Consider the following 144,179-nt stretch of genomic DNA (forward strand, 5'->3'; position numbering starts at 1 on the left):
GGCCCATGGGGGAATGCCCGGCCACCAGGCGCTCGCATACGAGCCCCAACCCCGGGCCTGGCTCCAGGGTGGGGCCCCGGCTGCGCCATACCGGGCGACATCACGGTACTCATAATTTTATTCATCATTAAGGGGGGTTTGAACCGCTCTTAGTCTGACCCGTCGCCTAAGACCTGTGTGCCTTGGGAGACCCTACCAGGGGCATATAGCCCCAGACAACATAGCTCCTAGGGTCACTCGGGTACTCAAACCCCTCCACCACGTTAAGGTGGCAGTTCTTGGAGGGGATTTTGATGATTATAACTGACAATTAATGAAAACCCCAAATTCAGTATCTCAGAAAATTTGAATATTGTGAAAAGGTTCAATATTGAAGACACCTGGTGCCACACTCTAATCAGCTAATTAACTCAAAACACCTGCAAAGGCCTTTAAATGGTCTCTCAGTCTAGTTCTGTAGGCAACACAATCATGGGGAAGACTGCTGACTTGACAGCTGTCCAAAAGACGACCATTGACACCTTACACAAGGAGGCCAAGACACAAAAGGTCATTGCTAAAGAGGCTGGCTGTTCACAGAGTTTTGCTGTCTAAGCCACATTTAAAGAAGCGAAGGGAAGGAATATATGTGGTAGAAAAAAGTGTACAAGCAATAGGGATAACCGCACCCTGGAGAGGATGTGAAACAAACCCATTCAAAAATGTGGGGAGATTCACAAAGAGTGGACTGCAGCTGGAGTCAGTGCTTCAAGAACCACCACGCACAGACGTATGCAAGACATAGGTTTCAGCTGTCGCATTCCTTGTGTTCAAGCCACTCTGAACAAGACACAGTGTCAGAAGCGTCTCGCCTGGGCTGAAAGACAAAAAGGAATGAACTGCTGCTGAGTGGTCCAAAGTTATGTTCTCTGATGAAAGTAAATTTTGCAATTCCTTTGGAAATCAAGGTTCCAGAGTCTGGAGGAAGAGAGGAGAGGCACAGAATCCACGTTGCTTGAAGTCCAGTGTAAAGTTTCCACAGTCAGTGACGGTTTGGGGTGCCATGTCATCTGCTGGTGTTGGTCCACTGTGTTTTCTGAGGTACAAGGTCAACGCAGCCATCTACCAGGAAGTTTTAGAGCACTTCATGCTTCCTGCTGCTCGACAACTTTATGGAGATGAAGATTTCATTGTTCCAACAGGACTTGGCACCTGCTACACAGTGCCAAAGCTACCAGTGCCTGGTTTAAGGACCATGGATCCCTGTTCTTAATTGGCCAGCAACTCGCCTGACCTTAACCCTACAGAAAATCTATGGGGTATTGTGAAGAGGAAGATGTGATACGCCAGACCCAACAATGCAGAAGAGCTGAAGGCCACTCTCAGGGCAGCCTGTGCTCTCATAACACCTGAGCAGTGCCACAGACTGATCGACTCGCCGCATTGCTGCAGTAATTCAAGCAAAAGGAGCCCCAACTAAGTAGAGTGCTGTACATGCTCATACTTTTCATTTTCATTTGGCCAACATTTCTAAAAATCATTTTTTTGTATTGGTCTTAAGTAATATTCTGAGATACTAAATTGCATTAGTTGTCATCAAAATTAAAAGAAATAAACATTTGAAATATACCAGTCTGTGTGGAATGAATGTATACATTATAAAAGTTTCACTTTTTGAATGGAATTATTGAAATAAATCAACTTTTTGATGATATTCTAATTATATGACCAGCACCTGTACATTTGAGAGATCTGAAGTAAACAGCGTCATCCGCATGTATAGCATTTTTCCATAGGGAAACACAGGCAGGTTCAGTGATCAGAAAGTAATTTGTATTTCTGAAATGGTGAAGGCAAATGTTAGATGTTATAGGACAATTCTGATAAGCAGTTTAGTACGGATGTCTGTAAACTTAGTGACATTGTAGAAACGTTTTCCAAATGAAGGTACTATATACTTACAACAGATGGCAGCATAAGTTTTTGGCAGCACCTACATCTGTGGGCAAACCTTTTCCCGCATGGAGCAAACCAAGATTCCAACAAGGAACAGATAAACACTTGCATCAGACCTTGAGACTGGCTACCACTAGACTGCAACCAGACTTTGAACTTCGCACCAGCCAGAAGCAAGCACACAGTTCACACTGAAACAGTAAGCACACTGATTTTAACAATTACTTTAATTATAAATAAGAAATATGCAATAAGGTTCATTTATTAAACATTAGTTAATGTATTAACTAACATGAACTAACAATGAGCAATACATTTGTTACAGTATTTTTTAATCTTTGTTAATGTTAGTTAATAGAAATAAAGCTGTTCATTGTTTGTTCATGTTAGTTCACAGTGCATTAACTCATGTTAACAAGATTTTAGTATAAGTAAATGTTGATATTAACATTAACACATTCTGTATAAGTGAGGTTCATTATTAGTTAATGTTAACTAATGTTAACTAATTTTAACTAATGAACCATATTGTAAAGTGTTTTTGCTACATATTTTGTAAAATTATGTCACAGAGAAAAGCAGACAGCAGCACGTCTTGCCATTTACTGAATATGGTGCTTATTGTGTTCAATCTGTCATCCCTCCATCGTGGCAGGGCTCCAGAAGGCACCCTGAAGTGAGGAGATTGCTGTTGCTGACCCCATCCCAAAGACAGCACAATTCATCAACAAGTACAAATCCAGCTCACCTACATATACTACTGATTTTGATTCCCATTATTCTGTATTATTGTTGTGCTTTAGTTTTGAGCCTACTGCTCATTTCATTTTCACCTTGACCTAAAAATGTTTTACTGAACATGCTCATCTGGATAGGCATAAGAGCTGGCTAGTTGTTCTATTACTCATGTTAAATGTTGTATTACTCATGTATAATTTCAATGTTTATTTATTTTATTTATGTATCTATTTATTTGACCTTTATTAAGTGCTGCACACAATTATTATTAATATTATTATTAATATCAACAGGCCTACCTATAATTTATAATTTTTCACTCACCTTTGCCAGTGTCAATCACCTCAACTAGGCAGATGTTTCTTAAGCTTTGATGTTATTTTTATTAGAAAATAAATAAATGGAATATCTGTGGTATTTCAAATTTAGTGTGAAGACTCGAAGACTACTTTTGCAAACCACTAGTAAAGATAAACAAATATGTGCCAGGAATCAAGTGTTAATATAGTAGTGTGGATATAGTAGTTGAAAAACCTGCCTTCTCCTAGTAGTGCTGCCAAGACATTCACTCCTCCTGCCTATCATGACCCGCCACTCCCTTTGTACAGCCTCTTCTCTCACTCCACCAATCTCCTCTCTGTCCATCTCCATCTCAGACCCCTCTTCATCCTCCATCTCCAACCCCTCCTAATCATCTTCATTAAAGCCATTAAATTCCTCCTCACTGTCACTGTCCCAGTTAAAAACAAAATCTCCACTATTTGCCATTTTTCTCTTCAGGATACTTTAGAGTAAATTTAACTGCTAGCTAGTAAACATCTTTTAAAATTCACACCTAATGTAATATAGCCAAAAACTTGAATGAATTACCCACCCAGCAACATCACTTTGATTAGACAGAAAACTTGATCTTGCATATTTCGCATTTTGGGCAACTGTGCGCCCTTGGTATTCTAGAATGTTCATAGTTTGGACGCGTATATGCACCTGTGGCACAGAGTGAGTTAAACATCAAAGGACAATAACTTGACAAGCTTAGGTGTGATTCACTGGAGTAAATGCCCACACACCCAGCAGCTGACCAGATAATAGGGGCTGATATGTGTTATATACAGTTGACTATCGTAGCAGTAATTGTCATTGGGTTAGATTGTGACTGCGACTGCGGACTGTTCGACTGACATAAGACCCTGAAGCCCCGCCTCAAGCTAACACCGTCCTCAACACAGCATAAAAACAGACAGACCGCCTGTGACTATCAAGCAGTCGGAAGAATTTACGAAACATTACAACCGAGCGGTGATTGAAGAACCCAAGGCTGAGAACTGGCTGTGTGATGCCTGGGATGACAATGCTGAAGCCTTCTATGGAACCCCAGACCCCGACAGCTCGATTCCACCGGCATACCCAACAAGAACTACCATTGGATTGACCGGATTGGTGATCAGCTAGGTCCTCTTAATCTGTCATACCTTTCAAATGCTAACAAGAGTTCACAAAATGGACAAACACCTTGCACCAAAAGTTTTAAAGATCATCAAAGCAACATTGGGTATGATTCTAGAAAACGTTGTTGGGACTTTTCGGGTAAATTCAGTTCTCTTGCTAACATGTATATAAACAAACCCTATGAGAAATCTAAATGTTTGTGTAACTTTTCTGAATATCTTGGGTGTGTAATTTCAAAAACTCAAATAAAACGATGTTAAGCATGTATTACTTCTCATTATTGCTCGAATGCTATATAATGTCTGAACAGGTTATGAAAGGTATTTACTAAGACCTGGCAAACCCTGGTGCTTATGTGGGTCGAGAGGGTTTGAAAAGAGCGTACTTGGAGAAAACCCGGGGAGATCCTCAAAATGGCGAGGCCGATGAATGGCTGCTCACCCAGGATACATACACGCTACACCGGCCTGTAGCTATACATTTTCAAAGAAATAGAGTTATTGTTCATGATATAAATTCTAAATTTCAGCTGGATTTGGTTGAAATGCTTACAGTGTGGAAAACGATAACATTAAATGTATGTTAACATGCATGGATGTATTAAACAAATATGCATGGATTTGTGTGAAATAAAAGCGCTATCGAGGTAAAGCGAGAATTTGAAGACATTAAAAGAAGGAAGAACACCACAAAAAGTCCAAACGTACAAGGGGAAGGAGTTTTTCAATTCACATTTGAAATGTTAATGAATGATGTGGAAATGATGTGAAAGCGAGTATTGTTGAGAGATTTAATAAAACAAATCACAAATGTGGAGGTATCTCACAGCTGCCAACACTCATCGCTATGTTGACGTTATTCAAGATTTATGAAAAAATGTTAGATTAGTGTATGGTCAAGAATATGTATGGTACAAAGATAAGGAGAAATGGTAATCAAAGCCACAAGTTCCAGGTTAGGGATCCTGTGAGACTCTCAAAGTTGAGAGGTGTTTACAAAAGGCTATGAAAAAGGGTACAGAGATTAATATTTTACAATAACAGAATGCATCCCGTGGGTACCTCCTGTATACAGAATAAAAGATTACGATGGTGATTTGATAGTTGGGACCTTTTATGAACAAGAATTACTGAAAATAAATAAAGGATAAAACGTTTAAAGAGGAAGCAGTTCTAGATGAGAAAGTACAGAAATGGAAGAAAAAGAGTCTTGTGAAATGGCTTGGTTGGCCTTGAGAAATTTAACAGCTGGACTACCATCGGAACAAGTGTTTGACCTAGAAACTGGATAAAACTCCAGGATTTTCAGGATCACGTGTGATGGTTAATTTTTTATCGATCAGAACAAACATAAATCGTCCCGAGGAGTCTCTAACTCAATACATGCACAATCCGTATATATTACATAGAAAAGGGGTGTGATAAGTTGTTGCCCATCTGTCCTATGTCAATAAAACACATGCCCTTGTTCTATCACATGTCTTGGGCTTGACACAAGGACATGTTGTCTTCCCCCATACTGGTTAACTTCTCAACCCTTGAGGGGAACTTAAAGACAACCTACAGATGATAGATGGGTAGATGATTAACCCTATACTCTTACTGTGGACCAATCAAGAATGCCCCCTAAGACATATACCAGATCCCCTCTCCCACACTCATCTATTTATCTAAACAAGGGGACTCAGTCCTTTAATCATTAAGAATGCATCAGATTTCAGAATTTCCACAACACAAGTCATTTACATTGACTGCGATCAGCATGGTTGGACGGGTGGCTTCAACATAACGCTGCCCCAGTAACTCATCGAGACATGTCTATACAAACAATACGAGTTCGAGCAATACCACAAAATTTGCCAAAGGTACAGTGGGGAGAACAAGTATTTGATACACTGCAGATTTTTCAGGTTTTCCTACTTAAAAAGCACATAGAGGTCTGTAATTTTTATCATAGGCGCCACAGGCCAGGGCCAAATATAAAATCCACCACAACCCATAAAATCCACCATCTTGGATTTTTCTGTATGGAGAAAATATAGCTGCAAGCAGCAATTAAGGGGACCAAGTAATGACAAAAGGAAACTTTGAAGCCCCTTGGAATGTATATGTTACTGTGACTAAGCAATTGTCTTTAAATTTCCAACGTAATTTAAAACTGCAAGCAGCATTAAGTGGGTTCTTCAGCATTTAGTTAGCATATAAATTATTGCAATATGATATGTAGTCTAAAAGACAAACTATGTACAAACATTAACCCAATGTTAGAAGGATGTTTTTTCCTGACCAATGGTGACCCCATGTAGTTTTTTACATACTGGTCTGGTTCATACAACACTTGAAGATCTTCACACATAGATGCCAAATGTCAAACTACATCAGGATTGGCCATTTGCTGCCATATGAGTAGTTTTAATTCTTTTTCAAAATAACTAAGATGGCTGAAAATCCATGATGGCGATATTTTGGGTCTCAGTGGCACAAATGTTCAAAGTGAGGAGATATACCTATGGACTGATTTCCAAGACTAGGTCAAAAGGGATGGGTGTGGTGACCTTTCAAAAAGTCCAACTTCACAGGCTTGTGCCACCATGAGGCTGATTTGCATGTCCACTGCACCAGAAGTTGTGTTTCTTGATGCTTTACTATATTAATTTGGGTACCTTTACACCAGAAGAATATTATTAGTCAACTGGAACAAACATAATAGGATTTTGGCATACTGTTGAAACCCTAATAACACACATTGTCAATTGTCAACTTTGATTGCGGAATAGCTTAGATTATTACAACAAAACATTCTCAGCATCAGTGTAATAAAACATAGTAGATGAATGTCACACTCACAGACATCTTATATAGTGAAAAGCTTAATTTTTCAAAGCTACACATTGAAAATGGAAATTATTATTTGAAAGGTTAAGTTAAAAATAATATTAAAACTAGCTGAACTAGATAATGTAGGTAATAAATTAGAGAAGTTACTTCTGTACATTAATAACAATCACACCATTACTGGAATTGAGTAGTTATGTTAAATCATTTTTATTGCTAATTTAGCAAGTTTCTAATAAAGGAATCAATTTCCATTTTTGTTTTACCCCACTTTGAAGATTGTAAATAAAAATAACAAAATGAAATGCATTAATATAGAAAATATGTACAGTATACATTTTAGTCATTTAGCAGATGCTCTTATCCAGAGTGACTTACAATAAGTACAGGTAATTTTCCTGGAGTAAATTAAAGTGGAGTGCCTTGCCCAAGGACACAACAACATTTGGCTGAATTGGGAATCAAACAGGACTTAATTACAAATTTCACTAACTATAAAGCCACTTGAACACACACACACGCTCCACACCCAAAGACACGCAGCATAACACTCACAATTGATCTAACAGGACAATAAAAGTTATACACTGGGGGCCGAAAGTTTGAAATAATTTACAAATGTTGCTGTTGTGAAAGGACATTTTTACTTTTGTTCACCAACGTGGTATTCAACTGATCAAAGTATAGTATAGTAAAACATTACTATTTAAGTTCTAAATAGGCCTAATTTCCAACAACCATTACTCCAACACCTTATCCTTGAGTGATCATGCCAAATTGCTAATGCAGTACTAGAACACCACTTAATTATATCAAAAGCAGCTAAAAGTTATTTGCTTTGGTAAATTAAGCTTTATATGGTCTTTGTGTTTTTGAGTTGCCACATTATGCAGTAGACTGGCATGTGTTGAGGTCAATATTAGGTCAAAAAGTGCAAAAAAGAAACAGCCCACTGTAGAAACCAGTCAGTCAATCAATGTTTTGAGGAATGAAAGATGTGGAAGGAGCAAATGTACAACTAAATAAAAGAATAAGTACATCAGAATGTCTAATTTCAGAAATAGATGCCTCACGTCACCATCTTCATTTAATTCCTTTCTGCTATTTGTAACCTAATACCTACCTTAACACATGCCAGTGCATTACATACTGTGACAAGTCAATAACACAGACAACGTTAAGTTTAATTTAAATAAACCAAATAGGTTTCAGCAGGGTTTAATATAATGGAAAATGTATTTCTAGTACCAAACAAGCATGTTAGAATTATTTAAGGATGAGGCCATCATATGGCCAAGTTATGGGCCTCTGAAAATGGGCCCGGAGAAAAGTAATAATAATTAAAGCTGCAAGCAGCATTTGGCGGGTTTCAGCATTGAAGCTACTACTAGCCCAATTCAACTTATATCATAGTTGCAAGCAATAAGACATCTATGTTCTTACTTTCCTATAGTGCCCCCATGTGGCCAACTTGAAACATCATTCACACAAAGTAAAGACACAACCCTGATCATGTGCACCAAATGTAATCTCACTGAGTACCAAAGAATCACAGATATTGTGTTATTATGCTGCCACTTTTTGGCGAAACTGAATTTACTTGCATTTTACAATGCAATAGTTTTTAGGACATTTACCTCATATGCTGCAACAGATAAATATGGATACTTCAAATGTCTGACACTATGAGAGCAGTATAACACCTTTAGCAACAAACAATGTAACTAAGTAGTTGCTTGAAATTTTGAAAATGTAATAAATGTAGCCTAATTGTATGTTAATATAACTATGGATATTGATCAGTCGTCCCCTGCGCAGAGCATATTAATGAATTCACCTTTTGGTTGTTCTACGATAATGATGTGGTCAGAAGAGATAATCATTTTAATTTTCAAAGTTATGTTTACCTAAGTATGTATATTAACATCAATGATTGCGCAAACTATTTCTTTTAGAACTGTTTAATTTCATTGATCAAAACACTATTACAATTGTTGCAACAATAAAACCAACACCTTTCCAGATTTCCATTTATTTGGAAAATGCCCTCCCTATTCTTACTGTAAAGATATGTTGACTTTGGTAGGACATGGGTATATAGCCTATGTACCCATTTGTTATTGTTAAATTACAAGTCAGATTTCATTTTAATTGAACTGCCATGTCTACAATTTAAAGGTACAATTGATAAGTTTAGCCCTCAGTTAGAAGTGAAGCAGTAGAAACCAATGAAAACAGAGAAATTACTAAACTACTGTGAATGGATTATCTACTGAGGCTTAAACACAACAGACTCTCTACCAAAGGCAACTTTTTAATAGCTGAATCATTGGTTATAATGTTCATGTCACCATAATGATTTAAAGTGAACTAATGCTAGTTTAGACTGTGACTTCTAGCATTTATTTTTGATGAAACAATCATGGCGATGTTGCATTCCACTAAACATTTGCTTTTATTAGCAAGTCATTGTACAAATGAAAACATAATTAGCTTAGCTACATGAGCATAGATTAGCTACTAAGGCTTGACAGCATGACACCATCTCTAAATGGTCAGATTATTATTAGCTAAACCATATGTTATAATGTTCATGTCACCAAAATGATTGTAGATGGACTAAGGTTATATTAAACTGAGGTTAGTTAAATATATTTCAATTAGCTAACGTTACTAGCTACTACCTAGCTAAACTAGCATTAGTTCACCTAACGTTGCTCGCTAGCTAACATTGATAGCATTTATTGCTAACATTAGCAATTTTTCTCTGCTAGGTAGTTTTTATTATGACATAATCATAGCAACATGGCATTCCACTAAATGTTTGACTATAGTAGCAAGTCATTCTACAATTGAAAACAGTGGACAAATTTGCTAGTGAGGCTGGAATTCATAACACTATATCTAAAAGGCAAATTATTAATACCTAAACTCTGTTATAATGTTCATGTCAACAGATTCAACGATTCACTTCTGTTCCTAAGCCTTAGGCTACCGACAAATTACGACAATACCATTTTACATTCTATGATAAGCTGCAAATGTTAGTTCTCTCTGGCATGCGAATAATGTTACTGTAACCTACATCACTGACACATGATCAATGTTACCCTACCACGATTCAATTAACGACTGATCAAGATGCCCAAAAAACATTGACTGATCAAGATGCCCACCCTATCTGCATTTGCTTGAAAAACTACACAAAGTGTAAATGTTAGTCAACTTTCATTCTTTCGATGTATTTGCTGGATTTACATCCAAAGCAAGCTGCAATAACTACATCACTAAGATTTAGCAGGCATAATGAAATGGGCTATTGGCCTATTGTCATACGTAACATCCAGATTGATGTGATAGGCGGGCAGGACATCCGGTTTGTAGGGTGGGACTTCCGTTGTGACGTATGGACTTCCTGTATGACGTGTGTTAGGGTGGGACTTCTGGAGTAACGTATGCATGTCCGGTGACTTTATGATTAAATTGATGTGTCCGTGTTTGATGTTTTACGACTGATGAGAAAACCAGACTAGTGTTATAACAGGCGGGTTATGTTTGATGTTTAACAAATGGGTCTTAGGGTTCCGGAATGTTAAATTCCCAAACAATGAACAAGTGCTGTGTCAGCAGCTAGATGATTGGTGTTTAACAAATGGTGTTCAGCAAATCTATAACCCCCAGGATTTTAACTTCTGACAAGTGCTACAACAGATGGCATAGAATTGGTGGGTTTTACAAAGTGCTTGTAGCATGGGGTTTTTCCACAAGCACAGAGTTACATGCGTGAAGCAACTCATAAGATGTAAAGAAGGGGTTGGGACGATTTGGAGATTTTCAGCCCATTTTTCATTTTAACAAGAGATGGGCCTTAAGATCAGATCTGCCCTGCAGTAATGATCCCCTAATAACCACTATTACAAATTGTAGTATATGCAGGTGGAAAATCATCCCGTGTTTCACCGTTTGTAGTCCAACACACACAACAGCAAACAAACATTGCATGAGCAATGCAATTATTTTGAAGGAACGGTCATGGCCTGGGCCGACCAGACAATATGTATACAGTAGAGAGAACAAGTATTTGATACACTGCAGATTTATGCTGATGTGATAGTACATTCACTGTATAGTACTTAATTGCACATATTCATAGCATTTTTCTTTAACCCTCTGTGTTTCGCTCAAATGGCACCCTGTAGACCTGTTTCATTTGGATTCGGCTGCGCCATAATACACGGTCCAATGTCGACAAGGCCACCTGCTGAAAGTTATTGAGTTTTTGTTTTCTGCAGTTACAGTGGGGAGAACACCTGCCTATTTTGTAGGTTTTCCTACTTACAAAGCATGTAGAGGTCTGTAATTTCTATCATAGGTACACTTCAACTGTGAGAGACGGAATCTAAAACAGAAATCCAGAAAATCACATCACAATCACATGAAGAACTGGTTGCTCTCATTGGTCGAGGCATCCAGGTGCGATGGTCCACCATCTGTAGGGCCAGGGTGGTCCATAGGAGAAAAGGGAGGACCAACTCTTGTCCCGCCCTTGCCCCAATTCATGACCCAATTTAGACCAGAGGTAAGAAGCAGACAAACTCTCTCTCCTCCATTAGTGAACCATACTGTTTGCAGGGGAGACAGAATAGCCCATATAAAATGTTTGTTTACCCCAGGGTCTCCTGTGACATGTCTCTGTTTCCAACTTATGAGACCAGTGCCTTTTCTTCAGGGGCAGTGATGAATGGAATGTCGGCTGAGCAGGGCCTTGGCTCCGTTTAGCAGTAAGAGAAACAGGCCTGTGCCATAAAACCGCCATAAGAAATTGTTCTCTAGGAGAAAGCTCTTGACCAGCAGGGGGTTATTATTACATGCTACAGGTGAACGCTATATTCCTTATTGGGAATAGCATAGTTACCTTGAGTCCCCACATAGTAACTGTCCAGATTGATATATCTCTGCCTTTGACCGAGTTGTCTGGGCATTCGACATTCTATTATTTTCTATGCCTCCTGGAGCTATTTGTTTAATCTTGCATTTTTAGACTACCTTATAGTGGCTACTATTCCTTGTACATCAATGTACATTCAGCAAATGCTAATTCCGTCATCTGTAATGTTGGAAGAGAATATAAGCTTGAAACTTGAAATGCATCATCAGAACAATCTGTCATGACTTACTCTGTGTTGGTCTCTGTACCTGTACTCTTTGTCATGATGGTTGTTCCCTTGGATCCACGTAATTAAACTTGGAAATAATCAACTGTTATACGAACGACTGAAAAGTCTTTATTTTAATAAAGTGCCTCCATAAAGCAGGTGTCGATAACACAAGCATTTTCAAATGCTACACATTATGAAAAGGATCCAAGACACCACTTGTTACCTCATCGCGAAGGATATGGCTCCCATAACCACAGTGGAGCGCAGTGTGTGTAAAAACCTTGTTAAAACTCAACAGAAGACACACTGTGCCATCACAACCATATTTTTACTAAACTGCACTGCCCAACATGTACAAAACATGCCATAAAAAAATTGCTGCAGAACTGAAGTCTGTTCAGCGCTTGCAGCCACATTTGATCTCTGGCGAAGTAGGTCAATAGACCCATACTTCGATCTAAGTAGTTGTACATAGACAATGAATGGAAGCTGCCCAACAGATGCCTCAAGACGGCGTATTTTCCAGTCGATCACACATCAGAGATGATTACACAGGGCCTGAGCGATATGCTTTCTCCTCGTGGCCATAATGACAGACAACAGCGCTAATGTTTTCAAAGCTGCACAGCTCTACGGATTGGACACGGCAGCAGTGTTTTGGACACAGGCTGCACCTTGCAATCGGTTAGTGCACATCAGCTTAACAGACACAATGCTATAATATTCAATAATCTAATTGGGGATATCTGGGTGGTGACTGGCTGATATAGTCAGTTGTGTTTGTTTATTTGTATGTGTCATAAATTATTATGTCCAATGTTTTTGTGACCTTTTTATTTTCCTTTTCTTTTCTGTGCTGATGTTCTTGTCATGCATTTTGTTACATGTGTTTAAAAAAGTGCTATATAAATAATATTTTACTTCAGCATAGTAAATAAATACAACTATAAAAAAAACTGTTCATATAGCACCTTTCTTAATGTTACAATGTGCTTCATATTACAATGTTACAATGTGAACTTCACATTATAAAACAAAGCAAATAAACAAAATGAAAATAATCATTCATTAATTCTAATCGAGGTAAAATGTTCAATTAATTGTGATTTTAGGTCATATCGTCCAGCCCTATAGACTACCATGGCCTTGTCAGATCCTTTTATTTTGTTAGTAAAAAGCGGGTGGAATGCTCTGAAGCAGGACGTGACCTCTGCAACTGACTGCCTCTCCCAACCCCACACCCCTCTCCCTCAAACTCACCCCCCCTTCAAATGTTGTAATACAATTTTTTAACCAGTTTTGTTATGGGGTTTCATTTATTTAAGCATGATAGACATTTTTGTTTATCAAATGGTCAGAAATAACAAGAAAATGCATTGATTTCTGTCATAAGGTAATTTTTGCCTTAACTGAACGCTGACCGATCATGCTTACTGTCGTGCATAGCCATCCCCCAAATGCCCATTCTGATCCAGGAAAAACCCTGGTACAGTCTGTTGAGACTTTTGAAGCTGGGCTCAATACACCTATCTTTATCAGCTGGTGTGACGACTACGACCTCTGCTGGTTCACCTCCCCCTGCAGCGGGCGGGCCCCGGCGGTCGACGTCACCGGCTTTCTAACACCACCGTCTCATCATGCATTTCACCTGTGTCTCGTTTCGTGCACCTGTTCATCATCATCCTGTTTCCCCCGGTATATATGTTCCCTCTGCTCCCCCTGTCTTTGTGTGTGATTGTTCTCTGCCACAGTCAGAGCTGTATGCGCTTGTTAAGACGCTCGTTCTGTTTATTTTGTTCTATTCATATATATAAAAACCTTCATCCGCCACGCCTTCTCCGGTTCCTCCTTTGCTTCCTCAACCTAAGCCGTGACAGCTGGCCTATCCTTGTTCTTAGACATGAATAACAATGTGGTTAATATTTGGTTTGCTTTTTCAAATATTATTTGTACGCACTTTGAGACTATTCTTGCATGATTTAAAAAAGTGCTTTACAAATGTAATATGTTTTCAGGATGATGATTATTGTTAATTGTTAAGACATTTCACTCTGAGCGAAACAGCAATTGAAACAGCGTCATCATAGTTAAAAGTCCTCCTTTGGCAAACCAATGGTTGGTTAAAAGACAAAATATTAGATACAACTGATTATAGCCTACAATACTTATTTACATTGGATAATTGTTACATCTGCAAAGCATAGAAAGCCAGCCTTGTCAAAATCTGTAGTTATTTCCCAAACTATGCTATGGTGCTATGTACATACAGTTGTGCTCAAAAACATGCATTCCCTGGCAGAAATTGTGAAAGTTTGGCTTTGATTTTGAAAATATAACTGATCACGCAAAAAAACCTTTATTGAAAGTTTTATTTGAGGATAGTGATCAAATGAAGCCATTCATTATCACAGTTATTTGGCTACTTTTTAAATCATAATGATAACAAAAATCACCCAAATGGCCCTGATAAAAAGTTTACATACCCTTGAAGGTTTGGCCTTGTTAAAGACACACAAGCTGACACACACAGGTGAAAATATCAATTAAGGTTTAATTTCCCACACCTGTGGTTTTATAAATTGCAATCAGTGTCTGTGTATAAATAGTCAATGAGTTTGTTAGCTCTCACATGGATGCTCTGAGCAGGCTAGATAATGAGAAATGAGGAACAGAAAAGAACTGTCAAAAAACCTGTGTAACAAGGTAATAGAACTTTATAAAGATGGAAAGGGATAAAAAAAGAAATCAATCAAATTTATTTATAAAGCCCTTTTTACAACAGCAGTTGTCACAAAGTGCTTTACAGAGACACCCGGCTTTAAACCCCAAGGAGCAAACCACAGTAGTGTTGGATTTCAGTGGCTAGGAAAAACTCCCTAAGAAGGCCGAATTTTAGGTAGAAACCTAGCGAGGACCCAGGCTCAGAGGGGTAACCAGTCCTCTTCTGGCTGTGCCGGGTGAGATATTAAGAGTCCAATTGGAATAATTAATACATTTCTCTGGGCTAAATCAAGAGTCTACTTGATTTTAGACTAGGTCAAAAGTATGACCAGGTGGACAAGGACAGCAACAGGCCCCCCAAACCAGGTACTCCGCAGGTGTGGACCAGGACCTCATCTCCTCCTAAAATGTAAAACTGGAGGAGACTGAGAAAAGTTAGAAAGTGCATTCCTCATATCCCCCAGCACAATAATATAGCAGGGTAACAATTTGGAACTGAGACGGGGGGGGGTCTGGCGACACTGTGTCCCTACCCGGGGGAGGCCCCGGACAGGGCCCAACAGGCAGGAAATCAATCCACCCACATTGCCAGGCATCAAACAAAGGGACACCCACCAACCGCAACCCCCCTGAATGAGGGCCGAGTATTGCCAGCAGCGTACAGCCCAATTGCACAAGTGCGCAACAGAGAGTCAACAACAAGCCGGTGAAAGGCATTGGAGGGAGGGCATCCCAGTGGCGACGAGAGCCCACCTGGCAAGACAGCAAGGGTGGACAGTATCAAGCCTACTGGTCTTTTCAGTAGACACTTGAAAGTTTGCACTTCTAACCTTAATTGGCAGATCATTCCACAGTAGTGGAGCTCTATGAGAAAAGGCCTCTGCCGCCAGTTGGTTTGTTTAGAAATTCCTAGGTAGAATTAAAAGGCCTGCATCTTGCGATCGTAGGTTACGTAGGTATGTGTGGCTGGATCATTTCAGCAAGGTAAGTAGGAGCAAGTCCATGTATTGATTTATAGGTTAAGAGGAAAATCTCAAAATCAGCCCTAACCCTAACAGGCAGCCAGTGTAAGGACGCTAGGACAGGGAGTAATGAGTTTCAAATTTTTTTGTTCTAGTTAGGATTCTAGCAGCCGTGTGGAGCACTAATTGAAGTTTATTTATTAATTTGTCTGAATAACCAGAGAGGATACATTTTCTGCATCAGTTTTTGATAGAAAGTTTCACATTTTCGCAATGTTTCGAAGATGAAAATAAGCAACTCTTGAGATATATTTTATATGTTCTTCAAAGGAGAGGTCAGGGTCAAGGGTAACGCCAATCAGTGTCTGTGTATAAATAGATTTTTACAGTTTTTTGGGATACGACCATGCAGCCATCGAGGTTCACAGTGAGATCTGCTAACAACGCTCTTTGTTTCTTGGGTCCTAAAACGAGCATTTCTGTTTTCCTTGAGTATAAGAGCAAGACATTCTCTGTCATCCACTTCCTAATATCTGAAATGCATGCTTCCAAAGTAGCTAATTTAGGGGCTTCTCCATGCTTCATTGAAATATATAACTGTGTGTCATCAGCGTAACAGTGAAAGTTTACATTGTGATTTTGGATTACATCGCCCAGAGGGAGCATATATAGTGAGAACAATAATGGGAACAATAAACACCAAAGCATACCTTTGACTTGTCAGAGGATATGCCATCCACACTAACAAACTGATATCTTTAAGATAAATAAGATTTAAACCAGGCTAGAACATGTCCACGTAGCCCAATATGTGTTTTCCAGTCTCTCTAAGAGAAGGGGAAGTGATCAATAGTGTCAAAAGTAGCACTAAGATCAAGAAGCAACAGGACGGATGCGGAACCTTTGTCTGAGGCCATTAGAAGGTCATTTGTTTACCTTCACGAGTGCAGTCTCAGTACTATGATGGGATCTGAAACCGGACTGGAGTATTTCATAAATGTTATTTTGTCTTTAGGAAGGCATTCAGTTGTTGGGAAAACACAGTTAAGAAACTAACGGTGGATGTCCACTGTTCCATCTGCTGCCTCGGACGGATACCATTCATCTTCTATGAATAGCGTCAAGGTATTGTTGACGGTTGCGCAAAGCATCCTGGGAAGGCAGTGTGGCCGTTGGAGCTGTTCCAGCGCATCAAGAAGTAGGGCCACAATATTATGCAAATTAATCCGGCTAACGCCAGGCATTTATCCAATGAAAGTAGTCTTTCATAAAAAAAGAGACGTCTTCGTTGTAGGTCCATCATTGTACTGCAACAGCAGATGTGAAATATTTTCGCTTCATGCGCAACATTCTGCTACCAACTGGAGGAAAAGCTAATTATAGCGGGGACAAGCACAGTAAGGATTGGAGGACGGTGGAAATTGTTAGTGACTCATGTCAGTTTTATAACTTAGCTCTGTGTTGTACATGTGCTGTGTTTATCTAGCATTGAGTTGTTTGTTTTATATGGCAGCACCACAGAAATTCATTGCCTGCTAGCATAGTGTTCATTATAACATGTTTTTAATTTTGCCCATGAGTGACAAAAAAAATATTTTGGTCGTTTTTTTGTTAAATAAAAAAAAAAAATTAATGAAGGGATGTCAACACAACCCTCCCCGACCGACAAACTAACACCCATAGCGGATACGCCCATAAACGGCCATCTAGGGCAAGGCAGCGCGTTTTCAGGTGATTTCGCACAGGAACAGGGGACATCCACCGTAAGGGGTATGCAGACTTGAACAGGGGTCAGTTTCATTTTTTTCTTTGTTGCCATGTTTTGTCTTATGATTGTGCCATTCTGTTATGACCTACAGTTTAATGTGAATCCCATAAGAAATAAAATATGTTTTGCCTGTTCACTCATGATTTCTTTACAAATGGTACATCTATTATCAATTCTCCATGGGTATGGAAACTTTTGAGCACAACTGTACAATTGAGCAATAATTTTTGTGACGGATTTAAGACACTTCAGGCCCAAGATTCAGAGGCAAGAAAGAATTGCTTTACAGATTTATCATTTTCAAAAAATGTACTTTACAACACTTCATGTAGAATTAATCTTTTCTGGTTTCAGTGCATTATGACAAATGTGTGACATGAAGCTTAAAATCTAAAATGTAACATAATGGCAATTTGATTTCATAATACTGCAACCAAATTAGGAGTTGTGCATAAAGGGTGGCATATTGCTAATTATGTTTTCCTTTTATGTGTAATTTAGCAATGCTGGTACTTCTACCGTACGAAATACAGTGGGGCAAAAAAGTATTTAGTCAGCCACCAATTGTGCAAGTTCTCCCACTTAAAAAGATGAGAGAGGCCTGTAATTTTCATCATAGGTACACTTCAACTATAAAAATCACATTGTAGGATTTTTATTATTTACTGGTAAATTCCTCAGTAAAATAAGTATTTGGTCACCTACAAACAAGCAAGATTTCTGGCTCTCACAGACCTGTAAGAGGCTCCTCTGTCCTCCACTCGTTACCTGTATTAATGGCACCTATTTGAACTTGTTATCAGTATAAAAGACACCTGTCCACAACCTCAAACAGTCACACACCAAACTCCACTATGGCCAAGACCAAAGAGCTGTCAAAGGACACCAGAAACAAAATTGTAGACCTGCACCAGGCTGGGAAGACTGCATCTGCAATAGGTAAGCAGCTTGGTGTGAATAAATCAACTGTGGGAGCAATTCTAAGAAAATGGAAGACATACAAGACCACTGATAATCTCCCTCGATCCGGGGCTCCACGCAAGATCTCACCCTGTGGGGTCAAAATTATCACAAGAATGGTGAGCAAAAATCCCAGAACCACACGGGGGGACCTAGTGAATGACCTGCAGAGAGCTGGGACCAAAGTAACAAAGGCTACCATCAGTAACACTACGCCGCCAGGGACTCAAATCCTGCAGTGCCAGGCGTTTCCCCCTGCTTAAGCCAGTACATGTCCAGGCCCGTCTGAGGTTTGCTAGAGAGCATTTGGATGGTCCAGAAGAGGATTGGGAGAATATCATATGGTCCGATGAAACCAAAATAGAACTTTTTGGTAAAAACTCAACTCATTGTGTTTGGAGGAGAAAGAATGCTGAGTTGCATCCAAAGAACACCATACCTACTGTGAAGCATGGGGGTGGAAACATCATGCTTTGGGGCTGTATTTCTGCAAAGGGACCAGGACGACTGATCCGTGTAAAGAATGAATGGGGCCATGTATCGTGAGATTTTGAGTGAAAACCTCCATCCATCAGCAAGGGCATTGAAGATGAAACGTGGCTGGGTCTTTCAGCATGACAATGATCCCAAACACACCGCCCGGGCAACGAAGGAGTGGCTTCGTAAGAAGCATTTCAAGGTCCTGGAGTGGCCTAGCCAGTCACCAGATCTCAACCCCATAGAAAATCTTTGGAGGGTGTTGAAAGTCTGTGCTGCCCAGCGACAGCCCCAAAACATCACTGCTCTAGAGGAGATCTGCATGGAGGAATGGGCCAAAATACCAGCAGTGTGTGAAAACCTTGTGAAGACTTACAGAAAAAGTTTGACCTCTGTCATTGCCAAAAAGGGTATATAACAAAGTACTGAGATTACCTTTTGTTATTGACCAAATACTTATTTTCCACCATAATTTACCAATAAATTCATTAAAAATCCTACAATGTGATTTTCAGGATTTTCTTTTCTCATTTTGTCTCTCATAGTTGAAGTGTACCTATGATGAAAATTACAGGCCTCTCATCTTTTTAAGTGGGAGAACTTCTACAATTGGTGGCTGACTAAATACTTTTTTGTTCCACTGTACATCAAAAGAACATGTGATAACACGGCTCGCCACAATTGTAAAAAAAACTCAAACTAGAAAGAGCACCATATGTCTTTAAACATTCTGTTTCTTGCAGAAAAGCAGACTGGCCAAAAGACCAATTTTTAGTCTAGAAAGTTAATACTTCTGAGAGTTGATCTGTTGCCAATTACTGAATGGTAAAAACAAACCATCTAACTTCCTGAAAGGAGCTTATGTGATCAATTGCCTAGGATTGTCAACTTCCGGCTTTCATGTCCATTTCACCCATTAGGTTTTTAATGGTCATTCGAAAGACTCCCTTAAGTGCCACTTGAATTAAGGGCTAGTATCCATATGCTGACTCTGGTATGGTAGAGATGGTGTTGCAATTCACCCTGAATCTCCTCAATGCTACAGGGATACATGCGGTAAAGAGGTTATTGGAACCCAACCCAAACAATGGAAACATCATGGAAACGTGAGAGGGGATAGATGCTGTGAGGGAAATATCTTTTATCTCCTCATTTCCCCCCAGTCTAGCTTACATTTGGGCTATTGTATGCATGTACATTTCACACCATGTTGAGGTAAAAAATCTTATTATGATGCTTGTATGGATGTCAACCAATTAACTGCATAATAGAAATTTCAATGACTTCCACCACAATTTCTGTATGCTAACTATTCTGCCAGCGTACATGAATGGGAGTTAGCATTTAGTAGTCACAACTAAATCTGAAAAGGATAATTTCTAAATGTAACTAGGTTGTGCACAGTCATGAAGAATTTTACAAATATTCACTTTGTTTAATCAGAGTCATGTGCCAATGACTGTATCTTTCCTTCATCCCCCACGCTCTGTGCTCCACTGACCTATTTGCTGCATCAGTGATACAGGTATTGTAATAAAGAAAGTCACAAAGCGGCTGCTACCAGTTTGGAAAGTTGGACTATGATTTGCTTTTGATAACATTCTCATCTGCTTCTCTTTAAGAAAAGCCTCAATTGTATAGAATAGACCCAACAGAATGAAATCAGTTTTGAAGTGATTACTGAAGGAACCAGAGAAATCTGAACATGGATTCCCGGTCTGTCTCATCTCCTTTGTCTCAAATATCACATTGGTACGTTTCCCGTTCGTGGACGTGGACATTATACATCATACAACCTAAATTGTGTGAACTCTTATGGAAATCGGTCTAAAAACATGATAATACCTAGCTCTCTGGACAAAGGACAGGGTCAGGGAAAGAGAAACCCCATAGCTACAGGAAGTGACATCCCTAGTGACAGAAGCAATAACCCGGCATGGATCATCACGATGAGTGCAGAGCAGATTGGCAGAAGTCCTAAACAGAGACAAGAAGAGCATTAGCTGTATCCAAACACACCAACCAACACAGACGCACAAGATGTACAAGACGATATAGGAATATCACCCCTGTGCATATAGGCCTATGATCTTTGCTTGGTGAAATTCTATTTTAGTTTAATTTATAGAATAGATAAATGTATTCTATCCAACACCATGCTTCATTAACTGATCCTCTGGGGGGTGCACATCATAGGATGACCATGCTGAACAACCCCCTTGATGTACATTCGCATTGGTAAACATAGACTATTGCCTTCCCTCCCGAGTTGTCCCAGCTCTTTCTTCTCTTTTCCCCCTTGATGACTCCACGCTGGTGTACAGCCATGCTGTTTTCCTTCCGGGTTGACCCCTGGTACACTCTGCAGGTGTAGGTGTAGGGCTTGTCATCTGCCATTGGTGCCCAGGTGAGGCGACACAAGGTCGGGTTGACGAGGCTCACGTTGGCCCTCCTTCGGTTGTCTGTGGACACCAGGGTCACAGCGTTGGGGTAGGTGCTGCCCACCTATTTAAGTAGTCATTGTGAATGAAAATACATGCTGGATTCACTTGCTGGTTAGATGGAGGTGAAGGGATACTTCCTGCGTGTTTTTAAATGAGGCAATATTCATTTGGGGAATGTTTTGGTCTTTTTAGGCAGTTTGAAGGAAGTCGCTAAACTAGCTTAGAGTATCCATGACTGTATCGAACTCTGGGCAAGTAGATCAACAGCTGGTCATTTAGAACATCCAGAAATATCCCTTCAATAATTCAAATTGTGAATACATGTATTAATAATGATATAACCAAATAGTGAATGACAGAAAGGCAAAACAAAAATCAATATATGAAACAACACTCACCAGCCGGCTGTCTTGTTTGTATTCGCAGTAGGGGCCTAAGTGTGATGGGTTGTCTTCTAAAGGAAACTCACAGTCTACACGCAGGTTGCGCTCCATATAGGTAAGGCAGGGATACATCTGAGGACCACGGGGAGTCCAAAAGAACCCAGACGTTGTGGAAACCAATGCTAGCGCACACAAGAATAAAATAATATGTTATCAACAATGCTATGGCAAAACAGTTTGCAAAATACCACTTTCAAAGATGAACAGATATTTGAAAGTACAGAACGTTATGCTGCAACTGAATCACACAATTACAGGCTGCGTAATGGTAACACAAACCAAATATTATAAACTGTCCCTTAATAAAGGCACTACAATCAAATACAACTGTAGACCCAATTTAATATAATCAAGGATACTTGTGGTTTCCTCCTAAAAGGTGGGAAATATGCTGATAGTAAAGTCAACATACCAAGCCCCAAGTGAGTAACAACACCCAAGTTTTCAATAGGAAACCCACGTCTTCAACATTTTTACGCAAGCTGTCGATAATTGAGTGAGAAATATCTGTTTATCATAATGCATAGCCCCATGCTTTAGCCCTACCTAGGAGACAAGCTGAAGCATAGATTTGCAACTCCATGGCACCTGCTGGAATCCTTGTATGTGTATACGTGCGCCTACATTAAACAGGAAGACGTTATCTATCAACACTCCATACTCCTAACACAGTAAATATTTCATATTCATATTCACACATTCACTCATTCACTTGCCTCCAAAGTCACATCATCTTCCGCAGTGTGGAATGTTTGACAAGATTCAACATGGGATACTGAGATATCCATCCCAAATTGACATCAGTATATTCTTCATGACATTTTCTAACTGCCTCAACTCTGGGTTTTCATTAAATAACAAGATATTTTGGAATATTTTAAAATATCCGTGAAATAGCTTTTCATTATTTTTAATAATCTTTTGAAATCACATCAGTATATTTATTATGACATTATCGAACTGCTTCAAAGCTTTTTTATACAAAATTACAAGCAGAGACTTTTTTATATTTGAAAGCTTCCATTTGAATAGCTTTACAAATGTTGATAGTAGTGAGAGAGTAGTAGGTACTACAGTGAAAATCAATCTTCAAATTATTTTCCTGCAACAAAAGATAATTACAAAAGGGATTAATTAATCTGAAGGGGTAATCCACCTTCAAACATAAATCATTACATTTGGGGAATACCTACATTATATTAATCCGTAAAATATGTTGTTTTACCATTAATTCATTTCTTAATTATACAGCTTTGAAATCGTGTCATGAGGTGTCTTCAAGTTAGATTCTAGGAATGGGACATGGGAAATATCATACTATTACATTTCATAACACTAAAAATTATTATCTGCAGTCCAGAGGCCGTATTCACAAAACGTCTTAAGGCTAAATGTAGCTCATAACTTGCTGATTTAAGAGTAACTCTTAAAAAAAAACGTTTTTGGTCTATGTGTGTTGAGGATTCCTAAATCACTAAGTCCAAGTCACAAACAATCATAAAATGGCTGTGCCGGCAAATCCGCCTCGTAATCAGGTTTAGAAACATTTATTGATACTGAGCTTTTAACAAGGTATCGCTGAGGGTATTATGATCATAGGTAGAGCTAGTCAGGAGTGTTGTCACGTCACCAAAAAACAGAAACAACTCAATAACATCAGACATCAAGGTTGTGACAACTCCAAGCTACTTGGCCACTGGGAAAATGCATATATGCAGCGCAGACGAACTACGGCAGGCCGTATATCTCAGTCATTGGTCAGTAGAATATTCCATAAAACAATAAATGCCCATCCCAGACCCCATATCATGCCAACAAATTATTTGGTTTCTTCATGATGTTCACCAACTACAAACAAACAAAGCCAACCTTCATGGCCATAGCTCAACCACCTGGTGGAGTTGGTGGTGGGACATAATTGCACAAATTATTGCACCATCAAAGATGAACGCGCATTTCTTTATGAGCTGCCAGACATGTAAGAAATAGGAAAATTAGCTGAACATATCGTGACTAATCAGTATATCATTCTTGGTTTCATGTTTAATCAGTGACACATAACCTACATTTTGATATCTTTATTTCAATATGGCAACATGACATTCTTCTACAGTATTGCTATGATGAATACAATGTCAATCACTGTGGGCATAGTAAGTAAGCTTGTTCGTGGCACACGACATCACCCATAGCAACAGGATCAACACTGCCCTCTCTTAGCTTAAGACCTCTCCCCTTTCCTTAGTAAAAGTTGGTCTTAGCAGCTTTGTGAATAGGTTTTAAAAAGAAACTCTTAGCTAGGAACTTTTAGTGCTGTTCGGGAGTCCTAGAGGTAAGATCAATCAATCAATCAAATCAAATTTATTTATTTTACAACAGCAGTTGTCACAAAGTGCTTTACAGAGACACCCGGCCTTAAACCCCAAGGAGCAAACAACAGTAGTGTTGAATTTCAGTGGCTAGGAAAAACTCAAATTTTAGGAAGAAACCTAGAGAGGACCCAGGCTCAGAGGGGTGACCAGTCCTCTTCTGGCTGTGCCAGGTGAGATATTAAGAGTCCAATTGGAATAATAAATACATTTCTCTGGGCTAAATCCAGAGTCTATTTGATTTTAGACTAGGTCAGAAGTATGACCAGGTGGACAAGGACAGGGACAGCAACGGGCCCCCCCAAACCAGGTAATCCGCAGGTGTGGACCAGGACCTCATCTCCTCCTAAAATGTAAAACTGGAGGAGACTGAGAAAAGTTAGTAGTACATCCCTCATATCCCCCAGCACAATAATATAGCAGCGTAACACCTTGGAACTGAGACGGGGGGGGTCCGGTGACACTGTGGCCCTACCCGGGGGAGGCCCCGGACAGGGCCCAACAGGCAGGAAATCAATCCAACCACATTGCCAGGCATCAACCAAAGGGACACCCACCAACCGCAACCCCCCTGAATGAGGGCCGACAAAACATAAGATAAAATGTTTTGTGAATACAGCCCCAGATGATTTTCACATGTTATGACCAATCTTGTTGCTGTGACCAAAATACAGAGGTCATTTTGTGTGGATTAACCCTTTAATACTTAAAATATGTGTTGATAAATGAAGCAGAATTAATGAGTAAACGGTCTTTCAGCAGGCAGAGGGTAAAGGTCAGTAAGCAGCTGTAGTGACTTTAATCTCTCTGTCTTGTTTATACAGTGAAAGTGCTTAGACCACTGAGCCACTTGAGAGGCCAACGTTGCCCTTTTCCTTGAGAAACAACAGCATACCTCCTCAACACTCCAGAAATCCCAAATCAACAGCTGCACAACAAAGTACATTTTGTGTGAGGATTAAGCATTGGATGTAAACGTGTCATTGATTAAGAGTATCTGGAGTAATTAATGTACATTCCTTCAGTGGAATTGTGACTGAAAAGAAGGTAGTGTTGAAATTCCTGTCTTATAGTCTCTTGAGTGCCTTGCTAGTGAAGAAAAAGAAGGGAGGAACGAGCTGATGAGCAGGCATGTTTGTTTTTGCTCATGTAAAGCACTTGCCCTGTGTGTGAAATGTGCTATACAAATTAAAACAAATGAAAAATGACAGAAGTAGAAGCTCTTTTTGAGATATTATTGTAAAATTTTACAGGTGAAATTGTGCAAGTGATAAATTGGTTGAGGCAGTCAAAAGGTGTCATATAGAGTATGATGATGTGATTTGGGATGAATATTTCCAAATTTGATAAAGCTATTTCAAAGGGAAGATTTTAAATATTTGAAAACAATCTTTGCTTGTTATTTCATGAAAAAACAAAGTTGACGCATTTATATAGAATCATGTGGATTGTATTGATGTGATTTGGGAAGAATATCCCAAAATTTGAAAAAGATATTTCCAGTGGCCTGGGCGTCCCAGATCTCAAATTGACTGAAAATAATTAAAAAAAGAAATAGCCCCTGATCTATTCATCTATAATTCAGATTGCGCATTATGGCAATGTAGATGTGTAGGCCGCTAACGCATACATCGAAATGTTCCCTTATGGACATTCAAAACCCTGTACTTGCAGTCCCAGGCCTGGCGGGGAAGGGGCTAAGCCACGAATGTATTGTGATCCTAGCAACACCTCTGGATATTTCGAAGGGAAAGAAAGATTCAAATATTCTAAAAAAGCTATGCCTGTGAATTTGTGAAAAACCTAAGCTGAGGCAGTTACATAATGTCATGAGTAACATACTAATTCAATTTAGAATGAAATCTCAACATTTGAAAAAGCTATTTAAAAGGGAATGATTCAAATATAAAATAAAAAAATAAAAACATCTATGCTTGTGATTTTGTGGAAACCAAAGTTAAGGCAGTTACATAATGTACAATATACTGAAGTGATTTCAGATGACTATTTACACATTTGAAAAAATCTATTTCAAGTAACATGCTACCAACTGTATGATTAAAAAACAATGCTCTGAGGACTGCACTTTCACCCCGGTCCCTAAGTACTCCGTTCGCCTGCAAACATATAACCTTGCCCCCCCCCCTCCACAGACAGTTACTTACGGACTTGAGAAGCAGGCAAATGTGTCAGTATGAAACTGTTTTAACCCGGTAATAGACCTATAGGCATTTTTACATCCCAACCAAAAACTCTAAAGAAGCCATACACATTACTTCACATTGCATGCATTATGAAGACCAAAACACTTCCATCAATTATCGCCAAAGTAAAATAACTCAAGGATTTAATAAAATACGCATAATTGCCCAAGTATGCAGTGGGTATAATCATACATTTTAGCGTACATAATCTATACAGTCTGCTCAGTCCCAAGAGCAAAAATCTGATATCAAGTTCGGGGGGGACAATTACATAAAATTGTCTCAAGGGCAACTTTTAAGGGGGACACCAAAATCAGTGCTGTAATACTGTTTTAGTTTGCACCATCGGTTTGCTTGCTACTGTAGCTATGCAAAATCTGCTATTGTGTGTAAACCCTACCAACATAAAACACATTTACTGGATTAGCCCACGTTAGCGCCTTTCAGACGGTAGACACGAACACTGTCACCTTGCCAGATAAGGAACATTACATACACATTCACTGCACTGCAAGCTTCTCTTATTGACTCGAATTCAAACAGCTACAAAAGCTGGTTGATGTTACTGTAGCTTGCTAGCAACCATCTGCTAACTAACATAACGAGTGACCTGTAATTCAATGCAGAGAAAATGAAGGCTGGTGACGGTTAGAAATGTGTTTTATTTTATTGAGTGGTAGCAGTAAAGAAATGTCTAACATATCCTTTGTTTGAACTACTTACCGAAAGTCAGCCACCAAGGACAAATTCAGATTGTCAGATTCCCACACATGCACTTTACCAGTACCCGCACGATTTGCCACTACTGAGGGCTGGGTTAGGGGATCAAACCACTGTGAGGCAAAGGGCGGGGGTGTCACAATCAGCACAAGTGAATTCATTGCGTCTTATTACTATTATAGAAATTACATAGTTATGTTTACATTTATATATGGGGGGGGCAAATCATAGGTTTCCCCAGGATGTGGGGGTCATGTCCCCCCCGCCTCCCCCTATGCTTAGTCCACAATCTATTTACAAACAAAACAGAACGCGCAGGCTTAAACACAGGCTGCAGCGAGCCAAGCATACGCCCATGCGGTGTGACCTAAAATTACACTGCACCAAACCATTTCTATGAAAACGCACGTTTACAACATATAGCTGAAATATATGTGATCATGGAAGAGTCTCAAAAGGGGAGATTTGCTAAATCCTGTAATGAGCATGTAACTGAATCAAATACTTATGAATATAGATTTATAGCACTGTCCCACTCAAACTGACAGTGTTAGATAAAGTGGGACAGGGAATTTCAGGTTGAGTGGTACAGTTTTAAGGCTAATGCTAGCAAGCTCAGTGTAGCCATTTCATGAATATAACTTACACATTTTAAGTTATTATTAAGAAATATGTCTGAGGTTGGTAATTTTTTTAATGCATTCCACAACAGATGGCATCCACAAAGAGAGGGGAAGGACAGGGAGAGAGAGGAGAGAGGAGTGGCAGGGCAATTCAGAGAAATAAAGAACCACAATGTAGGAAGGGAAGAAACCCCAATCAGTGGAAGGAAGAGAAATGGCAGGGGCTATTGATGAATATCAGTGGCAGGTGTCTTAAGGACACAAACCTAAGTTAAAGATTTTAGCCAGGGCATGGAACACCCCAAAATCAACCTTACAGAGGCGAGTGAAAGGCATGGAGAGGGGCTACCGTCATGCATCTGGTAAGAGTCCCTTGCTCACAGCTGAGGCTAAGAGTGAGTTAGCTGGCCATGTAAATCTGCTGGCAGAAAAGGGGTTCCCCCTAGAATGAGGGGATATAAGCTGTATTGCGTTCCAATATGCCAAAATACATGGCATTACAGGATTTTGAGATGAAAAGAAAAAGGCCGGCCAACACTGGTTTGAGGGGTTCATGAAAAGAAACCCAAATATGGGCCTTCGTAAGCCTGAAGCCCTCTCAGCTGCAAGGGCCTCCGGTATGAATCCTACAGTGACTGAGAAATGGTTTGAGACCTCCACGTCACTCCTCAACCTCCTTCAGATTCATGACATGCCATTTCATCTGAGGAACTGTCCTTTGAATGACAGAAACATGAGGCCTAATAAAAATTCTATTCATTACATTTTCATTTCAAGTTTACAATCTTAAAATGTCTGCAGTAGTTCCAGAAATGCAATAACTAAAAAGAAAATCCCTTTAATACATAATATTTTTGATTATATGATATCTGTATTGAATTATATTTACAGTACACATTAATTAATTAATGATTGTTCTTATTTATCCTTAATATGTTTTTCTCGTGTGTCAAACAGTTAATTTTAATCATAATCTAGTGTCCCACTTTACCTAACAAAGTGTCCCACTCAACCTGAATGCTTCCATTTGCCGGATCAGGGTGTCAGATGGTGTTTAAAGATATAGAATTTGTTAATGAAGAAATTAATTAGCTTAATTTCACCTCAGATGTGTTCACAAAAAACAATTTAAATAAACATTTGTAATTTAAATACATTCTAACTGATTTAGGTTGGTGAAAAAGCAATTTACCAAAAAGTGTCCCACTTTACCTGACTTTACCCTACCATGGAGACACAGGCTATACATAGACCTACAGTAGGCCTAATTTAAACATGCAGGTCTCGAAGCGTACAGTATTGTTACGCTTACATTCAGTGGCTATTCGGGATAGGCCCTATCTCTTTTTGTTGAACTGATGCACAAGTTTTATAGCATTTTGAAGCTATCTAATTTCCTAAAAATGCATACAGCTCTGTTCGGCAGATGGCCGAATCATGGTCCAAGTCACAAAGTATTTCCTACTATCCCACCAGTGTCTTCATAAACTGTGCAATGTCTTTGATAAACACTGCATCGATCACTCCCTCCCTCCCGGTCTCTCCCTTTTTCTCCACCCCTCTCTCTCTCTATCTGCCACCCCTCCGTGTCTCACTGGGAGCCGACGTTATCCACCAGTAACATCAGACAACCTAGCCGAGCATCAACCCTTCAACTCGAAGGTGAGAAACATTTCTTCTTATACATCAAGGAATAGTAATAACAGATCAACCCACATTTGTCGTGGTTAGACTTGAGCAGATTGTTTCATTGCATTAACTAATGTTCAAATAAACTAATAAAATACGTTTGTTGTTAAGAATAATCTCGATTTTTTTTCAAGTGAATCTATTTGCATGACTTTACACAAGGTTAGGGATATAACCGGAGGCACATGGGACAGGTAGACCTTTCTGTTCTAGGGATATGGAGAAGAGACATCACTGGCAAAAAATGTGAAATTGCTAAATGTTAAGTGCTTTGCGCAGAGAAAACACAATCATTTTAATAGTCTTGAAAATATATATGAAATGACATGTTTGATTATGTTAATTTGTGATTCCTGCACAAACAGGTGTAATAGACATACATAAGAAATGTTTAGGTCCCTGGTGTTTTTGTCATTTGGATCTGACCCCACCCTTTTGAAGCTTGTTTTTACAGAGTTTCCCAACACGCTCGAGCATACAGTAGAATAGCGGAATGTATTCATTTTGCACTCCATCTTGGCTAAACAAAACCTTTTGGATCTTCATTAGTTGTTTTGTTGTTGTTGTTGTTGTTGTTTTACAGTGATTTGGATTCAGAGAACATCATGTATATCCTAGCTTCTGCTATCTGCTTGTTGGGTAAGATGATGATCAACGTTTTTGAGTATAGTAATATGCCAAATTGCATTTAGTCATGAAAATCCGAAACCGAGGGGAACATACTATTACATTGGGTGAAATGTGTTAATCTTGGGCATGATCAGTGCAATGTGTGTAATAACATTTCAGTGTAATTTGAATTTCTATGGAATAATACTGTCAACTTCATGGTCAAATTACTGCTGTTAACGTGTGACAGACCTTTAAATTGAAAAAGTACTGGTTTGCCTTGTCCCAGAAGGATAAAGGAATATATGACTAATTTGAGAACTTAATAAAGTTTAATAATCTGGGCGTACGGCTGTGCATCTGTTTCTCTTTTTGTTTTTAATACATTTCATTGTTTCAGTGGTGAAGCATTTTTTTAACCTCTTTGTGTTTTTTTAGGTTTTGCATCAACCCAGAAAGTGACTGATCTGAATAATTGCCTGAAGGATAACAACTTACGGATGGACTGTTCATATGAGCTTTCCACTGCATCACCAATTCCTACCTGCGTATATACCCAGGATAGCAAGTTGGTGGCCAGTACCAACATCTCTCATGTTCAGGAATCTACATTCAAGGACCGTGCTACTGTCACTATCCTTAATGGGAAGAACATCTGCCGTCTCAACCTCATGGGATTTGCTGACGACAAGCCCAAGAACTTCACCTGCACAATCATGCAGAAAGAGACGGTGTCAGTATCCGCCAGCGTTGAAAGGAGTAGGTATATTTTGAAAACACTATTACAGTAGTTCCATTTTAGTGTTTTTTAATCTAAATTATACTGTTTAGGAGGGATATGCCTACCTTTAAGTTTGCTTTCTCAGTTCCCATGATATGACAATCGAAGTGATTATCTATGATATCAACAGGATTTGCGTTTAAACTTTCTCATTTGGGTTACTGACCTAATTGTTAAATGTTTGCCTTTATCGAGACCCCTATTACTACTTGTGCTGTCTTCTTCCTTTCAGCGGCTCTGGTCACGTGTTCTGCATACAGTCTGCAGAGCAGTGGGCTGTTGTTGACATTGACCTCCCTTTTTTTCCTGCTGGAAGCCAAGTGGCAGTGAAAAAAACGTTGCTGCTGCAGTCCATAACTGTGAAACATAATCACAAAAATCGTGTCATTAGCTCATTAATATACCTTAATTACATCCAAACAGAACTGTGCCTTTTGGAATGAATACTACTTAGAATGTGGTCTTCAATGGTATGCTGGTACGGTCTGCTGATGTAAGCCACTAGTAACCTGCAATAGGATAACTTGCACTGCTGGAGATGAATTAAGTCCCATGTCATAGACTATTTGATTCTGATTAAATATGTGCTGTTTGCCTCTTGCTTGATACACATTAATGTCTAATAAATATGTCCCCCCTCTCCAAATAGAAGTTTTTTTGGAACCAAACATTGAGCTTTTCAAAAAGCAGCAGTACATTTTATTTCACATATTATATGTCTGAAGTGATAGGATCCTTCAAATTATTTTATTTTTTTCACAGGAGTTGGCAACTGTACGCCATCTAGTGGCATTTTGAGACCATGGGACTAGAAGGTTCTACCTGCGGATTATTGAGCATTTCACTAGACCTCTGAACTGTTTTAGTGAATTCTCTCCAAAATAAAGATCTCCAAAATAAAGATACTGCCCTGTGGCCCAGACTCCGAAGAGAGGGGATCATGCTCTGCTTCAGTATGTCACAGTACATGTTGGCATTCATGGTTCCCTCAATGAACTGTAGCTCCCCAGAACCCGCAGCACTCATGCTGCCACAGACCATGACACTCCCACCACCATGCTTGACTGTAGGCAAGACACACTTGTCTTTGTACTCCTCACCTGGTTGCCGCCAATTCACGCTTGACATGATCTGAACCAAATACGTTTATTTTGGTTTCATCAGACCGCAGGACATGGTTCCAGTAATCCATGTCCTTACTCTGCTTGTCTTCAGCAAACTGTCTGTGGGCGTTCTTGTGTATTATCTTTAGAAGAGGCTTCCTTCTTGAATGACAGCCATGCAGACCAATTTGATGCAGTGTGCGGCGTATGGTCTGAGCACTGACAGGCTGACCCCCCACCCCTTCAACCTCTGCAGCAATGCTGGCAGCACTCATACTTCTATCTCCCAAAGACAGCCTCTGTATGGTCTTGGCCACCGTGCTGCAGCTCAGTTTCAGGGTCTTGGCAATCTTCTTATAGCCTAGGCCATCTTTATGTAGAGCAACAAGAATTTTTTTTCAGATCCTCAGAGAGTTATTTGCCATGAGGTGCCATGTTGAACTTCCAGTGACCAGTATGAACGTTAAAACGATAACACCAAAATTAACAAACCTGCTTCTCATTCACACCTGAGACATTATAACGAATCACATGACACCGGGGATGGGAAAATGGCTTATTGGGCCCAAATTGGACATTTTCACTTAGGGGTGTACTCACTTTTGTTGCCAACGGTTTAGACATTAATGGCTGTACGTTGTGCTATTTTGAGGGGACTGCAAATTTACACTGTTATAAAAGCTGTACAATCACTACTTTACATTGTAGCAAAGTATAATTTCATCAGTGTTGTCACATGAAAGGATATAATCAAATATGTGAGGGGTGTACTCACTTTTGTGAGATACTGTATATTAATGTTACTCAGCTTTTAAAGATATATTTAACTCAAATGAAAAATAAGTTAAGATACTGAAATCATGTTAATTATTTTTCATTGTTCTTTTGTTGATTTTTCATTGTCAGGATAGGGCTTGTAAGGTAAAGCATTTTACACCCGAGTAAACTGAATTTAGTGAAACAGTAGAAACAATAAAATATTAGTAAAAAAATTGAAGGAATTTGGAAATAATAAGAGGTAATGGAATGTTAATGGAAGGTAATGGAACAAGCCACAGTTGTTAGTAGATCTCAAGCTCATGTGTATAGTAAGCTATCAAAAATAGTTGTATTAAAGAAGGATACATTCTGGTAAAATCATGGAAATTCAAATGGTCAATCGAATGTGTGTTCTCTGGACAAGGCAGTTCAGTGAACAAAATACAAGTCGTTTTAGCGGTATATTTAATCTGGATAGGAATCTATAAAAATGTCATGTAAATTAAGTGAAAGAGATTGAATACGAAAAATATTTGTAAAATAAGAAGTAATTTGGTTAATAATAAGAGGTGTAGCCTACCCTTAAGAGGACAGGTATAGGAACACGCTAGATTTGTTTGTAGATCTCTAACTCATATGGATGGTGAGCTATAGGCTTTGTGCACAAGCGTATGGACGAACTTCCGCTTTAGCGAGATGTCGGCATATCATTTTCCGGTTTACTTAAGGCGATCACCCGCGTCGCCCAAAATTTCAGTTTTTAGTAGATGTCTCCAAGACCTGCCTGAAATAAGCATTAGTGATGTCCATCGAATTGTTGATGCCTGGTCTCCTGCTCCAACAAGCAAGCGGAACAAGGGATTCAAACTCTATGTATCAAGTTATCTGCACAACAATGAGGGTAAGTAGTTTATTGTGGTGTGCCGGCCGGCTATCGGCTAAGCTAGTTAGCGACGTGTTCCTCTTTAGTGTAGTATTAGACAGGACAATAGAACGCATAAACATTCACCCTAGCCTCAAAAACGGCAAAAGAACGCTGGCTGAGCATAGCAAGTGAATTGAAACGAACCTTTGTTCAGCCTCTTCTAACCTGAATGAAGCTTAAAATTCCATAGCCTCAAAAAGCACCAAAACAGGTCTCCTCTTTTATTTTACTACTGTATCCTCATTTCACAACAAAACTGAAAAATAACAACTGGCATAGGAAGTAAACATCTGGTCCTATATGGTATTAATTGCGCTTAAACCTGCGTTACGTGGAAGTATATTAAAAAATCGCCTTTTCTGATTTCTAGTCTAGCGTTTCAAGTCATTGAATGGCGCAAGCCATATTTTATTAAAAAGAGGACATTCTCCTGATTAAAATGATGCCCCACTTGTACCTTGAAACTTAAATGAGTCACATACATTATATATTTATTTTGTTTTTCGTACAACAGCATCACTCATCTTGTTGTGAGTTTAGGTGTGCGGATGAGTATTAGTATTAGTAAGTAAACCGGAAACTGCAATACCGACTTCTAGACAAAAGCGGAAGTTCGTCACTACGCTGGTGCAGAGTTTAAAAAAATTTTTTTGTAGAGAAGGGTAAATTCTGGTCAAAAAAAGTAATGACTAATCTAAGACTCTAGACAAGGAAGCTCTGTGACCAAAATAAAAGTGCTTTTAGAGGTATATTTAATCTGGATAGGAATCAATTGAAAAAGGAAATCTATTGAGATATATCAGACTATGAAATCCTTAACAGTTTATGAGCAATATATGCAGATTTTGTTTTTTAACAAAAAAGTGTTTTCCTATGGATTTCCTTTGTATTAATAGGTTAACACCTAATTAAATGTAAATGTTTTGATCATATGTAAGTTGCACTTTCATGACAGTCCTTAAACCACTGACGCCCCCAAAAACGCATTATAGTTACCTTTTGGCCTCTGTTAATGGAACTGTTCAATCGTCGATAAAATCAGTGCACCTTGCTCTCTACCTTGAACTGATTTTATTTATATCAATGTCGTCTTCCTATGATTTTATTTTTGCGAGAGCTTTTGACAAGCAAACAACGAATATCAAACGTGAAACTACATATACGCCGGTATTCCACCGCACTAAAGCACAGACTTGGGAACGGTTCTTTCTGCGAAATGTGATATGTCGCTCTTGTTATTGACGACTCTATGCGAATAACATATTATTTGACCCGGTGCCTCTCCACCATAACCCTGCCCCCTTGATTTGACCAACATGGCTGAATTTACTCACATTTCTACGGGTCGCTATAGATTGACGTCAATGTCATTATTGTCTCACACATGCGCATGTTGAGACATATTTTAGATCACTACCCTGGTATATTGACGGGTTAGTTTGGCTTTGATTATTGTCATTAAATACCCACTTGCTAACGGATTTATGTTTGATGAGATTGCGACACCCCCATCGTTTGTAAATAGCGTATATATTGTGTTTTAGTGCCAAAACAATGTTTGTTGTTAGCTAGCTTCTGTTCTGTACGTAATGCCTACCATTAACTAGCTAGCTAACGTAAGTTAGCAAGCATATTCGCGTCGTTTACATAGTTAGCTAATCATTTACAAGTCCTGGCTGCAGTGATTTTTGTTGACTTTCCTTTAGTGTCGTAGCCGGGCTTATTCGTTTTTAATTGATATACAATTATTATTAACATGAAGGTGCCTACTTCACTTGCTAATTGTTGTGCTCTGAGTTTAACGGGTAACATAAGCTAGCAAGCCAGCTAACAGTAAGTATGCTGAGGACTTGTAGGTTGCTTTTCTGTGTACTGTTTTTTTTTTGTGAACAGTATGGTTTTTCAGTTAGAATTAAATAAATACGTAGCAAGGTTATGAAGATGGTTTTCAAAGTATGACCACGGTAGTTAATATAATCACACTTTGTGTTAAATAGCTAGGTTAAACTGTAGCGGACAGAATCGCTTCTGGTGATTTTTAAAGTGATATATTTTGGATAAGCAACCCAAGATGAAGGGGTAAGTTTTGTTGAGAACTCAGTCGTTAATTTCATTAAATTCAAACAACGATTGTATACTGTCTGTGATGACTACTTTCCTATTGCTGCGTTCTCCCCTGGTTTTACCACAGGCAGCAGAAGAGCCCGGATGATGACGATGGTGACGTACCAATAATCGAGGAAGGTGAGCACCATAGAAATTGTTCTATGATTTATAATAATGGTGAGAACTACTTTTCTTGTTAAATCACATTACATTTGTTTCTCTTTGGGTTGTTTCATTGTTGGTTTTCTTACTGATTTAACTAATGCTGTTATCTACTGAAGTACACGTTGTTGTAGATTTATGCCTAGATCCTATTGCAGGGTTCCACAACTTGAAACCCAGCGAATCAAAATGTGCCACTCCCCACTGTGATTATAATGAATAATTTAATGTTTAATTAGTTAGGTTAAATTACCTCATGGCTGAATGTATTTGGGGACCTCTTCACTGTAGTAGGCGGTTTAGTTTTTCTTTATGGCAGTCTGTTGTTTTCTGTAATGTTAATGTTTATTAGGCAGGTGCTTAAACTTTCAGGCAACTGGTCAGTCAAGTTGTCACTTCCTGTTCTTTAAGATCTGGTTTGCTAATTGACTTTCAACCCGCCCTCAGGTACCATTGCCACAGAAGGTGACCCAACCGCAATCGCAACCATCCAGTCTGCGGCCACCTTCTCATCCGATCAGCCAATCAAGTACCTGTTCAAGGCGGAGGGAGGTGGGCTGCCGGTAGGGGAGCTGTACCCTCCCACAGGGCAGGTAGAAGGGACGCTGCGTACAACACACACACAAACAGCCGGTATAAGATTGTCTAGTTTCCAACTTGGCCCTAACCTTTTGACGTTATGCAGCAAGATTGAAGAGATGTTTCCAATGTGCCATTATGTACTGGTGGCTCCTTCGCTGACCTTAACCACCTGATTTCAGGTGACCTACCGGGTGATCCAAGTGTCTGATGGTCAGGTGGACGGGCATGCAGACGGAGCATCTGCTGTCAGCGTGGTGACTGGATTCCCTGCCACGACGCAGTCAGTTACACAGGTACAACATTTGGATGGCACAGAGGCGTGCTTCACATAATCGACTCCGTATCTCACACCTTGCGCTGTTCCGCTGTAGCATGTCTTGATGAGTTTCATCCGCCACTTCAGTTCCCGACGCAATACATTTCCCCACAAGAATCCATTTATGCCTGCTTCAGACTGCCCCATGAGGTTTTCAGCTGAAATATGTTCCTAGCTGAAATGTGTGTCTTTTGTCTGTCCGGCAGGCTGTGTTTTCCCAGTCTGAAGGTTTGGACGGGGAGGCTTCAGAGACCCACTACTACTACCCCGTTTCTGACACCACACAAACCACCATGATGACCAATGTCCAGGCTCCGGAGGCACTGCTCACTCAAAGCACACCTGGCGGTCAGTGGAAACGATAAGATGTTCCGAAAGGTGGAGGGAATGAATTGGGGCTGGGTGAAATAGTAGGTGTTACTGCACCTGCCTCTCCTGGAGATTTTTTGTGCCGGTATTGAAACTCTATTAATATGCCTACCTGTGTGCAGCCTATTATTTTGCCATTGTCCTATAAGCACGCTGAAGAACAGATTGAATCTCAAATGTGTCTGGCAAGATATACATTGATGAGCCAAAACATTCTAACCGCTCAAAGGGCGAAGCAAATAACATTGATCTTCTCCCAACAGGGGCACATGTGAAGTTCTGGGTAGATTAGATGGTAAGCGATCAAACAGTTCTTGTAGTCAACGTGTTGGATGCAGGAAATGGGCAGGAGTAAAGACCTAAGTGAGTTTGACAAGGACCACATTTTTATGGCCAGATGACTGGGTCAGAGCATCTCTGAAACGTCAAGGCTTGTGGGTGTTCCCGGTCAGCAGTGGGTACCTACCAACAATGGACCGAGGAGGGACAAACCGGTGACAGGGTGTTGGGCACTCAAGGCTCATCGATGCACAAGGTCCACAAAGTATATCCCGTCTTGTCTGAACTGACAAAGTCTGCTGTGGCACAAGTCTCAGACAATTTTAATGATGATTACAGGGGAAATGTCTGACAACACACAGTGCATCGCACCCTGCTGCGTATGGGGCTGCGTAGCTGCAGACCGGTCAGAGTCCCCATGATGGCCTATCCACCGCCGAAAGTGTTTACAAATGGGCACGCAAGCATCGGAACTGGACCTTGGGGCAGTGGAAGAAGGTTGCCTGGTCCGATGAGTCCCATTTTCATTTACATCACGTGTACAGCCGAGTATGGGTGCGCTGTTTACCTAGGGAGGTGCTCTTTGTATTATATACAGTGGAGAGAACAAGTATTTGATACACTGCCGATTTTGCAGGTTTTCCCACTTACAAAGCATGTGGAAGTCTGTCATTTTTATCATAGGTAGTCTTCAACAGAATCTAAAACAAAGATCCAGAAAATCACATTGTATGATTTTTAAGTAATTAATTTGCATTTTATTGCATGGCGTAAGTATTTAAAAAAAAAAACAGAACTTAATATTTGGTACGGAAACCTTTGTTTGCAATTACAGAGATCATACGTTTCCTGTAGTTCTTGACCAGGTTTTCACACACTGCAGCAGGGATTTTGGCCCATTCCTCCATATAGACCTTCTCCAGATCCTTCAGTTTTCGGGGCTGCCATCCATCCTCCCCTCAATACGGTGCAGTCGTCCTGTCCCCTTTGCAGAAAAGCATCCCCAAAGAATGATGTTTCCACCTCCATGCTTCACGGTTGGAATGGTGTTCTTGGGGTTGTACTCATCCTACTTCTTCCTCCAAACACGCGACGCAGTTTAGACCAAAAAGCTCTATTTTTGCTCTCATCAGACCACATGACCTTCTCCCATTCCTCCTCTGGATCATCCAGATGGTCATTGGCAAAATTCAGATGGGCCTGGTCATGCGCTGGCTTTAACAGGGGGATCTTGCGTGCGCTGCAGGATTTTAATCCATGACAGCGTAGTGTGTTGCTAATGGTTTTCTTTGAGACTGTGGTCCCAGCTCTCTTCAGGTCATTGACCAGGTCCTGCCATGTAGTTCTGGGCTGATCCCTCACCTTCCTCATGATCATTGATGCCCCATGAGGTGAGATCTTGCATGGAGCCCCAGACCGAGGGAGATTGACCGTCACCTTGAACTTCTTCCATTTTCTAATAATTGCGTCAACAGTTGTTGCCTTCTCACCAAGATGATTGCCTATTGTCCTGTTGCCCATCCCAGCCATGTGCAGGTCTACAATTCTATCCCTGATGACCTTACACAGCTCTCTGGTCTTGGCCATTGTGGAGAGGTTGGAGTCTGTTTGATTGAGTGTGTGGACAGGTGTCTTTTATACAGGTAATGAGTTCAAATGGGCAGTTAATACAGGTAATGAGTGGAGAACAGGAGGGCTTCTTAAAGAAAAACTAACAGGTCTGTGAGAGCCGGAATTCTTATTGGTTGGTAGGTGATCAAATACTTATATCATGCAATAAAATGCAGATTAATTATTTAAAAATCATACAATGTGATTTTCTGGATTTTTGATAAAAAATGACAGACCTGTACATGCTTTGTAAGTGGGAAAACCTGCAAAATCGGCAGGTTATCATATACTTGTTCTCCCCACTGTATTAGAATTCCGACCATGACCGGATCTATTAAGTTCATACAAAAAAAAAGGGGGTGAATCAAGGGTGTTGTCTATTCCTTATCGCAAAGCCCTATCTTCCAGGTCAGCTGTATGTTATGATGTCACCGCAGGAAGTTTTGAGTGGGGCCAACCAAGGGTCCATAGCAGCCTGCACAAAAATATCTAACAGGTAAAATAACTGTAGGTCTAGGTTCAACTATGACATCACCCATCACTAATTAAGGGGCCTGGGTCGCATTTGTTAGAGAACTGCCTGGGCTTGTCCATCAACCACACTCATTCTGTTTTCTCTTGCAAAACATTAAATGTTTCTGTTTGTGCTCTAATGAACCCATGTTACAATAACAGAGGACAGTGCCATCAGTCTTACATATTTGAAAAACATTTAAGGTGATGTTGCATGTTGTTGTAAATTGGACTACTGTGCATATTCTCATTTTTACATTGTACAGCAAGTCAGAACCTCCTCGTGCATCTAGAGACGACAAGAGACGCGCTCAACATAATGAGGGTAAAGCATGCTCAAAGATACAGTTATTTTGGAAGTTGATGCAATCCTATTTTCCTCAACTATTCTACTAAAAGGATGTTTACTTGAGAAGCCTTTTATTACATTTTTGTTGTTTGTTGTGGTTTTCTATGTTCCCAGTTGAGCGTAGACGTAGAGATAAGATAAACAACTGGATCGTCCAGCTGTCCAAAACCATCCCAGACTGTACCTTGGACGCTACGAAGAATGGACAGGTGAGTTCCCAGGTACTCAAGTCAAGTATTTTTTATTCATTATTATTTATCAATAGAAATGTTTCTGGAATTCTCTCCTCGTTCATTCTTGTAAATCCCACAGCACCATCAAAGGTCAACAAGTCACAACCTCATCATCCGTCTGAAATGTCTCACCTTTCAAACAAATGATTGCTTTGGAGGTATAAAAACAAGTGACAACCAATTCTACGCGTTTAAAACTGACAGAGCAATGCATCCCCATCCCCAAACGACCTGTTGTACACCAGAACCTGCTGTATATTTTGAATCTATTTAAGTCTATTTTCAACATGGTGACATCCTCTTTTTGAGAACTGTATTTTTTGGAGGAGCTTGGCCATTTGCATGGGGTGATCATGTTAGATGTTCCCCTTTAAAAAAAAAGTCTGCACTAAAGCCTGGTTCATACTTCTGCAGGTTTGCTTTCTTAATGTCATGTCGGGGGTGTACATCGGCGTGCTCAGCAATTGTCATTGTGCGGCCTTGTTGTGTAGATAAACATTAAATGTTTTTGTGCTAGGTGGCGCTGTTGTGCAAAGTGGTGGCTTGTAGCACCGGAAAACTTCACAGAAGTAACTTTGTTGAAGAAGTTGGTGAACAGTATAATAGCTACCTAGCTAGATTGGGGAAGATGCAAACAACTATCTATTTCTGGAATGGTGAGTTTGGGAGAACTTGTAAAAGGAGAAAGTTGATGAGTTGGATTTACTGATTTGTATACAGTTAATTAGAAGGGGTGAGAGAAGATGCAAAATGTGGTATTTCAATGAAGCTTTTGAATATGTCTCAAGCTGATGAGAATAGTGTGCTTGTGTTGTGGAAATTCTTCCCCTTTTTATAGCCAACAATCTCAAATAACTCAATCTTCAAAAGTAGACTTTATTGATGTCACAAAGCCGTGCTGATTTGCAGAGCAACCAGTCCATGTTGGTCTGCAAAACAACCAACCTCCAAACCTTAGACACACATTTTTATACAGTATGGTTATATAATGATATTAGGTCCACCCATTATGCACATTTTGGACGGATCCTTCTTGAATTTTCCATCAATGTTTCACAACCCTCATGGATTTGCTCCCCAAGCCATTACTCAGCATATTCTCTGAAGTCAAGGATTCTTTAATCTATGAGCCCACTCATCCTCCCAAGGCATTCAAGAACAAGCAACAGGTCATTCTGACATCCACATGAAATCTACTGTTGCTCATTAGTCACATCAGTACAGTAAGGAGTGAAACTGAGCACAGCTGTTGACCTTGACACACATAGAAACTGTGTACCTTATTCTTCATCAGTCTCTCTTAACAGTTAAATGTGGAAAATGAAAAATCAAAGACAATTGGACTGTGTGGGTAAAATGTTTAACACCCAATTGATATGCAGGTGATCACAGGAGACATTCTGTATACTCTTCATCAGGTTAATGTGAAGTAGCAACATTTTATGAAAATATCCCTACACTTGTTTGACAGACGTGTACAAATACTGGTAACGGCGAAATTCTGACAAACGTTCCTGGATTTGAGCCGTGCCTCCAGGCTCCATTGCTGGCTGTGCGGTGTCTGCGGACCCTACACAGACGTGTTTGACATTGAAGTAGAAATCAGGCTTAACTCTAGATGCTCTTCTAAATGCTGATGGCTGATTTATTGAGTAAAATAATGTACTTACTTGTTGCTAAATGAGAGTGAAATGCAGTCTTTACTAGCTTTTGAGGTCTTGTCTAGCTTGGCCATGACATTGTTAATGTGAGAGTCGTTTTTTTCTTTTTGTCCAGGTTACGTTTTTTTAAATGTTTAATTATTAACATTTCTGCCTGGCTCAAAGCACTGGATGGGAGCTTCGGCTAAATGACACATTATATATACAATATATTAAGCCATGATACCAGCGCTGCAACCGGTCTCTTGTACTTTTCCACAGAGTAAAGGAGGGATCCTGTCCAAGGCCTGCGACTACATCCAGGAGCTGCGCCAGAGCAACGCCAGATTGGGGGAGGACCTGGAGACTTTGGAGAGGCTCCGCATGGACAACCAGCTGCTTCGACATGAGGTACAACACATGTTTGAGGTTTGGCCTACCTTGCCCTCACGTTGTGGCTGGGTGTCCAGAAGGCAAGCTGAGACTTCTGATCATTCCGTAGCATGTTGCTCTGGTGGATCTGTACAGCTTAACCTCTAAATTCTCATCACACAACTTGCTGGAGTTGAGTTCCTATAAAATTTGAGTCCACATTTGGTATTTCTCCTGCTTACAGGTCGATGACTGGAAAACCAAGAACCAGATGCTTAGGAGCCAGCTGCGACAGAATGGCATTGTGGGACTGGCTGGAGTGGATCCACAGTGAGCGGGCCCTGTTTGAATGGTCCCAAACGGCAACTGAACTTTCTGCACTTCCTTGAGGTAGTAACTGATCTGTATGTGATTGGAGCAGCAGTAACAAGGGTCCATTAACACGCCTCACACCAACTCCGTCCCCTTAGAGCTGTAAGTTAATCAAGGAAGGCAGGAAGAAAGACTGGAAAACAGGAAGAAATTATGTACTAGGGAGGTATTCGACCGAGGCCTTGGATGCTGTGGACAACTGAACTTTTAAATGACTGCACTGGTCAGTAAATGTGAATGCAGAGCAGCGTTGATTGCAGCATATCGGGACTGCTGTCTTTTTGGAAATGTCTTTCAAAAAAAAAAAATCTACAGACTTTCTGTGATCACTTTATATTTATCCTACCTGGAGTTATACAACATACACTCATCTGTTTTGTTTTATCAACTTTTCATTAAAAATGTATTTTGTATCACTGAAAACTACTTTCCCATTTATGGATATACTGTATATACATTCACTTGCAAACAAATTATTAGGGATTACAAATATAAATGCTTTTAAAATAAAACCTATTATGGAAACTTTTGAAATGCTAGATGGAATCAGTATTTATTGGTTTCGGCACTGCTAACAGCTGGCACTGGTGTTTGCATCATTTCTAATAAAGATCACTGAGCCCAAATGCATTTTGAAGTTCTTTATGAATTTATGTTTTACATTTGATCCAATCCCTTTCCCAAATTTTAACATAAGTTAACAAGTTAATAACCCTCATCCTCTAATGTTTTGTTAAAGGTTTTTTGTTGTAATACTATTAATCTCATGTAAAAATATGTTCTGTGCTTATCTAGAGTGATCTACTCTAAAATTATAGCGGTTCACAATATTTACTCATTATGAATGGCCTTGGAACCTTGTATTCAGTTATAACCAGAGTTGCTTAGATGGAAGATAGACAGTGAAGGTGCATGGATATTTATAATAGGAAATTACAGTTTTTACTTTTTTGTTTTTAAGCAACTCCAGTTAGTCAGTATGTTTGTGGTCATTATCCTCCTAAAAGATTAATCATCTCTGGTCTGTTGCAGACTTGAGCAGTTTTGTTCCAGGATTTCTCTGTACTTCACTGCTTCCATATTACCCCTTCACAAGCGTTCCAGGCACTGATGCAGAGAAGCATTCCCATAGTATGATCCTGCCACTACCATTTTTCACAGTAGGGGGGGGGGGGGGGGGTGCTCAGCACTTGTTGGTTTCTTTTTCTTCATTCTGCAGTCCAACTCATCCCAAACCATCTCAGGCATGTTTTGGGTTATCGTTATGTTGAAAAGCAATTGATGGGTCATTATTCTTTTGAATAGTGCCTGATGGTTTTTGTGACTAGACTTGAAGAAACTTTCCGAGTTCTAGACATTTTCCAGATTGGCTGACCTTCATGTCTTTAAAGTACTGATGGACTCTATTTGCTCACTTTGATCACTGACAGACAGTCTTTGCTCATTTGAGCTGTTCTTGCCATAATATAGACATAATGATGGTCTTCTGTATACCAAAACTCTACCTTGCCACCACACAATGCATTTGATTGGCTCAAATGCATTAAGTAGGAAAGAACTTACAAAATTTTACTTTTAACAAGGCAGGTGACTACCTCATGAATCTTGTTGAGAAAATGCAAAGAGTGTGCAGAAATGTCATTGTAAAGGATGGCTATTTTAAAGAGTACAAAATTGCATTTATTTTGATCTGTTTAACACTTTGGTTACTACATGATTCCATATGTTATTTCATAATTTTTATGTATTCACTATTATTCTACAATGTGTAAAAGAGTAAAACTAAAGAAATACCATTGAATGAGTAGGTGTGCTCAAACTTTTGCCTGGTACTAAATGTACTTAATTTTCATCAAACATGTTTACAACCTTGTAAAATATGCTAATTTTCCACGTGGTAAGTTTTTGGTAGACCTTAAAACAATTTATGTTTTAGGTTATTGAATATTTGACTAAATCCCTAAACGTTTATTTACGGTAGCATTCAAGGCAGTAATTCATATTACTGCACTGTTACACGGACAGCTCAATTGGATCCATTCATTTTGAAAAACTCTGACAGTCCAATTCAGATCCAGTAATTTAGACAAAATATCAGTTATTTTGCCTAAGATCCGACTACGCTCAATTTGACTTTCGAAATCACTTGTAAACATTGTCAAAGTAACCTGTCATTCAGGTAACATCTACCCTACTATAAATGATGATTCAACTGATATCTCAATCGACGGTTATTGATGACGAATTTATTTTATTTTATTGGCTACCACACAAGTTATATTTACCTAGGCTAATGGTTCGGACTGTTAATTGAACAATAGGACCTATCAAATAGGCCTACCGTACACAGAATGTACTAAAAGTTCGTGTTAATACAAACGCGTAAAACCTGTTCCCCATAGCGGGCTATAGGACTATTTATATACGTCACGAAAGTAACCGGGTGTATCCCATTTTCGAAGGAAGACCAATCATAATGTCCTACAGGTGCGTGTGCAGTTGGTGATCGCGGAAGGGCGTTGAGTTATTCTTGGATGTATAACCTGTATTTTAATTAAGTGGTTACTCTTTTATCAAGTAGCCTACCTAACGCCACTTTAATTCCTGGAATATTATAGGCTACGTATTGTCATTTAGCTTAAAACTACTTTTAGTGTAACTGGGCACTATTTTGGAGATTAAAACAAAGGCTTCATTTGTTTGGGCCAATATGCTCTTCAGCGGCTTGGTTTCGGTGATTTTATTCTTTCATGCAACAGGTAAGCGCTCTTGTCGATGTAACTCCAATTTCGACTGTTTACTATTGTTCTGTTTAGCTTATTATCCGTAAGATATGCACTCTTTTCCTGCCAAACGATGTTCTTTTCATTTTACTTTGCCCACAGGTAGACATTAGGTACAGGTCTTATATCAGTTTGCCTAACCCAAACACTCGAGTGAAAAAAAATTACCGATCTGGGATCAGTGGTGGCTTGTCTTGGGTCCTCGATCGCAGGCATTGAGTTCCTATAGGCATTGACGTACTGAAGGACTACACAAATTAAATAACCTATACAGTATATCCACTATATGATTCACATACATCTGGTGTTCTGTTTATTTATTTTTGTTCTCGCGTTAAGGGCCTATAACACTCTAGGTTCCTTTAACTTTAGGTTCCTATTAGGCTATTTTGTGAAGTTTGGGACACATTGCAGTTAAGGAACACTAGGCAATACAATTTATATTTAACATTCTGCTGCTGATATTGCTGTCAAAAAGTCTTTGAAATCGATACGGTAAGGCTAATACAAACACTTGAGCTACGGCCAAGCTGACCCATCAAATTTTTAGGCTATAACAAAAACAACCCTCAGTTAGGCTGTTTGTGTAGACCAGTTAAACTTATTTTTTTTTCAAGAATTATGAATCATTGAAAGGTGTAGATGGCTTTAAAACATTCACAAATTGAACACCACTACATTCCGCAAACTATCTGCGCGGTTAATGTTTCACCTTGGAAACCCTATCTGTTTCCCCACCCCCGAAACTCGCATGAAAAAATACCACGCAAACAAGGAAGTCACTGACGGAGTTCATCCTTTGGTTTCTTTTTATGCCTTTGCAACTTCGTCTTCGTGTTTTAATCTGGCTAAACTATATTTATCTTAGTTTCGTTATCTAAATGGGCTAACCGAATTGTTTTATTGTTTAGTCTCCACAACTACACAAATAATTGCTTGATTCATGTCATTTGTTGTTCAGTTTGTACTTTTACTGAACAGTACAAGGCAAGTTGTATTTTACAAACTATATCGTGTGTAGATGTCAATATAGAATAATATATTTGGAATTAACACCTGTGTTAAGAAATGTTTCAAACCCAGAGTTGGGTATAGTTACTTTTTCAATGTAATCGGTTACATTTGTAATCAGTAACGTAACATTTAATTACTTTCATATTAAGAGGCATAGGTGTAAAATAGCCATAGGGTAAAAAATAAGAAAAGCCTATAACCAATTTAACACCTTTTGCGGGATCAATCAATGTTAGTTTACATGGCTGGCCAAAAACGGTATTTGCATTTTACCTTATGGGTTGTGTACAGTGCTTTTTGAAAGAGTTTCTAAACCATTGATTGTACTTGAATATGATTGGGCTACATCTCTACATTACTCGCTAAAGGTCTGCCAGATATTCAGTCATTCCAATTAATCCAATAACCCTCCATCTTCCAAAATCTGATTTTTAATCTGAACGTAACCCGAAATCTAATGATGTGTAAGCCTATTCTGTTATTTGCTTCAAATGAATGGCAATTACTCAAAGGGTATTGACATTGTATATAAAAATCAAGATATCCGTAGCTTTCTCACATAAATTAAATATGCAGTAGTCTGATGTTTTGCTCCACAACTAACAACATTTTCAAATGTTGCAGAAACCACAGACATGCGGAATGTAGTGCATTTTATCTTAAACGCAGCGCCATGTTACAGCTATATAACGAATAGTTGCCTAATCTATTAAACAATTCCTATGTTTTTCGGTGCAACTCCTGGCTGTGTTGTTCGGTAATCCCATCACAATATTTTTGGTAACGTAACTGATTACAGTTACTGTTTTTTTGTAATCTGTTACTCCCCAACCCTGTTCATACCTTGGAATTGTTAACTGTATGACCATTATCTGAAGTGCACTGTAGTCCTAATTGGGCACCATCTGCTACTCATCCTGCCTATTGCCAGGATGTAATTTCTGTGGTTACTCTGTCTAGACCAGTGTGCAGCAGACGCACACATTGTTTTTCTAGGCCCTACAGTCCAGCCTCTACAAATCACAGCATTATTGTCCAAATCTGTCGGTGTAATTTGTGCTCTTCGAACCATTGGGGTTTGTTTACATTACGCTACGTTTTCCTAGGTGTTTCGAAGAAGACTCCAGACGTTGGCTGTATAGTGTGCTTGTTTACATTACGAGAGAGAGCGAATAAAACGCTCGATAGACATATTTGTTTACGTAATGATTTCCATAGTGTTATCTCTTAATGTTTGTGAACTTTGTGTCCAGGCTGGTTGACACCAACACCTAGCATTTAAATTCCTTTTAATGTGCTGGCGCCTTTACGTGATGTCACATTTTTCATGTCCCATGACTGCCCCCTGCTTCCCTTCTTCCCCAGGTGTAGAGGCCTTCGATGTCACAACCAGCAATCCAAATGTGAAGGTTAAAGAGAATCAGGGTAAGTCCTTGGGAAGGGAAATAAAACAATCAATAAGCATGGGGTGCTATTCTAAAATGAACTGCTTTCTTGTGTTGAAGGAACTGAACATTTTACTGTCTGCTATACCCAAGAAATGTGGTTTCAAATGATTGATCCCTTGTTTACAGGGGCTGATCTTACATGCAAATACACTGCTGACTTTGGGATAGGAGCTAGAGTTGAGTGGAAGTTTAGGGACATGGCAGGTTCTCAAATCTATGTAATTTTTGATGGGAAACCAACCGGTAAGTACACCTTTTAAGGCTGTTCATTCAAAGGAAATGCGTTGTGTTACTGTAGTAGTTCTTTGGTGTTTACACCTAGGACTAGATTTCCTCACTTTTACCAAAGGCCACATGCCCTCTTAACAAACATGTCAATATATGTACTCACTATTGTAGTTTACTCTGAATAAGAGCCTCTCAGTAACTTGTAAATGTAAATAAATCACTGGCCACAATCATAAAATTTTAATTGTTTTGGTCATTGAAATTGTCTCTTTCTATGTGTCAGCCCAGTATGCGAGTCGTGTTACTGTGTCTTCTGGGTTGCTGAGGTTCAGCTCAGTGACACGCAAAGACAATGGGGAGTATAACTGCGAGGTGTCGGGCAATCAGCAGTTTAAGGAGGTCACAGTGACACTTACTGTTTTAGGTAAGGAGAGAGCCTTTTAACATGTCTTAACATAATCGTGCAACATATCTTGAATGTTTTGTTTTTTTGGTGTTTTTTTAAAATATTGAACAGAGCTACATTGCTTACATTGATTATCTCTCTTGGAACGAATAAATCCCAAAAAGAGATGTCTGTAGACTCCATCAGGGGGGCCCGTTGCTGTCTTTGTCCACCTGGTCATACTTCTGACCTAGTCTAAAATCAAATAGACTCTGGATTTAGCCCAGAGAAATGTATTTATTATTCCATTTGGACTCTTAATATCTCACCCGGCACAGCCAGAAGAGGACTGGTCACCCCTCTGAGCCTGGGTCCTCTCTAGGTTTCTTCCTAAATTTGACCTTCTTAGGGAGTTTTTCCTAGCCACTGAAATTCAACACTACTGTTGTTTGCTCCTTAGGGTTTAAGGCCGGGTATCTCTGTAAAGCATTTTGTGACAACTGCTGTTGTAAAAAGGGCTTTATAAATAAATTTGATTGATGATGCAATGGGATGCTTGAGGTAACCGGGAGTGCATAAGTTCCTGTTCTTTTGACTAAGCATGTTAGATGTTGGCACCATTGGGATTTCAAAAAGAAAAGTATCATTTGGTTTGCATAACTGCCAGCAACTTTGCTTGCTTCTCACCCTGAAACATGTGTATGGGCAAAAAAATGTAGTCTGTGAATCTTTAAACAGCCATTAAATGTAATGAATAGCTGAAACTTTTAAACATCTGAGGAATTATGCTAGTCAATTATGCAAGCTCTGGGTTGCATAATTGTACACAGCATGGAACGTTTGCTTTTGTAACAGTGTTAGTTCTATTTTGTGCATTAATCAATGTTAAGATGCCAATGTCACATACTCCCACAGTGCCTCCGGCTGTGCCTATTTGTAGAGTCCCATCCACAGCGACAACTGGACGCATGGTACTGCTTTCCTGCCATGATCCTGAAGGGTCTCCTCCCCCTACCTACACATGGTTCAAGGACAAGACCCCCCTCCCAGCAGACCCCAGCCAGTTTCCTGCCTTCAGTAACTACACCTACAAGCTCAACACTGCCAATAGCCACCTGGTCAGTGCTGCATGGTGCATGCTAGATTTGGTGTTCATTTCCTTTTTAAGTCCAGCTAAGTGAACCAAGTAAACCAAATTCCATTTCCTGAATTGCAGCGAATTGGAATTTCCATATACTTCCTGAATTGATGGACTTGGAAATAGCACTTATACCAAACCCTGCGCCACACATTCTTTTCTGCCCATATCATGAAGTAGTTTCTCTGAGCAGGTGTGCTGTCCTAGGGTCTTAAACCCCCAACATTTTTAAATGGCCCTTATCTATTGCTGTTACTTGGAGACACCTCTTCAATCTTACATGTATGGTTGTTGGGATGTCAAACAGGAAGTCCTTAAGAGCTTGTATAGTGCGAACAGATCTGGGATCAAGGTGTTTATTCCTTGCCATGAAATGTTTTAGTTTTATTTTGGACGTGTTCAGGTGAATCCCTTGGGTTTTCCAAACGAAATATTGCGCCTACATTTTTGTAATGTTTTGTAACATTGAAATGAACACATTGGTGGAATGAACACATTCCTGGTTTACACCACAGCACTGTGTGGTATTGAATGTCACTGTCTCAGTGTAGAATGCCCTGTGTTTTATATCATTTGATTTTAAGACCCTTCTGTCCCTCTTCTCTTTCCCGTATAGGAGTATCCCTCCATCTCCCTAATGGATACAGGAGACTACTACTGTCAGTCTGAAAATGAGGCTGGCCCTCCTCAAGTTTGTGCACCTCTCAGGATGGTAGTCCGTATGTGCACTTCATTTCCTATTGATACAAAAATAATTGCATGCATCTAACACTGCATGACTGAATTCCAACCTATTTCATTTGTCAATTTTCCAGACTTTATTGTTGAAAAACTTGTTATTGCATTACGCCATCCACATTAGCACTAACCCAGTGCATAGCTTTTGTGCAGTAGCATTAAGACACATTTCCCCTAAATTTGTTTTTTCTGACCTGTAAGCTGTCTGTGGATCATCCATGCTCTTACAGTTTCCCAGGCATTGTTATCAAAGTAATGGTACTTCTGTTAGCGTTCTGCAGACATTGTTCAAATCTGAAATTGATTGTGAAAGGGGACCAACACAAAGGATGTAAATGTATACAGGTGCTGGTCATAAAATTTGAATATCATCAAAAAGTTGATTAATTCAGTAATTCCATTCAAAAAGTGAAACTTGTATATTATATTCATTCATTACACAGACTGATATATTTCAAATGTTTATTTCTTTTAATTGTGATGATTATAACTGACAACTAATGAAAATCCCAAATTCAGTATCTCAGAATGTGAATATTACTTAAGACAATACAAAAAAAATATTTTTAGGAATGTTGGCCAACTGAAAAATATGAATATGAAATGTATGAGCATGTACAGCACTCTAATTAGTTGGGGCTCCTTTTGCCTGAATTATTGCAGCAATGTGGCATGGAGTCGATCAGTCTGTGGCACTGCTCAGGTGTTATGAGAGCCCAGGTTGCTCTGATAGTGGCCTTCAGCTCTTCTGCATTGTTGGGTCTGGCGTATCGCATCTTCCTCTTCACAATACCCCATAGATTTTCTGTAGGGTTAAGGTCAGGTGAATTTGCTGGCCAATTAAGAACAGGGATACCATGGTCCTTAAACCAGGTACTGGTAGCTTTGGCACTGTGTGCAGGTGCCAAGTCCTGTTGGAAAATGAAATCTGCATCTCCATAAAGTTGGTCTGCAGCAGGAAGCATGAAGTGCTCTAAAACTTCCTGGTAGACGGCTGCGTTGACCTTGGACCTCAGAAAACACAGTGGACCAACACCAGCAGATGACATGGCACCCCAAACCATCACTGACTGTGGAAACTTTACCCTGGACTTCAAGCAATGTGGATTCCTCTCTTCCTCCAGACTCTGGGACCTTGATTTCCAAAGGAAATGCGAAGTGTACTTTCATCAGAGAGCATAACTCAGCAGCAGTCCAGTCCTTTTTGTCTTTAGCCCAGGCGAGACGCTTCTGACGCTGTCTTGTTCAAGAGTGGCTTGACACAAGGAATGCGACAGCTGAAACCCATGTCTTTCATAGGTCTGTGCGTGGTGGTTCTTGAAGCACTGACTCCAGCTGCAGTCCACTTTTTGTGAATCTCCCCCACATTTTTGAATGGGTTTTGTTTCATAATTCTCTCCAGGGTGCGGTTATCCCTATTGCTTGTACACTTTTTTCTACCACATCTTTTCCTTCCCTTCGCCACTATTAATGTGCTTAGACACATAGCTCTGTGAACAGCCAGCTTCTTTAGCTATGACCTTTTGTCTTGCTCTCCTTGTGCAAGGTGTCAATGGTCGTCTTTTGGACAGCTGTCAAGATTGTTTTGCCTACAGAACTAGACTGAGAGACCATTTAAAGGCCTTTGCAGGTGTTTTGGGTTAATTAGCTGATTAGTGTGGCACCAGGTGTCTTCAATATTGAACCTTTACACAATATTCAAATTTTATGAGCTACTGAATCTGGGGTTTTCATTAGTTGTCAGTTATAATCATCGAAATTAAAAGAAATAAACACTCGAAATATATCAGTCTGTGTGGAATGAATGTATACATTATACAAGTTTCACTTTTAGAATGGAATTACTGAAATAAATGAACTTTTTGATGATATTCTAATTTTATGACCAGCACCTGTATACTCCTTACAGTTGCTGTAGGTCACAAAGCGACTAAGTTTAAATACATTTTTATAATTTTTAAAAACTCTGTAATTCTGAAATGTTAGCATTTGGATTGGATTAGTGTTGGGCCAGTAACTGAAGAGTTACTTGTTTGAATCCTTGAGCTGAGAAGAGGATACATTTGTGCCATTGACCAGTACTTTACTGTAATTGATTTGGAGACGTGTCTGCTAAATAACTAAAATGTAAACATAAGCTCTGCTGCTACTGGCACACCCTCAGCTTTCCTGTATGATCTGGCTTAATTTGCGTAGCTGTCTAACCTGTTGCTCCCGCAGATATTACTTGTACACTTACGATGCTGTCAGGCTGGTTTTGTGTGGTTTCGCGTGGTTGTTTTCTAAAGATGTCCATGACATTACTGTACTTAGGGTTTTTTTTTTTACTTACAGAAAGATGAATGTAAACTTATTCATTTTTTTGTTTTTTCTATATCTCTTCAAACCGGTTAATGTTTATATATTGTATTGTTAGCTTGGCGTAATTGTAGGAAGACTCTTGGAAAAGTAGCCAGCCCCTCTTAAATCAGTCCTCTCAAAAGCAGAGAATGGTTGTTCATTTGTAGCCTAACAAAACAATATTTTGTAAATATTCTTTCTAGAGACACCCATTCATTCTGGAGACATCTTTTTGAATATTAATTCTGAGTATTTGGAGGTTTTTGGAAAACTATCACCCAGCTATGAAATGACATTTGCAAAGCTTCAAATGAATTCTTTAGTAAAATATAAGGAACCTGTTAAAAGTAGGCTTTGTATGGAGTTGTCTAGTTTAAGTTTACAGTCAATGTGTTTTTTGTTTGTTTGGCATGCTTTTAAAGTAAAGCATTCTGATATCTTGAATCATCTGCAGTATATTGTACTCCATAAAAGAACAGTAGTGATTTATCCTGAGATACTGGCAAGATCTCAATTGCATACTCCTCTCCGCCATTGTCTCCTTTTCAAACCCATTGGTGGCGAAGGTGAAACAGGAGGGACCTCTTGTTTTTGTCATCCAATGATTTTGATGAGGTGAGGATGATGCAGTGGAGATCTTTCCGCATTTTTCACTCATTTTGACTGAAATGTCAGTCCCTGGTTTTGAGATCTGATCTTTTTTTGTTCTTTATCCTTTTTTTTTTATCTCTCTGTCTAGGTGATGTCAATGTTGGCGGTATTGTTGCGGGGGTGATCGTGGCTCTCCTAGCCATTGTCCTGCTGTTTTTGGCGCTGTGGTATGCCCACCGCAAAGGATATCTGCCCAGTAAGTTCACGTGCCCCTTTCACCCTAACAGATTCCTTGAAACTGGGCTTCCTGAATGAACACCGCCATAGACATTTCTATAACCTTTTTATCTGCATTTCACACCCCCTTACAAATCTCACACCATTTGATTTGTTTTTCTTTTGTCCTTGCAGGGAAGACTAAAGGGTAAGAGGAATATTTTATTTCAGTGTATTACTTGTCTTTGTCTCATTGACCATAATTCCTGGATATTACTTATAACCAAGTAAGGGCGTTGACAAGCCCTGTACTTGTTTGTGACTATAAACTTAGACAAAAACACCTCAGAACTCAATTTCAAGCATAAAAGGGAACTCCAGCTATTTCCTCAGATGATTGTGATGCTACTCAGGTGGATAAACTGGCCAATCAGCGCTACTTGCATAATTATTTTTTTTCAACAATGCTTTTTTTCATTCAGATCAAACAGCTTTTCAAGAAAGCAATATAATTAATATTGTAATTTATTATATATATATTTTTTTATCTCTCATTCTAGAATTGTTTAATTCTTCAATACTTAAAAGACCTATATCACAAGTAAAAGTAACTTGTATACACATCAATAATACATTTATTTTGCTCATGGTGTGCTTCTCTTACAGCAAACCAAAACCCTCCGTTGTCTACCAGCCTGCATCGGAGCACGGCGATGAAGGAGATGTACGTTTTGTTCTCTCTCTGACTATTGGGTTGAAGGCTTTTATGTGGTTTACTAACTTCCATTTTGTAGTTTGACTTCCATCTCTTTGGAGTGTTTATGGTTTCTGCTAATGGAAAAATAATGAAAGTATACGGTTTGGGCTGCTGGAAATTATTTTGCTTTGTGCCACTCTGATTTTGAATGCAAATTGTCTTTGAAAAAAACTTTAGGATTTTAGGAGTTTTGTTTGTGATGTTCAATTTTGTCAGGGAAATATGAGTTCCCTTTCTGTACTGTCTGTAAAGGTTATTTACTTTTTCTGAAAAGGTTTAGTCACATTTTAATATTTCTATGTTTTTCCGTCTCAGGGGGAATTCAGACAGAAGTCGTCTTTCGTGGTGTAGCCGGAGCATGTGACAAGATGTCTGGGATATACCCAGGACTATTGGGAAACAACTTCTGGGATATACCCGGAAGTCTTCTGCAACATTGACTATGGGTGTGTCCCAATCTACATCAACCCTTTCTCCTAAAGTGTGCTCATGTTCACAGCTTCTCTGCCTGTTTCAAAGCATTAGTTCAGTGAAGGGGTTGGCTACTGGAAGTTTCCACTGTTTCTATATTTCCATTATGCCAGTCATTTCTTTTCCAAATAATTGAAGGGATTAGAATGTGCACACGTGGGGGTGGAGAGATGATTGGCACACTAGTTTCTGCCCCTTTTACATTCTTATTGTGGATTGGCAAGGTTTGATTTAAATGTTATTTTTAAGAAGTTCCCTTTTTATATTACTCTTACTGGCAGTTGCCTATCGGCATGATTTTGTGCCCCTGTTTTGTGAAAGAAATACCACATTCAAGGACATGGGGTTGAAAATTGTTGAAATGTAATGAATACTGTCAATTAATCCAAATAGAACAGGCCTTCTAATGCCTAATGGTCTGTTATTTTTAATTGAAATGCTTTCTTAAATTGCACTTTTACCTATATTGGGGATAGGGTGCCATTTGGGAGTATGTCAACTTAAATCTACATTTCTTTTTAGATTAATCTGTCTACCACAGGTCCCTTGGTCCCCCCCTTTGCAGTGCTTCAAATGGTGCCCTATTAACTAAAGTGCCACAGGGGCTTTGGTCTAAAGTAGTTCCTATATAGGGTGGAAAACGTGCATTCTGATACAAATACTGTTTGAATGTGTGAGCATAATATACTGTAAATCCAGGATTTTCAGTGAGTTGTAATGTGAAATGTTTAGTTTACGGTAGCTACAGATTATTTTTTTTAAATGACATTTTCTTGGTGTATTTAGAATCCTTGTTCTTGTTTCCCCTCTGTTTGTTGACATTGCTTGTCTAAGATCTGTTACCTCTTTTTAGCGCATTGTCACCCACTTACGTTTGGCCTCACAGTCAAAGCGTGACAATCTAATCACAACTTATGATTGGTATTTTGACCTAGCACATCAGATCTTTTTCAAAACTGATCTGATTGGGTCAATCCATTGGTGTGTGCCTGTGTAAATGAGGCCTAACTGATTGAAAACCAAGTTTAATGTATCAGGTTTAGCATATTGGGGAATAGGTTATTGTGTAAGGTTATACACAGTACATAGGTTGTCTCATTCTATTTATGTTGGGGTAATATCAGAAGTTATTAAAATGTTTCTATGTAGTTATTGAAAATTGTGCTCAGTTGTATTTGCTGATTATGAGCTTACACAAAATGCTAAAATCTCTATTTGCCTAAACCATGAAGAACAATGACTCTGAAGTACTAATTTTTGTAATAAAACTTTCCGTATATGAATTGTTGATGTTGTCTGACCACACCCTCTGCAAAGAACATGTAGCTCAAAATTTATCCACTAGATGGTGAGCTAAGATCAGCCTGTGTCCTTCTGATTCAGTTGTAGTTTATTATTTACAGTGTACATCCTGTTTTTAGTACATTCTTGAAATGTAACGTTTTATTTTCAGTGTAATTTATGCTTTACTGTTTGCTTTATTTGGTTCTGACCCATACAAGTTTAAACGTTACCATGTTTTAAAATATATACTAAACATAGTCTGATCCGTTTTTATTTTAAGAATTGCTGTCACTTTCTCGGCACCAAATGGGTTACTGTAGTCTGTTTGCAAAGTCACAGTATAGCCACGGTGAATCGATTTAATTCGAACAGTATAGAAGGAGAGCGTTTTCTTACATCTTTATAAGCGCACCCTGTCTCTTTAAGAGAGAGGGGCGTTGCGATAGAGCGCTGCAACATTTCTGACAGGATGGTCCGACGTTGAGTCAATATCCATTCATAAATAAGACATGGATCGAGGAAGTATAGTTTAATCATTTCAGGACTAATGTGTTAACGTATTTAGCGATCAACCGCAAGAGAGGCCGAGCAAGAAGACAGATTTCATCCCGGTCGAGCTCGACTTTGGGCGATGTGAGGAGAACGCAAAAGTGACTTCCGACTACAGTGACCCTCCTGCAGCTGTGATGACTTTATATGCCTTCCACCAGGAAGGTGTTTAGTTTGTGTGTTCAGAACATTTTTGCAGCAGAAACCTTCTCTTGTTCTCTCTATGCCATCCTATGAAAGGTTTTTAGTTTCTGAACACTAGTCAAATCCTGCCGTTACCCTAAATGATCCGACGTTTTCAATGTCTGTCGCCGCCGCCTCCAACTGTCTCATTTTATTAAAAGTAGATTTTAATTACTGAAATGCCACTGGTACGGCGATAGTTACGATGGCAACTAAAGAAGATATTTACACAAAAGTCACCCCAAGGAGGCAGCGCCAGAACCGACCAGGCACAGTAAAACATGGGTCCAGTCTAGACGTGCTGCTGTCCATGGGATTCCCCAAAACCAGGGCGTGAGTATCTGACCTAACTCTTAAGCTGTTATCCTTTCGATCACTTTACGGAGCTAATGCATTCTATTTTTAGATTATGCTAAGCTGTGCGTCAGTGCCGAGCAGTATCTGTAACGATCGTTGGACTGTTGGTATAGAGGCACATAACGTTTTTCATAGAAATGATTACTGTTCCAAGGAGGGCCGTGTGTCTGCAGGTTCTAATTAGGTTACTAATTGGTTAGTTTCTACCCTCACCTGGTTGTTTAGTTGTGAACAGGGAACCAATTTATAGGAAAAACCCGCAGACACACGGCCCTCAGTTGAATGGATTGGACACCCCTGATTTAGACAACCAAAATCTACATCTATCCACGCATTGTGTTTTAGAAGTTTCTTCCAGGTTGATAATTTCTCGGAGTGTATGCCACCATGCATGGATTCATCTCCAACATGCTGTTGGAGCTGTTGTCGCGCGCGATAAAGGGTTATCCATCAAACCCGTGCCCTGATGTCAAGCTTTAGCGAAATGGCACCATCATTACGGTCCGCAGGAAGGTTATCAAACTCCAAAGCACCCAAATTCTGTGGACTAGTCTCTAATGTCAGGTTAAACGTATCGACTATCCACCTTGAACAGGTTTTGAAGCCCTTCAATACTAAAACATTAAATGTAGGCAAGTTCTTCGAATCCCAACTCCAAAGAATTTGGCTAAACTATGATGTACTGACTGCAGATTAAAAGATGGCTCATACACAGGCTACTGTGGTCCAGTCCTACAATGTTTTTTAACTTCACCTGATACCTGACAGTCTACCTTCAAGCCAAGGATATATAGTATATATTTTCCCCCCTTATGTTAAATGGTTCCTTACCCTACAGGTCAATGGCCAAGACCAACTGTCTGCTTAATGTGTCAGCTTTCTTTAAACAGCCAATGAAAACCAACACAAAACTTTACTCACAGCTAACTGAAAACCATTGAAAGTAGTTATGATGTCAAAATCCACTGAACTCAACTCTATATGGTTAGATTTTACTTGTATGGGATTTGGCTATTAAAAAATACACATGCTCTCAGATCCTTATTACTACCACATATTTTAAACTAGCTGTTGCAGATGTTACTTAATTTTGAAATGTCTGTTTAACAAAATCTGGATAATGCTTCTTCCATTATGAGGGACAGTCTCATGTCAAGTTGAAAAAGGTATATTTTCCTATAAGTGATTGTGCATTTTTTATATATTTACATGTCCAATATATTCAATATCATAGATTCCTCCTAATTGTTTTGGGCATTAGCTTGGGAAGTGAAGTATCTTCCTGTCCAAATGTTACTGCTTGTGTTTTAAATCAATCCCAGGCTGTCAGGGCCAGGACAATACACAAGGATGCTGCTAAAGCAAGACATCTAAGGAATATGAATGACCACAACCCTTCTTCCTTAGAGAGAATCTACAGCCTGCAAATATTGTTGTAATTTAGCACACTGTCTTACCCCAATCAATTCACATGAGCATCAGGAGGGATCGCTTTTTTCTGAGTGCACAACAGCACATTTTTTATCTTGTCAGGTCAGGGATTTTGTCTCTACACTCTAGCCATTACGTAGTGACCTTTTGGTTACTGGCTGTCCACTAGCCACTAGGCTATCTATCAATATATTACCTATACCAAATACATAGGCATTGTTAACAATTACAATTGACTACGACTATTGTAGCTGAAAATGGCAGATAATTAATGGAATTTCTACATAGGGATTCCAAGGCACATTATAAGCAACAATCAGTCCTTTGTTCCAATGGCAAACTGTGTTTGCTAATACAAGTTTTAATTTTCAAAGGCTAATTGATCGTTAGAAAACCTTTTGTAATTATGTTACCACATCTGAAAATTGTTGTGCGGTTTAAAGGGGCAATAAAACTAGTCTTTTGACTAGTTGAGTATCTGGAGCATCAGCATTTGTGGGTTCGATTACAAGCTGAAAATGGACAGAAATGATGAACTTTCTTCCTGAAACTCATCAGTCTATTTTGGGAAACAGACGCCTCACAGGTCCTCAAATGGCAGCTGTATTCTATAGTGCCTGCAAAACAGACTACTCCGGGATGCTGGACTTCTAGGCAAAGAAAAAGCCATATCCCAGATTGGCCAATCAAAATAAAATATTAAGATGGGCAGAGGAACACAGACACTGGACAGAGGAAGATTGGTAAAAGTGTTATGGACAGACAAATCAGTAAAAGTTTGAGGTTTTTGGATTACAAAGAATAACATTCGTTAGACGCAGACCACATTTTTTTAAATGCTGGAGGAGTGTTTGACGTCATCCGTCAAGCATGGTGGAGGAAATGTGATGGTCTGGGTGTGCTTTGCTGGTAATGTGGGAGATTTGTACAGGGTTAAAGCGATCTTGAAGGAAGACTATTAGATTCAACTTTGTCATTGAACAGTACAGTACAACAAAATGCAGTTAGCATCTAACTAGAAGTGCAAATAGAAGAGGGCAGACAATTAGTATTAAGTATAATGTATGTTACAAGTGGAATGTATAGATGTGCAATAGAGGCAAATTGAAGGTGCATGCGCAACTGAAATGCAGGGATAACAGCAATGAGGTTCCTGAGGTTGCTTGATTGGAGCCAGTGTCCTCCTGCATTAGGATAATGACCCGAAGCACAGCTACAAAATATGCAATAACTTTTTTAGAGAAGAAGCAGTCGGCTAGTATTCTGTGGCTAGCAGAGTCACTGGATCTCAACCCTATTGACCTATTGTTGGAGCAGCTTGACCCTATGGTACGTAAGATGTGCCCATCAAGTGTTATGGAAATTTTGAAATAAGGTGCATTTGAGAAATGTCTGCTTTTCTATTGCCTGGTATGTCGATCGATGGAATTACCATCACACAAGTCAATCCAATTTATGGGAGGTGCATCAGGAAACCTGGTGTGAAATCTGTTCAGATTACCTCAACAAACTGACAACTACATTGCCAAAGGTCTGCAAGGATGTCATTGGTGCAAATGGGGGATTGACCAAATCAAAGTTTGAAGGATGCAATTATTATTTAAATTTACAATTATTTAGAACCTTGTCAATTAATATATTTCCTATTCATTTTGCTATATTTCCTATTCAGACTAATTTCAGGTATGTTTTCATGGAAAACAAGGAAATTCCCATGTTGGTTATTAGCCTGAGTGCATTGTATGTGCTGGCAGCTTTCACAAGGTAGTTTCACATGGTAATATACTTCCAAGATTCCTGAACACTTACCAAGCCTTTCAATCTGAACATTGCTTCACATACTTCCATGTAATCATGCTTTGAACCCCTCCCTTAAAATGACAATGGAGCACCTTGACAGATCCCCAACATCACACTTTTCATTGGCTGAGTTGAACCATTAGGGGCAAAAATAGCTAGATTGTCTTCAAATACCACCAAAATTGATTTTGTATCACGCATCAACGAAAAATGAAAAACAAAATTGATGTTCCACTATAACTAAACCTAAAGAATTTTCTGGGATTTTTACTCTTTGTATCATTTAATTTTGTATGGAAAAGAAACATTTGGAAATGGGAAGAACAAGACAAGCTATTTGTTTTAGGGTTTTTCAGCCAAACAAAAGAAAGCTTAAAATTTGATTTGAAATTGTGACCTTTGATAAGGGCTATTGATGAAAACGCTTTTGGGTGTTCTTGTATAGTTTGTTTAACCCCATCTCTGCATTGACCACAACTCCTTCTGACAATATTAACACGGCTAGTAGCTTATCTATTAGTCTTTACCTTTAATCTCCAAAGTGACTGACAGTTTTGACAATTTTTATTTTATTTTACTGGTTTTATATTTTCATGGCTAATTATTAAGTCTTTCATTTGATTTCCTGGGGTGACTGATTGGTTTTGTTGTACAGTGAATACAAACAAATGCCTAATACTAATATTGCTAATACTACTACTACTGTCACTAGTCATGTAAGAAGTACAATTAAAAATTATTAGATTAAAACAACTCTTACTTTTTATACTACTGCTAATATTAGCACACCTATTATACTATTAATATTACTGCTGGTATAAGAACTAATACTAATTATATTACTATTAATACTAATTCTATTATTAGTACTATTTCTAATAGTTTTACTGCTTTTACTACTACTCGTGTTAGAACTACTACAACTAATTGTATTACTATTTCTTCTGAAAAGTACCACACCTAATATCCTACTGTATTACTAGTACTACTACTATACTGAAGACACACACCCATTTAATGTTTTACTGTCTCCTTGGAGACCCCAAACCTGAATCCCATTTAAACTCCTATCTTCCTGAACTATAATCCTTAAAACCTAATCTTAATGCTAATTATAAACCAAACCCCTATTTTAATGGTGCCATTTAACTTAACCCCAAAGCTGAACTCCTAAATGTGTCAGACACAAAAATCTACTTTTCCAGCTTTGACAATAAGCTAAATATTTTTCCTGTATCAATGGCCTTGCCTGTCATAGCCTTGGGGGGACAAGTGCTTCATTGTGTGTGTGTGTGTGTTTGTTTGTTTCAGTGATGCTGAATCATTCGAGTGAGCAGTGATAATAAGGGATGTGATCCAACTGGACAGTCCACCACTGACAGAACTGACAACTCACGCAAAACATACACAATGTCACATGCAGCCCTGTAGGGGGGCCAAAGACTGACATGGTCAGATCCCCCATAGGTGCCAGTTTTCTTCTGCTCTCACCAACAGGAAGTAGTCAATAGAACAGTAACATCCACCACAGACCAGGTGAAATCAGCGCAATGTACAAAATGGATCCGTTATCTTAAATAATGAATAGTTCAGGGGTTAACCAATGGATCTCATATTTTAGTGTGAGTGCTGCTACTAGTTTCCTCATTTAGTTTCCAGAGCTTGCGCAAAAGTATATTTGATTGAAAAGAAAATGTTTCCTGGTTTCTAGTACCCGAAAGCTCCAATAGTGACCCGAAGGAGTAGGTTGAGTGGGCAGAGGATGAGGGCTGTCTGAGTGCAGTGGAAATGTTGAGATTCTAAATTGTAAGGTGAGTGTTTTGTTTTAGCAAAGTCTCCCCGGGAGTACTGTCCTCTGTAGTCAGAGGTTCCCCCCTCTTGCAAAGGTGTGGTTCAGTCAGCGTGGGGAGATGGAGATTCTGTGTCTGTCCTTTTTGTGACACTAACTACCCTGTCTGTGGGAACTCTTTCCACCTCTGGTCCTGCTCCGTGCCCAATTTTTCAAATGTCTTATCCTGTTTTGGCCTGTTGGACAGTATTCAATGCACAGAAATAAAATGATTGGAAAGGAAGAGTCATTCACTTGATTTAGGACTCCTGTTCTTTTTATATTGTCTTATAGGATTAAGTGTTTAATCCTATATGCTAGCTGAAACCTTTTTGACAAAAACTAGGCCCCTGTTTATCCAACCTGTATGAAGGATAATTCTCTCAAATCTGAACAAACTGAATCAAATAACCATCAGTGCTTGTTTTTGCATTTTTGTCTGATTACTTATTTTCTTATTCTAACTTAATTGTAATAGCCGGAGGTCTTAACTGTTAGGTAACGGTATTCTACCCATTGTCCAATAAGTCTGCATGTAATGCATGCATCAGCTAGAAATATTTCATAAATGTAGTGTTCCACCACCACTTTTTTAAAGAATAGTTCCTGTAAATAAGTTGAATCATTACACTGTAACTAGAAGAATAGTTTTATAAAGCAAAAATGCTGTTACTTTCTTGCACATAGATCCTCATTGGATCTTAACATTCCTTGGGTTGAGATAGCACTTAAAGGGTCCATTCACACATATATTAAAATGGCGCTTTGTTGTCCTTATGCTAGCCAGCATTGTATGGATAAGTTTGAACGGATTCATGCTTCCCTGGCACTGTTTACAAATGCAAACAACTTAGCATTAGTTGCACAAATCCTGTCCAAGTCCAGGGACCGCTATTATACACTCACCTAAAGGATTATTAGGAACACCTGTTCAATTTCTCATTAATGCAATTATCTAATCAACCAATCACATGGCAGTTGCTTCAATGCATTTAGGGGTGTGGTACTGGTCAAGACAATCTCCTGAACTCCAAACTGAATGTCAGAATGGGAAAGAAAGGTGATTTAAGCAATTTTGAGCGTGGCCTGGTTGTTGGTGCCAGACGGGCCGAGTATTTCACGATCTGCTCAGTTACTGGGATTTTCACGCACAACCATTTCTAGGGTTTACAAAGAATGGTGTGAAAAGGGAAAAACATCCAGTATATGGCAGTCCTGTGGGCGAAAATGCCTTGTTGATGCTAGAGGTCAGAGGAGAATGGGCCGACTGATTCAAGCTGATAGAAGAGCAACTTTGACTGAAATAACCACTCGTTACAACCGAGGTATGCAGCAAAGCATTTATGAAGCCACAACACGCACAACCTTGAGGCGGATGGGCTACAACAGCAGAAGACCCCACCGGGTACCACTCATCTCCACTACAAATAGGAAAAAGAGGTTACAATTTGCACAAGCTCACCAAAATTGGACAGTTGAAGACTGGAAGAATGTTGCCGGGTCTGATGAGTCTCGATTTCTGTTGAGACATTCAGATGGTAGAGTCAGAATTTGGCATAAACAGAATGAGAACATGGATCCATCATGCCTTGTTACCACTGTGCAGGCTGGTGGTGGTGTTGTAATGGTGTGGGGGATGTTTTCTTGGCACACTTTAGGCCCCTTAGTGCCAATTGGGCATCGTTTAAATGCCACGGCCTAACTGAGCATTATTTCTGACCATTCCATCCCTTTATGACCACCATGTACCCATCCTCTGATGGCTATTTCCAGCAGGATAATGCACCATGTCACAAAGCTTGAATCGTTTCAAATTGGTTTCTTGAACATGACAATGAGTTCACTGTACTGAAATGGCCCCCACAGTCACCAGATCTCAACCCAATAGAGCATCTTTGGGATGTGGTGGAATGGGAGCTTCGTGCCCTGGATGTGCATCCCACAAATCTCCATCAAATGCAAGATGCTATCCTATCAAAACGGGCCAACATTTCTAAAGAATGCTTTCAGCACCTTGTTGAATCAATGCCACGTAGAATTAAGGCAGTTCTGAAGGCGAAAGGGGGTCAAACACAGTATTGGTATGGTGTTCCTAATAATCCTTTAGGTGAGTGTAGGTGCACACTGCAAGTTAGCCCCACCTATTAGCAGGGAGTTGAATATAATTTTTATAACTCCATTAGGATCTGAAACTGTTATTACTAACTACATACTGACTGGTCTGACGCATTGTCACCTTCAATCATTGATGCGGGAGCAATGAACACTGACATTCGTTTAGATGGGGTCAAAGTTGATTTGACCCCATCTTAACTATGGAACACAGAATAAACAAAATAAACAACATCTGTGCTATCTAATGCATTAGATGCATTGCCATATTTCGAAGACTTGTTGATGGCTAGCTACTGTAGCAAACTTGAAAGCATAATTGTGCTAGCTAGGTACAGGACAGTAAGTCATTGACATGGAAGCAATAATATGCGTGTTTTGAGCAGCTTGCATTAGGCTGAATCTAGCCAAAAGGCAGTGTAATTTACTTCCAAGCCATAGTTACTTATGTATTAGGCTTGGTCTAACAACCCACAGTTCATGTTATTTATTTTTTATCTTTTGGAGAGAACTCCACAAATATTAGCTAGGTTGTAACATATTTTTCCAGAAGGAAATGTGTGATATGTGACGTTACGTTAGGTTACATTACAATGCGCCACCAAAACGTATGATACATAATGAAATTATTCAAATGTAACATATCTTACGAACGCTATTACAACGTATCAAATGTTACGAATGCTGTTAAAACGTAAAATAACATACGAACGCCAGACAAGCGTATGATATTTACGAATGCTATGAAAGACAAATTTTTCCCAAAATGTTTAACCTGTGTTTCAAACTGGTGACATTTCGATGATAAGGTAGTCACCCTACCCACTGCCCCACCCTGGATATATAGATTTAGGAGGAGTAACAGCAACACCAAATTCGCTAGAATATGTTATAAAAGCATTTTATTGTTAAAGTTAGGTTAACGAAAGGCATTACAGCACTGGGGTTAGGGTTAAGGTTAGATATCACAGCACTGGGGTTAAGGTTAGGTTTAAGGTTTGGGCTACAGTTAGGAAACAATAAAGGTTAGGTTAAGGCAGTGACTGTAGTCTAGGGAAGGGTAGTACAACACATCTTAGTACAGATGACAGTCTGTGTCTCTGTGGTCTTTGATAGGATGGCTGCTGAGATATAGGCTTTTAATTGCAATATAATAAGCCTGATTACATTTCACACTTCGACACAACTGGACACAGAAGTTCCATGGCCCAGCAAATATATTCCGTAATCACTATACATTTGTTAGATCCATGAAGTGGGGGTAGTTTTTCATATAATGCAAGGAAGAATAGCCATTTCCTGTATAATTAGCACCATTTTCTTCTTTGTGGTTGTCTGTTCCTGCCAAGTTTCTCTCAGCGAGAAGATTTAATCTTCTCTCTTTTTTCCCTCTCTGTCTTCAATCAATCAAATGTATTTTATGAAGCCATTTTTACATGAGCAGTTGTCACAGGGTGCTTTTACAAAACACCCAGCCTTCTCATCAACGCCATGACATGTGAATGCTTTATTAACATGCCTCTATGTCTCTCAGTTTGCGCTCATCATCCTCTGAATCAAAAAGTGCACCTTAGAACTTCCGTCTCTGTTTCTGTGGTTATAGAATGATAATACAGAAAGTTTACAGATCATACTAGCTGTGTTTGTTAGAATGGAACAATACTAAACTTTTTAAATTATCTTCTGCTACTATCAGCATAGAAAATGTATTTTTATTAATGTTTATATATATATATATATATATATATGTGTGTGTGTGTGTGTGTGTGTGTGTGTGTGTGTGTGTATATATATATATGTATGTATGTATGTATGTATGTATGTATATATATATATATATATATATATATATATATATATACTTTAATCTTGCACGTTAGACGCTAATATTTTTCAAAGCTGCTGTCAATTTTGGGTGTGTCTGGGAGCTTTGCCTAAAACACATATGATTAGAGAATCACTCACATATGCACGTTTTGTCCGCCTACGCTGGAAGGGCAGTCTCTCTCCCTCTCCCTTTGCTATCTCTTTCTATAAACTAAGTTGTATTTTGAAGTTGTCCGCCAAGAGGAAGTGGGCTGTTTGAGGAAATGGTTTGTGACCTTTACAGAGTGTTGCTGGGACATAAAGCATTTGTGAGGGGAGGGTGTGTAAGAGACACGGTTAAGATTCAACTTGTATAATCATTCTCCTAAAACACATACTTAATGTTTTTCTAGAGCAGGTTTGTTGGGCTAAAACCAAACTGCCTTTGCACTGTAAAAAATGTAACTCATTTTATGTAGGCGACTAAAAGTGCAAAATGTATTGATTTGACTTAATCTCATTCAAAATGTATTAACATATAAAGTAATGTTCAGCTAGCAAAAACAATGTGTTCACTCAACTTTTAAAACTGAACCAATTTGTCAAATCAATTTAAGCACTATTACAGTTGCATTGACGAAGAATATCACGTTATGATAACATTATATTATATTGTCTTACCTTTCAAAATTAAGTTAAATGAGCTAAGAAATCTACGTTCACTCAACTCCATTCAGATTCATTTTTAGAGGCTTGTGACTAATTTAACATTTGTAGATTTAAAGAAGATTTTACTCAATGTTGTAAACACGTTTGATGTAATAAAGTACATATATTTATTAATTGGCTTGTTGTGCCATGAAGCATGATGGATGAATGGATATCAAAACTGTCAGAATAATGTACATACAATTATGAGACCAAATAGTTACTTTTGGAGGACTGAGCAATTGGCACAACCATACCTGCTAAAACTGGTTCAATGTTCTTGTATGCATCTTCCAAAGTAGTTACTGAATCTAAGAATCGAACTGACATACAGCTCTGGAAAAAATTAAGAGGCCACTGCACATTTTTCGTGATTAATTTAGTGTTCAATTTGCAGTAGTCTATTATTTTTAAACCTTCTGTTCCTCACTCAAAACCTTCCTTTTCGACTTTTTTGGAAAGGAATGAAAAAGGTGCAGTGTTCTCTTAATTTTTTTCCGGAGCTGTATGTATTAGAGTAAGTTGGTTGGGCACAAATGTAAAGTGTAAAACAACTCAACATTTCATGTTTACATAACTGAAGAATAGGCTTTTTCAGCTTGGAATTGTTCATCATCAAAAATTACGAAGTGGACATAACGGTGTTTTATTAGGCAAAGTAAATTTGTTAACACCTAGGATAATGTAAAATGTCAAGTATGCCAAGCTTGAAAAAGGCCACGAAGCTCGATGACTGGAAATATAACTATATATTTTTTTTTGCCAGACCACGTAAGCAGAGCCGGCCAAGAAGAGTGAATATCTCTTCCTGAGTGTCTGACTAACTACTCCTTATTAAATAGCTTAGTGGTTAGAAACGCGGACTGCCATGCAAGAGAGGTGTTCGAGCCTCAACCCAGTCGAAATAAATTATGCTTTAGGATTGGTTCAGGATAGACAAAAAATTCGCTGGCCACAACCTTCAGAAGCTATGTTAGAGTAAGCCAAAAATAAAATTGTTTGCTGTAATTTTGTAACTATTTCTGGTGAATTTTCAAAGCACACATCCGTGCATGCTTTTTGGGGTAATATACAGTAGATCACAACCCCTTGCGCAGTAAAAGAATAGGGTTTTCCACGATTCTCTCGTCTTTTCACTTAGTTATCGTCCCCTCTATTGATAGTTACTGTATCAATGTCATTCACAAAGAAAAACTTTGTTTTGTCATGGAATATCTTTGGCAGTGTAAATTTCATCTTCAGTCTTGCTAGCAATTGCTCAATTCTCATGAGAATTCCAAGTAGTAAGATAGTAATAGGTTCACTAGTATCTACTGGCTAATAAGCTGTTAATACAGCCAGTGGCAAAAGCCATACAGTTCATAGATGCTATTTGTGGTGGAAGTAAACTTAATAAGAAACGTTAGTCAGTTTAACACAATGCTTAATGCTTCATTTCTATTCAAACTTGGCGTGATGTTAATGGGTGACAAAATGATCTAATGTTGATACGCTGTACCGACACTTGGCACACGAATAGCTTAATTTCTTAGTGTTTAAAGACACAGCCTGTCACATGAGAGATCCAGTTTCGAATCCAGTCAGGGCAACAACATTCATCCCTTCTAATCACGGGCCAGCCACACTAGGCTTGCCTGGTTTCTTTTCTTGTTTTACAGTGTGTTTGTGCAGGTTTCTCAAGTACCTGGTCATGGTTATGTGCAATTTTCCTGACTGTATGTAGTATTATATCTTATTTTAGAGTCCACATTAGCCAGGGCACAAGCAATGACTACACTCCCTCAGGTCCAAGCATCAATCTAAACAAAAAAATTCATAATATGCATATACACAATAAAAATCAATACAGATAAGGTATATAATATGAATCTGTGTCAGAAACTGGTTCATTGATGAGAACTTAATTTCCCTTTACGATCCTCAGATGGAGGCCCATATGTAATGACTTGCTGCATCGTCTATTTGAAATAATGTTCCAGAGCTTTGTTCTGCTATTGACGATTTGTCTAAAAGCTAATTATGGCCAAACAAGACTTCATTAGCATTGTTTTAGCAGCAGGATATTATGCTGGCAACACTCAGACTTCATCACATTAAAAGCCATCATTGAAGTTGATAAGGCAAAATAGTTAACAATCTAATCTGTAAAAAAGAACAGACAAGAACAACTTTGGAACAGACAATAAACATAAAATGTACCCACTAGATTGATAACTGTATTGCCTTATACATTTCAATGATGGCTTTTATTTTGAAAAACAAAATCTGGGTTAGTACTGCTAGCATGATATCCTGCTGTTAGATGAACTGTAATGAAGCCTCAATTGGCAATCACTACTAAAAGCTTTCTTATTTAATTTTCAGTGACTTTCAGTTGAGATGTTTCCCAGATAGACAGATACGTGAACATGTTGCCTGTAAGGAATTGGGTGCATTACTATTTCTCTACTGATTATGTGCGTTTGTGTGTGTGCCACATGAGTGTGTATAGTGTTTGTCTGCAGAGCAGCTCATAGAGGCTAAGACTGTAAATGGTGAGCATTCTTCAAGTATGCCCCTAGAGTGACACATGCATGGGTGGACAGATTCAGATCTGCTATGCCTGTGGAAAACAGATTGAGTTCTTTCACAGAATTGGTGTTGGAATAGATTGCTGGTAAGTCCATTACAGACAGTTGTAGTATCATTTTTATTTCCATTTTGAAGGTCCAGTGCAGTCCCAAACTGCGTTTTTTCACAGACCAATGATGGTGAAATCCAGAGTAAACCACCTTTGTGAAACATGCAACAGGACAATGATTAGGTACCAAAACCGTTTTCAATTCTTTAAGTTTCAGTATGCTGCACAACAAAATATAGTACATACCTATTATTATTATTATTATTCTGTCTGAATACTTTGAGTATAATGTTGGTAAAGAGGCAGGATGTGGACCATCTTATCAGCCAATCAGGTCTGCGTATAAAAATACCTTAATGTGTTTTCTAACTAGTTCAGACTGAATCTTTTAAAGGCCAAAGTAATTGGAGATAGAATACCTCCAAAATGTTTGTGTTCACAGCATGCAACTCAGAAATGTGAGCCATGATTCGTAAATACATAGCATTCAATTCACACATGTAAATCATGATCTGTAAACACAAAGCATAAAAAACACTCATGTAACTGTGATCTGTAAATACACAGCAGCGAATCCGTGCTTGTAAACCATGATTCATATATACACAGCATTAAACTCACAAATACATAGTTTGGACCTTGAAAAATTTACAAATGTAAGTCACTATCTAAAAACAAACACTACCTGACTCATATTTCTAAAATATATATATTTTTAAATGCAACCAGTTTTGTCAGTCAACAGTTTCGTGTTAGAATTGTCGAGTGCATTTTTAGAAAGGACAATTTGTGACTGCAGGGAAGTGATGTCAGATCCTACTGGATAGGAACAGAAGGGTTAAAATTAAGATGCAGCATAGTACAGTTGTCTCTTAATTTTTTTTGCTGTATTTGCCCCCAACTTTGGAGAAAATATTTCTGGGACATTTGATGTCAGACCATAAAACATGGATTCAACATTTTGAATGGGGTATTTATATTTTTGTTCAGTATAGATAAAACTTGCTTGAATAATATGCTAATTGTTTTAAAATGCCTTGCAACCATGGGATTGCAAGTTAATCTCCGCCCCAGGCTAGAAAATAATTGGGAGAACCTAATGGATTAGATGTTGTTAATGCATTAAGCTTGAGTCAGCTTTGTCTAGTCAGTCTTTCTGTTTTTGTGACTCAGCCTACTTTTGACCACTTTTAAACATCATATGACTTCTCATAGATTGCCTTGTATTTTTTCCTCTCTACTTATCTTTCTTTTGCACCAAGTGATTGTTGAATATTCACCTGTGAGTCACCCATTCAGGTCCGCTCATGTACATTACTTAATGTTTCTAACTGTTGGTCTGTCATGGCTGTAACATTTTTGCTACATTCCAGATTCCACATCTGTAATTGTCATCACAATCTCATTGTACATTTCTTGCTGGCAGTGTCTATAATGTGTCTTTCAACTCAGAGGTAGTGCACTATATAGCTACAGTGGGGACAAAAAGTATTTGATACACTGCCGATTTTGCAGGTTTTCCCACGTACAAAGCATGTAGAAGTCTGTCATTTTTATCATAGGTACTCTTCAACTGTGAGTGATGGAATCTAAAACAAAAATCCAGAAATTCACATTGTATGATTTTTAAGTAATTAATTTGCATTTTATTGCATGACATAAGTATTTGATACATCAGAAAAGCAGAACTTAATATTTGGTACAGAAACCTTTGTTTGCAATTACAGAGCTCATACGTTTCCTGTAGTTCTTGACCAGGTTTGCACACACTGCAGCAGGCATTTTGGCCCACTCCTCCATACAGACCCTCTCCAGATCCTTCAGGTTTCGGGGCTGTCGCTGGGAAATACGGACTTTCAGCTCCCTCCAAAGATTTTCCATTGGGTTCAGGTCTGGAGATTGGCTAGGCCATTCCAGGACCTTGAGATGGTTCTTACGGAGCCACTCCTTAGTTGTCCTGGCTGTGTGTTTCAGGTCATTGTCATGCTGGAAGACCCAGCCACGACCCATCTTCAATGCTCTTACTGAGGGAAGGTGGTTTTTGGCCAAGATTTCGCGATACATGGCCCATTCCATCCTCCCCTCAATACGGTGCAGTTGTTCTGTCCCCTTTGCAGAAAAGCATCCCCAAAAAATGATGTTTCCACCTCCATGCTTCACGGTTGGGATGGTGTTCTTGGGGTTGTACTCATCCTTCTTCTTTGGTTTAGACCAAAAAGCTCTATTTTTGTCTCATCAGACCACATGACCTTCTTTCATTCCTCCTCTGGATCATCCAGATGGTCATTGCCAAACTTCAGACATGCCTGGACATGCGCTGGCTTGAGCAGGGGGACCTTGTGTGTGCTGCAGGATTTTAATCCATGACGGCGTAGTGTGTTACTAATGGTTTTCTTTGAGACTGTGGTCCCAGCTCTCTTCAGGCCATTGACCAGGTCCTGCCATGTAGTTCTGGGCTGATCCCTCACCTTCCTCATGATCATTGATGCCCCACGAGGTGAGACCTTGCATGGAGCCCCAGACCGAGGGAGATTGGCGTCATCTTGAACTTCTTCCATTTTCTAATAATTGCGCCAACAGTTGTTGACTTCTCACCAAGCTGCTTGCCTATTGTCCTGTAGCCCATCCCAGCCTTGTGCAGGTCTACAATTTTATCCCTGATGTCCTTACACAGCTCTCTGGTCTTGGCCAATGTGGAGTGGTTGGAGTCTGTTTGATTGAATGTGTGGACAGGTGTCTTTTATACAGGTAACCAGTTCAAGCAGGTGCAGTTAATACAGGTAATGAGTGGAGAACAGGAAAGAAAAACGAACAGGTCTGTGAGAGCCGGAATTCCAACTGGTTGGTAGGTGATCAAATACTTATGTCATGCAATAAAATGTAAATTAATTATTTAAAAATCATACAATGTGATTTTCTGGATTTTTGTTTTAGATTCCGTCTCTCGCAGTTGAAGTTTACCTATGATAAAAATGACAGACCTCTACATGCTTTGTAAGTAGGAAAACCTGCAAAATCGGCAGTGTATCAAACACTTGTTCTCCCCACTCTAGTTTATTGTTGTTTGTGACAGCCTTCAGAAGTAGATCACAGTGGTGGGTCATTGCTGTGGGTCACAGCCTAAGGCACACCTGTGCAATAATCATGCTGTCCAATCAGCATCTTGATATGCCACACCTGTGAGATGGATGGATTACCTCGGCAAAGGAGACGTGCTCACTATCACAGATTAAGACAGGTATTTGAACAATATTTGAGAGAAATAGGCATTTTCTGTACATTGAGAAAATCTTAGATCTTTTGAGTTCAGCTCATGATAAATGGGGGCAAAAACAAACATGTTGCGTTTAATTTTTTTTTGTGTGGGTGTGTATATATTATACATTATATATATATATATATATATATATATATATATATATATATATATATATATATATATATATATATATATTATATATAATTTTTATATATATACTTAAATCTTGCACATTAGACGCTAATATTTTTCAAAGCTGCTGTCAATTTTGGGTGTGTCTGGGAGCTTTGCCTAAAACACATATATGATTAGAGAATCACTCACATATGCACATTTTGTCCGCCTACGCTGGAAGGGCAGTCTCTCTCCCTCTCCCTTTGCTATCTCTTTCTATAAACTAAGTTGTATTTTGAAGTTGTCCGCCAAGAGGAAGTGGGCTGTTTGAGGAAATGGTTTGTGACCTTTACAGAGTGTTGCTGGGACATAAAGTTAACCCATATATGCGAGAGAGAGCAAGATGCATTTGTGAGGGGAGGGTGTGTAAGAGACACGGTTAAGATTCAACTTGTATAATCATTCTCCTAAAACACATACTTAATGTTTTTCTAGAGCAGGTTTGTTGGGCTAAAACCAAACTGCCTTTGCACTGTAAAAAATTTAACTCATTTTATGTAGGCGACTAAAAGTGCAAAATGTATTGATTTGACTTCATCTCATTCAAAATGTATTAACATATAAAGTAATGTTCAGCTAGCAAAAACAATGTGTTCACTCAACTTTTAAAACTGAACCAATTTGTCAAATCAATTTAAGCACTATTACAGTTGCATTGACGAAGAATATCACGTTATGATAACATTATATTATATTGTCTTACCTTTCAAAATTAAGTTAAATGAGCTAAGAAATCTACGTTCACTCAACTCCATTCAGATTCATTTTTAGAGGCTTGTGACTAATTTAACATTTGTAGATTTAAAGAAGATTTTACTCAATGTTGTAAACACCATCCATCCATCTTCTTCCGCTTATCCGGGGCCGGGTCGCGGGGGCAGCAGTCTAAGCAGGGATGCCCAGACTTCCCTCTCCCCAGACACTTCCTCTAGCTCTTCTGGGGGGACACCGAGGCGTTCCCAGGCCAGCCGGGAGACATAGTCCCTCCAGCGTGTCCTAGGTCTTCCCCGGGGCCTCCTCCCGGTGGGACGGGACCGGAACACCTTCCCAGGAAGGCGTTCCGGAGGCATTCGAAAAAGATGCCCAAGCCACCTCAGCTGACCCCTCTCGATGTGGAGGAGCAGCGGCTCTACTCTGAGCTCCTCCCGGGTGACCGAGCTTCTCACCCTATCTCTAAGGGATCGCCCAGCCACCCTGCGGAGAAAGCTCATTTCGGCCGCCTGTATCCGGGATCTTGTCCTTTCGGTCATGACCCAAAACTTAAACTCCTCCACTTGAGGCAGGCACTCTCCACCAACCTGAAGTGGGCAAGCCACCCTTTTCCGACTGAGCACCATGGCCTCGGATTTGGAGGTACTGATTTTCATCCCCACCGCTTCACACTCCGCTGCAAACCGTCCCAGTGCATGCTGAAGGTCCTGGTTAGAAGGGGCCAACACGACAACATCATCTGCAAAGAGCAGAGATTAAATCGTGTGGTCCCCAAACCTGACACCCTCCGGCCCCTGGCTGCGCCTAGAAATTATGTCCATAAAAATTACGAACAGAACCGGTGACAAAGGGCAGCCCTGCCGGAGTCCAACATGCACTGGGAACAAGTCTGACTTACTGCCGGCAATGCGGACCAAGCTCCTGCTTCGGTTGTACAGGGACCTGACAGCCCTTAGCAAAGGACCCAGGACCCCATATTCCCCAAGCACCCTCCACAAGATGCCACGAGGGACACAGTCGAATGCCTTCTCCAAATCCACAAAACACATGTGGATTGGTTGGGCAAACTCCCATGAACCCTCCAACACCCCGTAGAGGGTATAGAGCTGGTCCAGTGTTCCACGGCCCGGACGAAAACCACACTGTTCCTCCTGAATCCGAGGTTCTACTATCGGCCGTATTCTCCTCTCCAGAACCCTGGCATAGACTTTCCCGGGGAGGCTGAGAAGTGTGATCCCCCTATAGTTGGAACACACCCTCCGGTCCCCCTTCTTAAAAAGAGGGACCACCACCCCGGTCTGCCATCCCAGAGGCACTGTCCCCGACCGCCACGCGATGTTGCACAGGCGTGTCAACCAAGACAGCCCCACAACATCCAGAGACTTGAGGTACTCAGGGCGGATCTCATCCACTCCCGGTGCCTTGCCACCGAGGAGTTTCTTGACCACCTCTGTGACTTCAGCCCGGGTGATGGACGAGTCCACCTCTGAGCCCTCATCCTCTGCTTCCTCAATGGAAGACGTGTCAGCGGGATTGAGGAGATCCTCGAAGTACTCCTTCCACCGCCCGACGACATCCTCAGTTGAGGTCAACAGCTGCCCACCTCTACTGTAAACAGCGTTGGTAGGGCACTGTTTCCCTCTCCTGAGGCGCCGGATGGTTTGCCAGAATCTCTTCGAGGCCAGCCGATAGTCCTTCTCCATGGCCTCACCGAACTCCTCCCAGGCCCGAGTTTTTGCCTCCACAACCACCCGGGCTGCAGCCCGCTTGGCCTGTCGGTACCCGTCAGCTGCCTCAGGAGTCCCACAAGCCAACCAGGCCTGATAGGACTCCTTCTTCAGCTTGACGGCATCCCTTTCTTCCGGTGTCCACCACCGGGTTCGGGGATTGCCGCCTCGACAGGCACCGGAGACCTTACGGCCACAGCTCCGAGCGGCCGCTTCGACAATGGCGGTGGAGAACATGGTCCACTCCCTCGGGATCCAGTCGAAGCTCTGCCGGAGGTGGGAGTTAAAGATCTCTCTGACAGGAGACTCGGCCAGACGTTCCCAGCAGACCCTTACAGTACGCTTGGGCCTGCCGAGTCTGTCCAGCTTCCTCCCCCGCCATCGGATCCAACTCACCACCAGGTGGTGATCAGTTGACAGCTCCGCCCCTCTCTTCACCCGAGTGTCCAAGACATACGGCCGCAGGTCAGATGAGACGACAACAAAGTCGATCATCGACCTGCGGCCTAGGGTGTCCTGGTGCCACGTGCACTGATGGACACCTTTATGCTTGAACATGGTGTTCGTTATGGACAAACTGTGACTAGCACAGAAGTCCAATAACTGAACACCGCTCGGGTTCAGATCAGGGGGGCCGTTCCTCCCAATCACGCCCCTCCAGGTGTCACTGTCGTTGCCCACGTGGGCCTGGCTCCAGGGTGGGGCCCCGGCTGCTCCATACCGGGCGACGTCACAGTACTCAAAATTGTACTCTTCATTAAGGGGGTTTTGAACCACGTTTGATGTAATAAAGTACATATATTTATTAATTGGCTTGTTGTGCCATGAGGCATGATGGATGAATGGATATCAAAACTGTCAGAATAATGTACATACAATTATGAGACCAAATAGTTACTTTTGGAGGACTGAGCAATTGGCACAACCATACCTGCTAAAACTGGTTCAATGTTCTTGTATGCATCTTCCAAAGTAGTTACTGAATCTAAGAATCGAACTGACATACAGCTCTGGAAAAAATTAAGAGGCCACTGCACATTTTTCGTGATTAATTTAGTGTTCAATTTGCAGTAGTCTATTATTTTTAAACCTTCTGTTCCTCACTCAAAACCTTCCTTTTCGACTTTTTTGGAAAGGAATGAAAAAGGTGCAGTGTTCTCTTAATTTTTTTCCGGAGCTGTATGTATTAGAGTAAGTTGGTTGGGCACAAATGTAAAGTGTAAAACAACTCAACATTTCATGTTTACATAACTGAAGAATAGGCTTTTTCAGCTTGGAATTGTTCATCATCAAAAATTACGAAGTGGACATAACGGTGTTTTATTAGGCAAAGTAAATTTGTTAACACCTAGGATAATGTAAAATGTCAAGTATGCCAAGCTTGAAAAAGGCCACGAAGCTCGATGACTGGAAATATAACTATATATTTTTTTTTGCCAGACCACGTAAGCAGAGCCGGCCAAGAAGAGTGAATATCTCTTCCTGAGTGTCTGACTAACTACTCCTTATTAAATAGCTTAGTGGTTAGAAACGCGGACTGCCATGCAAGAGAGGTGTTCGAGCCTCAACCCAGTCGAAATAAATTATGCTTTAGGATTGGTTCAGGATAGACAAAAAATTCGCTGGCCACAACCTTCAGAAGCTATGTTAGAGTAAGCCAAAAATAAAATTGTTTGCTGTAATTTTGTAACTATTTCTGGTGAATTTTCAAAGCACACATCCGTGCATGCTTTTTGGGGTAATATACAGTAGATCACAACCCCTTGCGCAGTAAAAGAATAGGGTTTTCCACGATTCTCTCGTCTTTTCACTTAGTTATCGTCCCCTCTATTGATAGTTACTGTATCAATGTCATTCACAAAGAAAAACTTTGTTTTGTCATGGAATATCTTTGGCAGGGTACATTTCATCTTCAGTCTTGCTAGCAATTGCTCAATTCTCATGAGAATTCCAAGTAGTAAGATAGTAATAGGTTCACTAGTATCTACTGGCTAATAAGCTGTTAATACAGCCAGTGGCAAAAGCCATACAGTTCATAGATGCTATTTGTGGTGGAAGTAAACTTAATAAGAAACGTTAGTCAGTTTAACACAATGCTTAATGCTTCATTTCTATTCAAACTTGGCGTGATGTTAATGGGTGACAAAATGATCTAATGTTGATACGCTGTACCGACACTTGGCACACGAATAGCTTAATTTCTTAGTGTTTAAAGACACAGCCTGTCACATGAGAGATCCAGTTTCGAATCCAGTCAGGGCAACAACATTCATCCCTTCTAATCACGGGCCAGCCACACTAGGCTTGCCTGGTTTCTTTTCTTGTTTTACAGTGTGTTTGTGCAGGTTTCTCAAGTACCTGGTCATGGTTATGTGCAATTTTCCTGACTGTATGTAGTATTATATCTTATTTTAGAGTCCACATTAGCCAGGGCACAAGCAATGACTACACTCCCTCAGGTCCAAGCATCAATCTAAACAAAAAAATTCATAATATGCATATACACAATAAAAATCAATACAGATAAGGTATATAATATGAATCTGTGTCAGAAACTGGTTCATTGATGAGAACTTAATTTCCCTTTACGATCCTCAGATGGAGGCCCATATGTAATGACTTGCTGCATCGTCTATTTGAAATAATGTTCCAGAGCTTTGTTCTGCTATTGACGATTTGTCTAAAAGCTAATTATGGCCAAACAAGACTTCATTAGCATTGTTTTAGCAGCAGGATATTATGCTGGCAACACTCAGACTTCATCACATTAAAAGCCATCATTGAAGTTGATAAGGCAAAATAGTTAACAATCTAATCTGTAAAAAAGAACAGACAAGAACAACTTTGGAACAGACAATAAACATAAAATGTACCCACTAGATTGATAACTGTATTGCCTTATACATTTCAATGATGGCTTTTATTTTGAAAAACAAAATCTGGGTTAGTACTGCTAGCATGATATCCTGCTGTTAGATGAACTGTAATGAAGCCTCAATTGGCAATCACTACTAAAAGCTTTCTTATTTAATTTTCAGTGACTTTCAGTTGAGATGTTTCCCAGATAGACAGATACGTGAACATGTTGCCTGTAAGGAATTGGGTGCATTACTATTTCTCTACTGATTATGTGCGTTTGTGTGTGTGCCACATGAGTGTGTATAGTGTTTGTCTGCAGAGCAGCTCATAGAGGCTAAGACTGTAAATGGTGAGCATTCTTCAAGTATGCCCCTAGAGTGACACATGCATGGGTGGACAGATTCAGATCTGCTATGCCTGTGGAAAACAGATTGAGTTCTTTCACAGAATTGGTGTTGGAATAGATTGCTGGTAAGTCCATTACAGACAGTTGTAGTATCATTTTTATTTCCATTTGAAGGTCCAGTGCAGTCCCAAACTGCGTTTTTTCACAGACCAATGATGGTGAAATCCAGAGTAAACCACCTTTGTGAAACATGCAACAGGACAATGATTAGGTACCAAAACCGTTTTCAATTCTTTAAGTTTCAGTATGCTGCACAACAAAATATAGTACATACCTATTATTATTATTATTATTCTGTCTGAATACTTTGAGTATAATGTTGGTAAAGAGGCAGGATGTGGACCATCTTATCAGCCAATCAGGTCTGCGTATAAAAATACCTTAATGTGTTTTCTAACTAGTTCAGACTGAATCTTTTAAAGGCCAAAGTAATTGGAGATAGAATACCTCCAAAATGTTTGTGTTCACAGCATGCAACTCAGAAATGTGAGCCATGATTCGTAAATACATAGCATTCAATTCACACATGTAAATCATGATCTGTAAACACAAAGCATAAAAAACACTCATGTAACTGTGATCTGTAAATACACAGCAGCGAATCCGTGCTTGTAAACCATGATTCGTATATACACAGCATTAAACTCACAAATACAGTGGATATAAAAAGTCTACACACCCCCGTTAAAATGCCAGGTTCTTCTGATGTAAAAGAATGAGACAAAGATAAATCATGTCAGAGAACTTTTTCCACCTTTAATGTGACGTATAAGGTGAACAATTCAATTGAAAAACAAACTGAAATCTTTGAGGGGGAAAAATAAAAAAACTCACAATTACCTGGTTGCATAATTTTTTTCAGAGCTGTTTTTGCCCCCAACATTGGAGATAAAATGTGAAAGATTTTTGTATTTGTGGAAAATGTCTGGGATATTTGATGTCAGATCATAAAACATGGATTCAACATTTTGCATGGTGCATTTATATTTTTGTTCAGTATAGATAAAACTTGCTTGAATAATTTGCCAATTGTATTAAAATGCCGCCCCAGGCTAGACAAAAAGAATTGGGAGAACCTAATGGATTAGGTGTTGTTAATGCATTAAGCTTGAGTCAGCTTTAAGTGCCTGTCTGTCTAGTCATTCTTTCTGTTTGTGTGACTCAGACTCCTTTTGACCAGGTTTAAACATCCTATGACTTCTCATAGATTGCCTTTTATTTTTTCCTCTCTACTTCCCTTTCATCTGCACAAAGTGATTGTTGAATATTCACCTGTGAGTCACCCATTCAGGTCCACCTATGTACATTACTTAATGTTTCTAACTGTTGGTCTGTCATGGCTGTATCGTTTTTGCTACATTCCAGATTCCACATCTGTAATTGTCATCACAATCTCATTGTACATTTCTTGCTGGCAGTGTCTATAATGTGTCTTTCAACTCAGAGGTAGTGCACTATATAGCTAGTTTATTGTTTTTTGTGACAGAGCCTTCAGAAATAGATCACAGTGGTGGGTGATCAGAGACTGCATCACTGTGGTGGGTGTGAATAGTCACAGGATGGGAATTATAGAGCATATTATTTAGAAGAGGTGAAGCTGCAGACAAGACTTTGGCAGTTTCCAATACGGATTCTCCACAATAGAGAGGTATTTGAAAGTACAGACAGTATGCTTTTCAATACTGATGCTTTAGTGTGGTCAATGCAATATGTGTGGATGTAGGTAAACAGGAGGTGGCAAAAAAATAACAGAAACTCCATATGGTGAAGGACTGTTACTTTGAAGTAACTAAATAACAATGACAAACATAGCTGCTGAGGTCGAATTATGTTGAATGCCAACTAGCAGTTCTATGTGACAGCTATAAAGGAGGTCTGACAATTAGCACCTTTTCTATATGAGTTTTTAAGAGGAACATCAGGCAAATAACTGAGTCCCAAATAGTTAGTGTCCAAATTGTAGGTGCAACAATGACAAAAACTGCTAAATTATTCAATGTGTCAAAGGGACACGTCTCAAAAATCAGCATATGCCAACATAACTGGAATTTCCAGGCATTTGATTTCCATGGGCGGGCAGGTTTATGCTACTTATATTGATTTGTAACTTCAGCACGAGGGACGGACAGCAAATAATTTTAGCATGCATGGCATACTAAGGCTATATTATGGCAAAATACACGAGAACCTGGCATTTTAGCAGGGGTGTTTAGACTTTTTATATCTACTGTATATGTCCCAGTAATAATTTTTTTGTGATATTTTGTGATTATTAGCATGTCTATAATTATAATTTCTAATATATCTGTGGAGATGCTAATATTTTCAGCATTTACATATTTGGATATATGAATATGCTGTCTTCACTTGGCAGATTGTACTTTGCAGTCATGTCATTCTCATCGACAGAGATCATGTTCCAGGGCTTTCTTGCATTCACAGTCACCTACAAGGCACCCACAGCAATTTTGATAGAATTGATGTCTGGGGTTTGACTAGGCAATTTTGAGTGATTCTGTTGGAGGTTGTGTGTTATGAATCATTGTTCTGTTTCAAGATCCATGTTCTGTTCAGCTTCAGCTTTTTAACAGATGACCTCACATTCTCCTTAAGAATTTTCTGGTGCAGTATTGAAAGTATGGTTGACTCATTGAGAGAGTAAAACAACCCAAACCAAACATGGGGTCGGCATTTTGGCCTAACTAATTTATCCAGAGAAAATTGTTCCAGTAATTTTGATATTTACCCAGGTTTTGTCTGGCAAACGTTAGTTGTAAATTTGATATTTTTCTGTTATTTTGGTACATCTCAATCCCAGTATCTTAGCTAATTATATATTTGAGTTTTAAGTGGCTTACTTGCAAGATCTAGCTGGTTGGTTACAGCTGAGATAATCAGTCTCCTCCTGGATCAAATTGCTTTGTGGGGATTTTTATGTACATTTAGTTAAGGGTTGTCTGTCCTGGTATTTAGTTTATAATTGCACATGCTTGTTCGCGTTTAGTTAGGTTCGGTGGGGGAATTTGCTTGTTAACAAAATTGAAATAAAAAATAAATTGCACCCCTTGTGGGTATTGCTGTTAATACTGGATAACCTTATATGGTACATGTTTCATGATATGGTTTCATATTATTATAATATTTTATGGATGCCATACAGTGGCGTAAGAGAGAAGAGAATCTATGCATCAACAAATTGGTTATGCACACATTTCAACTTTGTTGTCTGTACACTCACATAGTTAGATAAACAACTTTTGGTTTGGTTTTACATTTCTTTGTGTGGCAAATGTTTTGTTCTTTTCGTCTCCTATCACTCTCATCCTTTTTATCTCTCACAATCCAACTCTTTCGCCCTCTGACTCTCTGTAGCTCTGTTTCTCTCTCTCTCTCCCTCTCTCTGTGTCACTCTAGCAATATGGTCCTGTCAACTCTGTTGAATGTGAAGTGAAAGGTTATATTTAGTATGGAGCCTCCCTTTAATCTAACATATGGTTAACCTCCTCTGAGTACTTTAGGGAATTTAACATTCTCTGTTCATTTAAAAGTTGATACCATGATGTATAAATAAAATGTCAGCGCATTTCACAGTGATTTGTTTATCTCTCACTTCATCTCTCTCTCGGTCTCTCCATTGTGACATTACATTTGAGTCATTAAGTTGATTTTTTTTTTGTCTGGAGCAATTTACATGTTATACACAATTGATTTCATAAATCTAACATTTATCTCTCTTATTTCTCTTTCTATCTGTCTTTAAATGGTGTCACCCTCTTCTCTGCCATTTGACCACAGTCCCCTCTTCTCCTTTCTAAAGCAATGAATTGAGTGAGTGTATGAGGAACACAGATGACACAGAGGAGGGGTCCATCGAACTGTTAGCGCTGTATAAAGAAACACTAACATCTGAAAAAACCCTGACACTGAACGGGGAAAGTGAGGGTTATTAATCACCAGTCATTAGCGCACAATACCAGACTCGTATTCAGGGCAGTGGTCCTGATCACCAATCACTTTTGCTCTGTAAATTGCATTGAGGGATGTGGCATGGAGAGGAGCTTGTAAGTGAACCTAGACCAGCGCCTACTCCGAGAAGCTTGATGAGTACGGGCCCCAGGATTATGAAAGATGTTTTGCACAACCGTCTTCTTGTTTTCAGAGCAGCAGCTCTGAGACCACACAATACAGCACAGGCTTTGTGTGTTCAGTCCACCGAGGATCTGTGCGCCTTCCTCCTTCCCTTACGTTTCTTTCTTCAATCTCTGACCAAGGCCGCAGAGATCCTGGATCAGTAATCCCAATTCTGAGACCTTGGGTAAATATTGGCCCAGGCTCGTTAAAGGGACTCTTAGCCATGTTGATAACCCCTGTTTTCCTAGATCTCAGTGACGTTGAGTCAGGTGTCGTGGGATGAGGAGTTTTCTCTGCACGGTTAAGTGTGATAAATGGTGAGTCATGTGTGCCCGTCACACTAGTGACTTTGTAAACAGGAAATGTGGATTTCCCCATTGAGGCTCAGTCTGTTAAGGGTCTAACGGAGCGGCGTGTTCTCCTGCACATGCATGTGCAGTGAGTAGCAACATTTTGTGTGATACCTTACAAGGATGTTTAGAGCTCCATCAAAACAAGAGTCCTATACCCTTCCTCAATGGTTTTTTTGCTCATGAGTCATATTTACCAACCAAGCAGTTTGATTCCTCACACCCAACCCATCCTGTGTCATTTTAGCCCGGGAACCGGTACACCTACAAAGTGTGCTGATGAATCCACTCTCGACCTTCACCCCTCCGACATACATTTTACCCAAGTTGATATGGACATTATCAGAGTGTACTACTGCCTTCTGTCTCCTATGCTGGACTTGGACGGGAAATGCAGTTTATAAATAAATCATTGAGTTCCTGCTCGGAGCCTACAACAAGAGAAGGGGTGGAGGAGATGAAGGATGAGGCGTCAGGGAATGAGAGTCAAAGCCGTTATTTCATAATGTTCTAAGCTTTTCCTAAAGTTATAAACATGGTTTCTTTGAGGTTTGTGTAGGTTATTTTCAAAATGTAATTGGTTAAAAACAAAGTCAAATTTTGAGACAGAAGAAGACTAAAAGGATTATTACCCATTGAATAATGTCTAGCGCAGAATTTGTGACATAGTTTACATAGCTGGACATAAATGGACGTTTCATTGGCATAGGTATCTTCCTAACTAATTTATTTGTACTGTAGTACAGATATATAATATTGCTTGGCTCTATATTTAAAATAAAAACGAAAGTATTTCCAATATAATACTCCTTGCAATGTTAGGGTCAATTTCATTTCTGTTCCATTTGATTCAGGAAGTACAGTTCTCTTGTTTATGCTTTGCAATTAGAAAAAGATTTATTTGAAATTTCAGTGATCTTCCTGAATTGAATAAAAATGAATGGGGTCAATCATTAAACCCCACCTCTTGATCTTTTAGAATTGACTAATAAAAAAATGCTATTTATACCTGCATTGTTTGCCTTAAGTAAATCTAGCATTCAGCATGTGAATCTGTAATTACACATTCCTTGTTCCAGTTGTGTAATAGCTTATTTTGCATCTACCATACTATCTTTGATATTTTAGTCATCAAGCATTTAAGTTGCATAGTAATACTTCTGTAACTACAATGTCGTTACCACAGTTTTTACTGTGCTTAATACCTATGCAAGTACAACCCCGTTTCCAAAATAAGTTGGGACGCTGCGTAAAATGCAAATAAAAACAGAATGCAATGTGCAAACATTTAATCCCTATATTTAATTGAAAGAAGTACAAAGACAACAAATCAAATGAATCTGAGAAATTTTATTGTTTTTGGAAAAATACATGCCCATACTGATTTTGATGCCAGCACATGTTTCAAAAAAGTTGGAACAGGGGCATGTTTACCACTGTGTTGCATTAACTCTTCTTTTAAAAAGTGCTGTAGTTTAGAAAGTGAATTGTTTTCCCATTCTTACTAGATATAGGATTGCAGCTGCTCAACAGTTCGGGTTCTCCTTTGTCATATTTTTCATTTCATAATGTGCCACATGTTTTCAGTGGGTGAGAGCTCTGGACTGCAGGCAGGCCAGTTTAGCACCTGGGCTCTTTTACTACGGAACCATGCTGTTATAATACGTGCAGAATGTGGGTTGGCATTGTATTGCTGAAATAAGCAAGACCTTCCCTGAAAAATATGTTGTCTGGATGGCAACATTTGATGCTCCAAAACCTGTATATATTGTTCAGCACTTATGGTGCCTTCACAGATGTGCAAGTCATCCATGCCATGTGTACTAATGTACCATCATGGATGCAGGCTTTTGATAATAATACTGGTTTTTGCCCTTTTCCCTTGCGTACAGAGATTACTGCAGATTCTATGAATCTTATAATGATATTGTGTACTGTAGATGATGAGGTCCCCAAACTCCTAGCAATTTTGCTGTAAAACATTATTCTTGAATTGTGGCACTATTTGCTTTCTTTCACAGAATGGTGAACCCTTCCCCATCCTCACTTCTGACAGGCCCATCCTCTCTGGAATTGTCTTTTAATACCCAACCATGTTACTGACCTGTTGCCAATTGATCTAATTAGTTGTTCGATATTCCACCAGGTTTCGTTTTTTTAGTATTAGACAACTTTTCAAATCTTTTGGTGCCTCTGTGGCAGCTGTTGCTGTTGCTGGCTTCAAATTCAAAGTGAACAAGCATTTTCCAAGAAACAGTAACACTTCTTAGTTTCAACATTTGATATGTTGTCTTGGCACTATTTTCTGATGAAAATAGCATTTAAATGATTTGCAACATCATTGCATTCTGTTTTCTTTACATTTTACACAGCGTCCCACAGCGTTCCTTTTTTGGAAACAGGGTTGTACAATCTTGCTACTACAGTTATTTCTGTTTTTGTTACATTAGAGTTCTAACCCATTACGTTTTATTTTGTGACCAATGCCATGTTTTAATGTGAAGACAGTATCCTGATTGTTATTAATGTCAGTCACCTCTTTTTCTCTGTAATTTCATTCAGCTTGTGTCCTAGGTGGGATATATGATTAAGTGTGTGAGCTCGGTGTTACAAATATATGTGTTGGCGAGCGTATGTGTGCAGGCCGACGTTGCCATTTTTTTCTTTTCAACATTTCTTTACGGGTTTTCCTGTGACTGAATTAGCCATCTGGTGCGGTAACCTAGCATGCATTTGGGTGGCAGCCAGGGTAAGCAGGAGGCTTTGCTTTACTGTCTGTGGGGTGGTGGCAAGTTAGTGTAAAAATTGCTAATTGAGTGTGAACCTGAGTGGCACTCCTATGTTATGTTCCACTTATATGATGGTGGGGATGAGTCCCAAAATGACACCCGGTAACCTGACAATAATCCTGGTCAAAATGTTAAAAATGAGAAGCCATTTGGAACTCAAGGCCTCTCACTTTCCATTATGAATCATTCACACACAGATGGTGGTGAGAGACACACACAGACAGACATAGTGAGTAAAGTTATAAGCAGCACTGTGGAAAATGGAAAATAAAAATATGTTTAGCCTTTATGACATTACTGGCTTCCACCTCTCTGTAGTGTCTAGTCTGCACAGTGAATCATCTTCATTCACGCACCGATTGAAGAGACAACACAATCTGAGAGTAGAACCGTGAGTAGGTTAGGCTAAACTCGCTAATTATTGCTGCCAAGAGGAAACAAAAATAAATCTGCTACAAATCTTCTACTGGTGTTTGTTATTCATTCACAGGCGCCGGTAGGACAAAACGTCACAAGCTCTTCGTGTCGACTTTACCTGCTAATGGAAATTCAATAAACACGCAACGCACAGTGTGGCGCATCTTGGAAACGTAGTCACACCATTCAAATCTGTTGCGATAGTGATGAGTACTACTACTTAATCTGAGTGATGAGTAGTCCTTTTGGTACACTCTGAATTAGTATGGTACATTTCACTTGAAAATGTTATCCAGATAGGGGATGTTTTGGATTCAGAGCTATTTGTGAAAGTGAATGGATATGTTTTCCTACTGATTGATGGCGAGTGCCATGATCCACCCTATTGTGTCACATAGGAACTTGTGTATTATACAGGAAGTGAAGGAACCTTGAGAGGAACCAGATAAAAGGAACTAGTTAAAGGCTGTCTTTGTAGCAGTAAATGATTGGTGTTCTACTATTCACGTAAAACAAATTGGTTATTGAAATAGTTGACCATGCCTGTGTGGGCGGACACTGCGTGCATGTGTTTGTTCTGTGCGGGTCTGTGAATATTGATCATTCACTGTGAAACAATGTGGCATTCACAGTGAAAACCATGTTATATAGAGAGAGAGACAGTGTGTGTGCATGAGTCATCCACTTTACTCTGGCCGTGTGGCTGTTGTGGATCAATCCACTGTTACAGTTCACATGAAATGACCGTACTATCATCCGACGAGGGCAGTTTCATTTCATTTCCAGTCAGTTGGATGTAAACCAAGTTAAAAAGTTTCCTGAATTTAAATAACTTAAGTGAATTCGTGGCAGGTGCAGTCTCTGTTATTAAATGAAATGCAGCCAAGCCTGATTTTCAAGAATTAACATTTTTATATAATAAAGGATTGAACGATGGAACGATTCATGTCATAGTCAACAGCCACCTTCATCACACTCAAAGCTTTCTTCAAACCAGTACATTTTAGTGATGGCTAGCCATGCTAACTGTTCGAACTGTCTGTCGTAATGAAAGTTAACGTGCTAATAGCACACCCTGTTTGGTCAGTTTTATTTGTGGTTACAAGGTACTCTGTCTCTGGGTTTCTCATGACGCTACTTGGCAGAACCTGTCTGATAATCGTAGCAGGTAGTCTTGTCTCCACAGATTGAACTTGTGATTCTAGAGGTTTTATTAAACAACACTAATTAGAATCTGAGCACTCATTAACCATAATGTAATAAGCTTTTTCTCAGTAAGAGTAAAAAAAAGCTTCTGCTCGCTGGCTGGCTGCAGGAAAATGGCACAAGTTAGCTTTAACTCTCTATGCTTTAGCTTAGGGAATTAGATAGCATATCAGATGCAAGTCTGTGTACATGTAGGCATGGTGTTTCTATCCTACCTCAATCCATCAGTTGATAAACGCAGTGTAAGTGTACCTGTCTGTGGGCTTTGACTTCAATTACTTTTTCCCAGAGTTTTAGCCTTTTTTTAAACAACTCCCAGGAAGTGATTTATTAGCATTTTCTTCACATGTTGAAATGAATTATTGAGTAAGAATTAGATATCTGAAGCTGTTCGTGTGCAACAGTTCTTGACACACACACACACACACACACACACACACACAGACATACAATATACGTAGTCCATAAACAATTATTTTTTTTAAACAGCTGCAGCTCTGTATATTACACACTCGATCTTGCACAGAAAATATGAGTGTGTGCTATTAGCCTGCAAAAGAGTTAGTTAGTGATCTACAGTGCTGATTAGAATTTACAAGATATAATTCACTCTAATATTTCGCCTTGCTCACTGCACACTTGAGCTGATGATGTTCAGTGGTCAGGTCACTGTGTTGCATGTCTGATACAGTGTAGAATAGCCAAGCCAACACATGACGTCTCTACCCCTGCGATTGGCTGGAACTGCGGTGCGTTCAAACTTGGGACATGTGATAACATACATCCGTAGTACTCTCATTTGCATTTCAGTGGTTTGTATTTTTTTTCTCATTTGAATGTCCCACCAAAGCAAATTAATCGAACTACATTGTTCCCTTTTACCCACAATGCAGTCTTGTGACACTGGGAGCCATTTCTTTAGGGATTGATCCAATTTAAACAGGCAGGCTACAGCTGTACCTCGTGGAAAGTCTGTACTGTATCACTTACACTGTTTAGTGTTTTACTACATAGAAACACTGAAAACTCTGGAATGCTTTGCCAATAAGGTCCAATAAAACTCTTTTGGTCAATAACCTATTGATTTGGTGTGACTATGCTGATTTCTCTCTCACTTTTTCTTAAAATCTGTTCCATGGATGTTACTGACATAGCCTTTGATATAAATTTTCAATGTATACATCTAACAACAGAACAATGGCAAATAGGCAGGAACCATAATTGCTAATAACAGTGGACTGCCCCAAGTTCTATAAAATATTGGTTTACAATATGGGTCAAATAGTTTTCCTTTCCATCTATTTTTCATAAAGTACGTTAAAAAGTAGGCGTACCCCAAAAACAATAGTGTGAGTATATATTGGTCATCAAGTTTTTATGTGGTTAGATTGTTTATCCAGCCCATTTTTTTTTTTTGACTTCTGATTGGTCAGCTCAAATCCTCAACAGAATGGTTGGTCAACAGATTATTTGACAATTATTTTAAAAGTGAGATTTCATTGGGCAGTTACTTTAATATTAACAGGAACCTCCAAAATAATAGTAATGAAAATGAATAAAAGAAATGGTAGTAAGCCAGTCTCAACATAGCTGGAAAGCCTCAAGGTATGGCATGAAAGCCAAAAACATAATTGGAAATAGGTCTACTATTGTTACATTTGCAATTTTACTGGCTGACCATCAGATTGTATCATTTTTGTCAAAAAGTAATAAGTATTTCTGAATGTTTGTGTATTTCTATCTGCAGACTAAAAGCTCTAGTGTCTACGGGTGGCAGAAATTTGCAGGCAGCCTGTGATTGGTGGGTATTAAACACACACACACACACTTTCTCATTCCTGACTAAAATGCCTGGTCAGATGTGGTTGTAGTCATTACAGCAAGTATTACCATGTAATGGAGTGGCAGACAGCTGACCACAGTGAGGACTGCATCACTGCTGCCCTCTGCTGGCCATGGAAAAACATGCAATAATTGCCCCCCACCCCTTTTCATTCCACACTACAGATTTAGAAAGGGAAATATTAAAGGACTTGTTCTTTTACAAATCCTGTAAGAAAAGCCCAAAATACAGGATTGGTTGCTATAACTGGTTCCTATAACCACGTCCTGACCCTCTCCCACGCCCTTCCCTCTCTTCCAGGCTGTTCTCCCATGTGGACGACCCTTTTCTGGATGACCCGCTTCCCAGGGAGTATGTTCTGTACCTTCGCCCCAGTGGGCCCTTACTGCACCAGCTGAGCACCTTCTGGCAGCAGTCACGGGTCACATGCGGCAAGAACAAAGCCCACAACATCTTCCCTCACATAACCCTCTGCCAGTTTTTTATGGTGAGCGAACTGCCTATGAGTTTGAGGGTAACCTGGGAGATCATGTTTTCGGTCGGTACCTGCGAGTCATCGGTACCTACGGTGACAGTGGGTTCCTGGCTGGGTCCACTCAACCTTGTTAATGTTATTTTTTCTCGTTCCATTTGCATGTGTACTTTGCTATTTTCACTTGGTGGAAACTGTGTCTTCACAGCTGTCTCTGTAGTGTTGTTTCTTTGTGTCAGTACTTGAATGCCTTACCATACGCCCCACTTTCTCCCTCCATCTTCAGTGCGAGGACAGCAAGGTGGAGGCCCTAAACGAGGCCCTACAGACCACGGTGGGGTCATGGAGGGGCCGTTTTCCAAACCCACTCCCTCTGGAGCTCTACACTTCCTCCAACTTCATAGGACTTTTTGTGGAGGAGCAGGTGGCCGAAGTGATCAAGAATTTTGCCGCCGAGTTCGCTGCGGTGGCGGCAGCCAAAGCAGGTATATTAGATGGCACTTTGCCTTCCAGTAGGAGTGGATAGATGAGAATATATTAATTAATTAATCACTTAAAAGTTTATTTCACAAATTGTACATAAAGTTGCCAGACTACTGAAGCACTTAAATAAGCAATAATCACATTAAAGTAAATTCATTTATTTTTTATCCATAAATGTTCTTTATTTCTATGTAGTATTGCAGTAAATGGGAAGGATGTTTTACAATTTTTTTAAACATGTTAGAAGCACATCTACAAGACACAATCTGCAAAATCTGCAAGGCAGACATAGCCAGCTAGGCAAAGGCTGACAATTACAACATTATTACATACAATCAACACAACATTACCATATTCAATACAATACTACATTAAAATATAAAATACAGTCAACACAATATTACAACAAACAGTCAACGTGACATTACTACATATAGTACAATCAACACAAAAATACAACACAACACAATACAATCAACATGACATTAAAACATAAGAATTTTAAGCTCATTAATGGGTGCTAACACATTTAGGTCAGTCATATATTGTAGGGTATTCCATGCCTCTGTTGCACATTATTTTAATTATTGGAATTATTGGAAGTATCAACCACCCAAACACCTAGTAGACCCCTAGTAACACCTTATCTGGTAACTGCTGGTGGTGAAGTAATGCAGGCTACAGAGGTAGAGAGGTAATTGTCTGTGCATGTGAAGCCTGGTCCAATCCACCATTTGATTAGATTATACTTAATTGTCTTTAGGGATGGGATGATAGACGATTTTAATACTAATCAAAAATGGAAAATACAAGTGGAAAAAATACAAGTGGAGAAATTCCATATTCGGGATAATCCTAAATCAGTATAATCCTCACGAATGACTTGAAAAAGTTCTGCCAGTCGCTGAAGTTTCCCTGACTGCTTGTTTTAGTGGAGCGCACATCTCATCTAACGCTGTAATACGCCACTAAACATCCTCTGCAATGTATGGTCAATGGAGCCGAATGGCTCTGCTTAAATAGAAGAATATTGTCAATTACAATAAAAATCTAAATTAAATTCTTACATGTCGTTATGAGTTGGGATTGCATCTTAATGATATAAAGAATGAACTATTTTCCAAATCCTTTACAACAGTACTAGTCTAACAACTTCACTTAGTAGTCTACAAAAAAAAGCTTCTGATCACGTCTCCACTTCCTGCTATATGCAAATACCTGTCCATTCCATTACCACGGAAAATAAGACGTTGAAACAATGTTGAGCTCAAACAAACCATTGATATCCTAGAAGACATGCAGCTACAATACATGCAGAAAAAACGTGTTAAACTGCAAATTGTAGAAAATATGAATAGGATATACATTATACATATCTCTTTAGATTTTTTAAATTTAATTTTGTTTATTGTTGGCCAATTGTTAACGCTTTCCTGCTGAAAGTGACAGGAGAAGACAAATAGAATATAATTTGTGCAGGCCAAAATAACATTGACTATCTACATGATCTGTACAATGCATGTTGCGCACAACACAACCGGCAGCTGTTATAATTTATTATAAAGTTATTATGAAGAATCGACACATCAAATAGGCATATCGTTAGTTAATTAAAGCATATAAAATGCGCACGGAAATGCATGCACCCACAGGTAAGAAATGAAATCTATTTTCACCTCTGATCTGCAGAGGAGGGACTTGAAAAAGCTCTTGTCAGTAATCGAAGTGTTCCTGACTACTTGTTTTATTTAACTGGTAGAGCGCATATGTTTTTTTTTTTTATTAGATTCAAGTTTGTCATTGAACCAGTAAAGTACAACGAAATGCAGTTAGCATCTAACAAGAAGTGCGAATAGAAGAGGGCAGCAAATGTACTTGTATTAAGTGTAATGTATATTTCAGATTACACACAGATGTGAAATGTATAGATGGGCAGTGAAGGCAAATGCAGTACATATGGCAATTCTAAATGCCACTAAACATCCTCTGCAATGATTTTTCAATGAAGCTGGCAACCATATACATTTAGAGATTAACATGTTATTATATTATTAAAAACCTTGGATATTATTTTATCATAATGTCTTTTTAAATGCACATGAATAATATTTATTTAATGGAAGAACATCCGATTTGAGCTAGAAACAAGAGTTGTTATTGAGATTATTACAGTACAAGTACAGTACAATGAAATACAGTTAGCATCTAACCAGAACTGCAAATAGAGGAGGGCAGAAAAGTATAAAGTTTATGTATATTACCAGTGGAATGTATAGATGTGCAGTGATTTCCAAAGGTGTGTAACAACTGTTAGAATGCAAACACGATGGCAATTTTAAATGCGCAAGGAGGCAAATGTAATGTTTGTGCAACTGAAATGCAGGGATTGCAGCAGCGAGGTTCCTGAGGTAGACACATACAAACCTTTAACAACTGAAAACGTCCATTATCAGGCATAGCAAGGCAGTGTTAGAGTAATAAGAGGGAGTAGTGCAACAAGGTTCCTGAGAGGCGGCGGTGGGGGTTATGGATGGATCACAGAGTTCAGCAGGGTTACAGTGGATGGGAAGAAACTGTTCCTGAGCCTGCTGGTGCGGGACCGAAGAGACCTGTACTGGCCTGATTGTACGAGGGCAAAAAGTTTGTGACATGGGTGTGACTGGTCCCTGATGATCCTGCATGCTCTGCACAGACATCACTTCCGCTGGAGGTCTGCAATGGCAGGAAGCTGGGTACGAGTGACCTGCTGGGTGGTTTTCACCAACCGTTGCAGGGCCTTCCAGTCAGCTATGGAGCAGCTGCTAAACCACACTGTGGCGCAGTTTATCAGAATTCTCTCTATTGTGCAGTGGTAAAAGTTCACAAGGATCTTGGTGGACAGGTGGGTTTTCTTCAGCCTCCTCAGAAAGTACAGGTGCTGCTGCGCCTTTTTGAACAGGGCTGAGGTGTTGAGGTTCCAGGAGAGGTCCTCGGAGATGTGGACACCCAGGAATTTGAAGCTGGACTCACGCTCCACCTCAGTACCATCGATGATGACTTGGGCGTGGCGAAGCCTTTAGACTTGTAATCCACAATGAGTTCCTTGGTTTTCTTTGCGTTGAGGGCCAGGTTGTTGTCGGCGCACCATGCTGCCAGGCGCATGACCTCTTCCCTGTAGGCTGACTTGTCATTCTCACTAATCAGGCCTACCACTCAATCAATCAATCACATTTATTTATAAAGCCCTTTTTACAACAACAGTAGTCCAAAAGGAATAATAAATAAATGCATGTGGGCAAAATCCAGAGTCTATTTAAATTTAGACCAGGTCAGAAGCATGACCAGATGGACAAGGACAGGGACAACACGGGAGAGGGAGGAGGTGTCAGCACAGTGGCAGCTGAAATCATCAGGTATCGTCTTGATCTGCAACACAACCAGGAGGACATTGGACAGGGACAGCAACGGGCCCCCCAAACCAGGTACTCCGCAGGTGTGGACCAGGACCTCATGTCCTCCTAAAGTTTAAAACGGGAGGAGACTGGGAAAATTCAGAAAATGCATTCCTCATATCAACAACGATTTATAGTGGAGAAGGAGAACTTAGTGGGGAAGGAGAAATGACCCTACTCCCCCAGCACAATAATATAGCAGTGTAAGATCTTGGGACTGAGACGGGGGGTCCGGCGACACTGTGGCCCTACCTGGGGGAGGCCCCGGACAGGGCCCAACAGGCAGGAAATCAACCAATGTAGTGTCGTGTGCGGACTTGATAATGGTGTTGGAACTATGTTAAGGAATGCTATCGTGGGTGAAGCGGGTTTACGGGAGAGGGCTGAGCACACAGCCTTGTGGAACACCAGTGTTCAGCATCAGGGTGGAGGAGGTGAGGTTATCTAACCTGACAGACTGGGGTCTGTTGGTTAGGAAGTGCAAAGTCCAGTTGCAGAGAGAGGGGCTCACTGATGGTTTCACATGTTTAATTAGGGGTAAATACTTTGGGTGTAGAAATAGTGAAAGATGGTCAGATTGACCCAGGTGGGGGAGGGGAATGGCTTTGTAAGCCTCCGGAATGTTTGTGTACACATGGTCTATTGTATTGTCTCCTCTGGTGGGGCAGGAGACATTTTGATGGAATTTGAGAGAAAAACGGTTTCAGATTTAAATGATTGATATCTCCTGCAATCACCAAAACACCATCTGGGTGTTCTACCTGCTGTTTGCTAATGGCAGCCTGCATTTCATTCATTGCTAGCTTAGCATTAGCATCCGGGTGTATGTTGACTGCCATAACAACAATAGATGTACACCCCTGAGGCAAGTAGAAAGGCCTGCATCTAATCATCAGATATTCCAGATTGGTAGAGCAGTGACTTCCGGTTAAGTTACAGTTTGGTATAAGTTACAGTGGTGGATGAATGACTAAGCATTTGTAACAAAGCATTAAATAAATTACAGAGAGAAAGATGGCATTAACAAGCTTATTTTTAAATTCAAAAGCAAAGCCTTAGTCCTATTAAGGAAATTTGTTAATTGCTTGGTGTATTTTATTTTTACTGACTTGTTTGTCAGTTTTGGCATGCATGTTAATTGGGAAAATGTGAATTCTGTGACAAAAGTTCTCAAGCAACTGAAAAATCTGTAATACAATAAAAAGACTGTAACACTTCTTCCTGTCTCCCCCTCCCAGCCCAGATGTCACTATAATGTTTGTGTATCCCTTACAAAAAGTAAAACCATTTCGCTATAAATATATAAACAGTATGTTCTGTGTAACAGTCCTGTCTCTCTCTGTCTGGAATCCAGATGTGCATGTGGAACCCCACAAGAAGCAACTCCACGTGACCCTGGCCTACCACTTCCAGACCAATCACCTGGCTGCGCTGGAGAAGCTGGCCAAGGGCGTGGACGTGTCGGTGGGCTGTGATTGGCTGGCCGTGCTCTTCTCCCGAGACATCCGATTTGCCAACCATGAGGTACACCCCTCCCCCCAAGAGTGTTGAAGTAAAGTGATAAAGTGATAAACTTCGACCTGGTGCCTTCTGACTCCCTCCACAGACACTGAAGGTGATGTACCCATACATGCCTCAGAACGAGGATGAGCTGGAGCTGGTGCCGGGGGACTTCATCTTTATGTCCCCTGTGGAGCAGGGTAGTGCCAGTGAAGGCTGGGTCTATGGTACTTCTCTGGGCACGGGGCTTTCCGGGCTGCTCCCTGAGAACTACGTTGGTCGGGCAGACGAGTGTGACACTTGGGTCTTCCATGGGTAAGACGCTAAACCATGAGTCTTTCCACTCTGCTCTCTGAATCTTATTGATTCCGCAGAGGTCCAAGTGGCTGTGGGTTTTCGCTCCTCCCTTGCACTCAGTAATTAAGGTCACTGAAATAGTTAGTAACTTGTCTCACCAGGTAGTCTAGGGAAAAATTTGACACACTGAATCTGAAATATAAAAAACAAGCTGACACTCTGCTCTTCATGGTGTTTGACAGCCCTTTTGTCTATGGTATGGGAGTTACCATTAGTCTGATCTGTAAATCAAAGGGACTTTAGGATTCTGTGGAATAGCTACTTGCTTCTGCTTTTTGTTATCTTATTCAGAAATATAGGAAATTGAAAAGACGGTTGATAATTCTTATGTTAATTTCCTTGATGTGGTGTGTGTTTTCCCAGGTCTCACTCTTTCCTTAACCCCACTTCCCACTCGATTGTCGGGGGAGCTGTGGGTGGGCTCTTGTTTGATGGACAGCTGGACGGTCGTTTCCTTGACGACACTGGAGATTCATCCAGCCTCAATGCAATGTGTCCACCTGTCCAGGTAATCAGGTTAAATTGGGATTATTACAGTTGAAAGCAACAATAATTTATTGTGGCATCCAAATGTTAATTTGCATCTAGTTAGCTTTGTGGGAACACTTGGACAAAAAGCACAGAAAAATAAAACGGCCAAAGTCAAAAAGAGTTAAGACAAATACTGCAAGAAGAATTTACCAAAGGACTAACGGAAAACATCACAACAGTCAACCAAAACCAATTGCTTTAGTTTTGCACACACCAAATACTGACTGCTTTAAAAGTGTGTTACTTTTCATATTTCAGGATGTCACAGCCCTTAAATCTCAGCCCTTAAGATGTCACAGCACAATAACTGTCAGCATCTATTTGTAGCCCATGTAAATCTAAACAGTAGGTTGGTGGTCTATGATCCTGTAGTTCTCCTACTTGAAGTACAATAAATGGTATAAAGCACACATCCGCCCTCTCAATATACACACATAACCCCGTTTCCAAAAAGGTTGAGACGCTGTGTAAAATGTAAGAAAAACAGAATGCAATGATGTGCAAATCATTTAACACTAGAACCGCCAGGCCTTTTTTAACCCATATAACCGCCAGAGCAGAATGCTGTTTGGCGTCATTAGCATAAAAATCATCTCTATTAGCATGGACATTCTCCTCCGCAGCATCACCATCCAGCCAGAGCATCAGTTCATCTAATGGGTCATTATCAAACTACATAGAAGTATAAAAAATTATGAATTACTGAATTTGTTTGTTTTAAATGGTAAATTAATTTGAAAAATACAAGAATGTGTTTGTATTTAAGTTTTTATCATAAGAAAAAAAACTAAAAAAAGAATACACAGAACGATTATGTTTAAGAACATACACTATAGTATTTTAATTTGTTTATTAGGCCCTACAAATGTAAAAATTACATACTTCAATTATTCAAAGGTAAATCCTTTAGTATTTTGTTTTCATTTTGATGATGTACGAGGTAAAATAAGAGACATTATCAAATAGTTTGCGACAATCAAAGGATATGCGCATGAATAGTCTACATAGGCCATAAGGACGTTTTTTTTGCAAGGAGGCTCAGGCATTGGCAGTAGCGGTTCAATATCTGAATCAGATGAAGACCCGGCATCCGACTCATCGATTTCGGGATCTATTTCTGATCCTACATCAGACTCCATCTCATGTAAATCTTGCAGCATCTGCAATGCTGTCAGGGCGTCAAATCGTCAGGTTTGAAAATTGTGTCTGAGTTGTGTCTGACAGATTATATCCACTTTCTACACTCATCATCACACTTGTCAAACCCATAGGTGTCTCTGGGTTGATGAGGGGGTTTCCGCCCATTCATCCATTGACGTCATTGCTATTCCCTTGGTCTTCATTTGATTCGATTAGACTAGGTCCCGAGGTAGACATGTACGTGCATCAAGTGAAAAAGAATGTAAACAACATGTATGCAATTTCTTAATCTTCAGTAAAATAAGCAGAGAAAAATCAAATATATAATGTATGTGCGATTTAGTTTTGCTTTTTCTCCTAAAATAAAAACAGAAACTTGTAATATCTTTCTTGAATTAGTGAGTTGTGACTGCTAAATATCCTTGGAATTTAGTTTAGTGAATAGTTGTTTAGGATAATACATTTTTAGATTTACATTTGATGAATTAGCATACACAATAAGCTGAATCTCCTATTGAAAAACATTAAATGTTATTGTTTCTTGAAAAATATATTCCCAGTTTGATGGCAGCAACACGTTTCAAAAAAGTTGGGACATCAGCAACAATATACTGGAAAAGTAGTGTAATTCTAAAATGATTTACTTGGTGGAATTAAGGGTGTCACGATATACCTGTATTGACTATAACCGTGATATAAAAAATATATATATAATACACATATGATGATATCGTGTTCACTAGACGAAACCGAAGTTGTATTTTTCCATACCTTATTCATGTCACCTTTAGACAAATTATGTATGTGCTTAAATAAGGAGACTGGACCTATGCACTAGTGTTGAAATCAACGCTTTAGCCCTACTAGAACCCCTGAAAGAGATCTGCAAATACGCACCATTTTAGTAGCCTATTCACATGGAAAAGGATGTTGTTTTTTTACAAAAACTCTTCTCAGTTTTTCCATTGCTTATTTATGGACAAACAATGCATTTGATTAAACTACGAGTCTGGTCATATACACTGGACCTATACACTAGTGTTTGAATTAATGCCTTTTCATAGACTATTCACTAGGCAATTTTATTTTGTATTTTTCAAAAAAAGAATCTCGATTTTAGGCCTTGTGGGTTTTTTGTTTATCAGTTAATCTGGTCGACTTTTCACTATCCATTAAGTGTAATTGTTCTTTTTGTATGCTTTTATTTTTTTTATTTGTACAGTTATCGTTAGAGACTCCCTCCACCTCCATACACTTTTTAGTGTAATTTATTTGCCAAAAAATAGGAAAAAAACACATTAAACAAAGTTGAAGATGAATTTGACTGATATAATTTTTTCTCAAATGTTTCCATAGAAACCGCGATAATATAATTACCGTGAATTATTTTGGCCATGATAAACTGGGAGTGAAAATCTGATATCGTAAAAGCCCTAGTGGAATATCACACAACAAATTTGGTTAATTTGCAACTGGTCAGTAACATGATTGGGCATTGAAAGATAATTCCAGAGAGGATGGTGAGGGGTTCACCACTCTGTGAAAGAGTGCATGGGCAAATAGTGTAATATTTTATGAATAACATTTCTGAACATAAAAGGATCTTGTCATCTATGGTACATTAACTGATTCAGAGAATCTGGAGAAATCACTGTATGCAAGGGCCAAGGCTGAAAACCAATATTGGATGGCCGTGATCTTCAGGGCTTCAGACGACACTGCTTTAAAAACAGACCAGATTCTGTTGTGGACATCTCTTCAAATGCAAGTTAAAACTCTACCATGCAAAGAAGAAACCATATATGAACAAGATCCAGAAATGCTGCCGCCTTCTCTGGGCCGAGCTCATTTAAGATGGACTGAGGCGAATGGGAATACTGTCCGCTGGTCTGAGTAATCAAAATGTGAAATTATTTTTGGGAATCATGGACGCTGCGTCCTCCAGACTAAAGAGAGCTAAACACTTACTGTGTATTGTTAAAAGAGGTGATGCAACACAGTGGTAACGAGGCCCTTATCCCAACTTTTTTGAAACATGTTGTTGGCATCAAATTCAAAATGGCCATGTATTTTTCCATTTCTCAGTTTCAACATTTGATATGTTGTCTTTGTACAATTTTCAATTAAATATAGGGATATATTATTTGCAAATGATTGCATTGTCCCAACTATTTTGGAAATGGGGTTGTATATATAATTTTATTTATCTTTCTGAACAAATACACACTTCTCAAATAAATGGCTTTAATAATAATTTTCTCAGATGTCCAAGGAGCAGATAGCACAGCACGGTATGTCAATGTAAGCACGATATTGAAGGATGTACTTAACAACTATCAACAATGTGTCAGTGGGGTAATAACTGTGATCTCCAGATGCAGAGGCCTAGCGTTCAGTCCTGTCTTCCCAAGAGGAGTCTGTTTGTGTGTCGCCACGGCGAGAGGATGGACGTGGTGTTTGGCAAACACTGGATCACTCAGTGTTTTGATCCTAAAGGTCAGCAGTAGAGCAGATGAGTGTGGGTGGGGAGATTTCAATACCAGTCGCAGCAACTTCTTTGGTTTAGATAACAAAAATGCTTTATTCTGTTAGGTGGTCAGCCAATTACACAAATTATTGTCTGAAAGGTGATCTTACCCCAAAAGCAGAAATTATGTGATTGGTTGGCTCAGTGTTGAGTGCTGAGCTTACATCCCAAGTCTGAAGTTTCTCAATTTAAATTAATGTTTAAAATGTGTAATGTTTATGGTTAAGGTAGGGGTTAAGTTAAAGGATAGGACAAACACTAACCCTGGTCAGATGTCTTCTCAAAATATCTGGCCTGTTCAAAATGCAACATTGTCAACATTTAAGAAACCTATCATATAATTTCTACCTTTGAGTCAGATCTGCCTTCAGACAAAGATTCATAAAAAAAAAAACGAAGCAGAATGGAGTATTGTTGACATACCGGCTGATAATCACTTTCCTTCATACCTCTCTAGGGCGATATTTCCGCTCCAACCTAAATATGCTGCCTACTTTGCCAGCGAGAACTGGCGGGTTCCGCGACTATGACAAAGACTGTCCAATCACAGTGTTCGGCTCCACTCAAGCCCGCCTTGTTGGAGAAGCCCTGCTGGACAGCCACACCACGATCAACTTTGTGTACTGCTCTCCCTCGCTGCGCTGTGTCCAGACGGCCCACAACATCCTGCGAGGTGACACCCAATCCTAAATGGCACATCACCGCTATTATCCACCACTGCCATCACCCTTCACCGCTATGATCCATTACATTATCACCTATTACATCTTCATTCTTCAAAGCTATCATCCAACACAGCGATCTTCCATCACTGCTATCATCCACCACCGTTATCCATCGCTGGTATCTTCTTCCACTGTTGTCAAATGTCGCTGCTATCATCCATCCCGTTATCATCCATTACACTTTAATCCATCCCTATTATCAGCAGAAATCTAATGCACAGCTGGCCGTGAAAAAAGCATTAGTTCACAGCAGACAACGATATGTCCTACTGAATTAAATTGTGTTTGTCAGGTTTGCAGCAGGAGGGGAAGACTAAGATCCGTGTAGAGCCAGGTCTGTTTGAGTGGACAAAGTGGGTGTCTGGCACTTCCCTCCCAGCCTGGATATCCCCCACGGACCTGGCCGCTGCTAGTCTGAGTGTGGACACAGCCTACAGGTATGGGGTGGATCTTTTCATTACTAATATTCGTTTTTTTAATACATTTTCCTCCCTAATCCTCAAAACATTTTCTTTTTAAAATCAAAATTTGAATAATCCTAATTCTAATCTAACTGTTACTCTTAACCCTAAACACCCTAATTCTAACCCCAATGTGAATTTGACCTGAAACCTTAAATGGTTCTACAGTGTCAATATGAATGAATTTATTATCTTGAAGTGATGCCTGGGTTGACGTCAATTCCATTTAAATTATATTTCAGTTTACCATGTTTGCATTCCCATGTATTGTTTTAGCTCATTGGAAAAACATGGAAAATTTATTGATCTAATGGAATTGATCTAATGCTGACATGCACCGCTGAAAAAAATTAAGGGAACACGTAAGCATCACAGTATAACACCAAGTCAATTAAACTTCAGGGATATCAATCTGTCCAGTTAGGAAGCATAAGTGATTGTGAATCAATTTCACCTTTTTTGGTGCAAATGAAAGTGACAACAGGTGAGAGACAACAGCAAGACAACCACCAAAAAGGGAATGGTTTTGCAGGTGGTGGCCACAGACGATTGCTCTCTCCTTATCCTTCCGGACTGATTCTTCTCTAGTTTTGCATTTTGATAGTGTCCTTGTCACTACTGGTAGCATGAGGCGGTACCTGCAGCCCATTCAGGTTACACAGATACAGTGGGGAGAACAAGTGTTTGATACACTGCCGATTTTGCAGGTATTCCTACTTACAAAGCATGTAGAGGTCTGTAATTATCAATTATCATAGGTACCCTTCAACTGTGAGAGACGGAATCTAAAACAAAAATCCTGAAAAATCACATTGTATGATTTTTTTAATAATTTATTTGCATTTTATTGCATAACAAACGTATTTGATCACCTACCAACCAGTAAGAATTCCGTCTCTCACAGACCTGTTAGTTTTTCTTTAAGAAGCCCTCCTGTTCTCCACTCATTACCTGTATTAACTGTACCTGTTTGAACTTGTTACCTGTATAAAAGACACCAGTCCACACACTCAATGAAACAGACTCCAACCTCTCCACAATGGCCAAGACCAGAGAGCTGTGTAAGGACATCAGGGATAAAATTGTAGACCTGCACAAGGCTGGGCTACAGGACAATAGGCAAGCAGCTTGGTGAGAAGGCAACAACTGTTGGCGCAATAATTTGAAAATGGAAGAAGTTCAAGATGACGATCAATCTCCCTTGGTCTGGGGCTCCATGCAAGATCTCACCTCAGGTGAGGGATCAGCCCAGAACTACACGGCAGGACCTGGTCAATGACCTGAAGAGAGCTGGGACCACAGTCTCAAAGAAAACCATTAGTAACACACTATGCCGTCATGGATTAAAATCCTGCAGCACACGCAAGGTCCCCCTGCTTAAGCCAGCGCATGTCCAGGCCCGTCTGAAGTTTGCCAATAACCATCTGGATGATCCAGAGGAGGAATGGGAGAAGATTGTGTGGTCTGATGAGACAAAAATAGAGGTTTTTGTTCTAAACCAAAGAAGAAGGATGAGTACAACCCCAAGAACACCATCCCAACCGTGAAGCATGGAGGTGGAAACAATCTTTGAGGATGCTTTTCTGCAAAGGGGACCGGACGACTGCATCGTATTGAGGGGAGGATGGAATGGGCCATGTATCGCGAGATCTTGACCAACAACCTTCCCTCAGTAAGAGCATTGAAGATGGGTCGTGGCTGTGTCTTCCAGCATGACAACGACCCGAAACACACAGCCAGGGCAACTAAGGAGTGGCTCCGTAAGAAGCATCTCAAGGTCCTGGAGTGGCCTAGCCAGTCTCCAGCCCTGAACCCAATAGAAAATCTTTGGAGGGAGCTGAAAGTCTGTATTGCCCAGCGACGGCCCCGAAACCTGAAGGATCTGGAGAAGGTCTGTATGGAGGAGTGGGCCAAAATCCCTGTTGCAGTGTGTGCAAACCTGGTCAAGAACTACAGGAAACGTATGATCTCTGTAATTGCAAACAAAGGTTTCTGTACCAAATATTAAGTTCTGCTTTTCTGATGTATCAAATACTTATGTCATGCAATAAAATGAAAATTAATTACTTAAAAATCATACAATGTGATTTTCAGGATTTTTGTTTTAGATTCCGTGACTCACAGTTGAAAAGTACCTATGATAAAAATGACAGACTTCTACATGCTTTGTAAGTGGGAAACACTGACGATTTTGTAGGTTATCAAATACTTGTTCTCGCCACTGTAGTCCAGCTCCTCCAGGATTGCACATCCACGTGTGCCGTCGCAAGAAGGTTTGGTGTTTCCCAGTAATGTCTCAAAAGCATGGAGGACATACCAAGAGATGGGCCGTTACACAAGGAGAGCTGGACAAGGCCGTAGAAGGGCATCAACCCAGCAGCAGGAACGGTATCTATTCCTTTGTTCGAGGAGGAACAGGTGGAGCACTGCCAGAGCCCTACAAAATGACCTCCAGCGGGCTACTGGTGTTCATGTTTCTGACCAAACTGACAGAAACAGACACCATGAGGGTGGCATGAGAGCCCGATGTCCTCTAGTGGGACCTATGCTCACAGGCCAGTACCATGCAGCTCGATTGGCATTCGCCAGAGAACACCAGAATTGTCAGATCTTCTATTGTTGCCCCGTTCTCTTCACAGATGAGAGCAGGTTCACATTGAACACATGACAGACGTGAAAGTGTCTGGAGACGTGGTGGTGAACGTTATGCAGCCTGCAACATCATCCAGCATGACCGGTTTGGTGGTGGGTCAATGATGGTCTGGGGAGGCATATCCTTGGAGGGTGACACAGACTCCACGTGCTAGCCAACAGTACCCTGACTACTGTTAGCGGGGGAAATATCCTCAAACCCATTGTCAGAATTTACACTTGTGCCATGGGCCCTGGGTTCCTCCTGGTGTAGGACCCAAGCCCAGCCTCATATGGCCAGAATGTGTAGGCAGTTCCTGGATGAGGAAGGCACTGATGCCATTGACTGGCCCTCACACTCCCCAGATCTGAATCCAAATGAGAATCTCTGGGATGTTATGTATCGGTGCACCCAACGCCGCCAAGTAGCACCACTGACTGTTCAGGAGCTAACTGATCCCCCAGGACACCATCCGCTGTCTCATCAGGAGCATGTCCAGATGTTGTCAGGAGTGAATACAGGCATGTGGGTGCCATACACACTACTGAGTCTCATTATGAGTTGCTGTGATGAAATTCACACGTTGGAACAGTCTGTGATTTCAATTGTTTACTTTGATTTTCGGTGTGAGTTTGAATCCAGCCCTCAATCCATTGTTACATCATTTTGTTTTCAACGAATTACACAATGTACATATACATTTAGTTAATCGATTCCCGATGTGTGATTAAAGTGTTCCCTTAATTTTTTTGAGCAGTGTTTTTTATGAAAGGGTGGTCCCGGGAATTGACCCCGCCATCCTGAGATTGTAAGCACCATGCGCCATACCAACTCAACTAAGCTACCCAGGACCTGGGTCCAGTGTAACTCACCAGCTCTCTTTGTCATCCAGACCACATATTCCCGTCAGTAAGCTGACTGTGTCCGAGTCCTATGACACTTACATCAGCCGGAGCTTCCAGGTCACTAAGGAGATTCTGAGCGATTGCAAAACCCTGGGTAAGTTGTATCAGACTGTCTTTGTAACTCTATGCTACACATTCGCTGTTCCACAGGATTATACTGAACAAGCCATTGTGCAGAATACTTGATCTGCAAATAATCTGGCATCATATTCAAACCCGATTCCAAAAAAGTTGGATACTGTACAATTGTGAATAAAAACAGAATGCAATGATGTGGAAGTTTCAAATGTCAATATTGTATTCAGAATACAACATAGATGACATATCAAATGTTTAAACTGAGAAAATGTATCACTTTAAGGGGAAAATAAGTTGATTTTAAATTTCATGGCATCAACATATCTCAAAAAAGTTGGGACAAGGCCATGTTTACCACTGTGTGGCATCCCCTCTTCTTTTTACAACAGACTGCAAACATCTGGGGACTGAGGAGACAAGTTGCTCAAGTTTATGAATAGGAATGTTGTTCCAATCTTGTCTAATACAGGCTTCTAGTTGCTCAACTGCCTTAGGTCTTCTTTGTCGCACCTTCCTCTTTATGATGCGCCAAATGTTTTCTATGGGTGAAAGATCTGGACTGCAGGCTGGCCATTTCAATACCCGGATCCTTCTTCTATGCAGCCATGACATTGTAATTGATGCAGTATGTGGTCTGGCATTGTCATGTTGGAAAATGCAAGGTCTTCCCTGAAAGAGATGACGTCTGGATGGGAGCATATGTTGTTCTAGAACTTGGATATAACTGTCATCATTTATGGTGCCTTTCCAGATGTGCAGGCTGCCCATGCCACACGCAGTCATGCAACCCCATACCATCAGAGATGCAGGCTTCTGAACTGAGCGCTGATAACAACTTGGGTTGTCCTTGTCCTCTTTATTTCAGATGAAATGGTGTCCCAGTTTTCCAAAATGAACTTCAAATTTTGATTTGTCTGACTACAGAACACTTTTCCACTTTGCCACAGTCCATTTTAAATGATCCTTGGCCCAGAGAAAACACCTGCGCTTCTGGATCCTGTTTAGATACGACTTCTTTTTTGACATATAGAGCTTTAGCCGACAACGGCGAATGGCACGGTGGATTGTGTTCACCGACAATGTTTTCTGGAAGTATTCCTGAGCCCATGTTGTGATTTCCATTATAGTAACATTCCTGTATGTGATGCAGTGCCGTCTGAGGGCCCGAAGATCACGGGCATCCAGTATGGTTTTCCGGCCTTGAGCCTTACGCACAAAGATTGTTCCAGATTCTCTGAATCTTTGTATGATATTATGCACTGTAGATGATGATAACTTCAAACTCTTTGCAATTTTCTCTGAGAAACTCCTTTCTGATATTGCTCCACTATTTTTCGCCACAGCATTGGGGGAATTGATGATCCTCTGCCTATCTTGACTTCTGAGCAACACTGCCACTCTGAGAGGCTCTTTTTATACCCAATCATGTTGCCAATTGACATAATAAGTTTCAAATTGGTCCTCCAGCTGTTCCTTATCTGTACATTTAACTTTTCTGGCCTCTTATTGCTACCTGTCCCAACTTTTTTGGAATGTGTAGCTCTCATGAAATCCAAAATGAGCCAATATTTGGCATGAAATTACAAAATGTCTCACTTTCAACATTCAATATGTTATCTATATACTATTGTGAATTAAATATACTTTTATGAGATTTGTAAATTATTCCATTCCTTTTTTACTCACAATTTGTACAGTGTCCCAACTTTTTTGGAATCGGGTGTGTACATAGGCAGTATGTTGCTATGGAAATCAGCTGAACAACCGAAATGTAATCAGCTGAACAACCAAAATGTAACTGTCCAATGTAACTACAACCCTGTTTCCAAAAAAGTTGGGACATTGCGTAAAATGGAATTAAAAACAGAATGCAATGATGTGGACATAATTTAAACCCTGTATTCAATAGAAAATCTCACAAAGACAACATATCAAAGGTTGAAATGGAGACATTTAGTTTTTTGAAAAAGTCATGTCTGCAACACATTAAAAAAAGTTGGGACAGAGCCAACACTAGACTGGAAATGTTGTGTAATGCTAGAAACTAAACCTGGTGGAATATCACACAACTTATAAGGTCAATTGGCAACAGGTCAGTAACTTGATTGGGTATTAAAAGATGATTCCAGAGAGGATGGGTCTGTCAGAAGAAAGGATCAGGAGGTGTTCAACACAGTGAAGGACAAACAACACTGTGAAAGACAACACTGTGCGGGAAAATAGTGGAACAAATTAAGAATAAGAGTTTGGGGATCTCATCATCTACGGTACATAATAACATTATAAGATTCTGAGAATCCGGAGAAATCTCTGTACTCAAGTGTGGAATCTGAGCATTAACAATTACAATATCAATGTATGTTTCATTGGAAGTGAATGTGCCTAGATAATGAGAACAACAGAAACCTCTCTGTTTAGATTCTCTCTGTAGGTTGCACTCTACTAACCCCAGCAATGTTTTACAGCTTGTTCAGTGCGCATTTCAAAAGCCATAATCCATTATGGTATGGGGGTGAATTAGGTTACATGGCATTGGTGACTTGCACATCTGTAAAGGCACCATTAACGCTGAACAATATATACAGGTTTTCGAGTGGCATATGCCGCCATCTAGACAATGTCTTTTTCAGGGAAGGCCTTGCATATTACAGTAAGACAAACCACATTTTGCACGTATTACAACAGCAGGGTTCTGGAGTAATAGAGCCCGGGTGCTAAACTGGCCTGCCTGCAGTCCAGACCTGTTGAAATTCTATATCAATCAAGAAAGGGAATACATTTCACTTTCAAAACTACAGCAATTGGTCTCCTCTGTTTTCAAACACTTACAGAGAAATGTCAAAAGAAGCGATGCAACACAGTGGTAAACATGCCCCTGTCCCAACCTTTTTTAAATGTATTGCTGGCATCAAATTCAAAATGGGCCCCCCCCAAAAAACAAGTTCAAGTTCATTTATTTATATAGCACATTTAAACAGCCACTAGACAGACCAAAGTGCTTTACAGAACAAGCATATGAAAAAATAAAAGCAGCAAAACAACCCATAAACATATAGAGAACATCTAGACTAAGATTAACTTTAAAACAAAGACACAAATGTAAAATAGTAAAAACAGGCAAAGAAAAATCATCAATATGCTAAAGAGAACAGGTATGTTTTAACCAAAGACTTAAAAGCAGAGAGGTTTGGAGCCGTTCTGATCTCTAGAGGGAGGGTGTTCCACAGACGAGGCCCTGCCACCGCAAAAGCACGCTCCCCTCTAGTCTGACACAAGGGACTACCAGCAGCGCCTGGTCGTGGGATCTGAGACTTCTGGATGGAATGTACGGATGAATAAGTTCAGAGAGATAAACCGGAGCTATGTTGTGTAAAGATTTGTAGACAAAGAGGAGGATTTTAAAATCTATTCTCTTCCGAACTGGTAGCCAGTGTAAAGATCTGAGGCTAGGAGAGATATGATCATATTTGCGAGAGTTAAGGATAAGTCTGGCCGCAGCATTTTGGACTAACTGAAGACGGGAAATTTGAGAATCTGATATACCGCAATATAGTGAGTTGCAATAGTCCAACCGACACGTGATGAAAGCATGAACCGCCATTTCCAGAGTTATTGGAGTGAGAAAGCCTTTGATTTTAGATAGTAAACGAAGTTGGTAGAACCCGGAACTGATTACAGATGAGATGTGTTAATCAAACTTTAAGGACTGGTCTACAAGAACACCTAAGTTCCGCACTCCAGTAGATTTAAAGGGAGATAGACTCCCCAAGTCTGGGCTTGTACACTGGGACCTCTCACTCGGGCTGAAAACAATGACCTCGGTCTTATCATCATTTAGAGAGAGGAAATTTTGAGCCAGCCATGCCTTCACCTCCTCTAAGCATAGCAGAAGAGAATTTAATGCTGCAGGATTATTTTGCTTAATTGGAATGTAAATTTGAGTGTCGTCCGCATAAAAGTGAAATGATACACAGTGTTTCCTAAAGATTGCGCCCAGCGGTAGCATGTAGAGAGAAAATAGAGAGGGAGCCAAAATGGAGCCCTGTGGAAGACCACAGCTCAGAGGTGCCATGGAGCTGGAGAAGTTGCCCATCTTTACTAAGACTTTTCTGTCAGAAACGTAAGACTGGAACCATGACAAAACAGAGCCTTTTATGCCCACCCATGTCTCCAGCTAACAGAGTTGGGTGGTCAACGGTGTCAAAAGCCGCTTAAAGATCTAAGAGAACTAAAACCACAGTGTCTCCAGAGTCAGTAGAGATATAAATGACGTTTAGCACTCGCAGGAGAGCAGACTCAGTGCTGTGAGCAGTCCTAAACGCACATTGAAAAACCTCATATATACAGTTATTTGACAAAAAGTGTTGGAGTTGATACAACACGATTTTCTCCAATAACTTGGAAATGAAAGGTAAGACAGAGATGGGCCGGTACTCAATTAAGTTTGAGAAGTATGCGGCTTTAGCTGATTTAGCCGCGTTCTGGTATGCTATAAGAGAGTCTTTGAACATGTGGAAGGAGGCAATTAGCCTGTCCCGTTTCCAATTGTGTTCGGCTTTTCTACAGGTTTGTCTTTGGTGACGAGTGTCAGAATTTTGCCACATATCTGATTTTGGTTTGGGTTTATGAGGCTTAAGAGGAGCAGTCACATTTGCTACTTTAAGCCAAGCAGAATTTAAAAGGCTAAGATGCTGATCTGCATCCAGGTCAGATAATGGTTGGTCCAAGTGCAAGTGAGAGCATAGTTCAGCAAAGCACAAGTCAAAGTTTATGCTGAACTGTGGAGAATAGAACCGCGACATAACAAGTGCAATAGTGGGTTGAGAAAGCTCCAGAAGAGACAGTGAGAATAAAATAGGCTTGTGATCAGAGAGAAGAAAATCAGAGAATACAATATCCGTGACATCAATCCCATAAGATAACACAAGGTCCAATGTGTGGCCCTGAATGTGAGTAGAGTTTTTGACCCACTGCAGTAGATTAAAAGCATCTATTAAGTCAAGAAACTCCTGCGACAGGGAATTTGAATGACAGCAGACATGAATATTAATGTCAAAATAAGCGATGCAACACAGTGGTAAACATGCCCCTGTCCCAACCTTTTTTAAACGTATTGCTGGCATCAAATTCAAAATGCGCCCCCCCCAAAAAAAACAATCTAGAGGTAATGATCTAGAGGTAATGATCCAGGCTTGAATACATATTACACCACTCCTTCCTCCGAACCTTCAATCTCTCTCTCCTACCTATCCGTCCCCTCTGTCGTTCCATAACTGAAAGATATGAGATTTTCATTAGTTACCGTGTTGCTCAGGACGATCTCCTCCAAACGCTGGAGTCACGGCACTGTGAGTTGGTGTGGGCGAGTCCCTTCGTGTTGTACTGTAAGCTATGTGTGGTGTGTAAATGCTGTGGTCTCCTTCCACAGGAAACACAGTGCTGATCGTGGCCCACGCATCCTCCTTGGAGGCCTGTACACGCCAGATGCAGGGCCTGAGCCCACAGAACTCCAAGGACTTTGTACAAGTGGTTCGGAAGGTTAGATTGATTCCTTCAGGTTCTCTCTCTATCACCCTCTCTTTTTGTCTTTCTCTATCTGTCTCTCATTATATCTCTTCCTCGGTCTGTTGGTTTTGTCCTTTTTGTATGTCTCTTTCTTTTACTCTCTCCTCTTTCACCCTGTCCCTTTATTTTTTTTCGGTCTCGCCTTTCTGTCTTGCTGTCTTGACTTTGTCTCTCTCTCTCTCGTCCAATGACACAATTCTCTCACTCCCAGCCATTTATCCTTCTTTCCTATGTATAGATTCCGTACCTGGGTTTCTGCGCAGCAGAAGAGATAGGAGAGACGGGGGTTTGGCAGCTAGTGGACCCGCCCATCCTTCCATTAACCCACGGGCCCAATCACAGCTTCAACTGGAGGGAGACTCTACAGCAGGACTAAGGGAAGTCCCGCCCCCCCTCCTCCCAGCAGCCCCTGAGAGATACTGCTGAGCTGCGACGGATTGCAGTCAACGCAAGCACAAAGCAAACATTTCCTCCGCTGTGTAATGCTCACAAACACACACCGCTATAAAAACAGACCGAAAAGACCTCGCTTCCGCTGCAGCCGATGCCTATATGTATTGCAGCATTGAATTACTGTGTGCGAGTGTGTGTATGTGTATGTGTGTATATATATATACACAAACACATACATACACGTGTGTGAGTGTGTGTATAATTGATACATTTATATCACATATTGATATAATTTATATTACAGTGGTGTGCTTCAATGTACTGTTTTTCGGGATTGAGGTTGGTAGGTCTACCAGAACACAAAGGATCTTCAGGTTTGGACTGAAACAGGACAGCCATATCCCTGCAAGTCACTTTCCTTTTGCCTTGCTGAATGTGAGGAACGTTTCAAGAAAACGTGATATGTCTGACCGAGTTCTTGGCTGCCAACTAATCCAGATTGCCATTTGAGCCAGATGTTTCAGTCAGTGCTACCCAGGGTCTCTACCCAGCTGTGCTCCGGTACATCATGGAGAAAAAAAGAACATGGCTGCTTTCTCATACACTGTGACAAAGAGACACAATGTTGTCTACTAGAATCTTCCATGGCTCTAAAAATGTGAAGTTAAACATACTCTGTCATTCCACCCACTGCGTGACCTCGCTCTCAAAAAAGCACAAATCTAGACCTGACCGGTGACAATCAGATAAGGGAGCAGTCGCTTTTAGCTTTAGCATCGAGTTGGATTGTTTAAACCATCCCTAATCACCTCTGACTTAGCCGTGAAGTTCTTAGTTTAAAAGCAGTCTTTTTGGAAAGGGTTAAACCCTTTAAATGGGTTTAACATGTATGTTTGTTTTTTTTTTGCTTGGCTTAAATCAATAAAGTGGCCATATATTTATTATATTTCTTGCATGACTATGGAAAATGACACGCAGGTATGTCCAAGCTTATGACCAGCTTTGCTTATCAACTGATGCCATTCGTTTTGAGATAGCTAACCATCGTACAAACACAACTTGGATGTAGCCCATCAACCAACTCCTTTTTCGGTATAATTTCCAATTTTAGCAAGAAACCAAGAAATGGAGATGGTTCGAAGTTCTGCCAATGTCCAGAGAAGGAACATTATGTCCTCTTTGTTATAGGAAGTGTTAAAAAGCACTAGCAATCTTCAAGCCTTTTTCTTTCTCAACATATGTATGCTTTAATTTTCCTCATAATCAACATGTAGTGGAGACCTGACAAAAGTGCAATGAAAGTAAATTGTTCTCCTTTGCTCAAACCCGTGGCTTGTTTTTGACCTCAGAAACGACATGGTATATTAAACCATTAACTTTAAGACGCTTGTGTAGGTCTAATTATTGTTAATCAAATTAATTTCATTGTATTTCAATATTGCTTGAACTGAAGCTTGATCATGATGATTAGTCATTCTAAAATATTGCTTCCTTTGATGCAGACTGTGTCTGTCTCTCTGCAAATATGTATTTAAAATGTAAGTTTCTAATTCTCTCATTACCTGCCTAATATGTTGTAGCCTATCAGCGGTATGCTATAGTGTTGTTCTTCCAACAACATGGCTGCAAACACAATATGCTGGCTGAAGTATAAAACCCTGATGTTAGCAGTTGAATAATAATACGTTTCTTCCACCAAAAGGGAGTTTTCCTCTCTTGCTCACTCTTTCAATGTCTGTCTTTTTTTCTCTCACTATTTTCTGCTCTTTGCGCTCCCTATTTCTCTCTCACTTTTCCTATTGAGAACGGAGGTTTGTAGATTACTTACTCAGACACGTCCTGGAGGCAGATCTGCCCTTACGGAAGACATTTACACAGATCAGCCATAACATTATGACCACTGACCGGTAATGATAATCTCATTTTCGTGGCACCTGTCAGTGGGTGGGATATATTAGGCAGCTAGTGAACATTCCGTCTTCAAAGTTGATGTGTTAGAAGTCGGAAAAATGAGCATGTGTTAGGATCTGAGTGACTTTGACAAGGGCCAAATTCTGATGGCTAGACGACTGGGTCAGAGAATCTCCAAAACTGTAGCCTTTGTGGGTTGTTCCCGGTCTGCAGTGGTCAGTACCTATCAAAAGTGGTCCAAGGAAGGAAAAGCGGTGAACCGGCGACAGGGTCATGGGCGGCCAAGGTCCATTGATGCACGTGGGCAGTAAAGGCTGGCCCATGTGGTCCGATCCAACAGACAAGCTACTGTAGCTCAAATTGCTGAAAATGTTAATGCTAGTACTGATAGAAAATGCTAACATCTTGGTACCAGATACCACAGCACACCTTCAGAGGTCTAGTGGAGTCCATGCCTCGACGGGTCAGGGCTGTTTTGGCGGCAAAAGGGGGACCTATACAATATTAGGCAGGTGGTCATAATGTTATGGCTGATTGGTGTATACAAGTGGCTGACTCAGTGGAAAGGGTGGCGATTACAAACCCCACTCTGAAGTTATATTTAAAATGGTTTTGGTAAGGGTAGGGACAAGCACTAATCCTGGTCAAGTGTCCTGTCAGAGCATTCAGTCAATTAGAAAATGCTTTCGCTGTCCTGTCCATTAAGTCATCTAACCACAGCAATGCCTTCACGGCAGATTTGCCTCCAATTAATGCTTGAGTAAGTAAAACAAACATTTTCTCTTTCTTTTTCTCTATTCCTCTCTGAACTGGGTACTATGCCCTGTCTTCTCAGGAATCTAGTCTGTATTTAGTCAGTTATATGATGCTTATTAGTTCAGAAAGTTCTATGAACATGTTGATGGATTTGATATTTAAATTGTTTATTTTTCATGATGCCCCTATGTGGTCAGGAGCATCACTTTTATTTAGAAATGATGCAATTATTATAGAACCTCCTTGTGAGTGAGCATCAGTTATGTGATACACAACAGCCTTGAAATTATAATGTAAGAACACCATTAATTTATATTCTTATCAAGGAATGAATGGTTTAATGAATGTTTGAAGAATGATGAATAGGTATTATTGGTTAGGAAATGTTACACTGTCCAACCATGTTCCTCTTCCGTGATTAATTTATTCCTGTTTCTTAGGTTTGCAACTTTACTCTCTTCATAAATTTTACTTGAGTTAGGTGGTACTTCATCTACTAGAGTTGGCTGTACTCCTGCTTGAGGTGGTAATCATTCCTCTACCTTAGTTGAGTGTCTCCATCTATTTATAATATCTCAAGATGAGTCTTCCCCACATTATTGTTTTGTTCCTGTTTAAGTAAAATAATTAAAAACAAAATGTTAATAAGTAAACCTGCTCAAACTTCTTCCACAAGTGCTTTGCATGCCAAAAGGGGAAAATAGAACAAGCTCACTTATTCTGTATAATCTCTTTACTTGAAATACAAACTATTCATGAAACAAAATAAAAGTAATGTTCAAATGAAAACCTATAAGTTATTGTTTTAAGAGTTATAAATTAGTGTTTCAAATGTTTGTGTATTATATTGTTGCAAATTAATGCCTCTGTAATTTTAATGATTGTGAAAATTATGATCATGTACTGCTTAATAAATATCTTTATTTGCAAACATAATTTATGTATCTGCATTACATAGGACTATTTTTATGCATCGAAATGTGATTTGTGTGATGGTGTAGAGATAATACTACTAACAAAAGCCACTAGGTGGTACTGTCTGCTTTCGTATTTCAGTTCAGTATCCTGTTTCACATGATGTATAGTAAAGGCTTTGTTTGAACACTACACTAGACACTAGGCGGAATTTAACATATTGGTGTTTATTTTATTTTGTTTTTAATAATCCATTCATATGAGTGATTTTCCTGGCGTGGTAGGAATGTTTTTTGTTCTTTAAAAACAAGATGTTACTATTTTCAGCCAATACTGAATGTGACTTCCAATGCAGCAAACCATCAAACTGATGATTGCTTTTGCCTTGCTGCTCCCTTTTGATGCGGTCAGGGATGAAATCCATTTGAATTGAGAATAAAAATAGTTTGTAAAGTTCTAGAAGGCCAAGTGAGTCAAAAACATGACACATTACGGCGTCCCACGTTGTCCAATGACACGCAAAATACGCCGTTTTCCCAGTAAACCGCCGTCCAAAACGGCGTTTTCGCTGTTGTAAAACGGCGTTTGTGACGCCGTCTATGGGGGGTGGATTCTGCCACGTATGGGGGGTGGATTCTGCCACGGAGATGTAGATAAGCGACCTACCGTCAACTTGCTCCCATTTAACGTCGCCGTGAGCGAATCTCTTTGACTTAACGTCGCCGTTAGTGAATCTCTTATGCTTTAGGTCGCCGTTAAAAGTTTCGTTTGTGCTGATGCAGCGTTGTATATATTAGACATTTAATTTTAGCTGTCATGACACCAGCCCCACAACCTGCTCCAAACTCCCTCAAAATAGGCTCAATCATTTATGCTCTGTTTGTGCCGCTGAAAGGTTTGTTTGTGCTTCTACAGTTTTTGGTACATACCTATTCCTACTGGATAGTGCACTGGCTTTAATCTCTTTCCACTATAGCTCTGTAACTATCCGTAAGAAAGCAGTCGCAAAAACAAACCTTTATCGGCACAAAATGAGTACATATGGAGCCTATTGAGTGAATTTGACCTATAAAATATTATTTCATATCTAAAAAAGTATAGCAGCACTTTTTGCCGTTACAATTTTCATTTTGGCTGCTTCTGTGTTTTAAATATTAGATATTTAATTATAGGGTATGGTGTCACCAGCCCCCACAACATGCTAAAAACTCCATCGAAATAGGCTCAATTGTTCTCCATTTGTGCATTTACATTTTTCATTGTACTGAAGCAGCGTTTTATTAGACATTTCATTTTTCTTTCCTTTCCAAAAAAAGTTGAAAAGGAAGGATTTTACCAACCCAAAAGAAGCACAAACGATTGAGCCTATTTTGAGTGAATTTGATCTATAACATATTATTTAATATTTAAAATATGAAAGCAGCACAAAAACTATAACGGCACAAACAAAATCATTTATGGGTGAATTTGGAGGATTTGGGGGGCGGAGTGACTATAAATTAACTATAAAATATTTTTAGAATTAACTATAAAATATTTTTTAGGACTAATACTTAAAATGACAGCAGCACAACTGGAGTAGAAGCGATTAAAGGTTTTTATCTGTGTAAAGATGGTCTCCCATCCAGCGCAAATCTATGGCGAAATAGGCTTAATCGTTCGTGCTGGTTTGTGCCGTAAAATGTTTTGTTTGTGCTGCTATAATTTCTTTAGATATATAATGATATTTTATAGGTAAAAATAACTCAAAATAGGCTCAACCATTTGTGCTCCTTTTGTGCCGATAAAGGTTTGTTATTACAACTGCTTTCTTACCACTGCTTTCTTACTGATAGTGACATAGCTATAGTGGAAAGAGAGTAAACAATTATTTTTTATTATTTGTAATTATTTTACAAATATGTTGTTAAACCCCCATGATTGAAATGTTAAATCTTTATTTTGCTACACTCACGGCGGCGACGTTCAGACGTTGCACATTGTTAATCACTCACGGCGACGTTCAGACGTTGCACAGGTGAATCACTCACGGCGGCGACGGCGTTACAGACGTTGTCAAAATTTCTTACGCCGCCGCCGTGAGTGAATTCACATGTGCAACGTCTGAACATCGCCGTGAGTGATCAACAATGTGCTACGTCGCCGTGACTGATTAACAATGTGCAACGTCTGAACGTCGCCGCCGTGAGTGTAGGAAAATAAAGATTTCAACATATTTGTAAAATACTGGTGTAGTCAGTGTAAATAATTGTCACACAAATAGTTTATAACAACATGATATTACAACATAAGGAATTCTACTCATTTTAACAGGTATTCATATTTTTGCTTGGTTAACTGTCTGAATAGCTAGTAACATAAAATGATAACACATGCCTTGGTCAAAATATCACTGAGCCGAAACATACACTCTCTATTCATGAAAATACTAAAGAGTAAATGTTACAGAATACAATGAAATGTACAGTGATCACCGCATATTTACAGCTAAATCCAAAATCTAAATGTACAGCTGTAATCAGTCTGTGTGTAGTTCACTTGTTTAGCCACATGGTGTATCAGGCAAACGTCCTACGGCGCAAGTAGTAAGACAATTATAAAACATATTAACAAACATAACATAAAATAGAAATATAAAATATAAAATAAAAAAATGAAAATATATCCTGCTAAAGGTGCATTTGTATATAGGTATGTACACACCCAGAAAATTAGTTTTTTGCTCAGATGTGTACATATGTGAACAGATCATACATTAACATGAATTTCTTTAGATCATACCGTTTTTATTCTTATCTGCTCTGTTGCGGAGTAAGGAAACTAAGCATTTCATGACAAATACAAACACTTCGAACTTGAACAGATAAAGGCAACTTAATTCAACAACTGACACTGAGATATTAATACTTTGCAATCACTTACTTTCCAAAAATAAACAGAAATGCACTTTCTTTAGGGAGCACTTATTGAAAGTACACCGATAGCTTCAGTAACGTTACAATAATAAAAGGGTCTGCTGCATGATGTAAATGTTAAATCCATGATTGACTCTATTATGGCAGGTTGGCCCGGCCCTGATGCTTGAATGCCACCCCAAACCATAATATAACTTCTCTTTGCTCTTTCTCTGCTTTAAGTGGCATCACAGTAAATCGGTATACGTAAGGAATAAGGCACAAGCGGGTTTGGTACATGAACATTGTACCACAGCTAAGAACTTAAGCGTGATGCATTGTGCAGTGCCTTGACACAAGATTTGGATATACCGTGGATATAAGCAATTCTCACAAACCCCAGAGATTTCTTTTCACTCTTATAAACCAATTACCAATTTAGTTAGACTTGGGTGTCTCTGTACATGTCTGGCTGACCTTGGCAGTGTATGTTTGTAGAACTGGTCAGCTTAATAAACCTCTGCATCATGCCTGCTCCAGATGTGGCTGATATTGCTACAGTTGTTCTGTCCCTTGAGAGTTGATATTGTGATTTTTACCATTTTGCATGTTTGTAAATTACCTGTTTTGTATACGCATTTCTGTGTTTCTCAATGTAATTTCTCATCTGAAAATTGGATTGGAGTGCATTGATTCCTTGAATGTATTATAATTTACAAGCTAATTTGAGCGCAAGGTTCAGAATGCATTTTGTTAATATTTAAGCAATGTTGCATCTTGGAATGCTGTATTTGAAAATGTACAAGGATTAATTGAATCTCCTAAACAGATTTTCGAGTTGAGCACAATCTTATAGCCTACAAAAGATATCTGAGGTGGATGACAGAATAATATTTCCCAGTTCAATAAAAACCCCTTCTTGGCCAGATCAGTAAACCCTCAGCGACTTAAAAGAAAGATGGGAAGGGAGGAGTAATGAGAAGGTGAGCATCTGCTTATGAGCCAAAGCATACCACCTCTTCTGTGAAGCATGGTGGAGGAAGTGTTATGGCACCTCTTACAGACTCTACTTCATTTTGTATTTTTGTACTCTGTGTACTGTGTGTAACTGTATGTTGTCCTGCACGTTTGCGCTTTGTCTCGGCCAGGTCGCCATTGCAAATGAGAATCTGTCTCAATCGGCCTACCTGGTTAAAAAAAGGTTCTGTGAAGTGTGGTGGAGGAAGTGTTATGGCACCTGTTCTGTGAGGCATGGTGGAGGAAGTGTTGTGGCACCTGTTCTGTGAAGTGTGGTGGAGGAAGTGTTATGGCACCTGTTCTGTGAAGTGTGGTGGAGGAAGTGTTATGGCACCTGTTCTGTGAAGTGTGGTGGAGGAAGTGTTATGGCACCTGTTCTGTTAAGCATGGTGGAGGAAGTGTTGTGGCACCTGTTCTGTGAAGTGTGGTGGAGTTTGAAGTTCGAAGTGTTTGTATTTGTCATGAAATGCTTAGTTTCCTTACTCCGCAACAGAGCAGATAAGAATAAAAACGGTATGATCTAAAGAAATTCATGTTAATGTATGATCTGTTCATATCTGTACACATCTGAGCAAAAAACTAATTTTCTGGGTGTGTACATACCTATATAAAAATGCACCTTTAGCAGGATATATTCTGATTAACCATGTATTTTGATCCATAGTAATACCACATCATTTGTGGTGTATTATTTTTTTCTTTTATATTATGTAGGACGTTTGCCTGATACACCATGTGGCTAAACAAGTGAACTACACACAGACTGATTACAGCTGTACATTTAGATTTTGGATTTAGCTGTAAATATGCTGTGATCACTGTACATTTCATTGTATTCTGTAACATTTACTCATTAGTATTTTCATGAATAGAGAGTGTATGTTTTGGCTCAGTGATATTTTGACCAAGGCATGTGTTATCATTTTATGTATAGCCATGCAGACAGTCAACCAAGCAAAAATATTAACACCTGTTAATATGAGTAGAATTCCTTATGTTGTAATATCATGTTGTTATAAACTATTTGTGTGACAATTATTTACACTGACTACACTACCATACCATACCATTTTCTTCCGCTTATCCGGGGCCGGGTCGCGGGGGCAGCAGTCTAAGCAGGGATGCCCAGACTTCCCTCTCCCCAGACACTTCCTCCAGCTCTTCCGGGGGGACACCGAGGCGTTCCCAGGCCAGCCGGGAGACATAGTCCCTCCAGCGTGTCCTAGGTCTTCCCCGGGGTCTCCTCCCGGTGGGACGGGACCGGAACACCTTCCCAGGAAGGCGTTCCGGAGGCATCCGAAAAAGATGCCCAAGCCACCTCAGCTGACCCCTCTCGATGTGGAGGAGCAGCGGCTCTACTCTGAGCTCCTCCCGGGTGACCAAGCTTCTCACCCTATCTCTAAGGGATCGCCCGGCCACCCTGCGGAGAAAGCTCATTTCGGTCGCCTGTATCCGGGATCTTGTCCTTTCGGTCATGACCCAAAGCTCATGACCATAGGTGAGAGTAGGAACGTAGATTGACTGGTAAATCGAGAGCTTCGCCTTGCGGCTCAGCTCTTTCTTCACCACGACAGACCGATACATCGACTGCATTACTGCAGAAGCTGCACCGATCCGTCTGTCAATCTCCCGTTCCATCCTTCCCTCACTCGTGAACAAGACCCCTAGATACTTAAACTCCTCCACTTGAGGCAGGCACTCTCCACCAAGCTGAAGTGGGCAAGCCACCCTTTTCCGACTGAGGACCATGGCCTCGGATTTGGAGGTACTGATTTTCATCCCCACCGCTTCACACTCGGCTGCAAACCGTCCCAGCGCATGCTGAAGGTCCTGGTTAGAAGGGGCCAACACGACAACATCATCTGCAAAGAGCAGAGACGAAATTGTGTGGTCCCCAAACCTGACACCCTCCGGCCCCTGGCTGCGCCTAGAAATTATGTCCATAAAAATTACGAACAGAACCGGTGACAAAGGGCAGCCCTGCCGGAGTCCAACATGCACTGGGAACAAGTCTGACTTACTGCCGGCAATGCGGACCAAGCTCCTGCTTCGGTTGTACAGGGACCTGACAGCCCTTAGCAAAGGACCCAGGACCCCATATTCCCCAAGCACCCTCCACAAGATGCCGCGAGGGACACAGTCGAATGCCTTCTCCAAATCCACAAAACACATGTGGATTGGTTGGGCAAACTCCCATGAACCCTCCAACACCCTGTAGAGGGTATAGAGCTGGTCCAGTGTTCCACGGCCCGGACGAAAACCACACTGTTCCTCCTGAATCCGAGGTTCTACTATCGGCCGTATTCTCCTCTCCAGTACCCTGGCATAGACTTTCCCGGGGAGGCTGAGAAGTGTGATCCCCCTATAGTTGGAACACACCCTCCGGTCCCCCTTCTTAAAAAGAGGGACCACCACCCCGGTCTGCCATCCCAGAGGCACTGTCCCCGACCGCCACGCAATGTTGCACAGGCGTGTCAACCAAGACAGCCCCACAACATCCAGAGACTTGAGGTACTCAGGGCGGATCTCATCCACCCCCGGTGCCTTGCCACCGAGGAGTTTCTTGACCACCTCAGTGACTTCAGCCCGGGTGATGGACGAGTCCACCTCTGATACCTCATCCTCTGCTTCCTCAATGGAAGAAGTGACAGCGGGATTGAGGAGATCCTCGAAGTACTCCTTCCACCGCCCGACGACATCCTCAGTTGAGGTCAACAGCTGCCCACCTCTACTGTAAACAGCGTTGGTAGGGCACTGTTTCCCTCTCCTGAGGCGCCGGATGGTTTGCCAGAATCTCTTCGAGGCCAGCCGATAGTCCTTCTCCATGGCCTCACCGAACTCCTCCCAGGCCCGAGTTTTTGCCTCCACAACCACCCGGGCTGCAGCCCGCTTGGCCTGTCGGTACCCGTCAGCTGCGTCAGGATTCCCACAAGCCAACCAGGCCTGATAGGATTCCTTCTTCAGCTTGACGGCATCCCTTACTTCCGGTGTCCACCACCGGGTTCGGGGATTGCCGCCTCGACAGGCACCGGAGACCTTACGGCCACAGCTCCGAGCGGCCGCTTCGACAATGGCGGTGGAGAACATGGTCCACTCGGACTCAATATCTCCAGCCTCCCTCGGGATCCAGTCGAAGCTCTGCCGGAGGTGGGAGTTGAAGATTTCTCTGACAGGAGACTCGGCCAGACGTTCCCAGCAGACCCTTACAGTACGCTTGGGCCTGCCAAGTCTGTCCAGCTTCTTCCCCCGCCATCGGATCCAACTCACCACCAGGTGGTGATCAGTTGACAGCTCCGCCCCTCTCTTCACCCGAGTGTCCAAGACATACGACCGCAGGTCAGATGAGACGACAACAAAGTCGATCATCGACCTGGTGCCACGTGCACTGATGGACACCCTTATGCTTGAACATGGTGTTCGTTATGGACAAACTGTGACTAGCACAGAAGTCCAATAACTGAACACCACTCGGGTTCAGATCAGGGGGGCCGTTCCTCCCAATCACGCCCCTCCAGGTGTCACTGTCGTTGCCCACGTGGGCGTTGAAGTCCCCCAGTAGAACAATAGAGTCCCCAGTCGGAGCACTTTCCAGCACCCCTCCCAGAGACTCCAAGAAGGTCGGGTACTCTGCACTGCCGTTCGGCCCGTAGGCACAAACAACAGTGAGAGACCTATCCCCGACCCATAGGCGCAGGGAAACGACCCTCTCGTTCACCGGGGTAAACTCCAACACATGGCGGCAGAGCTGGGGAGCTATAAGCAAACCCACACCAGCCCGCCGCCTCTCACCATGGGCAATTCCAGAGTAGTGAAGAGTCCATCCTCTCTCAAGGAGTGTGGTTCCAGAGCCCAAGCCGTGCGTAGAGGTGATCCCGACTACCTGTGCTCGGAACCTCTCAACCTCACGCACTAACTCAGGCTCCTTCCCCGCCAGCGAGGTGACATTCCACGTCCCTAGAGCTAGAGCTGACTACACTAGTATTGTACAAATATGTTGAAATCTTTATTTTCCTACACTCACGGCGGCGACGTTCAGACGTTGCCCATTGTTAATCACTCACGGCGACGTAGCACATTGTTGATCACTCATGGCGACGTTCAGACGTTGCACATGTGAATTCTCTCACGGCGGCGGCGTAAGAAATTTTGACAACGTCTGTAACGCCGTCGCCGCCATGAGTGATTCACCTGTGCAACGTCTGAATGTCGCCGTGAGTGATTAACAATGTGCAACGTCTGAACGTCGCCGCCGTGAGTGTAGCAAAATAAAAATGTAACATTTCAATCATGGGGGTTTAACAACATATTTGTAAAATAATTACAAATAATAAAATAATTGTTTAATCTCTTTCCACTATTTTACCTATAAAATATCATTATATATCTAAGAAATTATAGCAGCACAAACAAAACATTTTACGGCACAAACCAGCACGAACAATTAAGCCTATTTCGCCATAGATTTGCGCTGGATGGGGGACCATCTTTACACAGATAAAAACCTTTAATCGCTTCTACTCCAGTTGTGCTGCTGTCATTTTAAGTATTAGTCCTAAAAAATATTTTATAGTTAATTCTAAAAATATTTTATAGTTAATTTATAGTCACTCCACCCCCCAAATCCTCCAAATTCACCCATAAATGAATTTGTTTGTGCCGTTATAGTTTTTGTGCTGCTTTCATATTTTAAATATTAAATAATATGTTATAGATTCACTAAAAATAGGTTCAAACGTTTGTGCTTCGTTTGGGTCGGTAAAATCCTTCCTTTTCAACTTTTTTTGGAATGGAAAGAAAAATGAAATGTCTAATATATAAAACGCTGCTTCAGTACAATGAAAAATGTAAATGCACAAATGGAGAACAAACAATTGAGCCTATTTCGAGTTTTTAGCATGTTGTGGGGGCTGGTGACACCATACCCTATAATTAAATATCTAATATTTAAAACACTGAAGCAGCCAAAATGAAAATTGTAACGGCAAAAAGTGCTGCTATACTTTTTTAGATATGAAATAATATTTTATAGGTCAAATTCACTCAATAGGCTCCATATGTGCTTATTTTGTGCCGATAAAGGTTTGTTTTCGCGACTGCTTTCTTACGGATAGTTACAGAGCTATAGTGGAAAGAGATTAAAGCCAGTGCACTATCCAGTAGGAATAGGTATGTACCAAAAACTGTAGAAGCACAAACAAACCTTTCAGCGGCACAAACAGAGCATAAATGATTGAGCCTATTTTGAGGGAGTTTGGAGCAGGTTGTGGGGCTGGTGTCATGACAGCTAAAATTAAATGTCTAATATATACAACGCTGCATCAGCACAAACGAAACTTTTAACGGCGACCTAAAGCATAAGAGATTCACTCACGGCGACGTTAAATGGGAGCAAGTTGACGGTAGGTCACTTATCTACATCTCCATGGCAGAATCCACCCCCCATACCTATTGGTGCTGCGGAGTTAATTACTGTCTTCACATCGCAGCCGTGGCGCCTCCAGCAAGTCACGCCTCTTAACTTTGTCATTGGTTACCCAGATAGCAATGAGTCGGCGGACCGGAGGCGGTCCTCCAAAGACAGTAGAAGCGTCAGAATGTCTAAATCGCAAACACGTTTGCCAGCTTTCCACCGGCGGCAGACGCTTTTTAAAAGCGGCAGTCGCACTCCTACCGCCTGTGTTCTGCGGCCGGCCCGTGGTCCAACCGCCTTTCCACCGCCGTTATACAAAAGGTTTTCGAGCGATCTGCCGCTTTTATATATATATATATTTAATATTTATAGCATGCAGTTTATCGAGAATAATGATTGATCAAACCAGACAAATTTCCATTTGGTGTTTTAATTCCACATTTCAAAGTACAGTAACTGTCATTCAAACAAGATGTGTCAGATCACTGAAATAAATAATAGGCAGAAAAAAATAAACAAATACACACAGAACATGCAGGTTTCCAATAAAATGTTGGTTAAAAAAAGAAAACAGCCATACAAGCAAATTACAACACAAACACAATCATTGTTAATAATATAGAGGTCAGCTCTGGGATGAAAATAATTACCAGTAAACATAACAAGTAATGAGGATATTTGGTACCAAAGAATGTGCAGGATACCAAATAAAACGAGGTAGAACATCACATTTTCAAGCCATTGAGTAAAGCTCTAGAGTAGAATATTCCATTATAATGGCATTGCTGACCTGGAGCACAATATTTACACCATGCTGCATTAAGATGTGTCTCTTGTATCTGTGATAAACAAAACTTGATATACATATATAAAAATACAGAGGTAAAAACAGTAGTAGAACAGACCATTATAACTGCAATGCTTACCTGTGGCACAAGGATTTACAAGCTATATTTAACAATAGAATAACAGTTAAGCACTGTGATGGAATGAAAAATGCTGATGTTAAAAACAGAGTAAGTAGAATATTTGGTACCAGGTACTGTGCAATATCAAGTATCAGAGGTACGAAATAGTATTTCCAAGCTATTATTAATTGAATAACATAGTGATTAAATGAAAGTAGAATGTTGGTACTAGTTAATGCGCAATATCAAGTAACAGGTATGAAATAGGATTTACAAACTATAATAGAATCGTTAAGATGGAATGAAATAAGCCAATACTAAAGTTAATACAAAAAAAACAGGGTGGGTTTGGTGAGTGTAGTCTGGCACTTCTGGCTTCTTGATGTTACTGACTGCAGGATAAAGAAAGTTTTCCAGTTCAGGGATGCTGGGGTGTCAGTAGTCAGCCTAGGTTTAAGGGGTTGGCTGTGGGTCCTTCTCAGCTGGGCGGCTTTTTCCTCCTTCACAGTCTGATGCTCCTTTCAGGTAACGTGTAACGTTAACCTGGACCGCCTCATCAGTGGCATCCTGGGTTGCCGGGTTCTTCCGGAGGGCCCCTGTAGAAAATACAGATCTGTCATTACATTTGAATGGCATAAGGCATAAGGGCATCTACTTAAAAAAATTACTTTGAACAATGGTCTTCAGGAACAGGTCTCTAAAACAGGTTTTATCCCCTATACCAGTCCAGGTTGTATTAACGGCAAGGTTATTAGAGAAAATACTCTGAAGCATTCTCCACACTGTTGTCTTCAGGTCCCTACCACATTTGATAGCCAAAAACCGAAGCTGAAAATCCAAAAATGTGTTAAATTACATTTCTCGCAAGCTTCTCATACATAAATATAAAATGTAACAGGCTGTGGATTTAGACTGTAGAATATACAGTGTACAAACTTAATTTGACTTTTTAGATTACCCTACGGCCTTATAAACGAAAGCAACACACTTACAAATCGTTCCTGGAGCTCTTTATCCTGCCTCAAAATGCTGTCAAGAAACACCAAATCTTCCTGGGTGTCTAGGGGGAGTAACATCCCCTGGCAGGGATAGCTCTCCAACAGACACATTGGCACTGAAATGTTGCAGCATAGTGTCCATTTTGTTTTTCATGCTACGCACAACATCGCCAAACTCTCCAAGACGTCGCAGCACTAGGGTCTGATCTGCACCTACAGGGGTTCCCAGAATAAAATAATAAAGTAGTCAGTCCTGGTCCCTCAATTACTAAACAATGACATTTATACCTAGGTCTAATACACGTACATGTGGACCCAGTGGGAATTAAATCAACAACCACAGGTGTTGTTTGCAAGTTGTACCTGATTGCCCAGTGCGAGCAAACATCTTCAGCATTGTCCCAAATAGCTTGAAGTGAGCCACTGTCACCCGAAGCTACAAAATGAAAGGCATATGGTCATTCTGAACCTACATTACACACAAAAAAGTAAAATTAAAGAAAGAGTGCATGTTCTCACCTGCTCGTGCATGGCTCCCCTCCCTCAGGGCATGGCTCCCCTCCCTCAGGGCATGGCTCCCCTCCCTCAGGGCTTGGTTCTCCTCCCTCAGGGCTTGGTTCTCCTCCCTCAGGGCTTGGTTCTCCTCCCTCAGGGCTTGGTTCTCCTCCCTCAGGGCTTGGTTCTCCTCCCTCAGGGCTTGGTTCTCCTCCCTCAGGGCTTGGTTCTCGTTCTGGAAAACTAAAGGCACTATTTTCAAAACTGTTAAAAAACTGGACATTAGGACATAGGCCTAGAATATACCTTCATTGCTGAAAACTTCATGCTGTACATGCGATGCCAGGGGAGTCCAAGGGCCAATAACGGAGCAATGACTTTCTCCTATTGATAATCATTGACGTAAAAATATGTTTGAAGTTATTGCATACATGTAATGAATTGGACTTAAATGTAACAGTTTAGCGCAACATATTACATACCTCCAGCCTTTTCACCCATTTGCTGCCAGGGTACATTTTCTGCTGGGGGTGTAAAGTTTAGTACTTGACGAACTGGGGGAAAAAACATAACAGCTTTAATTTCACTGCAGAGATTGCATATTCAGTAATGAAACAATAATTGAACTGTGCAAAGCTAATGATATGTACAACACACCTCCACACCTTTTATCCAGAAAGTCAAGTGCCCTAAAGAAAAACAGATTAGGGATAAAAGGATTCCTAATCTTAAATAGAAGCAATAGTTTCCAAGACAAAAAACATCACAAATAACATCACTTACTTGTACTCAAACTCTTGGCTCTGAAGTGGAGTCTGGATTACTGGGGAGAAACCTGGTTCTGAGAAAGAGGGAACAGAAATTTGAAAATCTAACAAAGTGTACAGTTTAGTTACAGGATCACAAATTAAGCATCACAGCAATACATTTTACATACCAACTCTGAAGTCTACAGATGGCTCAACATTTTCCTGGTTTTCTGGAATCAATGCAACTTCTGTAGAATGTAGTGATTCAAGTGAATGTCCTGTTTGTCCCTCTCAACTCTTTTTATTATTATTTTCCTTTTGGCCCAGTAACTAAACATTGTGACTAACAATGTATTTACCTTTAAAACCAAAACGATTGACCAACAGTAGGTCTCTTGGGTGAAGATAATCGGTTATGCTCTGGCCAAGGTATCTGCAACAAAACCGGATTGTTAACGTTAGGAATATACAGTAGCTATGCTGTGGGGGGGAAACATTATCAGCCAAATGTGGAACAGTGAAATTGTTAAAAATAAAATGTATTCATTGGGTGTTGTGATTCAAGTGAACACAGAATGTTCCTCAAACATAAAACGTACAGCAGTTCAGAAATCACAATCGCCTTAAATCCAGTACAGTAGCAACACAGCACAAAACATGCTAGCCACAGTGTGTACTGTAACAAAGGCAAAACAGCATGTGCTAGCTAACACTTACTCTAGCTACTGGACTAGCAGCATACTTGTTCAGGCAAACAAAATAATTTAAACAACATATATACATCGTTATTTATATATAAGAAAGACTAAGTTTAAATTTTAGTGTTTTCTAGATGTAAAGCTTTTGCTACCTATTATAGCTCGTTAAAATTCAACATGTACTAACAACATTGCGTTAACAAGGCTACTTTAGCTAGTTAGGCCAGAACAAAGATGACTACACATTTTAAATATATAAACTAAAAACAATGTCAACATAATATTGCGTTACACAAAAAGGAAACATGTACTTACTTAAACGATGGTAGTCGATGACTTTGCTAGCTAGCAGACTGTAACTCGCGATTGAGCGACGAACTGATGCGAATGTGTCCAAACCAACATGGCCGGTCGATTTTGAGAGTAGCCTATTTAAAAGCGTCTTGCCGCCGAAGGACCGCGGTCCTTTAGACCGAGGCAACCGCCAGAGAAAATGAAGCAGTCAAAAAATCTCGCAAGAAATGGGAGTGACGTATTCGGCGGCAAACGTTTCATCCCCGCCAGCAGGACGCACCTATAGCCGACAGCTAAGGGCCGGCGGCAAAAAGAAGCCTTGCGGATATGTTTTGCTATCTGGGTACATGTCATCGTTCTTCACGTTAGATTCAAATTGTGTTAGAACTATACTGGCTGCAATGATAAAAATTCAGGATAAAACTTAACTATTTAGTTCTGATTATTGTTGCTGTTTGACAACCAAATATATTGATACATCCTGTCTGGTAGAACCACCATTCTCGTTAGTTTTGAGGAGGGTATATCTGCAGACCGAAAGTCAGGGGCATAACTTAATATGGGGGTTCCTTAATATTAAGTTACGCCCATTGAAGGTTTCCATTGGTGTGGTGTTTTCGATTAAGTGCATGCATTTATGAAAGAAGTATTACAGGGTCAATGACGAAGATTTTGGTAAGTGCTTCCAGTTGACAACCGCTAGCTATATATTTAGGGATAGTTAACGTGTTCGCTAAGATCGCTTATCTAGTAAAATCTTTGAATCTGAGATTCGAATAGCTTTCCAGAGACAGACTACACGACAACCCTTATAGTTACGTTTAAAGATAGCTAGCTACGCGACGAGGTAGGCTACTTGTTATTATTTCTGCCATGTGGCACATGGATTGCGATTAATACCTAAAACCTACCGGTAACGTACCGCAGCGTTCCAGCTTGCAGTGCAGCTGCAACTTTGCTTCAATCGAATCCTGGTTGAGGCGTATTGACAGTGCATGACGCTCCAACAGAGGGTGGTGCAAAATGTACACGGCCCGGAATTTGACAGGTGGATGTCAAACGCGGTTGCCTTGTCTCGCACCACATGGGGCTTAAGCCAGGTCTAGTCTATTAGGGTACGTTATAACTAGCTAAAGATGTGTGATGCACCCGTCACTATGCAAGCAGGCAAGATCCATTTATTTTGTAGCTTAATATACACTATGTTGTCATTATTTAGAAATGTAAACAAAATAATATTTTGTCATGGCCATCTTCTATGCAGTGGTGTAAAAAATTGTATTTGGCTGTGTTCACCGGTTTTGTGAAGTTGCTAAGGATGAGCTAAATTACCTAAACAGAGTTCATAACTAACCAGTGATCTTAATTGATTATTTACACTTTTCCTTTTAATTTTATTGATCACTGGTTAGTTTTGAACTCCCAAAACAGTCATATTCAAACAGTCACCAAAACAGCATTCTATCATCTAAAAAATATTGCAAGATTAGCAGGCTTGGTGCCCCAAAAAGACCCAGAGAAGCTCATCCATGCTTTTATCTCTAGTAGGGTTGACTACTATAGTGGCCTCTTAACTGGATTCCCCAAAAATACTTTAAAACAGCTGCAGCTCATTCAGAATGCTAACCAGGACCAACAGAAAAGAGCACATCACTCCGGTTCTGACTGGAAGCATTGGCTTCCAGTCAGTTACAGAATAGATTTCAAAATGGTGCTTTTAGTTTATAAATCTCTGAATGGTTACATTTCTGATATGTTTGAAGAATATAAACTGAGCAGGGCTCGATGTATGAATTGTGCTGTATAAATACATTTGCTTGCTTTACCTAGTTACTTAGATCTTAATTAGATACTTCCCTAAAGTGGTGAACAAAGCCGAACACAGTTGAGTACTTTCACTTTGCACACCTCTACTTCTATGTGATTTTTGTGATCATTCATTTCAGTTCCAAAGATGCGTTGTTGAGCCTGGGTAAATGCCAACATGGGCCTTTTCTGAGACTGGGTAATCCTCACCCCTGAATGATGAGGAAATACAGGGTGCTCTGCAGATGCTCAGAGAGGCTTCAACTCCAGAGGAAGAACAAGAAGCTCTCTCCCATTCATGTTTTTGTTTAATAATTTTGAAGACACTGAAACATTCATAGACGAAATAGACAAAAGAGGACTTAGTGATAATTTTGAGCTTCCCTGTTAATTATGTTTGTTAATGAGGATACCTATTAGCTGTCTTTAAACCATCAGCTAATGCTGGGTTCCACACAACAAAAATTACAAGATCCAGAAAACACAATATAATTTGATGAGACAAAGAGACAAGGAACATCATTTATTTAGCAAGAGTAAACTGGACAGTGTTTTGGAAGTGTTCTCCTGGCCATACAACATGATAGGATGAATCCAAAGCCTACAGAATCTGGGCAAAGCTGAATACACAGTACATAAAGAAACAGTTTAGTTTTGACAGTGTTGGAATGTAATGTTTAGAATATTTAATGGGGTAATTAAATGTTTAATTGTCTAACTGGCATATCATTTAATTTTGTATTTCTTAGGTTATGCCATTAACTTTAAGATTTTGGGCTATATTAATTGACTTTCAATAATGTATGTTGTGCTCTTTTTGACCTGTTCTACTTATACTTTATGCTATTGAAATAACTTTTAGGATAAGGGTTAAATTAGATGTAACACATATTCCTCCCAACAATGTTTTAAGTCCATAACCACGTCATTACTATATAATAAAATTTGTGCTTGTTCCAGGCACCCCTGGATAAATGCATTGTTCTGTAAACAGATGTTGACCTGACCTCTAAATTATGCAAATTGAAACTTGCCACCTTTATGCAACAGGCTATAGAAAATTCCACACTTCCAGTTACCAATTTCAACTTTCTAGAAGATTGCTGTTAAATTGAACAATGCAAGTCAGAGGAAGGAGAAACCATTACAATGATTTGTATGAAAACTGGTCAGATCCATGTCTCATTCTTGACTGTAACCAAAACTTTTTTAAATGAATGTATTTTCAAATGAATGTATTTCAGTTGTTTGTTATCAAACTATTTTAATCCTGTAACAAAATACAATTAAATGTTATTGGAAAATACCATTTTATTTTACATAATTGGTACAAGCATAATCAGACTAAAGTGCAGTATTTAAAGCAAATACACTTTTGCTTTCTATATCAGTGCTTGAACCGCTTGAACCTAGTGTTATATCTTGACAAATTATATTGAATGAAATCACATGGACTCTGAGATAAAGTTGTAACATTAGTTTACTCTTCCTCCATCAGTACACTCAACGTAATGACGTAATATGCATACATGACACCTAGTGTTGAAACGTGTGTCAAACCAGGATGTACCCAAACTGACCAATGGCGAACATTGGTGGGTGTTACTTAATATTCAGGAACCCCCATTTAAACTGACCAATAGCGAACATCAGAGGGCGTAACTTAATATTCAGGAACCCCCATATTAAGTAACGCCCCCGACTTGCGGTCTGCTGATATACCTTATTGTTAGTTTTCGCGGCTCAGCCGTGACATCACGTCATATAATTTTATATATTAACGATAAACTAATCTGCTTATATATAAACGCTGGTGATTGTCACCATATAGCCATTAATCTGTTCAACAATTAACAAACACAAGACCATAATACAACAATCAAAAATTTCAAGAGGTGGTCATTACAAGAATGCAGATACTACATTATTTTTTTTTAACCAACGTTGCCTATTATTAAAAATGTCTACCAATGTGTGGAAAACAATCTCGCGTTGATCCCCGTTGTACAATTTCAAAAGACGCCTTTACGAATGTTTTAATTACCTGAAATAACATATCCTGACCTGTCAAAACTCAGCATTGCTCATACATACACATGTGCCTAAATCCATGTTTTTATTTATAACAATATTTTAAAACCCAAACCGCGACACAATCCACCATTGGGTAATGTGTGGTTGGCCCTGGCCATGGCTCTTCCTTCAAAATAATAGTATTCCAAATCGTAAGTCCCTACCCCCCCTTCTTTATATCTTACACAAAAAGCATGTCTCTCATGTGTAACTCTGTGCTTGTGAAGAAACATGTTACACGCACATTGTAAAACATGGAAGTTTTGCATGGCAGTGGAACCCTGGCACCATTTTGTTGAACATCAAACAACTTACCGCTGATACTACACTTATTTACTGCCTGGGAATTTAACATTCCGGAACCCTAAGTTAATCATCAAACATAACCCAGCTTTTATAACACTAGTCTGTTTTGCTCATCAGGCGTTGTAAAACATCAAACACTGACACATCAATGTAATCATAAATTACAAAGTCACCGGACATCCGTACGTCACTCCTGAAGTCCCGCCCATACACACGTCATACAGGAAGTCCCACCCTAACATACCTCATACCGGAAGTCACACCCTACAAACAGGATGTCCCGCCCACCTGTCACATCAATATGGAAGCCTCGCCCGCCATAAATCACCATTCCGACACATTATACCCTACATTAACTACTAGCGACCATCTGACTTGTTATCAGCGCACAGTTCAAAAGTCAGCAACTGTGATGGTATGAGGGTACATTAGTGGACATGGCATGGGTGACTTACACTTCTGTGAAGGCACCATTACTGCTGAACAACATATAGGATTTGGAGCAACAAATGCTGCAATCCAGATTGTCTTTTTCAGGGAAGACTTCATAATTAACAGCACATGAGTAGATTTTTGTTGTTACATGAGCTTTTTTAACACATAAATGAAGGCATTAAAATATTTAAACCTGTTGTTTGTTTTGTTGGTGTAATACTTACTATTTATAAGTGTGAAAAAGGAAGGTTAGTGACCAAAAGTCCTTTTAGAGATGCTTGTCATGTGGATAGGAATCTATTGAAAATACCTACTTCAGGGGAATTAAGTGACCAAGCTATAGTAGGAAAATATTTGTATAAATATAACAAAAGAATAGGTCTACCTCTGAGAGGAGCAGTGAAGGAACAACCCAGATTTGACTGTAGATCTCTAGCTCACATGGACAGTGAGATATTAAAACATAATTCATAGAAGGGTACACTCACTTGAAATGAGTGAAATATTTATTTTTTCTAATGGATCTACTTTGGCCACTGTTGGTCAGCCAACAAGTAAATAACTATTGAGACATCAGATTCTGAAACAATTAATAGCTTTAACAAACATTAAAAAAATATGATGTGTTTGTTTCATAAAATAAAGACTGCCCGTACACATGTTGCTCATTTGCAGGGAAAGGTATGTAATGTTTAAAAAAAAATAATTTGCTCATGAAATCATCGGAATTGCACTTTTCTCACGGTCCCCGAACCATGGACATGCCTTAAACTAATATCATTTTGGCCTCTGCTAAAAGACATTTTTAATGGTCAATTGCTGAAAATCTAACGTGATTTTACATTTATTCCGGTTTCAAAGACATGTCCTGGTGATATACCTTATGTAAAATCACATCCAGTTGTTTAAAAAAAAATTATAATGCAGTTGCAATTACACCTGATTAAATTCTTTTTCTGGCCTTATCGAAAGCAGGAAGAGGAAGTAATTGCAAGTAGGCCAATTAAATAATGTAAATACATTGTGTTGACGTGACATTCATTAATTACATGAATTCATTATTGGAGAAACATTTGACTTAATGTTAACACTCAGTCAGTATAAATAAAAATATAGCATATTTAGACGACTACCCAGCAAGCAACAAGCCAGTGGCCCACCGGCGGATGCCTCACGCCCCAATATTAGCTTTATTTATAATAATCCTTTATAATAATTTGTCGTATCACAAATGACAATGAACTGAATTAAATCAAAACAATTCATTTCAAACAGTGCAAGATACATACAAAAAAACATGCATTATACAGCAAGCATACAAAATAAACATGTGCAAATGAATTGAAAGGGCTAGAATGGCAGTAATATACATAAGTATGACCTGGCAGCAAACGAATCATAGATACATCAGTGCAATAAGCTTGAATGAATGGCGGCATAACACTACAACTACAGTCAGAATTAAGAACATTCACACAGAGCTATAAATACATTAAGAGGATTATGCGATAATATTATATATATATATAACACTGTACATACCAGCAGTTGAAAAAAAAGAAATACAGTACTGCAGCTTAGCAGCAATATTGGTTGTGCTGGAGATGTCATTCATATTCACGGCAGGTCCCTTGTACCGCCGTGGCATCTTCTCCCACATGTAAGGTCAGCTGCCCCTTTCTGGTACCTGGGACCTGGTTCTGGACAGCCTCGTCAGTGGCATTCCGGTTGGAAGGATTCTTCCTTATGGCTCCTGTAATACAGTAATCAGATATTGTACTTAAATGGTCTGACATGATTTTGAGAATTGCATGACATTCAAGACAAATGAAATGTTTCATGAAGACAACATGCTAGCGCAACTATAGTCTTGTTTTTACCTGATTGTAAAGCCAGCTTGTCACGGTTGTGGTGGGAGAAGGACACAGGCGTAGAGTAAAGGTAACTTAAATAATCCATGTTTTAATAAAGAAGGATGCAAACAAACAAAAAGCAGCAACCAGTGACCTGGGTCATCTAAAACAGGACAAAACCAAAATGAACCACGTTGGCTTGGCCAACATCATGAACTTAAATAGGGTCCCCAATTGGAGGCAATGATCAACACCTGGCGCGGACTGGCTGCGGCCCGTCCGCGGCGGGAGGAGCTGGCGGCTGCGGCCCGTCCGCGGCGGGATGAGCTGGCGGCTGCGGCCAGTCCGCGGCGGGAGGAGCTGGCGGCTGCGGCCACTGGGCGGCGGGAGGAGCTGGCGGCTGCGGCCACTGGGCGGCGGGAGGAGCTGGTGGCGCTGGCTGCAGCTCCCAGGCACCTAGGAGCTGGCACCGGGCAGGACTGGGGCACCTGGACCACCCCGCACGTGAGCATAGGTGGCAAGGTCGCGTCCTTCCACTCCTCCAGGGATGGGGGCCACGCCTCAGGGTCCTCCGCTTGCCCCCACAGCACCCCCCCAAGAAATTATTGGGGCGGACACATGGAGGTTTGCTTTCGTCACCTCTGTTGATGTCTCCTCCTGGGTGGACGCTGTGTTGGCCCGGTGTGCCGCAGGGGACGGTAGGGGTTCTCCTCCTCCTCCGTGTCGCTGTCAGGCCAACCGAGTAGTTCCCCTACCGTCCATTTCTGCCGTGTCTCTTTGAGGTGGTTCATTCTGTCACGGTTGTGGTGGGAGAAGGACACAGGCGCAGAGTAAAGGTAACTTAAATAATCCATGTTTTAATAAAGAAGGATTCAAACAAACAAAAAGCAGCAACCAGTTCCCTGGGTCGTCTAAAACAGGACAAAACCAAAATGAACCACGTTGGCTTGGCCAACACCATGAACTTAAATAGAGTCCCCAATTGGAGGCAATGATCAACACCTGCCTCCAATTGGGGAGACGAAAGAGGATTAGAGGTGGCTAGATGCCACCTCCTGTCCTGTCCTGGCTATGCCCTGAGCCCAGCGCAGAGATGGCTAGGGGCACAGCCAGGACGTGACACAGCTGTGCCCTCAGCTTGACATTCTCTTCAGTCAGACATTTATCAGAAGCTAAAAAGCACAATGAAATGTCAATAGCATAATAGTGAAATAGATAAAACTGTCATATACATGTAATTTCAGAAAAGCTGTACAGTATTGCATTTTAGTAAAGGGCACATGTTCAGACAAATGCAGTTTCATGAAGACAAGATGCTAGCGTAACTATAGTTTTTACCTGATTGAAGAGCCAGCTGTGCCCTCAGCTCAACCTTCTCTTCAGCCGCTTGAACTTCTCCAAATGTTCTGAAAGTAAAGTAAAGTGAATTAACCCACACTTACCTATGTAGCAATCCTCTACATGGTGCCTTGGAGTACTGTGCTTGCTCCATCCTATAAATAAACATAAAAGTTGGTGAACCGGTAAATATGGTGAAACCAAGTAAACATTGTAGCAATTATGAGATCAACATGTAATTCACATACCTCCAGGGCTGCAATCCACAGGGTGCTGTGGTGGAGATGTGCGTCCTTGGGGTAGTAGGGGCCCACGCTGGAACGATTTTCGCTCCTCTGACGATACACACGTCCAGTCTCTCACGTGTCTAGGAAAAGTTAAGGTTTTGTAAGCATTTATCCTGCAAAATGTATTTTCATTCCAAGTTTCAAATTGTTATTACATTTTCAAATGTACCTGCATGCTTGATGAGCTTATAAGGGACACTCTCCCAGGTGGTGAACAAGTTCTGGCTAACTTGTCGTAGATGATGGACTTCCTGCTGGTGATGCTGTGTGGTGGCCAGTAAAAAAGTCCCCCTTTGAGCCACAGGCGTGGAACTACTGCCATACAGTCATCCTCCCCTGGGAACAAAACTACAGAAAAACATCACCTGAAAGCAATGTTTAGAAAATAGATTTAAAAAACCGGCAGCATAAGACACACACAGGCTAGCTAAGAACAATGTGGATACATAAAGACACCTCAGTAACGGAATTGTAACAAGTGCAGGTTTAGCTAGTCTAGCTAAATTTACTGCCAAGAGTAACGTTATCCACATGATATGGATAACGTTACACAAAGAAACATGATTTAGTTAATATTACGTATCAGTTGATAAAAGTAAAGGAATGGCATATATAACATTGTTGATACACTAACAAACACAATTTAGACAAGTTAGCTAACGATGTTACCATACCTATTCAACTGTTGATATGCGAAGAAGCACAAAACATCCGAACTTGAGGATAAATGAAGAAACAAAAAATAGTAAGCAACCACCGCTGTTTTTTTTCAAGCTCAGTTTCTATAGCTTATTTTCTCGCCAGTTGTTTAGAACTTGCGTTCAGCTACCAGTGACTTTGACTAAATAATTTGAATGTTAATATAATATTGCAAACATTCCTTGTTTAATACAAAACAGTCATTACGTTCCTACTCAGTAACCTAACAACACTTAACACTAGTTATTTATAATAGCGCAAAACATAACTCACCACAGCTATGTAGGTGACTCGGCGTTCAATAATTTTCAGTCCGATTTCCAAAAATATCTTGATCTTTGTTTGTTTCAGGAGCTCATCAAATTGTAGTAAAATAATGTCATAATTTTCATGTTGTATTGTCCAATTCAGAGGATATAGCTTATATTAGTGCTGGCCAACTCTGTTCCTGCAGATCTACTATCCTGTAGGTTTTCTCTTCAGCCTCATTTGTGACTAACCTGAGTCTGCTTTTCATCCAACTTATAATTAATCAGGTGTGCTGAATATGAATTGGAGAGAAATCCTGTGGGCCGCCAGCAAAAATGCTGGCGGGCCGCCATCGATTGCTCACTGTGTAGTAGTAGCCTAGGTGAACTAGTAATGATTGAGGGGGGAGATTTAGGCAAGGCTGGGCAAAGTTATGAGCCTCTCATATTTAAAAGCAAATATGGTAAGATGTTTTTCTTTTTTTTAAATAGCTATCCCTTATTCAATGGCAACTTAACAGGAATATCTACTGGGATGAGCAACTACCAAATATTCAATTCCATAGAAAAATTACTTATGCGTAACATTCCAGCCGCATATCTATTCATACATTGCCACAATTATTTGTTCTAAACTGGAGTTGTGTCATTGCAGGCGTTCTGAACAAGTGTTTGCTCGGTCATTACAGGCGTTCTGAATGCGTGTTTTGTCGGTCATTACTATAGGAGGCCAAGTGAGACACATTACGGGTTCCACGTCATCCAATGACACGGAAAATACGCTGTTCCCTATGGAACGCCAAAGGGTTCACATCGTCTTATTTTGAACGGGCGTTTTGCTTTTATGCCATTGAAAAGAGTGTATGGGTGTCATTTACCATCAAACACGCGTCTAGAATGCCTGTAATGACACATCAAACATGCGTTTAGAGCGACCGTGAAGGCACATCAAAAACCGCATCGAGAATGCCATTAATTTTGGCAAAAAAAACAGCGACTTAAACGTATATTGTTTCAAATCCATATATTTCATAATAATTACGCTTATTGGTGTCAATAAGGATTGCATTAATTAATGTGCATTTCATTTTTGATAATGAAATGCACATTAACATTGCATGATAATAATCTAGCTTTTTATACATTTCTATTGGTTAGGGCGGCCCATGTAATGCAATATTAGATGTTGCTGGAATGTTCATTCATACCTAGGTTATTTTACCTGTGTGAAGTTGGCCCCCCAACCAATGCAAAACTTCGGCAAAATAGACTCAATAGTTTGTGCTCCGTTGGTGCTGGTTTAAAATTTTTGTTTTATAGATATTAAATAATATTTTATAGGTAATTCTGAAGTCACTCTGCCCCCCTACATATTAGACATTTAATTATAGGTGATGATGTCACTCAGCCCCCCAACATGCTCCAAATTTAACCAAAATAATCTTGTTTGTGCTCCGTTTGTGCCATTAAAAGTTTTGTTTGTGCTGCATCATTGTTTTTAATATTAGCTATTTAATTATTTGTAATGACATCACTCAGCCCCCAACAAGCTTCAAATTCAACCAATAAATTATTGTTTGTTTGTGCTTCATTTGTGCCGTTAAATGTTTTGTTTGTGCTGCATCTGTGTTTTATTTATTGGACATTTGATTATACGTGAAGACGTTACCGCCACCTAACATCTGTCCTGCTAAAATTTTAGTTTGTGCTGCTATAATTCTTTTTAATATTAAAGAATATTTAATTCTGAGGTCACTCAGTCCCCCCATACGCCAAATACACCCCAAATAGTCTCCCTTGTTTGTGATTCGTTTGTGCCGTTAAATGTTTTGTTTGTACTGCTACATAACCTAGTTTTCTTCTGGATAGAGCATTGCCTTTACTCTCTTTCCACTATAGCTATGTCATTACTTCTTCAACTGCATCAAGAAAGACAGTTGCAAAAACAAAACCGGCACAAACTGGCACAAATTGATCATAAATAATTGAGCCTATTTTCAGTTAATTTGGAGCATGTTGGGGGGCTGATTGACCTACTGGTTTGTGCCGCTAAAATGTTTGTTTGTGCTGATATATTTTTTTTATATTAAATAATGTGTTTGGTGTCATATTCACTCAAAATTGGTATATACCAATAATGACAGAGCAATAGTGGAACGTGTAAAGCCAGTGCGATATCCAGTAGGAATTACACTGAACAAAAGACCTATTTCTCTCAAATATTGTTCACATTTCAGTTTAAATCTGTGTTAGTGAGCACTTATCCTTTGTCGAGATAATCCATCCGCTTCACAGGTGTGGCATATTAAGATGCTGATTAGACAGCATGATTATTGCACAGGTGTGCCTTAGGCTAGCCACAATAAAATAAAATGTGCAGTTTTACTGTATTGAGGAGGTCCAGGGGGGTCCGAAAACCAGTCAGTATCTGGTGTGACCACCATTTGCCTCCCGCAGTGCCACACATCTCCTTCGCATAGAGTTGATCAGGTTGTTGATTGTGGCCTGTGGAATGTTGGTCCACTCCTTTTCAATGGCTGTGCGAAGTTGCTGGATATTGGCAGGACCTGAAACATGCTGTCGTACAGTATATACCGATCCAGAGCATCCCAAACATGCTCAATGGGTGACATGTCTGGTGAGTATGCTGGCCATGCAAGAACTGGGATGTTTTCAGCTTCCTGGAATTGTGTACAGATCCTTGCAACATGGGGCCATGCATTATCATGCTGCAACATGAGGTGAGGGTGGTGGATGAATGGCACAACAATGGGCCTCAGGATCTCGTCATGGTATTGTGATGGCAATTTAATTGATTAGAACTTTTAAAGGAGTAAGGACAGAGACAAAATTCTCTTGCACAATTTAATAGTTTATTTGCAAATAGAGAGACACATCAAACGCTTACAAAAATAATAAGTCTCTAAAGTAGATACATGAACAGTCTGTATTTATTACAGTTAAAAGGGGTGTGGTAAGTTGCTGTCCATCTGTCTTTGTCAATAAAACCCATTTGTTCTGTCAATACCTAGGCTTCACACAAGGGGCAAGCTGTCCTTCCTCACATGGGTAACATCTTGAACTCTAAAGAGCTCTTACAGCATCCGGACAGACAATAGATGCCCTGATGAGTTATACAGATGGGCAGACTTACAAGTAACCCTTTAATCTGCTGATACCAGTCAGTGCCCCCTAGGCAAATACCAGATCCCCCTCTCCCACATTCCTTTTCTCATCCAAACATGGGGACTCAGTACCTTTAACTAGTAACCCATTTATACATGTATAGGACCAAGTATATATCAGCTCAAGAATTTCCACAACACGATCTCTGTGCATTCAAAATGCCATCAATAAAATGCATCTGTGTTCATTGTCCATAACACATATCATAACCCCACCGCCACCATGGGCCACTCGATCCACAACATTGACATCAGCAAACCGCTCACCCACACAACGCCATACACACTCTGCCATCTGCCATAACCAAAGAATCTACACATTCTTTGGTTATGCAAACCGATTGTTGAAGCAGCTGTCCGGGTGGCTGGTCTCAGACAATCTTGGAGGTGAAGATGCTGGATGTGGAGGTCCTGGGCTGGTGTGGTTACATGTGGTCTGCGGTTGTGAGGCCTGTTGGATGTACTGCCAAATGCCTTTAGAGACGGCTTATGGTAGAGAAATGAACATTCAGTTCACAGGCAACAGCTCTGGTGGACATTCCTGCAGTCAGCATGCCAATTGCATGCTCCCTCAAAACTTGCGACATCTGTGGCATTGTGCTGTGTGATGACATTGTACATTTTACAGTGGCATTTTATTGTGCCCAGCCTAAGGCACACCTGTGCAATAATCATGCATCTTGATATGCCACACCTGTGAGGTGGATGGATTATCTCGGCAAAGGAGAAGTGCTCACTAACACAGATTTAGACAGATTTGTGAACAATATTTGAGAGAAATAGGCCTTTTGTGTACATAGTGAAAGTCTTTGATCTTTGAGTTCAGCTCATGATAAATGGGGGAAAAACAAAAGTGTTGTGTTTATAATTTTGTTCAGTGTATATACCAAAAACTCTAGCTGCACAAACAAAACATTCAGTGGCACAAACGATTGAGCCTATTTTGAGTCAATTTGGAGCATGTTTGAGGGCTGAGTGACGTCATTGCCTGTAATTAAATATCTAATATTAAAAACACCCATGCAGCACACATGAAACTTTTAACGGCACAAACCGGCACAAACGGAGCATAAACAAACTGAACTATTTTGGTTGAATTTGGAGCATGTAAGTGACTTCAGAATGACCTATAAAATATATTTTAATATCTATAAAATTATAGCAACACAAACAAAAAAAAATGGACAGCACAAACGAAGAACAAACAATTGAGCCTATTTTGCTTTGGGTGTGGGGACAACTTCATGCAGGTCCTTTTTTCTATGGAATATTATGTAGTTGCATAACCAAGAAATATTGTTAGATATTTTTTCTAACACATCTATGTAACTTTACTCACTTTTAAAAGTCAGGATAACTAATAAATCTGTGTTCAGCCATGTCCAAACGTTTCTCCCTCAATCAGTAATACTACACCTAGGCTACTACCACTGCATACTGTAGGCCTATGGGTGAGTTACCTCCATGTATTTTATCTTAATTTTTCTCCAATTCTTTGCCATTTTCGTTAAAAGGGAAATGGGAATTCTCATCTTAGTCAGTTGTTTTAATGCTGTAGCCCAAAGGTTTTCAATGTTTGGTCCTGTGCCTCCACAAGGGGCAGACCAAAATCAATTGGAAAGCAGTCATATGCCATATTATAATTTATAATAGCTCAGTGTTAAGATTAAGTCTCATGTTTGTATAATAATTAATTCATATCTTATAAATTACCAGACATTTTCCTTAGATGATATTACAGCAAGAGTTGCTTTCCAGACTGATAGCAAAATACAGAAAACGGGATCTATATCAAGCCAGGACCTTCAGCATGCACTTGGACGGTTTGCAGCCGAGTGTGAAGCGGTGGGGATGAAAATCAGTACCTCCAAATCCGAGGCCATGGTCCTCAGTCGGAAAAGGGTGGCTTGCCCACTTCAGGTTGGTGGAGAGTGCCTGCCTCAAGTGGAGGAGTTTAAGTATCTAGGGGTCCTGTTCACGAGTGAGGGAAGGAAGGAACGGGAGATTGACAGACGGATCTGTGCAGCTTCTGCAGTAATGCGGTTGATGTATCGGTCTGTCGTGGTGAAGAAAGAGCTGAGCCGCAAGGCGAAGCTCTCGATTTACCGGTCAATCTACATTCCTACTCTCACCTATGGTCATGAGCTTTGGGTCATGACCGAAAGGACAAGATCCCGGATACAGGCGGCCGAAATGAGCTTTCTCCGCAGGGTGGCTGGGCGATCCCTTAGAGATAGGGTGAGAAGCTTGGTCACCCGGGAGGAGCTCAGAGTAGAGCCGCTGCTCCTCCACATCGAGAGGGGTCAGCTGAGGTGGCTTGGGCATCTGTATCGGATGCCTCCGGAACGCCTTCCTGGGAAGGTGTTCCGGTCCCGTCCCACCGGGAGGAGACCCCGGGGAAGACCTAGGACACGCTGGAGGGACTATGTCTCCCGGCTGGCCTGGGAACGTCTCGGTGTCCCCCCGGAAGAGCTAGAGGAAGTGTCTGGGGAGAGGGAAGTATGGGCATCCCTGCTTAGACTGCTGCCCCCGCGACCCGGCCCCGGATAAGCGGAAGAAGATGGTATGGTATGGGAGCTATATTGTTTAAGACATTCTTTGAAAACTTTGAAAAACTTTGCAAGAATGCTTAACAGAAGGAATGAGTCTGGACAGAGATGCTTGTAACCATTGTTGCATAAACAGAAAATTCTAAGCTGAGAGATGAATTTTGTAACGAGCAAGAATTAAGCCCAATAAGCCTGAGGGTTATGTAGATACTATAATAAGGAATGTGTATAGATAATAAGGCAGACGCACGTTCAGAAGGCCAGTAATGACCAACCAAACACGCGTTTAGAACGCCTGTAATGACCAACCAAACAAGCGTTCAGAACGTCTGTAATGACCAACCAAACACGAGTTCCGAACTGCAGTAATGACCAACCAAATACATGTTCAGAATGCCAGTAATGACCAACCAAACACGCGCTCAGAACACCTGTAATGACCAACCAAATACACATTCAGAATGCCAGTAATGACCAACCAAACACGTGCTCAGAACAAATATTTGACACTGCCGATTTTTCAGGTTTTCCTACTTACAAAGCATGTAGAGGTCTGTAATTTTTATCATAGGTACATTTCAACTGTGAGAGACGGAATCTAAAATCCAGAAAATGACATTGTATGATTTTTTTATTATTTATTTGCATTTTATTGCATGACATAAGTATTTGATCACTTACCAACCAGTAAGAATTCTGGCTCTCACAGACCTGTTCGTTTTTCATTAAGAAGCCCTCCTGTTCTCCACTCATTACCTGTATTAACTGCACCTGTTTGAACTTGTTACCTGTATAAAAGACACCTGTCCACTCACTCAGTCAAACAGACTCCAACCTCTCTACAATGGCCAAGACCAGAGAGCTTTGTAAGGACATCAGGGATAAAATTGTAGACCTGCACAAGGCTGGGCTGGGCTGGGCTACAGGACAATAGGCAAGCAGCTTGGTGAGAAGGCAACAAATGTTGGCGCAATTATTCGAAAATGTTCAAGTTCAAGATGACAGATTAAAATCTTGCAGCCCACGCAATGTCCCCCTGCTCAAGCCAGCGCATGTCCAGGCCCTTCTGAAGTTTGCCAATGACCATCTGGATGATCCAGAGGAGGATTGGGAGAAGGTCATGTGTTCTGATGAGACAAAAATAGAGCTTTTTGGTCTAAACTCCACTCGCCATGTTTGGAGAAAGAAGAAGGATGAGTACAACCCCAAGAACACCATCCCAACCTTGAAGCGTGGAGGTGGAAACATCATTCTTTGGGGATGCTTTTCTGCAAAGGGGACAGGACGACTGCACCGTATTGAGGGGAGGATGGATGGGGCCATGTATCGCGAGATCTTGGCCAACAACCTCCTTCCCTCAGTAAGAGCATTGAAGATGGGTCGTGGCTGGGTCTTCCAGCATGACAATGACCCAAAACACACAGCCAGGGCAACAAAGGAGAGGCTCTGTAAGAAGCATCTCAAGGTCCTGGAGTGGCCTAGCCAGTCTCCAGACCTGAACCCAATGGAAAATCTTTGGAGGGAGCTGAAAGTCCGTATTGCCCAGCGACAGCCCTGAAACCTGAAAGATCTGGAGAAGCTCTGTATGGAGGAGTGGGCCAAAATCCCTGCTGCAGTGTGTGCCAACCTGGTCAAGAACTACAGGAAACGTATGATCTCTGTAATTGCAAACAAAGGTTTCTGTACCAAATAATAAGTTCTGCTTTTATGATGTATCAAATACTTATGTCATGCAATAAAATGCTAATTAATTACTTAAACATCATACAATGTGATTTTATGGATTTTTTTTAGATTCCGTCACTCACAGTAAAAGAGTACCTATGATCCAAATTACAGATTTCTACATGCTTTGTAAGTGGGAAAACCTGCAAAATTGGCAGTGTATCAAATACTTGTTCTCCCCACTGTAAATGACCG

At 40.1% G+C, this 144,179-nt stretch overlaps 5 protein-coding genes and 2 long non-coding RNA genes across 17 annotated transcripts; 4 read left to right on the forward strand and 3 right to left on the reverse strand.

Moving 5' to 3' along the window:
- Positions 1 to 20,414: 20,414 nt before the first annotated feature.
- si:ch211-215c18.3 lies at positions 20,415 to 27,296 on the reverse strand. 2 transcript variants are annotated; one of them, XM_034293286.1, is made up of 4 exons: positions 27,187 to 27,296; positions 21,846 to 22,012; positions 21,316 to 21,508; positions 20,415 to 20,980 (listed from the first exon to the last, which is right to left on the reverse strand). In XM_034293286.1, the coding sequence occupies exons 2-4, from the start codon at positions 21,960 to 21,962 to the stop codon at positions 20,874 to 20,876; spliced, it is 417 nt and encodes a 138-aa protein (XP_034149177.1). In that variant the 5' UTR covers positions 21,963 to 22,012; positions 27,187 to 27,296; the 3' UTR covers positions 20,415 to 20,873. The 2 variants fall into 2 exon arrangements, with proteins under 2 accessions (XP_034149177.1, XP_034149176.1); XM_034293285.1 differs by lacking the exon at positions 27,187 to 27,296 and adding an exon at positions 22,437 to 22,681.
- Positions 27,297 to 29,216: 1,920 nt separating this feature from the next.
- Positions 29,217 to 31,527, forward strand: LOC105006463 (thy-1 membrane glycoprotein). Its single transcript, XM_010865024.4, has 4 exons — positions 29,217 to 29,468; positions 30,079 to 30,134; positions 30,543 to 30,863; positions 31,118 to 31,527. Exons 2-4 carry the CDS (start codon positions 30,101 to 30,103, stop codon positions 31,213 to 31,215), a joined length of 453 nt encoding a protein of 150 aa, XP_010863326.1. The 5' UTR covers positions 29,217 to 29,468; positions 30,079 to 30,100; the 3' UTR covers positions 31,216 to 31,527.
- A 3,468-nt stretch (positions 31,528 to 34,995) lies between these two features.
- LOC105006461 (upstream stimulatory factor 1-like) lies at positions 34,996 to 43,202 on the forward strand. 10 transcript variants are annotated; one of them, XM_010865013.4, is made up of 11 exons: positions 34,999 to 35,105; positions 35,670 to 35,751; positions 35,864 to 35,955; positions 36,388 to 36,533; positions 36,702 to 36,815; positions 37,045 to 37,186; positions 39,506 to 39,593; positions 39,877 to 39,935; positions 40,074 to 40,180; positions 42,115 to 42,243; positions 42,449 to 43,202. In XM_010865013.4, exons 2-11 carry the CDS (start codon positions 35,744 to 35,746, stop codon positions 42,536 to 42,538), a joined length of 975 nt encoding a protein of 324 aa, XP_010863315.1. In that variant the 5' UTR covers positions 34,999 to 35,105; positions 35,670 to 35,743; the 3' UTR covers positions 42,539 to 43,202. The 10 variants fall into 10 exon arrangements, with proteins under 10 accessions (XP_019900457.1, XP_019900459.1, XP_010863315.1 ...); XM_010865014.5 differs by having other exon boundaries at positions 35,015 to 35,505; XM_020044898.3 differs by lacking the exon at positions 42,449 to 43,202 and adding an exon at positions 40,710 to 40,848 and having other exon boundaries at positions 34,996 to 35,751; positions 42,115 to 42,202.
- Positions 43,203 to 45,053: 1,851 nt separating this feature from the next.
- On the forward strand, positions 45,054 to 55,973 carry f11r.1 (F11 receptor, tandem duplicate 1). Its single transcript, XM_010865012.5, has 10 exons — positions 45,054 to 45,335; positions 47,739 to 47,798; positions 47,948 to 48,064; positions 48,333 to 48,473; positions 49,350 to 49,552; positions 50,189 to 50,291; positions 53,390 to 53,497; positions 53,653 to 53,665; positions 54,124 to 54,181; positions 54,530 to 55,973. The coding sequence occupies exons 1-10, from the start codon at positions 45,287 to 45,289 to the stop codon at positions 54,563 to 54,565; spliced, it is 888 nt and encodes a 295-aa protein (XP_010863314.2). The 5' UTR covers positions 45,054 to 45,286; the 3' UTR covers positions 54,566 to 55,973.
- Positions 55,974 to 56,420: 447 nt separating this feature from the next.
- On the forward strand, positions 56,421 to 111,379 carry ubash3ba (ubiquitin associated and SH3 domain containing Ba). Its single transcript, XM_010868817.4, has 13 exons — positions 56,421 to 57,034; positions 89,140 to 89,193; positions 89,536 to 89,722; positions 89,994 to 90,192; positions 94,976 to 95,145; positions 95,228 to 95,436; positions 95,842 to 95,986; positions 99,525 to 99,645; positions 100,134 to 100,349; positions 100,694 to 100,838; positions 104,387 to 104,493; positions 109,906 to 110,015; positions 110,281 to 111,379. Exons 1-13 carry the CDS (start codon positions 56,907 to 56,909, stop codon positions 110,416 to 110,418), a joined length of 1,929 nt encoding a protein of 642 aa, XP_010867119.2. The 5' UTR covers positions 56,421 to 56,906; the 3' UTR covers positions 110,419 to 111,379.
- A 13,352-nt stretch (positions 111,380 to 124,731) lies between these two features.
- Positions 124,732 to 125,803, reverse strand: LOC117594721. The gene is made up of 4 exons (XR_004575967.1): positions 125,764 to 125,803; positions 125,608 to 125,680; positions 125,239 to 125,457; positions 124,732 to 124,842 (listed from the first exon to the last, which is right to left on the reverse strand). It is a non-coding gene; the product is annotated as an uncharacterized LOC117594721 (long non-coding RNA).
- Positions 125,804 to 134,705: 8,902 nt separating this feature from the next.
- LOC114839490 lies at positions 134,706 to 135,786 on the reverse strand. Its single transcript, XR_003781941.2, has 4 exons — positions 135,748 to 135,786; positions 135,540 to 135,658; positions 135,292 to 135,446; positions 134,706 to 134,745 (listed from the first exon to the last, which is right to left on the reverse strand). It is a non-coding gene; the product is annotated as an uncharacterized LOC114839490 (long non-coding RNA).
- Between the last annotated feature and the right edge of the window lie 8,393 nt (positions 135,787 to 144,179).

The sequence above is a fragment of the Esox lucius genome, chromosome 7, assembly GCF_011004845.1.
Source record: "Esox lucius isolate fEsoLuc1 chromosome 7, fEsoLuc1.pri, whole genome shotgun sequence".
NCBI lineage: Eukaryota > Metazoa > Chordata > Actinopteri > Esociformes > Esocidae > Esox > Esox lucius.

What these genes read in the sequence shown, in the direction of transcription:
- ubash3ba (XM_010868817.4), top strand. Translation starts at nt 56,907, where the DNA reads ATGGCAACTAAAGAAGATATTTACACAAAAGTCACCCCAAGGAGGCAG. An exon ending in CCCTCTGCCAGTTTTTTATG is followed by an intron (nt 89,723 to 89,993) that starts GTGAGCGAACTG and finishes CTCCATCTTCAG; the next exon opens with TGCGAGGACAGCAAGGTGGA. An exon ending in TCCGATTTGCCAACCATGAG is followed by an intron (nt 95,146 to 95,227) that starts GTACACCCCTCC and finishes CTCCCTCCACAG; the next exon opens with ACACTGAAGGTGATGTACCC.
- LOC105006461 (XM_010865013.4), top strand. An exon ending in CGACGCAGTCAGTTACACAG is followed by an intron (nt 36,816 to 37,044) that starts GTACAACATTTG and finishes TCTGTCCGGCAG; the next exon opens with GCTGTGTTTTCCCAGTCTGA. An exon ending in ACGCGCTCAACATAATGAGG is followed by an intron (nt 39,936 to 40,073) that starts GTAAAGCATGCT and finishes CTATGTTCCCAG; the next exon opens with TTGAGCGTAGACGTAGAGAT.
- f11r.1 (XM_010865012.5), top strand. Translation starts at nt 45,287, where the DNA reads ATGCTCTTCAGCGGCTTGGTTTCGGTGATTTTATTCTTTCATGCAACA. An exon ending in GAAGGTTAAAGAGAATCAGG is followed by an intron (nt 47,799 to 47,947) that starts GTAAGTCCTTGG and finishes CCTTGTTTACAG; the next exon opens with GGGCTGATCTTACATGCAAA. An exon ending in TTTTGATGGGAAACCAACCG is followed by an intron (nt 48,065 to 48,332) that starts GTAAGTACACCT and finishes TCTATGTGTCAG; the next exon opens with CCCAGTATGCGAGTCGTGTT.
- LOC105006463 (XM_010865024.4), top strand. Translation starts at nt 30,101, where the DNA reads ATGTATATCCTAGCTTCTGCTATCTGCTTGTTGG. An exon ending in TTCTGCTATCTGCTTGTTGG is followed by an intron (nt 30,135 to 30,542) that starts GTAAGATGATGA and finishes GTGTTTTTTTAG; the next exon opens with GTTTTGCATCAACCCAGAAA. An exon ending in ATCCGCCAGCGTTGAAAGGA is followed by an intron (nt 30,864 to 31,117) that starts GTAGGTATATTT and finishes TCTTCCTTTCAG; the next exon opens with CGGCTCTGGTCACGTGTTCT.
- si:ch211-215c18.3 (XM_034293285.1), bottom strand. Translation starts at nt 22,473, where the DNA reads ATGGAGTTGCAAATCTATGCTTCAGCTTGTCTCCTAG. An exon ending in TGCTTCAGCTTGTCTCCTAG is followed by an intron (nt 22,013 to 22,436) that starts GTAGGGCTAAAG and finishes TGTGTGCGCTAG; the next exon opens with CATTGGTTTCCACAACGTCT. An exon ending in CAGCATGGCTGTACACCAGC is followed by an intron (nt 20,981 to 21,315) that starts GTGGAGTCATCA and finishes GTCTCTGTTTAG; the next exon opens with GACTTCTGCCAATCTGCTCT.